This window comes from Chrysemys picta, chromosome 4 (genome assembly GCF_011386835.1).
Source record: "Chrysemys picta bellii isolate R12L10 chromosome 4, ASM1138683v2, whole genome shotgun sequence".
NCBI lineage: Eukaryota > Metazoa > Chordata > Testudines > Emydidae > Chrysemys > Chrysemys picta.
The window spans coordinates 145,807,947-145,929,842 of NC_088794.1; the positions used below are offsets into that span (position 1 = coordinate 145,807,947).

General features: G+C 44.0%; 1 protein-coding gene across 36 annotated transcripts; it reads right to left on the reverse strand.

The window, feature by feature from the left end:
* Positions 1-11,345: 11,345 nt before the first annotated feature.
* KTN1 (kinectin 1) lies at positions 11,346-121,264 on the reverse strand. Of its 36 annotated transcripts, none has more exons than XM_065593855.1 (44): positions 121,125-121,264; positions 83,965-84,509; positions 81,638-81,775; positions 79,024-79,200; positions 76,580-76,710; positions 74,085-74,201; positions 69,400-69,540; positions 66,774-66,880; positions 65,025-65,157; positions 63,530-63,617; positions 63,035-63,195; positions 62,256-62,324; positions 60,753-60,790; positions 60,065-60,155; positions 54,961-55,029; positions 54,204-54,241; positions 53,971-54,061; positions 52,272-52,340; positions 49,436-49,470; positions 49,203-49,293; positions 47,661-47,729; positions 44,743-44,780; positions 43,779-43,869; positions 43,557-43,625; positions 40,513-40,550; positions 39,763-39,853; positions 39,594-39,671; positions 37,956-37,993; positions 36,243-36,333; positions 36,068-36,136; positions 35,595-35,632; positions 34,311-34,401; positions 32,162-32,248; positions 30,088-30,177; positions 28,344-28,424; positions 26,963-27,052; positions 26,779-26,871; positions 24,771-24,842; positions 24,137-24,220; positions 23,856-23,939; positions 20,827-20,910; positions 18,074-18,166; positions 13,289-13,408; positions 11,346-11,835 (listed from the first exon to the last, which is right to left on the reverse strand). In XM_065593855.1, exons 2-44 carry the CDS (start codon positions 84,485-84,487, stop codon positions 11,806-11,808), a joined length of 4,116 nt encoding a protein of 1,371 aa, XP_065449927.1. In that variant the 5' UTR covers positions 84,488-84,509; positions 121,125-121,264; the 3' UTR covers positions 11,346-11,805. The 36 variants fall into 36 exon arrangements, with proteins under 36 accessions (XP_065449927.1, XP_065449930.1, XP_065449925.1 ...); XM_065593858.1 differs by having other exon boundaries at positions 13,285-13,408; XM_065593853.1 differs by having other exon boundaries at positions 63,029-63,195.
* Positions 121,265-121,896: the final 632 nt, after the last annotated feature.

Here is a 121,896-nt window from a genome sequence, read left to right on the forward strand (position 1 = left end):
CAGGTCATTTTTAAAACGAAGGCAAGAGAATGGAGACAATAGAATCTCCTCCATAGAAAGGCCAGCGCTCCACAGCCTAGTGATGAACTCAGCATCCCAAGGTGGAATGGTGTCACACTACACCACTGCTTGGCTCACCAAGGGAAAGCGGCATTTGGGTGAGCTTGGTAGGCAGTAGTTTATTACCCACTCCAATGCCTGAAATTACTGAATTCCAGCCAACGACATATGGGATGGAAGATGTGAATGAAAATCAATGTAGGGCAATTTCCAAAACAGAACAGATAAAAAGAGTGCACCAGGAAGACATCTATGCAATGACCTCTGGTTATATAAGTGTGAGTCTAAAATAAACTTGTATCGCACCAGAATGGATTGTTCCTCTGTGATTTTGTGGGGGTAGGGAGTGTCTCACTATTTATGATGATGTGCTGTAGCCAATGAATAGCGAGGGAGTGAATTAAGAGATGCAGGAATGTTTTGGGCCAGTTGTTCATGAAACCTGTATTACAGGTGAATATCTTCTTAAGATCTTGGCTTTCTCAGGGCGATGGAGTGTGTGGATTGCTCGAAGGCTGGATCTATTTGTCTGGTATAGATGATAGCTTGATCAGTGGATTTCAATTGGTAAGGACACCAATGTGCTGTCACGTATCAGGGGGTAGCCGTGTTAGTCTGTATCTACAAAAACAACAAGGAGTCTGGTGGCACCTTAAAGACTAACAGATTACAGATAATGTGCTGTGACCGTGGTTGTTCTTCTACCTGGCCTTTGAGGCTCCTAAAAGCCACGAAGTCTCCTCTGAGCAGCACAGAGACCAGGTCAGACTGGGCTCTGCAGCTGCACCGCCCCAGGAGCTCGCAGCCCCATCGCCCAGAGCATTGCGCTGGCGGCCCAGTGAGCTGAGGCTACGGGGGAGGGGGAACAGCAGGGGAGGGGCCGGGGGCTAACCTCCCGGGCCAGGAGCTCAGGGCCAGGCAGGAGGGTCCTGCAGGCCGGATGTGGCGCGCGGGCCGTAGTTTGCCCACCTCTGACGTACAGCCACCGCAGTAATTACTGCAGTAGTTCATGTCCACGCGATGCCTCCTTGGTTGGCAGTGCGCGTCCTCAACGGGAGCACTTCCATTGACTTGACTGTGGGGCAATGACAGCCAGACCGCACCGCACCCTGGGGCTCACAGACAAAGCGGTCAGCCCCGGGACGGCCGGGCTCCACCCGTGAGCCCTGTGAGGGACTGACAGCCAACAGGCAACGTAAGCAATGCAGTGTCTACACAGACACTGCGTCACCCTAACTACATCAAGCTAAATGCTACGCCTCTTGCGGAAGTGGAGTTATTAGGTCAGTGCAGTGAGCGTTTTAGTGTAGACGCTGACAGAGTTAGTCCGATGTAAGCTGCCTTACATTGACCTAACTGTAGTGTAGACCAAGAAACACCCCCCCACACACACACCTGCCAAAGCGCATCCCTATTCTTCACAGATTTTAAATAGTGGCTAGGGCTGTTTCACCCTTTGCCTCGAGAAGTTAGAGTTTCACCAAGCTAAGTGTTAATGCTTTAAATGTTCAGTGTTTTGAAACCTCAGCTTCCAACAGAGAAAAGATTAAACACCCAGCCTTCATTAGCTTGCAATTGTGTGATGGGGGACTGACAGACATGCTTAAAAACCAAAACTGTACATGTTACAATCACATCCTCCACAACTGAGAACTAATAGGCTCTCTCAAAGACCTGCTTCCTCTCTGGTCTAATTATCTCCCTCAAATGATGCGGAACCAGACACAACTCCTCTGAGATTACAAATACATGGTTTTAGATGAACTCCCCATCCAAAAATAGAAGATTCGCTGCGAGAGGTTTAAACCAAAGATCAGAAGCTGTGATGAGCCCCAAACATAGATTGTTCTACTGATACACTAAAAGCCAAAACCTTAACTAATAACCTAATCAAGTCCAGGGAAGGTCATATAAAACCACATTAGCTTAATCAAAACTGTTGGGGGAGTTCTGAACATTGGATTTTTACTTGCAAAAATTGAATTTCTCCCTGTAACTTTTGTAACCATCACAAAACTTTCCGACAAAGTCAGCCAGTCACACATATCTTATTACAGAAGTTTTGCATTCTTGTGCTGTCCTCACATCATCCCAGTCTTCTAGATAAAATTAGCCCTTCTGAGAAAAAAAGCTATTTTGCTACGCAAGCAAGCACTAGCCTTATTCATCATGGGTCAAAAGGAAAGGCCTCTGCCTTTTTTAGCCTAGAAATAAGGCAGGACTCTCTACTTTTGACCCCTGGGGGATAAGGCCAGTACTTCTTTGTGTAGCAAAGGCCACACCAGTGTATATTCTCCCGCTTAAGTAAACAGGCAATAATTTGTTGTGTTCACAGCACACACAGAGAAATGAGATAATAGTAACATCACTTTATTTCTTAGAATTCAGAACTATGCACAAGAACCCAAAACCAGAGCGAGACACAAAGCAGGCTGCTCCCTCCCACAAAGAGGCAATTGCACCATACCTGACTGACTGCAAAATGGATTGCAGAGATCGTCCATTTTAATACCAGCACTTACCCATAGTATACTGCCATAGTATGTTTCATAACACATTTTCTTTTGGTGTTCTCTGATTAACGCTGGATAGCTTAAAAAATCTTACACTGCATACACACACCCCTAGCCTGCAAGGACCACCCACAGCTTGTAAAGGGATAGCTTGCAAGTCCAACACAGTCCTCAATACACCACATAATTGGATTTCTCTAGAACAGGATCTGCCCCAGAAATGCAACCACTTCTTATGTCAATTTTTGAAGAGACTTATGGAAAAATCCAAGCGCACGCATCTAGGTTTAAACAAAAAACAAGCAGGTATGACTCAGCAAAGACCATTAGTAATCAGAAGTCAGTCATTGGGGTAAACGGTGGCAGAGAAATACTAGTAATTTTTTGCAATTTCTTTTTCAGTTTATAAATTTCATTCTGAAGCTTTCTGAAAAGGAACAATTGGGGAGATTTTTTTTTTAAATGTGAAAATTTGCTACCAACATTCTACTTCTTCAGTTTTCATTCCCATTCCTTTTTTCACTCCTTTTTTTTTTTACTCCTGAGGGAATTTTGTGTCACTGTATTTGCGCAGAATTCATGTCCCCCACAGATTTCTTTGCTTCCCTGCAGAAAAATGACTTCTGACGGGAAAGCAAAGGGAAAGGCACAAGAGCGGTCACGCGCCCATTCCTGACAGTGCAGGCAGGCTTGTTTGGGCATCCGGAGCAGCTGGTAGAGATGTGAATCACTGATGGAGGGCGGGGAGGAGAGAGAGAGACACACACACACACACTGACCGACTGGCTCTCTCGCTCACTATTGCAGCGCACTTGGCATGGAGGGGGAAGGGCTTTGGGGTGTTTCTAAGGAGGTAAAAGTGGGGCAAGCTCTATCTCAACAGGGCCTGCTCCAGCTTTTCTGCCGCCCCAAGCGGCAAAAAAAAAAAAAAAAAAAAAAAAAAAAAAGATGAGCGGCAGCACTTCGGCAGCAGCTCAATTGTGCCGCTTCTTCTGCGGCAGTTCGGCGGCGGGTCCTCCCTCTCTTCCTCTTCGGCAGCAATTCGGCGGCAGCTCAAAGAGGAAGAGACGGAATGAGGGACCCGCCGCCGAACTGCTGCCAAAGACACGGATGTGCCGCCCTGATACCAGACGGAGTGCCGCCCCAAGCACCTGCTTCCTACGCTGGTGCCTGGAGCCAGCCCTGCCCCTCAGAGCAGAATGTAGCAGCCTGCCTGCTTAGTGAATTGTTCCCATTGTCTTTGTGAATTCCCCCAGGAGTATAAAAGTTTTAAGGCTCCTTTACTTTGCCAGAGTGGCATAAAGGACAGTATGGCCTCATGAATGCTTATGGTCCTTTAGCAATTAGAAATGGTCAAAAAATTTCCTATCAAAATGTGTCTCATGAACATTTTGCTCCTGCCCTTTCTGGAGATGGGCAATAGCCAACATAAATTGTGAGTTTGATTCTCCAGCCCTCACTTGTTCTTCAGTTGCCTATGATGTAACACTAAGCATATGGCTGCATATATTTGTTGAATAATAACTAGAAATAAATAAGGGTCCAACCTAACTATATTACTATTAGGCAAGAAGGCTTGGGGATTTCCTCCAATGCTCCCCCACTCCCATTCTCCATCCATTGCACTGTAATATAAATAATCAAAATAATTGAAACCAGAGTAATTATATTCTATTATTTTGACAAATAAAATATGCAGAATTTTAAAATATGGTGTGCAGAATTTTTAATTTTTAGGCCCAGAATTCCACCAGGAATACTTTTTCCATTTTAGATCACTGAAAAGTGAGGGAAAGGAGAAAGAAATGAGGGAAATTAAACACTCATACACTTTTACTTAGTCAAAACCTGAATTTTTTTCTTTGAACTACAGTTTTTTGCAAAAAAAGAAAAATCAGTTTTCACAAAAGGTCATTTTTTTCCATTGAAAATGTGTTTCGTATGAATTTTTCTGACCAGAGATAAGTGGAGAACACTGAAGACGGGTTCCGCCCTGAACTTGTATTTCATGCTTTGTTAAGGCTTTCAGGTCTTGACTTCTTGAGTGCTATAAAACCAAGGCAGCGTCAAGTCTGCAGTGCTTGTCCTCACAGATGTTCCACCGTGGTTGGTGGACATTCTAAGGTAGTTTCTGGGAAAATGGTGATGGCCTGGGAGGGGTTGAAGTGGTTTCTTGGCACTTTTCTTTCTGATTACTAGGACTCATTTATATGTCATAGATTTATCCCAGGCTGTAGAAAGCGGTGGAGTCTGCCAGCCATAGGCGCCGACTCCATGGGTGCTCCAGCGCTGGAGCACCCACGGAAAAAAAATAGTGGGAGCTCAGCACTCACCAGCAGCCCCACCGATCAACTCCTTCCCATCTCCCCCAGTGCCTCCCGTCCACCAGTGATCAGCTGTTCAATGGCATGCAGGATGCACTGGGGAGAAGGGGAGGCGGGGCATGCTCAGGGGAGGGGGCAGGAAGAGGTGGGGCAGGGGTGGAGTGAAGCCAGGAAGAGACAGGGTGGAGGTGGGGGCTTGGAGGAAGAGGTGGACTGGAGGGCAAGGCCTAGGGTGGACTGGGGGGCAGGACCTGAGGCAGAGCAGGGGGTCAAGCACCCCCCAGAAAATCACAAAGTTGGCGACAATGCTGCCAGCAATCAGAGAGGAGTCCCTGTTGATAGGGTAGGCATGGTAAGTGCTTTGTGCCTCAGTAGCTGGCAGATGCTGGAGTCCCACCCAAACTTGCCTTCCTTGAATCCTCTATTGCCACATCCTCCCTCTGGTGGGGACCAGATTTTTTCTATGGAATCTGGAGCAGGCAGAATGGCTGGGAGCTGGGGGGTTTCCCCCTGCCGCCCTGTGGGGATGGGAGCTGCGGGGGAGGCCCTGCCAGCAGCGGCAGCTGGGGAGCTGCAGAAGGATCCCCCCACAGCAGCTGGGCTGCTGCAGGGGGCCCCCACTGCTGGCTTCAGCGGATGTTACGGAGCATGCTCCGTTCACATGAGCCTAATAGTTTATATTATAAGACCCTGGTTTCAGTTGCTTATAAATTTGTCAAACTTTAACCATTCAGGCTGAAACTCTCCATGGCAGCTGTCCGCCACAGGCTACGTTTTTGAGATTTCAGCAGAAATGGGTCAGCTGTTACCAAGAACGAGGCTGGTAGATCATACGTTATTTCGCCGCTGTTAAAAAAAAAAGTTGTCTAACAGTTTTGCTCTAAAGCTCTAGGGCCTCCATTCTTTGGAGTAGGGGCATTTCCCTAAGGTCAGAGAGGTGTCTTTTGCCATCCCAGTGAAAATCCATCCAAATTTGGTCAAATTATAAGCCTGAAAAAAAACAGCTCTTTGCAGGTGCATTGTTACAGGCTGCTGGTAAAGTTATCCCACCATTCTCTCTACCCTAAGCATGCCAACCCCCACCAGCAGGACCCCTCGCAAAGCTGACTGTGATCCACCCTGAGGACAATTAGTACTTTTCCTGCAAGTGCCCGGGACAGCCCCAGCACAGGGCACCAGAACTAAGAGCAGGGAGCCTGTCTCGGCCGTGATCTCAATGCCCTCACTGCTAGGGCCCAGGGAGGGAGGAGTAAACAGCCTGACTTGAATGCCTAGAGTGAGCAGCTAGGGGTGGGGTGATGGGTGTCAAGAACAAGGGCAGGCTAGGAGATGCAGTGGGGAGAGAGAGAGAGATGCTGGGAGCAGAGGAGAATGGGCCAGGATCTGCAACTGCTTGGGATCACTCCTCCTCCAAAAACGTGAGTAATGAGTCCCAACATCCTTCCACTCTCAGCAAACAAATCTAAAACACACTGCGAAAATGTGTGTGTCGCTCCACATATAGGATAATAGCTTACTATTGCTCCTAGTCCCGTTAGCTTCAGGGCTAGCAGTCTGTCCTGTGCCTCAAAGTTCCAACCCTGCTGCTGGCATGTGGAGGAGTCAATATGGTTCCACATAATAGGATTCAGGTTTTTTTTTAAAAAGGTAAAAGTTACATACCAAAAGACTAATGTTAAAAGAATATAAAGGTTGCAAAGTCAAGCACTTGAAAGTTAGAAAATTCCTGAATGAAGGTTGTTTCCCCTTAAGATAACTACTAGGTGGAATATGAGAGATTTTGTAATCATGGCTGCTTTTGAAAGTTAACAAAAAGGCCTTTGAGAGACTATGGAGAACAGGTCTACTACATATGGCAGGAAGGGAAGAATCTATTAAATGTTGAGATAGAGTCAACCTGGTGCATGGAAGCCAGCGTAAGAGGCAATGAATGAACAGACAACTTCAGACATTTCTCATTTCTATTTTTAAGTGGCCGATTATGTACAAAGGGAAGTGATTTGTGGTAGAATTGTACTCCCAAAAATATTAAAAATCCAGCACAAGGTTGAAAACATGTTTGCAGTATTGCATGTAGCTCACAACACAGGGCATCCCAGGAGAGTTAGTCTGGCGTTTCAATTAAAAGCCATCGTCTGCATTTGAACATTCACGTTGGGTTATTTGCAACAAAGTGTCTTTGTATCCATTAGCTACTGTCTCCCTCTAGCGAAGGAACAGACTAAGTGCTCCAGCTACATAGCCTACACTGTCAACACCCAGCTAATCTTAGGTCTGAGCCATTCGGTGCTATTGAACGCATTATACCCCAGAGTTGATAGAAGCCAGGGCATGGATGACAGCATGTTGGCTGAAACTCAGTCTAGAGAAGCATGCTGCAATGGTGGTAGGTTGGGGAAAGATGTGGTGAGGCTCAGTACTGCCTTCGGATAGGATTTTATTTTTAATATTGCTTCCAATGGTCCCCACAGCCCAGGGCAGGTGTTTTAGGGCTTACTGCCCAGGCCCCTCCTCCAACCCTCTCCCCCCCCCCCCCCCAATCGCATATTTCCATCTTGCAGGCAATGAAGTAAGGCGTTTCCAAGGAACAGGGGAGTTTTCAAAATGCAGGCAGTAAACCAAGCCCCCGACCCTGAGACAGACAAGTTTTCTACCAACATTGTGATTCAGCACTCTGCCCTGAATGGTTTTGCTGTGCAGCTCAGGACAGAACTTGCATCTTATAGACAAGCAGCAGGAAAACAATGAGCCCACGTGAGAAACTCCCATTTCTGTTACACTAGACTGGAGGAAGTACCAGCGAATGAACCTCAGGACACAATCCCACATGGCCAGTGAAAGAAAAGAGGGCAAAACTGTGTCTAAACTTCGCTGACCCATTTCAAGCTTCCATGATTAAGTTACATCAGTTCCCAATTGCTTTATTCATCTTCTTGTGGATTATAATATTAGGACGTGCTATTGGAAATTAAGCGAAGTGAGATGCTCCTGGTCAGTCACGACTGTTCACGAGGCTACCTACGCCCTCCTACATTACTGGATTCATATAGGCATGCTCTCTTAAAAAAATAGAAGCCCATGAAAGGGCAAAGGGCCTGTGACAGGTTGGATCACAGAAACTCCCCTTGAGAGCTGCCACTTGATGTGCAAAGACTACCTCTGCTCCTGTTTTCCCTGCCAGCTCAGGACTCCAGCACCCTGTCTTGCTGAGCCAGACACTCCCGTCTGCTCCAACACAGACCAAGGGTCTGAATCACTTGCCCCAAAGCTGCAAGTTTACCCAAAAACAGCTCTCAAAAGTGTGCTTGTCTTTAGCACTCAGATGCCCAACTCCCAATGGGGTCTAAACCCAAATCAATCCGTTTTACCCCGTATAAAGCTTATGCAGGGCAAACTCAAATTGTTTGCCCTCTATAACACTGATAGAGAGATATGCACAGTTGTTTGCTCCCCCAGGTATTAATACATACTCTGAGTGAATTACTAAGTAAAAAGTTATTTTAGTAAATACAGAAAATAGGATTTAAGTGGTCCCAAATAGTAACAGACAGAACAAAGTAAGTCACCAAGCAAAATAAAATAAAATAAAATGCGCAAATCTATGTCTAATCAAACTGAATACAGATAATCTCACCCTCAGAGATGCTTCAGTAAGCTTTTTCTCAGACTGGACACCTTCCAGGCCTGGGCACAATTCTTTCCCCTGGTATAGCTCTTGTTGCAGCTCAGGTAGTAGCTAGGGGATTCTTCATGATGGCTCCTCTCCACCCTTGTTCTCTTCCACCCCTTTATATATCTTTTGCATAATGTGGGAACCCTTTGTCCCTCTGGGTTTCCACCCCACCCTCACTGGAAAAGCCCCAGGTTAAAGATGGATTCCAGGTCAGGAGAAATGATCACATGTCACTGCAAGATTTCATTACCCACTTGCCAGCACACACACATACAGGAAGACTCACAGGTAAACAGAGCCATCTGCAGAAAATGGTCCTGGTTAATGGGAGTCCTCAAGATTCCAAACCACCATTAATGGCCCACACTTTGCATAATTACAATAGGCCCTCAGAGTTATAGTTCATATTTCTAGTTTGAGATACAAGAGTGGTACATTTCTACAAATAGGATGACCACACTCAGTACATTATAAGCTTTGTAATGATACCTTACAAGAGACCTTTTGCATGAAGCATATCCCAGTTACATTATATTCACTTTTTATAAAACCATATAGACTGCACAACGTCACAGGGCCCATCTAATCTCAGCGTATAGCAAAGGAAGGATTTCTCCATTCCCCATCACTACAGACAGAACAACTTTCTTATCCCACGCAGGCTATTGCCAGATCTGCTTGGTGGAGAAGCTCCCACTGAAGCCCCTTGTCGGTCAAATACCAGCCGGTTCTTCCTTCCACTGGAAGTTCAGATTTCGGATGTTTACGAGCCGCCCTGTGCGCTGGCCGTGTTCGGGCTCCTAGAAGGCTGGACTTGTAGGGGAACTTGCATTCTGTGCTCAGCCCAGCAGCCGGGATATGTGGCTGCAGCAGGGGGGTGCGATTCCCAGCCCGGGTAGAGAGACTCCTGCTAGCTTGCTGAAAATAGCGGCATGGACACTGAGGCGCTAGCAGCCTGAGCTCAGACCCAGGGGAGCGGGGCAGGCTTGGACTAGACCACCACCACCACGTCCACTGCTACATGAGTTTGCCTACCCGCACTGGAAATGACACTCCCAGCTGCACTGCAGACATAACCTAAGAGTTCTAAGCACGTCACCATGAACGAACCAAAGCAACAATTGAACTTTAAATCACAACTAACATTTGAACTTAGCGCTTAAGGTGGCCATTTTGCCGAAATCACTTTCATCACTCCCAGTGCAAGAGTGCAAGGGGAAGGGGCAGCAAGCCCGTGTAGACACGGACCAAAAAAACTTTACCATAAAGAGACTGTTAATTTCACATTTTAAGCCAACGTTGCCAATGAACACAATCCATCTGAACAGAACATTTACAGAGTTCTGTGAAATAGACTGTGTCACGTTCTCTGGTAGGCTCCCTTCCCCGCCGCCAATCATCCCATGCTATTTTCCTGCAACTTTGCTTTGAAGTGAATAACTTACCCTAATAGACAGCAGGTTTAAAACAAACAAAAGGAAGTATTTCTTCACACAATGCACAGTCAACCTGTGGAACTCCTTGCCAGAGGATGTTGTGAAGGCCAAGACTATAACAGGGTTCAAAAAAGAACTAGATACATTCATGGAGGATAGATCCAGCAATGGCTATTAGCCAGGATGGGCAGGGATGGTGTCCCTAGCCTCTGTTTGCCAGAAGCTGGGAATGGGCGACAGGGAATGGATCATCTGATGATTACCTGTTCTGTTCATTCCCTCTGGGGCACCTGGCATTGGCCACTGTCAGAGGACAGGATACTGGGCTAGATGGACTTTTGGTCTGACCCAGTATGGCCGTTCTTACGAACGGAGATAAGAATTTATTTTTAAAAACACCATCTTTTTTTCCCCTGAGACCGTCAGAAAAAACTTTCTTAAGTGGATCCCTGTACGGATACACAAATGTGTATCCACAGCCAATCCGCAAAAATTGTCTGCGGATTTGCAGGGCTCTATCCCGGGGGCTGGGCTGAGGCTCCAAGGCATCGCCCCGCTGGAGCCCAGTTGGGGAGAGCCACGTGGGCAGCTGTGGGGACCCTCCACGGAGTCACGGACCCTCCACCTGCGCTCGGCCGGACAGGCAGCTTGGGGGGCGGGTACACGGCCAGGGCGGCTCTGAACCGCTCCTCCCCCACACCGCAGGCAGATGTTCTGCCACAGCTCCCCGCAACTCCCCGGCTAGGCTCCACGCTGGCCTGGCCAAGGGGAGACCTGTGGAGCTGCCCAGGGAAAGGGGAGGGTCCACTGCAGCTCCCCATTGCTGCCTGCCTGCCTCTTACCATTGCTGGTCTGCAGCGCCGAGCTGCCCCCCCGGGCCGGAACCAGGTCGGGGAGAGCTGTGCTGGCAGCTGTGGGGAGCCACAGCAGACCCTCCACCTGACCTGGGCGTGGGGCCCAAGCAGCCCCCCGCCCAGTGTCCCTGCCCCCCAGATCTCCCAACCAGGGCAGGTGGAGGATCCACCACGCAGTTCCTCACAGCTGCCCGCCCGGCTCTTACCATCAGAGCCCTGCACGGATACATTGGTACCCACAGAAATGGTACACGGATATCCATGGACATAAAGTGGATACCCGCGGATTTGCAGGGCTCTATTCATAAGTTTCCCAGTTTGTGTTGCAGTGTCTGTTTGTAGATGACCTCTGAAGGGAACAGACTGGGCCTTGTACCAGACACAGACCACCACCAGCACGCAAATATAGCCTGGTGCTATTCCTTCAGGGAGGAAGGCATAGAACTTTCCTGGCAATGCCAATAAGTCAAGAAAAACGGAAGCACTTTCTGAATAATAAGCATCCCTTTAATTGCTGACACCATTACAAAAACCGATTACATTAGCAACCAAAAAAGGAGTGTTTACTTGAGGCTGAAGTCAGAGGCAGCTACTCCCAAAATGTATCTAAGTAAAACAGTGTACAACATCAGTATTAAAATGTTATATTTATTCCATTGTCATCTCCCCGCTGGATTTTTCTGAACAAGTTTTACTGAGCAAAATAAAAGATAAAAGATTATACATTTACCGTATCTCCAGGAATGTAGAGGTCTAATTATCCAAACAATTTTTATTATAAAACTAAATTCTGGAGGTGTCTACAGAGTTTTTCTTCTTTAAATCAGTAGTCTAACAAGAATTAGAAAAGACAAAACTCTGTTCAGTGTTTGACGAAGTAGAAAGGGTGAAAACATAAATAAGGCTTTAATTTGGCAAAATATAATACAATGCCTTCTGCTATCCTCAAATTAATGATTCCCCTGTGACTTCATTCTGCAAGAGAAAGAAAAAAACAATCCACTTAAGCCAAGGAGTTTACAAATAATTACTGCTCAAAGAAATTCATGTACAGCAAACATTAGTTGAGCGGGTCATCCCCAAAACTGGGCTAGTGGTCACCTCAGTGGTGAAGTCTAGGACAGTATGGAGGCCAACGCCCAGTGGGTTGCGAGGAGGATAGCAAAAAGTGATCATCATTCTATTGTTTATAATGCCTCGTTACCCAAGGTACAAAGCAGCTCTGAAGACACTTGAGCTTCCTGACCCTCTCGGAAGACAGAAGCCATTGAGATAAAACCATGGCCGCTAAGAGGAGGAAGAAGAAAGTATCTGTTCTAAATACAAGGGTGGGACAGCTCAGACACTAACTTCACTGAACCTCCCCTGTGTTCACGACCTAAAAACTAATGGTTAATTCTTATAAACTGAACCTTAAACTCGGTTTAGTCTGCTATAGTAGCTCTTTCCATTCAGCCTGTGGCCTTCGCAGTCCTCCATCTCTCTAACTTTTAGCGGTCTCAAGTCTGATGGGTTCTGTGAGAAGGTTCCAACACCTCAGGCTTGTCCAACCTTCTGTCAGCTCCGGCCACCTGACAGGTCGTCAGCACTAGGTGGTCAGCTATGGAAGGCCCCTGGTTTTTAAAAGGTAGCTTTGTATGAAAGCATGCAAACCCAATAACACAAAAACAGGTGTCACTATGCCCCCAGCCTGAAACTTAAGTATTTCATATCACAGTGACTATTCCATACTTCCACTGCACGCTCAGTAAAATCTCACTCGGTTATTTTGATACCCATTCCAAAGATACATCAGTATGTATGATCTTTTGCACTGGAGCAGGCACTATGGAAGCAAACAAGACTGCTGTGTGGAAGAGACAAACATCTGTCAATAGAGGCAGAGAGAAAAAGAGGTGTGATTGTCAAGTCACAACCATGCAGTGAGCCCTCAGGCCTAGAAAGAGGAGCAGAAAAGGCTGAGATCTGAGAAGGCTGAATGGAGGAGGGACCAAAAAAGGAGTAAAAATAGGTCTGGTACCCCTTACAAGTTTTGACAGAGCCTCTCTAAAACATCAGACTTAACAGACGCCAGTCTTGTTAAAACCCACTTGTCACGAAGTTAGAGAATGCTTGTGTGAGACAGATATTGCAGTGTAGACATACCCAGGTTAAGACACCCACAGCTGGCCCATGACAGCTGAATCAGGCTTGGGCTGTGGGGCTATAACACTGCAGTGTAGACAGCCGATTTTGGGCTGGAGTCCACGGTCTGGGACCCTCCTCTCTGGTGGGGTCTCACAGTTCGGGCTCTAGCCCCAGCCCGGACCACTACACTGCAATTTTATAGCCCCACAGCCCGATTCAGCTGACATGGGCCGGCTGTTGGTGTCTTACTGCAGTGTCGACATACCCCAGGTTACAGCTAAAGTATCCATTTCCTACCTACTAGCTGATAGTGTTCTTTTCCCTTTGAGAGCATTTGGCTTATGGAGACAACCAGCTTCTTGACGTGTCCTACATCCTGGCTCAGAGTCACTGCCAGGTTTAGTCTTTTTTCAGTCAATTCCTGAAACGGGAGCGAAAAAAGGAATCATTAATAGCTCATTTGCAATCAAATTACTGAGAGACCAGAACTAGATTCTCCATCCAAAATGACGCCTTCTTACGCACCGGTATACACCATGCAACTGTGACAACAAACAGGGGTCTCCCCACACAGAGAACACTGGAGAAAGTGAAGGGTCCGTTGAGTGGTGACTTACAATTGCAGTGGGTTAGCCTCAGTGTGTCAGTGTCGGACTGTTGGCAGCTTAGTACCAAATAACCAGCAGGTCTCACTGAATATCTGATCAGAGTAGAGGACGCACCCCATGAGGCATGTCTATTGGGGACTGAGATAGCATGGTTAGCAAGGGGAGCCAGAACGCAGCAATCGGACAATGATTATAGCAACTACCTTGCGTGAGGCAAGTCAGTCTGTACCCAACTGTGTCCAGAAGGACCTAGCTGGCGGCCTGGAGGAGTTATGTACACGTGTCATTCTAATCGACATGCTGCTAGGGATGGGTGGGAGGGGCAGAGGAAATGGGTTATCTAGTTTACATTAGGTGATGGCCCCCTGCCCTTCCCCATAAGCTGGCGAACAAGGCACCAATGCATTTTATAAAGAGCTTGGTTTCCATATGGATCTTGTTATTAGCAGCATATAGTGGTGGTCATGCCCTGGGGCACAGAGCTCCAGCTCCTATTTGCTGGAGATGGCGCACAGTTCTAGTCCCAAGAGCAGAAAGCTGGCCTAGTCTCAGCAGCTCAGATTCGTCACTGAGGGAGGCGAGAGCACTCCGATTCTGGCTCCGAACACCTGCTTAGCCATCTGCTGGCTGGCTGTTCACACTCCCTCTGCCTCCATGGGTGGTTTCTTAGCCCAGCCCTGGGTAGAATCTATGGACTGACTCTCTATCCCGTTCGGTGCACTTCGCTGCACTCACCACATTTTAAAACTATTGGATCTAAAGTTAATAAGGTTCTCAAACCGACAGCTGAAAGAGAGGACTATAATATCTAACAAGCTCTAGAAAGAGGTCACTCTCCTGACGCAATCAAAATAGTGTCAGCACTATTTATTTATCCAAAATTCATATTTTGCATAAATAGGTGACATGCCCTGGGTTTTTCAACTTCACTATCCATTTATTCTGGATTCCGGAAGTCAAACTTGCTCAGGCAAAACTAGAACCAAACAGGATATAAACCCCTATTTAGACTGCAAATATTTATTACTTTCACCAGACGATTCCACATAAGCCCATCATACAAAAAAATTGAGATGTTACTATTTGCACTCAGCTCAGTAAACTCAGCAGCTGGAAGACACTGGGGGAGCTTTCATCTGCAAGTATCCACAAGTTTTAAAAAACCTGACCTCAGTGACTGCAATTATTCCAATACTCAGCTGGAATACAGAAAGGCACTTTGAGTGAAATTTTCAAAAGTGTCCAGCATTAGCTTAACTCTGCTCTCACCATATCATTAGCAATTTTGCCATTGACTTCACTGGGAACAGTTACACCAATGCTTAGTACTTCTGAAAAACCCACCCTATTAGTTATGGGGAAATTACAATGACAAGTTCAGACAGAACCACTTTTAGAGGTGTTGAATATTAAGATATGGTTTTTAAGAGGTCCTCATCCTATGTTATCAGAACTAGTTCAACCACCACTAGATAATCTACTGAAGGGTAAGATTTTTGTAATAATCAAGTCTTAAAATATACAGCTTTAGTAAATGGTTTGTCCAAAGCGGAAAGCGATCATGGAAAAAAATATGTATCCCACTGGGCTAAGATTATGACTGGATGCATCAAAAATCAACGAAGGACACTAAAATCAAACCTCCCAGCTCTGTCCTGGTGTCCCAACTAATCTAAGACACGTAGGTTGGTAAGAACGTGAGAGAGCTACGTTTGCACAGTAAGAGATCTGCAAACATGTTTCTCTACTGTAAAAATAACTGGGAATCTACATTAAATAAAGTAGCCACTATAAGTGATCAGAGAATTAAAATCGATGTATGTTGAACCTCAGCACTATCTCAAGTGTTTAACATGGATCAATAAGTATGATTGCAAGTTTGACTTGCAGTCTAGCAAATTAATGAGCCACAATTAACTGACAGTTGCATATGAGAGCACAACATATGGATTACACAATGTACAACTGGGACAGCTCCTCTCTTATGGTAATAGGTAAATGCTGTTTTTTATTCGCTCTTACACCCCTTCCCCTCCAGTGGAGAGCTCTCCGCTCTCCCTCTCTAATTCTGTCTGCTTCTCTTCCTTTCATATTCATTGTATAATTTCGTTTCACTAACAGGGACTGGCTAGAACTCTTGCATTATTCATACCTCTTGGGGCCAAATCCCAATTCCCCCTCTTAGACGTGGGCTCAACCCGACACAGCCACAGTTACAATTTCAGGGCTGCAATACGCTCGCTGCTGTGCCCTCCCCCCACTCGTAATTCTCCACCGCGAGGAAGAAAAGATTCTGACTGGTGCATCCACCATCATCCTCTCCTCCGCAGCTGGTGAAGAGGAGGGAATCTGTGACGACTACTCCCTCGCTGCAAGCTTCCCACAGCCTCCCGCCACCAGCTCCTCTGCACTCAGCTCTCCCTGGGCAGGTGGGGAAGCAGTATTTGCCCCTTGTACACTCTCTAAAAAGCCCTCAGATAAAAAGATGTTGGAAAAGGAGCCAAAGAAAACTCCCATCCTATGTGTGCCTGCCGCTCTCATCTTCCTGTCCAGACAGACAGCAAGCCCAGTGCTTAATCTCAGTCACTGACTGCACAGGGCACTTCAAGTATTTAGCGCTGCAGTAGGGTTTTACGTTAGGATTCAGAGATTAGAAATGGGTAAGACTGCAACTGTGCTTGCAAAGGAGTGTACTCGCTAGGTAAGGAAGTGTCCAGATGTCTGTGCACTATTAGAGCTCACACAGCTCCTCTCTGTGAATTCAGACCTGGCATGTCCCTAGTGCTCAGTGAGGCGTCTTTGAAGCCCTCTGAGTGAGCCAGGTGTTATAACGCTAAAGCAATGAGTTTAAATGTGCAATGGTTCAAGTGTAGTTTCCTTTTTAGTTAAGCAGCCATAATTCAGAACTGACGGAGCAAAGAAGACCCTGCCTCAGTGCAGCTGGCCTCTGCGTGGAACATGACAATCTCCTGACTTGTTTGCTTGACATCTCTGTATGTTTGCAAACTCTGTATCACAAGGGAACTTCCCACTCCTGAAGCTTAAATAGCTTCATGGGACAAGATGTGTCTTTGGCTGCGGGCTCTGTAGCTTGTGATGCAACAGTCAAGCAGTGTCAATGACTGACTGCTTTCTACTCTGTCATTCATTGCGTCTAATGACTGCAGAGCAAGGATTCTTCTGTAGTGCTCTGTGGAGAATTCTGCTCCATTAGGCTTCTGAAGTCACTTTTACCTTCAGTAGCAAAAGGGAATCAATTGAAATTGCTTGTGCCATCAACATCGGCAGCTCTGTCCCGTCAAATACACCGGACCCTCACTCGAATGCGGGATTTGGGATCCATGCGCAGTACTGCGTTAACGCGGGGACCACATTATAGCGGAGACCGCGTTTAAATGAATTTCAATGAAAGTAATTAAATTTGGGATCCACGGCTGCGACCGCGTTCTATGCGAATTCGCGCTATATAGACGCGCATTCTAGTGAGGGTCCGGTGTATGACATTTCTTCCACCCTTTGACATAATGTAGCTGCTGGGATGTCAAAAGCTGAAGCAGACCTCCCCTGACATGGTTTAGCTCTTTAGCCCAATTTGCATGCACCAACATGGCATGTGTGGGCTCACGATAGACATCCAAGACGTTTAACCAAGTCAGGCCTTCACAGACATTCACAGCTTGATGTTGGTTGTCCAACTCTGTAGTCGCCAAAATATTTCAGCTTTAACCTTTCGATGATGAGAATCGCAAAATAGCCCCCCATTCCAGAAAGCTGCCACACTGTAGCGCAAAGGGATTCTCCGGATCACTGCTTACTGAAATGCAGACCAACGAGATTCTGCTGCCACGCCGGACCAGGGTCATCATGCTCCCAGTGGCCCGGCATCAGCTAAAGCGGGACTAAGACACTTTCAGTGGGCTGATGCGCTCCTCCCTGTGGTTCGTAGGCTCTTACTGAAGGGGTTAAGCATGCGTGCGGCAATACTGAGGCAGGACAAGGTGCCAGTCTCCATGTGGAATTACATGCTTCAGAGTGCCCATCAAATGCTTAATGTTTGAAGCTTATTTAATTACAAGAAGATCATTTTTAAGTGTCCCTTCATGAGGGAGAAGCGGTTAAAACACTTCCCACCTGCCTGCACCCAAAGGACCACGCCAATTTTATTTCCATTTTGAAAACCCTGGCTCGTGAGTCTACCCTCTGGCCCCACCCCCAAAGGTGAACTTGAAAAATAAGGGAGTCATGGTGCAAATACTGGCCGAGCCCAAGTGTAAACACCCTTGTGATCCTGAGCAGTGAGAGGACACAGCTCAAGAAGGAAGCACTTCTGACGTTTGTCTAGGCTAGGTAAATCTCCTGACCCGATTTCAGTGCCAGTGGAATATTGTACGTTCTGCAGTTACAGCTCATTTCTCAGAGTTAACATTTTGCATAAGATCTGAATTGCCCCTGGAGACGGACTCAAAGAAAACACTCACCGGCTCTGAGCAACCATCACTGTTCTCGATAACGTTGGCATCCCCGGCAGCTTTTCCTATTTCTCTCTCAAGAGATGCCAGTGACTCTTGGGCCTGTAGGGAAAAAAACAGAGGCAGCAACTAAAGGATGGAAAGCAAACCACCTGTCTAACCGCTAATGTTAGACACACAGGAAATAAGTGTTCCGGAGGAAAATCTGTTTTATGTCATGTTCGCTCAGGGGACCACGCCATTCGTTGAGATTGACGGGTCTTCTTACAATCAGGTATTTTGCATGTCAGGCTGGCTACACGTGAAAGTTATGCTAGTGGGGAATTTTAATAGCCTTGTGTCAAGTTTAGGAAAAAAGGTTCAACAGCAGAGAGTTTAATGTGAAAGACTAACTTGAATAAGCATCTGAAACCCAATTAGTGTATCTGCCATTTATGTAGAATACAATAAAAATCCTCTAGGATGGAGTGACTTTATTGCTGTTACTGTGGGAATTAATCAACACAGTCAGCCCATACATTATGGTTACTGCACCATTACTTGCTTTGGTATTCTTGCACCTTAGAAAGAGTTAAATAAGACCACTGATATCTTTTCAATGTATCCCTGCACCCAGAAAGCAGAGCTGCCGTAGTCTTTTGCCCTTCTCTCCAATTGCAATGTCCACCTTGCCAACAATGCTGGCTTGCAGACCTACCTCTACTAAAGATGTCTTCATCTGTCCAAACTAAAAGCCTGGTGTGTCGGATATCTCCTCAAGGATATCTGGCAGTCAGCTGAAGCTCAACAGAGCTTTCAATCTTCCCCACCAAGGCCTCCCTGCTTCTTCCTCTCAATCACTGGAACACCACCACCATCCTGCCTGTCACTCAGACTCACAACCTGGGTGTCATCGTCAACTCAGACCTCTAAGTTCTCCTATCCAGGCAAGGTTTAAATCTTGCCAATTTTTTCTGCATAATGTCTTTAAGATACGGCCTTTCCTATCCATCCGCTTAGCGAAAACTCCTGTCCAGGCTCTCATCTCGATTACTGCAACATGCTTCTCTGCGACCTTGACAAACGCAATCCATTCTGAATGCTCCTGCAAAGATCAATTTCCTCGCCTGTCATTTTGACCCCTCTCTTTGCACCCCTCCACTGGTTCTACCTTCTCTATCACAGCAAATCTAAGCTACTGGTCTTCGTTTTCAAGGCCTATCATTCACTAACAAGATGTTGACCCCAGCCTCCATCACCCACTTGTTCAATTTTCAAACAAGCACCTTGGTGCTTTTGTCCACGCTGCTGCTCCTCACTCTTGGGAGAAGCTCTCCATAAACACCTGCAAAGCTACCTCTTCAGGGTCTTTCAAAACCATCAATAGAACACACTTTTTCCATGATGCCTACAAAAAAACCTAACAGTTCGGCTCTGGTGCAATGAGACCACTGCCGTCCATGCTCACCTACACGGTCTCATTGACGCCTTGAACTCCCATCTGTCTGTACCCATTTATTGTCTCTTGTCTGAAATTGTAAGCGCTTTGGGGCAGGGACCATCTCTTTGTATAGCACTCAGCACAGAGGGGTCCTGGTGCAAGGCTGGGGCTACCATAATCCAAACCATCATCTACAACCCTCAGAGTAACTAGAGAGAGCACACACAACTTTAAATGTTACTGAGAAGAGCTGTTCTTTACATCAGGATCTCAGTGGAACACTGACGTGTCATATGAAACTCTTCCCAAAATTAAAAGACTGGTCTTACAACTGGAAACACTCCTTCAGCAAAACAACAGGAAGAGCAAGAGGGTTATATCCATGTGGACTTGAGAAATAAGGGCTAGAACCTGCCCTATTCTAATGCACTCTGCTTTCGCACTTCTCCTACAGCACTGAAGGGCATTAAAGCTGCCCTAAATGAGAAGCTAAGGGTTCCCTCAGCATGGGAGAGTGACAAGCGGCCTCATGCAACCCCATCTCATCCTCCAAGCAGAACAGGAGCGACAGTGGGGCGGTTGGAGCGCACTGCGCTCCAGTAATCCCAGGCCTTTGCAACAACCTCTGTGGAGAAGTTACACACCAACACAATCTAAAGCAAACAGCCAGCCAGCCCCAGGACAGAGTGACGGAAAGGTGGCATCAAGTGAAACTTCCTCAAATCCAAGTATTGATCCCCTCCATGTGAGATCAATTTATATATTGATTAGCAACATCAGCATTTCTCACCCATCTTCGGTTATCCCCACTGCAAAACACATGTGCAACAATTGCTGGTAAAGAATCACTGATCTCAGGCAGATATTTTTCTTTTCTAGACCTTGTAACATTATAGGGTCTATTCCAGCGATACACTTGGCATATGCATGCCTGTTTAACTCATTACTGCTAATGGTTACTGTTAAGGGCATATCTATTACATTTGCATCAGCATGAACGCTAATGAACAGAACACAGTTTTAAGCAGAACAATCATTGGCTATACAGCTTTTCAGTAGTTTCCTTCTGACCCTGTTCTAGTCTCAAGTAAGCAGATATGTCTCTTCGTCAGATAGTGCATCCGCTCTCCAAGGCCATATACAGTACCACTGTCTGGAAATCAGAATTTGGGCCCTAGAATTTACAATCCCACTCCACAAACATTCAGTTCAAAATTTTATAGTCAGCCTGTATTTTCGCACAACGGAACTACAGATGTTATTAGTGCCTGGTTCAAAACAAAACAAAAAAATCAAGCTTTTAGAATACCTTAATCTGCATCTATTAAATAGCCCCCCTTACCTTAGGCAAGTCGCCAGCTACTTTCTGCCTTTCACTTTGATCAATTTTAAGTTTTGCTAGCGTGTCATTTAACTGTGTTTTCAGCTGTAAAATAGAAAGAAAAAGAGTAAGGCTCTTTTTTAATTAGTATCCTTCTTGGATTAATCCAGTGCATCGTTGATTGCAGAAGGGAAAAAAAATGACTAACAATTACTACACTCAGGGGATTAGTCAACATGTGCTACAACATTTACAAGGAGAGCCAAGGAAGAAATTCAAATCTGTACAGTTAAATGAAAGGAACAAAAGCTACAGAGAGAGTAGGGGTTATAGTCAGTGTGACAACCGCATATGGTTTCAACTTCAAGCTACACTGCCAGTAAGAAAAGTTGATACCAAAAAAGGTTGACGTTTGACTTAATTCACAGCAAACGTCCAGCATTTAAGGATACTGCCACAATATATTACTAGCTCCGATCAACCTGTCCCCTCTCTACTAAAATTCGCTGTGCGATATACTGCAGATTGTCTTGGTCATCGTAGCATAGCTCCTACTCTTTACAAGGATGTTCGCTCCACCAGCATACTAATGTCGTGTCTAATGGTTTATCGCCATCTATAAGAGATTAAAATGTTCATGGTGTTTAGACTTTACTATTTCGAACACTACGCTGTTGCAGTCAAGGAGAATGATTTCTTTGTGTTGGTTGCACCAAAATACAGCCTCTGAAGAATGATTGTAATTTTCAGTATTGCTCTTTGACATGCATGTCAACGCCTCCAGGACTGCGGCTGCAACACTTACTGCACGATTCTCAAAGGGGTACGTTCACTAGAAGCCTTGAAGGGCAGCTTTGGTGGATTCCTGGTCATGCAGCACATTGTGCTGCTGCTCACTCTTCTTGGGAACTAGCAGGGGATTAAAATGAACAATAAGGGTGCTCCAAATGCAGAATTCTTGTGAATTTCACTGTCTCTTCCTCAAACTCTTGCCTGGTGCAAACCCACCCAAACGGGAGACTATTCCTGTATGTTTTGTATGCGAGAAATACAGTTGGTTTGCTACCTCATCGCACAAGAACAAGCAGCAGGGAAAGTGACGGGATGATAACGCCCCTACAGACTTCACCAAGCCAGCACCTTCGGTCTGTAGTTGTTCAGCTCAGGGCCGGCTCCAGGAACCAGCGAAGGAAGCTGGTGCTTGGGGCGCCACGTCTGGGTCTTCCGCGGCAATTCGGCGGCGGGTCCCTCAGTGCCGCTCAGAGTGAAGGACCCACCGCCGAAGAATGAAGCGGCGTGGTAGAGCTGCCGCCGAATTGCCGCCGATCACGGCTTTATCTTTTTTTTTCCCCGCTTCACCGCTTGGGGCAGCAAAAAAGCTGGAGCCGGCCCTGGTTCTGCTACCTTGCTAAGAAGCTGGGATTTTTAACAGTCGCAGCTGTAGACTGAGGGGTGAACTTTGCCGGTGATATTCAAATGGTCAGGTGGGCAGAGCTGTGACCGCGAATCCCCGAGTGTGTGTGTCAGCCCTGTTAAAGACGTGCATTTTTTTTTAGCAAAGGCAATGTTCATTTTTTAAGGTCTGTTTCCTTCGGACATTAGGCAGTTTGCACAGCAATAAAGTAAATTTTTGCTCTCCAGGGGCTGCAGTTGTCAAAGTGGTTCTTACAAGCCAGGACTGGAAGTTAAGCCCACAGAGAGGGCACTGCACCTGTAACACCAGGTAATCAGAAATCTCCCAGAGTATTCAGAGTGGTGACACCAGCATGGGGAGGTAACATCTGAGAGCTGGAAGAGCGTCTGCATGCTAGCGACAATCCCACTTCACTTCTAGAACTACTAATCTCAAGTAGGTTTGGGTTTTTTAAACTTGAGAAGGCTTAACCCAGACCAGCTTTGCATCTGTTAGGGCTGGGGGCTGGTCAGCATGATACACCTCTACCCCGATATAATGTGACCCAATAGAACACGAATTCAGATAGAACGCGGTAAAGCAGCGCTCGGGGGGGGGCGGGGGGGGGCAGAGACAGGGCTGCGCGCTCCAGCGGATCAAAGCAAGTTCGATATAACGCTGTTTCACCTATAACGCGGCAAGATTTTTTGGCTCCTGAGGACAGCGTTATATCGGGGTAGAGGTGTACTGCAATCCAGCTTGGGGAAATTAATGCTGGGTTTACCATCCTAGCAAAAATTCAAAACAGGCATGGAGACTAGGAGTGGGGAGAAAACTCTGTGATTCTGGCTTGGAAGACACAAAGCAAGCTCTGGTCACACACAGGCACATTAAGGCATCGTCCATTCTCAGAGGTCAAACGCCAGCCTCCCTGTGAAATGACGGGGGGTTAGAAAGGTATCTGAGTTGGATTAACCTTCACACTGGAAAATACGTATATGGAGCAGCAGGCCAGACCTGGGTTCATCCAGCTCCACTTCGAAAAGCCTACCAGGGGCAGCATTAGTTATCAGGCAGTCTCCAGAATCAAAATGCAGCCTGGTGCACATTTGTATGCCAATACCCAGAACAACCACTTAGCTATTTCAGAGCAGCGATAACTGATTGAGCAATGGGAACAAAACCAGAGAAGTTTGGGCTGATTCGTATATGCAGAGTTCTTTCCTCGGTGCTTTTACAACTCAAATTATGATGGGTGCTCCGCACTCTTCTCCTTCGTATTTATGTGTAGTGTTTGTGTTCTAGATATCTTTGGAAGAAAGCCCAAGGTGGATTTTCTATGTTAGGTTGATTGGTGCGCACACATTTTTGGTATTTCAAATGTGTCCTACATGCAGCTACACTTGTTTGTCTACATTACATGAAACACTGATCCTAAAAAAGCTCATTGGAGTATGAAAATATCTTAAGGCTTTTCTAAAGAACCAGTCATGCCATAGTTAGGAACAGAGAAAGACAAATCGTAAAAGTCATACTACAAAAAATGATACTGCAATGGACAAAAACACCAAGCTGAAGAGGTTAGCAGACAGACAGGATTTGTGATGGCTTCTCCATATAAGCATAATGTGGGCCCACTGGAGAACACGTTTCTTACCAAATTTAACTCTTCATTCTGTCTTACTGCTTCAGAATATGAATCATCAAGTTTTTTCTGCAATTCAGTCAACAGATCTTTGAGCTGAAATGAAGTTTAGAGTTTTTAGGATTTGTCTCCTTAGGATGCCTGTTTGTCTTCTGCTCTGTTATTAGTGTGTCCGTCTACGCAAAAGTCACAAGCACCAACTCAACTCTGACAGTTAAGGGTTCTATCATTATGCCAACTGACTTATTACCATAGAAAAGCAAAAGGAACGTTGTTTTGTCAGTTACGTTTACCTCTCTGACTTCTGAAACATAAGTGGATCGCTCTATTTCTGCCTTTTCTAGTTCATTTTCCAAATGTTCTCTCTCTCTTTTAAGCTAGGGAAAAAAAACAGAGTTAACATAATAGTTTCCGATGGCTTCCTTTCATTAATGTTTTAAGAAAAAAATAACACTGTGGAATATAAAATAATTATTTATCTTCTCAAACCTTGCAGCTGGCACAGGTTGGCCATTTAAATTCAGTTTTGCCTAAGATTTATTTGAACTTTGAACCAAAAAAACCTTCTAAAAAGTGTTTGCCTGAAGTTCGGCTCTCAAGACTAGAGTTAGGGGCCTCCATAAGAGACCTCATTTCCGCAAGTGGGGAGCACCCAGTAGCTCCCACTAACTTGAACACTTATGGAAATCAGGCCATTTATGGAGGCACCTAACTCTAGTCTTAGGAGCCAAACTTCAGGCACCCACTTTTTCAAAATCTTCGCCAAAAGGTTTTAGAGCTGAATCTGCAATGCAGCGTCAATCGACAGTACGAAACTGTTCTACTTGCATTAAATAGTTCCCAAAAAGGTTTCAAATTTAAGAAGTGACTTAAGTTTTAGATATTATCGAACGGAAAGCTTCAAAAGGATAAAATATTTAAACGTACAGTTTCGGCTTCTTTGATTTCTTCCTTTAATCTCTCAATTTCACGCTCCAATGAACCGACTGAAGAGAGCATCTGCAGTTTTCAATACAGACGAATACACAATTAAAGGTTATCAGAGATCTATCAGAGCCACAGTAATTCATCTAAAAACAGAATCTTGGTACAGTAAACATTTTGTAAAACAGTCCAAGTCTTGGGTATATTAAGGGGCCTTCCCTCCCACTCTCTCACATACCACCTCCCCTCCGCATCACAATACAAGGAATCCTCTGCCTGAGATATTTAGATCCCAAACAAAAGACTCATTAGACAAATACTAAACCTGCCCTCTATTATTCATACTAAGGCAAATGTCCTTCATGTTTGCTTAAGAGGGAAGATGGTGTCCATTCATAAAACTATAAATAGCTAAACCCAGCGGATTTAGCCATATATAAAATCTGTATTATGACAACAGATGGTAGTGCATCTATAGTTAAAGACACGTCAGCCTGTTACAAATCTCTCAAACAAGAGGTTTATAATTCAGCTCCACACATTTGCTCCAGGTTGCTACCCTGGGTTTAAAGAAGAACAGGAGTACTTGTGGCACCTTAGAGACTAACAAATTTATTAGAGCATAAGCTTCCGTGGGCTACAGCCCACTTCTTCGGATGCATATAGAATGGAACATATATTGAGGAGATATATATACACACATACAGAGAGCATAAACAGGTGGGAGTTGTCTTACCAACTCTGAGAGGCCAATTAATTAAGAGAAAAAAAACTTTTGAAGTGATAATCAAGCTAGCCCAGTACAGACAGTTTGATAATAAGTGTGAGAATACTTACAAGGGGAGATAGAGTCAATGTTACTCTGTACCCTGGGTTTCAAATTCTCAGGCCTTGGCTACCCTGGCAATTCACAGCGCTGCACTTGCTGCGCTCAGGGGTGTGAAAAAACACACGCCCCGAGCGCAATGAGTGCAGCGCTGTAAAGCGCCAGTGTAATCAGCGCCTGCAGCGCTGCACGCTCTCTCGCAGCGCTGCAGGCTATTCCCCTCGGAGAGGTGGAGTAATTGCAGCGCTGCGAGAAAGTGTGCAGCGCTGTGAATCCGCAAGTGTAGCCAAGGCCTCAGCCTAGAAGTAGTTTAGAAAGAATTTTTTTTTTGAAAAATTGGTTTGACCTATTTTAATTCTGGGGCAGGGAAGGAAGCGTGTAAGAGTTACAAGCCTCTTTTCTGCTGCTTGTGCTATAAATGGATCCTTTTCTAAAGGAAGGAAGCTTGCAGCTGATTTTTCAGTCATGTTTTAACAGCTTCAGAGAAATGGTTATGAATTGACTGTTGCTAAACCTTGACACAACCACCCAGCTCTGTATACACTGATGGATCATTGTCTTCATAATCCGAATTGCCAGTGAGAAATAGAAGACTGAAAGTAGTATGGACAGTGATTTACTGGGGCAGAAGAATTCAGACTCTAGGGCATGTCAGTTGGACACTTGGAATGTGTTCGATACAGCATTCTCAACTTCCTGTCCTATCTGCTATGCCATGTTTCTGTGCACTATTAAACAGCGGCCACCCCAGAAACAGCTGCATCACAACAGCAGTGAAAAAAAGTTCACTGCAGTTGTACATGTACTTTGTAAAATAATTTGAGTTCCTTTGGGATAAAAGGCAACAATATTTATTTTCGTTGTTTGTTCTTACTACTGTAAGGAACTGCCCCATAAATCTAAGGCACTTTGTACTGCCTTAAGTGTGTAGAGGTCTCTCTCCAAAGCAGGGATGGTCTTACACACAGTATCACAATGCGTCAAGGCAAGCCCTTGATGTTACCCAGTATCTCTCACTGTATTTTATTACACTGATTACAGACTGACCTAATGTTACATATAAACAGTGGTTAGGAAGTCACCTAACAAATGAGGTTTGCAAAATATTCTAGTGTTAGTCTGAACCACACACAAAATATCCCAAAGAAATGAAAAAAGGCTCAGGAGACAGATCTTTATAAATACCTGTCTAAGTTCGTTCTGGGACTCTTCAATTTTTATTTTCCATTTGCTCTCCTCCTCTTCCACACTCCTCTGTAGTCTTTGTAAAATCCCCTCCTAACACAGAATTTTAGTTAATTTCATAGGAAGTTAATAGGAAGACTGGCAGTTTGCAGTGTCATTGGGTGAAAGTGACATGGTTCCCTACCGTCTCTGCAAGGACTGCCTTGTACTTCTCACACTCCAGCTGTAACATTATATGCATTTCCTCAGCCTCCTTCAGCTTCTGCTCCATAGCCTATGGGGGAGGGGGGAGAAGAGGGAGGGGGAAGAGAAATCCCACAGATTTTACATCAATTGACACACATTTATGTTCTATAATTAATCATCTTAATGTAACTATCAAGCCCTAGGTTATACACAGTTACAGGACTTCATTCTGCAACTGCATGGAAAGGGAAATCTTCAAATGACATCAGGTACAACATTCAACTAAGGTTTTTCCTATGTGTCTTTAACCTTTGTAATTATAAACGAGTGTGGTGCTATTGAAAACAAGAGGTAAGCCTCACGTGCGCTAATAGTACAGATCTAAGACCACGGAGTCTGGGAATGCTGTGCCGGGCATATAAACGAATGCTGGTTTTAGCAGCATGCAACTGCACGCTGCATAAAGTGTTCCAGTACACTGGGTTATAATGAAGTGTTTTGTAGATGTCTGACTTAAGTTAATCAAGAGCTATAAACGTGAGCAGTTTTCTCTAAAAACAGAGGATGAGTAACAGCTGGTGCTGTGTTTCAGCACATCACCGACAGCAAGACTCAATGTTTATTAATGTCACGACACTGCAGCAGCAGTGGAGGGGGAGGGGAAGTTTAACTGGAAGCCACTAAAGAATGGTTAACCTGCTGTTCAGTCAATGTGACCCTCCGAGGCTTGCTGTCCGCACAGATTCCAAGTCCCGTGTGTGAAATCAGATTCTTTTGGCCAGCAGTGTCCGTTGGAGCCGCACCTACACCTAGATCGCCTCTCACACCCCCAGCCCCCACGCCAGGGCATAAAGGACCCAACTATCACTCGACTCCTTCACCAATACAGGGTCCAGAAGATTGCACTAATTAACAGTAGCTCAGAAAAGCAGGCAGACACTGCTGGGATTCAGTCTCCTTGCCACAGGGGGCAAGAAGGAAATGAGGGACAGTCGGGCCCACTCCACCCATCACACATTCAGGTGAGTGGGGTACGAGGAGACCTAGGGTGCAGGTGCGGCCTAAACAGACACCGATGACCAAAAGAATCTCGCACGCAGGTGGCGCGTACGCTCCAATAATGGAATCCACATGGACAAGTTCTCAAAAGAACCACCAGTTCTTTTTACATCACTACGTAGTGTTGCTCTCACAATTTCGCAAGATTTTGTTCACCTGTTTACAAATTGCTCAGATCCCTTCATTATAGCTGGTTTGTGAATATCATTACGGATGTCAATTTTTACGCAGCCTGTTATCTGATTAGAACCTCATAAGCAATTCACAAGTTTCAACAGATCTGTGCTACACACAGGGTACCTTACGCTATTTGTACTGACCTTAACCTCCTCTGACCCTGAGGCCTCTCGTAAATATTCTCTTGCCGTCTTTTCAAACCCATGTATCCATTCACTGTGACTCTGTGGGGAAAAATGCATGTAATTAAAACTACCCACAATTTAAAATTTGAACAGGGAGCTGTGGATTTTCAACTCTCAGTGAGTGGGAATCTAATGCAGAGCTCCTATCTGCAGGAGCTGCATAGTCAGTTTTGTGCACAAACAAACCTGACAATTAGAGTCCCAGAGGGAGAGACACATTTCAAAGTGGTAGCTTCCAAAGGAGTAGAGACTAAAAACTTGTGTATTTATGTCATCTGTAGATGCTAGGATGTTCAAACAGGTATTTCTGAGGACCTGGAGAGCATCATTTCTCAAGATCCCTGTACATGAAACTACGAGGAGTCCGGGGGCACCTTAAAGACTAACAGATTTATTTGGGCATAAGCTTTAGTGGGTAAAACCCACTTCTTCAGATGCATGGAGTGAAAATTACAGATACAAGCAAAAATATACTGGCACATGAAGAGAAGGGAGTTACCTTACAAGTGGAGAACCAGTGATGACGAGGCCAATTCAATCAGGATGGATGTGGTCCACTCAATAATTGATGAGGTGGTGTCCAATTATTGAATTACTGATTGAATTGGCCTTGTTTTTACCCACGAAAGCTTATGCCCAAATAAATCTGTTGGTCTTTAAGGTGCCACCAGACTTCTCGTTGTTTTTGTGGATACAGACTAACACGGCTACCCCCGATACTTGTACATGAAACTGGCTATTGCCACACGGACGCCAAGACCTCACCAGGAAGGTGGCTACGTAAGAGCATAGGCACCAACTCCGTTGGTGCTCCGGGGCTGGAGCACCCACGGGAGAAAAATGGTGGGTGCTGTCATCCATCAGAAGCCTCCCCAATCAGCACCTCCCCCTTGCCAGTGGCCCACCGATCAGCACCTCACCCTACCAGCGCCTCCCGCCCGCCGCGATCAGTTGTTCAGGGCCATGTGCACGCTGGGGAGGGTGCAGAACATGGTGGAAAGAGGTGGGGCAGAGCGGGGATAGGAAGAGGCAGGGTGGGGCTTTGGGGGAAGGGGTGGAGTGTGGGTGGGGCCTAGGGCAGAGCGGTGGGTCAAGCAATCCCCGGCACAGTAGAAAGTCAGCACCTCTCTGTGTTAAGTGTTTATTTTAAATACTCCTAAGATTTTAAAACAAAACAAAATAGAGCCCCATGCTTTGTAGCCTCAATTCCTCTCCCTCTCAACGCACTGAGGTTAACTCTCAGAATCAAGCACACTACTTTTTCGTACCTTTGAAGACATTCTGGACTCAAACCAGTTTCTTCACTGGTTATAAAACTACTTTAGAAACAGCCTAAAAAAGGTCTGTTAATGGGAGTTGAGGGGAATGCTCAGCCCATGTGGGAAGTCAGGACAGTAATGATTTATATTGTAGCAGAGCCTAAAAAGGCTCCAGTCAGATATTGAGGCCCACTGTGCCAGGCAGTAGACAAGTACCTGCCTTAAAAAGTTTGCAATCTTGGCAAATGTCAAGACAGAACAGGTGGCTGACACAGATCCTGGGGAGGCAGCATGAGGCAACAGTAATATGATCTTTTTTTTTTTGCAGACTAGCTGTGTGCACCACGGGTCCAGCTGGCAAGGTACGTAAAGAGTAGGACAGGTTAGATGCAATGGAATACACATACAGACATTATAACCCAATGTACTGGAGCTTATCTTACCAAGTTGGAAGGAAGAGACACCTTGGGGAACAGTTTCTGCAGCAATTCTCTAGTTTCCATCTCCGCAGTCTCCAAGTATTGCTGCCTTTCCTGCATTGAGAGAGAGAGAGGGTCTCATGAAGCAAGTAATAAATTTCATAGACATGGCAATATCCTTTTCTAGACCTCAAATCGCGCATCTAAGCCAGGGCTTAGTTTTAGACTAACACAGGCTCCATTATTTCAAATATGGCCAAAATTTTTCTGAAACTGAATTGCTTCAGAACTTGGCCTTCACATTTCTGATTTTGGGTTGTTTGCATAACATTCTGCACCAATCTAAAGCATTCCTATGGAATTTTATAGGAGCGCACAGTCACCCTGTCAGAACATGGACTACACTGTGCAGAGAAAATGCATCCTCAGATTATGTATGGTTTCAGAGTAGCAGCCGTGTTAGTCTGTATCCGCAAAAACGAACAGGAGTACTTGTGGCACCTTAGAGACTAACACATTTATTTGAGCATAAGCTTCCGTGGTGGGCTGTAGCCAACGAAAGCTTATGCTCAGATTATGTAGACACTTCAAATCAGTAATAAAAATTAAGTGATATTTTAATAGTAAAAAATTAGGAATTGGACTGTAGAAAGAATCCACATTGGTTCTGATCAACTTTATTTTTTTTTTTAAATCACCCCAACAAAACCCCCTAATTTATAATTAAAGGCAAAGAGGAAGCTGTGTTAATGCACATTTGAACCAGGCCAAGAAAGCAATGCTATCTTTTCTAGATTTTATTTTACTATACTTAACGGGTAGTTCCTCCCTTCCGCCATCTCTCTCAGAGCCCTGGATGAAATGGAAAATTATTAGAGCTGGGTGAGATTCTATACGTTTCCTTTGCCTTTTCTGTATGTGTTTTACAATTTGTGGCAATATGAGCCCAATGACAAAACATAGTAGTATTTTAGGGCACCTTAATATTAAACAGGACAACCTATGAAATGTTTGGTTACCGTATTTGTAATAGATGGGTTTGTATGGACTTTTTGCCAGTCAGTTAACGCACTCCTCTTTATTCAGGATCTTTGGATTTATTTTGAAACAAGGCAAGCTGTACCAACTGTGCTCAAGGGAAGCATTCCTCACTAATACAATTTCATTTTTTTTTTAATTTGACTTATACATTACTGAGCCTTCTATTCTGCAGTTACTCAGCCGAAAGTGACATCTGCATCCTTAGTAGTTTGGGATCCAGTGTCAGAGACAGATGGGAGAGACACGAGGCCGTAAAGCTACGCGGTTAAATTTAATGTTAGCTTTCAGCAATAGAGGCTTCACCGAAAGAAGCAAACGCCAGTTTCATCAAAAATCTTCAGATTAAGAAAGAGCAATTAAATGTAGCGAGAAGCAGCTACATAGGCCTATTTCTCAGAATGCTGGGCTGAGCTAAGAGCATGCAGCGTTCTTTTGAAACAACCTTGAGATTCAGTCCTATTTCCCCCTTCCTCCGGCTAGCTGACCCTCCCTCCAAACACACTAAAGCAGCAGCACTTCTACTGTTTTGACATTTCAGGACTTTCAGTCCACGTTTCCTTTCAGAACAACCCATTCACAATTCCATGATTTCACTCTGAACATGTGTTTCAGTGGGAGTTTGAGCTTCCCATTCTTTCAGGAATATCAATGCCCACTAAATTGGCAGGCACGATTTGTATCAAGGTTTTTTAAAATAATCCAGTTGTTCCTATTCATTAGGCAATAAGCGCATTCAGCCTGACACCAAAAAGAAACGCCACTGACCACTGAAAGCAGTTCAGGCGTAAGGGTTAGGGTCTGGCTTTTGACAGTTCACCACAAGGACAATGATTCTAACAATTATGCAAACAAAAACAAATCAGCATGCCCACAAATTAAGAAAACTAAAAGTAATTTAAGACGACAGGTAGAAGCAGAGGTGAAAGTATATGAAAGCTCATTCAGAACAGACTATGTAAATTGCAGTAAAAGTTAAATGCTTCAATTTGAATTAAAAAAACTAGCTGCAGATTTGTTTCGAGTTTAATGCATTGTTTCTACCAGTTAACATTACAACCTTGGCAGTCTTGTTCGCTTTGTCCTGCAGCAATTTTTCAGTTGATGCCAATGCTTCCATTGCTTTCCAGTTTTTCTCCCGAAGGTCCTAATCATTTTTAGAAAGAATGATTTCAGTTCATCCAATATTCAAACTGTTTCTGCTTTTCCTTCAGAGGTATACTTTGTATTACACTCAGTAATTTGCATTTAAATGCTGGTTACTGCAAGATGATTTTGCTGAATAAGATGACGTACACTAGCAAAAAACAAGTGTGATGTTTGAGAGTTTGAATGAAGAAAGAAAAATGCCAATTTCCCACACGTACACCCACCCATGTACTCAGAATTGTCCCCGTTGTTAGTGTACTACAAGCATATTATTATTGGGCTAACAACCCTGCACTTTGACTGCACTTGTGAGAGGAAAGAGGAAAGTACTCAGAAGTGAGGAACATAGACACCAAACCACAGATTACAAAACGAAGCTTAGGCATGTGGATTTGCCTAATCTAGAATGACCCTAAATACACATGGAAGTGTATCTGCTTAAATCCGAATCCTGCGATAGGATCCCGGCAGGTAGATCCTTGCACCCAAGCATGGGATCAGGGCCTCGATTTGCATTATTACACAAAACTCATCCTCACTATATGGAATTAAAGAGACCCCAACTTCATTTCTAACCCATTCACTTTAATTTGGGAGTTTTGCCAGAGTGATGAGCACATTCCCAATCTGCCCGTGAACAACACAGTAATTTGCTGTGCTCCTACTTCTTTCTTGGCAAGGTCGTCAAACATGTTCTCCACAAGATAGATCATATTTCACAGTTTGGAGTCCGAGGTAATTGGTTAACTCAATTTGAAGATAAAATATTGCACCTCCATTATCTGGAAAGGGTTGCTGGGTTGGGAAGAAAGACTACTGGTGCTTGGGAACTTGCCTTTTCCAGCCTTCAAAACTAACAGTAAGTCCTTGGCAAGCTACTGATTAGACCGCTGCATTTTTAGTTACTAAACAAAAAGCATGACATCCAAACATACATTCAACATTTCTGCATCACCACTTCTGTCGCCTGAGTATCCCAACTGCAATGTAGTTGTTATAGAAGAGCAAGCACGTCCCAGAGAAATTGTGGAGTGGCGTGAACCTAAAGGCGTGGTCTCTGATTAGCCTTAACTGGAGTTGCGTGTGCAGTGAAGGGGGCACATACACGTGGCATTCCACAGAATATGAGCCAGGAATACAAGAGACATGGTCAATTTACTGTCCCATGCTAACTATTCTTTGAGAACACATGTTCATTGGTCAACTCCCCACCATTTCTGGTTTTGCTTTGAAGCTACGTTGTTGCTCACCACAGACAAACTAGCAAGTTCTCTTCTTGGCATTTTCTTGTATTACAGGTGTCCCCTTTACATCAGGCAGCCAGAATTTTCTTGACTCGTGCATTAGAGATTTTTACACGCTATTTTGCTTTATAAATAGGTTTGATCTGTTGGATTTGTCAATGTTTATATATTCATTTTCTCCTATTAAGACACCCATAGCATCCATGGGCTCCAGACTCCTGATGTCCAGCCTGGCACAGATTATGCATGTTGTGGAAGCAATGCAGTAGGTTAATGTGTGAGAAGAGATGAGTGCAAGCATCACTTTGTTTCGCCCATCAGCTGATGATCGGAGCACTGCCATGGCTGCAGTAGAAGGGACACTTGTGGCCCTTCACTTTTCACTGTAAGAAGTGGGATTATACATTTTTAGAAACGGGGGAAGCCAGATTTGAGTCATGATGGTATTATTTCTCTGTGCTGTCCAACACACAAATCAGATAACGGCAACCATCTTTTTCCCCAGTGAGACTCTAAGTTTGACAGTACGGTTAACCACATTCAATTTAAGTTTATGAGAATGCCATTAGATCTTGCTCTCCAGCAATTTCCCCTTCCCCAGGGGTTAAGAGAATGTACAAAGATTTAATAGCAAAACTCAAGTGTTTGGCAAACTAAGATTCTTAGGGTAGCTGTTCCCCAGGGAGAACTGAAGTGAGCACACAAGCTGGTACAGGGCTATAGAACAGGGCTTGTTTTCATGGCAGCAGAATATCGGGCACTGTTTCGTTTTACGCACACAGAACTACCCCTTGAGTTTTTGAAGAATTTACTTACATTGTTCTTTTTCCTCTGTTGTTCAACAGCATTTTTCAGGGAGCCTAGCTCATTTCGGAGACTGGTGATTTCGGTCTCTTTTCCTGCAATACTGAATTAGCAGAACAGTCGGTCACAAATCTTCACATGCAAGATACTTAGAGTGAAAGATTGAGATTTTCTCCTTCTCCCACTTTGCTTGTAGCGAAGGCAGATTAATGTAGCCTGCATGCAAAACGGGGCAGTTTTGGAGAGATCCACCCATCTTGCACAGAGTCACGATCATGCAGTACTCATTGAACAAGTGCGCAATTTCAAACACCTAGTCCTCATCTGAAAGATCCTGCATGATTGTGCCATTACCTCTTTGTTCATAGTCCTCCTCTTGCTTCCAATGCTTTGGTCTTACTGCTCATTTTAGTCCCCCTCCCCCCGCTCTCCCCTCCCCCAAGCACTTAATCAGACTGCCCCTCTCTTTGGGCCAGCACCCCTCTCTCATTGTCTGCCAGACTCCTTTCTTCAAATCACTCCTCAAAACCCATTTCTTCCAGAAACCCTTTTCAACAGCTCACCCTTAGTTATCTACTCCCTCCGCTTCCGCAAGGGATGTTTTACTTCCTGTCTATTTTAGATTGCAGGCTCTCTGGAGTAGGGAGCATGTCTGCCTGGATCCGCAGAACCCAGTGCGAGGTATTCAGCAGTATTTAAGTGATTGTAAACCAAGCAGAGAGAAAAAAACGTGGCACATTTTAATGCATGAGAACGAGTGCAAGAGACCATTACACACATTGTAAGCAAGCACTGCGTAACCTTTAACACAATTATTTCGGCATGCTTCACTTCTAGCTTGTAATACCCTGTCATTCCTGAGCTTTTCCTCAAGATGATATTTAGGCCAGCCAGGCAATTTCATGACATGCACAAGAATTCACTGGGAAGCAAAGATCTAAACATTCACTTTGCTTGGAACCTTAAATGAATTTTTATCTCAGCCACCAGAAGGGTAAGGCTAGCCCATTAACCTTGAGCGTATTTAAATTTAAGCTCTAAGAAATGGCTTGCTTCCACTGTGCCCTCAACATAGAATAGGAGAGATTCAGGGTTTGCAGAACCCCTGAGCTAGCGATTGCGATTCAGAGAGTTACATCTGTGACGCTCCAATTTACCAGACACCTAACTTATTACGGTCATTTCTCACTCGCATGCCTGATGCTTTTGAAAACCATTTGGTTTGTAGTAGGTACAAGTTTTCAGTGCAATAATGGAAGTCACGTGTATTAAAAAACAATTACCAGCAATACTTACACTTGCAGCAGCTCGTCGCTTTGGACAGCCAGAGACGCCTACAAACAGATCAGAAATACATTAAAACGGATTAACAGTAGCTGGGAGTGCTGTCGAGGAGGTGCCTTGCTTTGCTTACCAGAGCTCCCTGCCAGATCAAGCAGCAACATTAGCAGCCTCCTGTCCAGTCTTTTTTGGCCAGAAGGTTGGTGACTGCAACACGTGGCCTGAAGGGGAGTGAATGCGAAGCAGGGGAGCAATGTGGCGGGGTAATCAAGACTGCAGCACGGATGCAGACCCACAAAAAGGGGGAGAGAAGGGACAGAGGCACCAGATATCCAGCAACTGGGAAATAGTTACAAATTCCCTTAATGTGTCTTTAAATTGTTCCAGGATTGGGGCAGCTGATAAAGAATGGGCATTAGCCTACTGTGCATACTCAAGGCAATGAGCCCCATCAATGTCAGTTATCACAGTCAAAGTGGGAGCCATACCTGCTTACGAGTCTCTTGCTTTAATTCTTGGATTTGCACTTTAAACAAGTCGTTTTCTTTTTGTGCCTCCTGTATAAAGAAAGAGAAGCGATGACATTATCTTCACACCCGTACACTCCTGTTTACCACCCAGGACACTAGCGCATAGGATGCTTATTCCCCATTAACATCTCACCTGTAACTGTTTTCCTTTGTTTGTAATTTCTCTCCCCCTTTCTTCTAACACAGCTTCCATCTTCTTCACCTCTTCTTCCTTCTCTTTCAATCTGTGACGTTCATTCAGGAAATCAAAAAGTGCATTGATTAAAAAATAAGCATCACTCTGGATCAGAGAGTTTGATGCTCTAGAGAGGGCTAGCTTCACAACAGTCAAGAAATTAAGCCTGTACATTTACAGCATATACATGACATAAGATGCTGCCAAGCAAGGTCAATCCGCAGGGACCACCACAGCACGAAGTAGTCTCCACATACAAGCAATCTTTGATCTCTGTGCCAAGAAAGCCAAAAATAGCACCAGCAGTGATACTGCAGGTACCTGCCTACTAAGAACTGGCCTGAAGCTATTGAGTCATTTTCACATGTCACTTAACAGCAAATTCATTTAGTCACCATCAACGTACATAACATTCAAACCAGAAACAGGGGAAAGGTTACAAATCCCCCTCCAGCTAGCTCCCTAGAAGAATTAAACCTGGCTTCTGTGATTTCAACCTGGAATCCCAGGTTTGGCCTGGAAGTAGCTAGAATGTCACCTGAGGCACATGGCCAGGGACAATGTTTCAAGACTGTGGAAGGCGATTCCATCTCTCTTTTATTGGGCTGAACAGGCGTGGGACATTACCAAATGTTGTGGTGGATTCTCCATCACTGTCAATACGGGCCTGTGTCATAGGCGGGTGGACTAGATGTTCACAGTGGTCCCTTCTGGCTATATAATCTATGAATTGTCTCTCTGAGAAGCACACTAAGCTATCTGAATCTAAAGATGTTTAAAGCAGCTCGCTTATGAAACACCAAATACGCGCATCTTTATCTCTCTTAATGTTCGTTAGTGTGACAACACTATCTGTTAGCATGAAAGCAAAAAGACAATGGAAAATGTAACTTTACAAATCAAGTGGTAGAGTGCTCCAGGAGTCCTGTGGAGGTAAAAAGCGACAAAGAGTCCTGTGGCACCTTATAGACTTACAGAAGTATTGGAGCATAAGCTTTCGTGGGTGAATACCCACTTCGTCAGACGCATGTGCCAATACTTCTGTTAGGTACCACAGGACTCTTTGCTGCTTTTACAGATCCAGACTAACACGGCTACCCCTCTGATACCTGTGGAGGTAAATTAGCCATCTGTATCTCTTGCTGTTTAGTTGGTTGCTGCCTGAGTGGGTACTTCTAAACAGCCCGTAGTAGCAAATGGATCTCAGAACCCAAGGTCCAATTTAAAAGTGCCGTGGACACAGCTATTTTTAGCACGGTACCGCAAGCCCAAGCCTGTCACCCTGCACTTGAAGGCTTGCTGCCAGGGGCCAGGCAGACGTACCCTTCAATGCTGTATAGACCCTGGCCACTTTGTCAAACATATGCTTAATGTCAAGATAGATGGGGAGAGAACAGAATACCGAGAGTGCTGAACACATAAGAGCTACTAGGCACGTGTTAAGAGTCTAGTGAAATTAAAGAAGCCTCTATGATCACTTCCTTTTGCTCTGTGTATGCGCATTAGTATTTAGTCAAGCTGCTGCACTTCCATCAGCACTAAAGCTTATTACACCAAAGCACATAACAATTCCCACAATGAAGTCCCACACATTTCAATTTAAGATAAATCACAGCACAGAGACCAGAAAGCACAGAAGAGGACACTTGAGAAGCTGCTAGGCATACTTACAAGATCTCCAGATCCTGGACTTGTGACACAGCAGATACCTATCAAACAGAAACATTCAGACCCATACTGACAGCACAGTAAACACCTTCAGTTTAACAGTGAACATTTACATCAGTCAGAATAATGATACCTAGCTCTTAGATAGCGCTTTTCATCAGTAGATCTCAAAGCACTTCACAAAGGGAACTACAGAGAATGAAGTGTCACTTTTCTAGGAAAGACCAAAGGTTTTTAGGTCAATTGAGTTTAAACATTTATATTGCTCCAAAAACCACATGACCCCAAATTTTAAACAAACAAACAAAACCCCCACAAAACTGATACCAACTGGCACAAATCTAACTCAACCAGCCTCTACCACCTCCAGCCACCAGTGGGATAAATTACTCCCTGGCTACAGAACTGACTTAAAGACAGAGTGTGTGTGTTTGGCACCACCTCTTGCCCTCAGAAAAATGAACCAAATGTCAGCACTGCAGAGTTAATTCATGCAGCAGCAACCTACCTTGAGAGCATGCTGCATGCCAGCCCTTTGGTGCCCCATGCAGGGAACAAAGAGCAAAACCCCAGCCCATCACAACTTCTGTGATAAATCAAAGGGGAGAGGCACTTTTAGATTCCAGGGCTTTAAGTGCCCCCAGGAGATGGAGCTCTGTCTTGTGTCTATGTCACGCTCACATCAGTCTGAGACACTGAAAGACAGGCAGTCTGCACTAGCTACAATTACCATGTGGTCTGCACAAAGAACTCCAAGACATGCACACCACTTCAGTTCAGCCTCAAGGGGCCAAAAAGCAGAAACATGTGATAAAGTTCACAAACTTCAAAGGCTTCAGATCACTGCTACCGCCACTATTGGTAAGAAACCCCCTCCATTTTTGCTATTTTTGCAACTTTAGCCTTGTCTTAATCAACTCAAGCTAAACCACGACAAGCCATTGCAAATCGAAATAAGCATGTCCACACAGCCTTCTGCACTGGTTTAACCAAGGGCTTGTCTACATATGGAGTTATTCCAGAATAGATATTGCACTATCAATTCACTCTACCTTAATACAAAATTAACTTTCAAGTGTATACAAGTCCTAAATAGGTTTAAAATCACTAAGTTAAACTAGGGCCTGTCCTTTCAAATGGGCCATAAGTAGAAGCAAAAAGCATTTGTCCAATTCAGAAGCGTGACGGGTCAGACTAGGGTGTAAACAAGGAGGCCCTGCCCCATCCTAGGGCTGGCTATTTCAACAGGAACAAGAAGTTGAACTAAAGAGAGGGAAGTATATTGGAACTAGAAGCCATGCAGGCAGCAGCAAGTGATGGTGGTTTTCCTCAGGCCCTAAAAGACTTAACCTAACCAGAAGCTTTGTTCTTTAGACTTTAAGTTGGGAGCTCTGACCCAGGTGAAGTGAGGACCCTATGAACTGTGTACGGTACTTGCTACGGTCCTGAAACCTTAGTAAAAGAAGAAATGCTATTTTGTTAATGTGTGTTGGCTCCTCCTTGCCCTGTGAAAGTGAATCTGTTAATTTCCCCTGATGGGGCAGGAAGGCAGAGTGCACCCACAATGCTGTACCGGGGATGGCCCATGCCTTTACAAAAACCCAAAGACGTCGCCAGACCATTCTGCTCGGGAATCCATACCTGCTGTCGCTGTTCCAAGTTCTGTTGCTCTAGTTCCTGAACCTTCCGGGTTAAGTGGGTAATTGTATCTTGTTGACTCTTTGGATAGAAAAAGATTTAAGTGTCTGTAAATTCTGTATTCATAGTTATTGCATCAAACACTTTGCTGGACAATAAAAAAAAAGTTTACCTGCAACGATTCTCCTTTCTTAGCAATATCTTTCTCCTTCTCTTCCAATAAGGCCTCCACAGTTTTCATCTGTTCTTCCTTTCCCTTCAACCTGTATCATTATGCACAAAAAAGTGTTTTATCCATTTGAAAAAACACAAACTTTGCAGCGAGTGCGTAACAAACAAGAGCAGGCTGCATGATCAAAGGCTCCGCTGCAGTTTATGCCAGTTGAACAGGAGTATGAACACTTCCATTTCACTCTGCTTTTGCAGGGAGCTTGAAAGGCACACTTGATCAATGCTACAGCTCATTAAATCAAAGTGGACTGAAATTCTGCACCGATATACGTTGCAGTGATTCCATACACATTTCCCCTTGTCTCAAGATATTTCCCCCCGCTCCACATGAAAGGGGCTGAATGGATAGTCATGGAAATTTAAGTCGTATTTTTCCACACAAGTACAGAAAGGAGACCAGTGTAAACGTCCCACATTGCCCTGCTAGCGTTTCTCAACTCTGACTTGGATGTAGCACCTGTCAAGTAGTTGGGTCTCTATGCCCACTGAACACCTGACAACCCGCTCGGCGATTTCAGCAAATAGCCCCGCTACGGCAATGGCATACGTAAGAAGGATGCTTGTCCACTACTACTACTTGCTCATTTCACACAGAATGGAGATCAGAGAAGTTGAAATGTTCTTAAAACAAAATGTGAAGAAGGATGCCATAGAGCAGATTATATGCTTCCGTTATAGTAACAGTACTTACAGGTTCTGAAGGTCCTTGACTTGTGAAGTGATCGATACCTAAAGACAAACATTTGGAACTTAAATCACTCTTATAAGACTAGTCTATCCACGTCAAAGTCCAGTATATACAGCTACGTAAACAGACAACTATTAAAATTAGTTTGGGGAGGAAGAATGGGAAAACAAGGCCATCAGAGATTGTTAAAAGGGTCACTGTCTAGTAGTTTAGGTCTGGAGGAAAGCGTTACAAAACTGAATGTTATCATTTACACACCTTTCACAATGATTTAGCACACTCCCTGCAGCGTCACAAATAGCAGCACTCCAGCACTGGGCCAGTGTACGAGAACCAGAGGCATAAACGGACTCTAAAGACATCTGTTTTGTTCCACTAGCCACCCTGAGTGAAGTTCAAAACAGATGATCTCTTATTAATTTAGATCTGAACACAAGAGATTTTTTAATAGGATTTCCAGACTGCTAGTGCCCCTTTACGTCTCTGTTCAAAGAAGGATGCCAAATGGAGTATTTAATTTTTGTGGGTGGATGAAAGGGAGAGACAGAGCTTACCTGGAATATTTTTTCATTTGAATTCTATATCAAAACAGCAGACTATAAGCCTACGGTCCATACTCCTAGCAAGAGACCTGGTAGGAATCACAATAGCTCAAAGCCCATTAACTCCAGTAGGTAGTACCCTGCTCCAGTGCAGCACTAAAACCTGAATTATTTCCAAGGCCTTGTCTACAGCAGAGAAATGCATCATGCGAAGTAATGTTTGTTCCACTATAAAAACACCTCATGTCCATACCCGCAGGTGTGTCGAACAGTTTACAGGGGAACTAGTTACTATTTAGAGCAGACTACGCATCAGAGCTAGACAGTGTTGGGTCCTCAGTCATTTTGGTGCCAGTGTGGACTGACTAGCCAAACGGGTTCAACTAGCGCTCTGCTAACACTCCACAGTGCCCTGGTGGTTTCACAAAGTCTCCCACAATGCACTGCACGAGCACAGCTCTCACCTCCCAGAGCAGCACTTCAAGGAGGTGGTGTCCTATCTAGCTCTCATGAGACTGCAGCTGCATATTGTGTTCAATTCTGGGCACGCTACCAGAGAATTAAGGGAAAAAAGCAGAGCAAACATCAAGACCAGGAGGGATTGCTTTAGGAGAAAAGATTAGACAGAAAAATGATGTATAACTTTGACGAACACCCTCTAAATCAGGGGTTCTCAAATGAGGTGGTGACCCATCAGGTGGTTACGTGGGGGTCATGAGCTATCAGCCTTCACCACCCATCACTGCTTCGCCTATAGCATTTATAACAGTGTAACTTAAAAAATGTGTTTTTAATTTATAAGGGGGGGGTTGCACTCAGTCTTGCTGTGTGAAAGGGGTCACCAAGACAAACGTTTGAGAACCACTGCTCTAAATATTTGAAGGGGATGAGCATAGACGAGAGGTAAGAGTAAGGGTAGTGAATCGAGGTATAACTAGGAAGAACTAGGAAGAATGGGGTGAAATCAAGAAAAGTAAAGTATAGGCAAAATATCAAGCAACTTCCTGACAGCAGGATAGAGAAGACTGCCTGGACAACAGTATCCTAAATAGGGACAGTAGACCCATTGTTTGGGACACTAGATAAACTAGGACATCGGATATTTTTTTACCTCTTTGCTCCTCATAGATGGAGTGAAAACTCACTCTGCAAAGAGTTGTTTTCAACTACTGGCTAAGGGAAGAGAATGGCTGGCGTGTATACCTGGAGAACAGAAATGCCAAGAGCACAGGCCTTCTAGCTTTAGAGGGGATGGATAGGATTTGACAGGAGGAAAATACCATTTGACCCAGTAGCTTTGAGCTGGTGGAGCAGCTGACGCAGGACAGTAAGAGGAAGCGCCTTCACTCTTTGTAGTCAAAGGGAACAGAACACTGGAGGCACTAGAGGGTGCCAGGGCTCTACAAAACGAAGGTGTGAAACTGCTGGAACTAACTGCGCAGAGCTTTGAGCTACGAGTTCTCGCCACGTCTCTCACTAGCAAGCACAGGACTGAGAATCTGTTATGGGGTCGCTGACGAAGACGTCTGTTCGACTGTATCTTTATAGTTTTGTACCCTATCACCAAGGGCTTCATTTTGGTTTGTAGAGATTTTTACCAAAAAAATTTCCCGGTTTTACAAAAAGCTATTTTTTACCGAATTGCATCTGAATTTTGGGCCACTAAGGAACACAAAGAGACTAATGATGTTAAGAAAATCCAATACACTACATTAGGTAGACGTGTTTAGGTTAAAAATAAGTTAGTCTAAGTGTTAATGCGAGACTGGCTGTTAAAGTAAGGCTGTGTAAGACACATGTACATGTATGCACACATGTACATCAGTGCTCAAAGCCTAAATAAAGTGCCCAGACTTTAAACTTTACTTTAAACTCCCTAGACTTGACTCCCTGCTCTGGAAGGAAAGGTGTCATCTCGGGTAACCTGGGTAGACCCAAGGGGAACCCCAGAGACCCATTTCCCTGCTCCAGGAGAGATGGCGGCTCGGTAACCTGTGCAGATCAGGTAACTAACCCATCATTTCTCCTTCCAGAGTGGGCCTGGAAGGGGTAAAAGGAGGCAGAGTGGGTAGATGGTGTCCTCTCCACCCCCACGTCTTCTGGGACCCCTTCGGCAGGAGAGATGGTGGCTTGGTAACCTGGGCCACCATCTCTCCCGCTGGAGCCAGGTCAGAAGTACTCTTACTTTTCTCTATTCACTGGGGTATTTTCCTGTCCCCCAGTATTAACCCCGATATTTACCCAGAAAAAAGTGAAGTTAATTTTTGCACTGATTTTTACACTTTTTTTTTTTAATTTTTGTAACAAACCCCGAAATTCCCATGAAATGTTAAACCCAATAACCCAAAGTGAAGGGCCTTCCCTAGAACAAACTTCACCCTACAAAACCAGGCCTCATCCAGTGACAGGCCCCAGTAAAACAGCCGACGTACGAGAACAGATATGCTAGTAAGCAAAGCATCCATTGCAAGGCTGCCCCATACTTCCAGCTCTAAGGAATTTTACCTGTTTTTCCATCTCAAGCTGGGAATTTCCTACTTCTTCTTTCAGAGCCTCTATTTCCTGTGTGAAAGCCTTTTCAATGACAAAACAGACAGGATTGGACAATGGAGACAGACCACAAAATGTATTCTACAAGTTTACTACTACTAAATACAAGGCAAGAACAAATAAATGGAAGTTAATGGCACAGACACAGAAAGGCAACAGCACGACTCTGATAGGTACCTGAACCGTTTTCTCCTTGTTTGCAACTTTGAGGACTTCAGCCTCCAGGAGTTCTTCCACCGATTTTATCTTTCCATCCTTCTCACGAATTCTTAGCACAGAACAGAGAGGAAACATCACAAGCTAGTTGAACTAGCGTAAGTGATCATTATTAACATCACAGTAGCCCCTAAGAGCCCCAGACAGTCCCCTCTGTGCTTGGTGCTGTACATCTGTATATCAGAACCACACAAGTGGGTATTCTACACACATCCAGGGTAGCGGAAGGAGGAGGATAGGGCAATGTGGTACAAGCTTGCTTTTGCAATAACTAGCTCTGTGCACCGTTGGTAGTAGGGTGACCAAATGTCCCAATTTTATAGGGACAGTCCCGATTTTTGGGTCTTTTTCTTATATAGGCTCCTATTACCCCCCACCCCGTCCCGATTTTTCACACTTGCCGTCTGGTCACCCTAGTTGGTAGGTACCTAGTTTGGTTTGCAATCAGTAGCAGTAGTCCTAGTAGGCCACATGCCTACCTTCAGATTTCAAGTTCTGGCAAACATGCTTCAGCAAAATATTTACTGCTTTTTTTTGTTTTTCTTAACCTTTAAGGGTAAGAAATACAAATCCACTCCTTTTACACACATTAACGGAGAACCAGCCAATAATCTAATGGTCCAGCATCTAGTGACCCAGGACAGGCCTAGACCCCTAAGGCCTGGGCTAGCAAAACTAATGTGAGTCCTACGTCAATCGACTCCTGTCCCCTACACTATTTAGTGTAGATCTATTACTGGATTTACAGAAGCATTAGTTTAGCTTGATGTGTTGCTCAGAGCTCATACAGCCATGCAAACTTTGTGCACCGGATTAAAATGGAATGTTCAGGAGAGGCAACATACCCCTGAACGTAGCAAAGAGGAGTTGGAAAAGTGGGATGAGGTTTAGGGCAGAGGGATAACAGGTTCCTAACGCCACTTACACTTTCTGAAGTTCTTCCACCACTGATTCGAAAGAAATCTGAGAAAAACAAATATTTAGTTTAGAGAGACTGAAGGGTTCAAAGTAACTAACTGGTGGTTAGTGGGAGGGAAAGGGCCTGGAGAGCGCAGGGATCAGTAATGGGACACAAAGCTTTGCGAGCTCTAAGGTGCTGGTTTGAATTTGGTCTGGGTTTGTAGTGGCCCTAAGTTTTTATCATAGGATGGTGGCTTGATGGCTTCTATGGTGGTCCCTAGTGGACTAGTGACCACCATCATCACAAAACTCATCCAAGTTATTGCAACACACAAAAGCAAAGGCTCAAGATGAGCTATTAAACTGGCAATGCCTCGTGAGATAAAGCCCAGCCATTGCTTCTTTAACAATGGTCAAGGCATACCACAAAGGCACTGGAATTACCCCAGTGTGTAGGAGCCTTAGGCATGGACCAGCACCCCACAGGGCTAGGCAGGCACTGTACAAACACAGACCACAAAGACAGTGGACTCAAAACCTCTGCCTGGCCCTTAAGGTCACTAGTCCATTTTTTAGGTCACAGACAGCACTCCCAGTGCAATCAATAACTCTGTGTACAAGTGCAGGTCAGGCTTTGCTAATTAAGTGGGTAGGTTTATTAGTACATATAGTAAAAAAAAAAAAAAAAAAAAACTACAATCATTGGCACATAGTGCTTAACAGACTTCATTTGATATCACCAGATTGTTATCATGATCTGTATTTCCTTGAGCTTTGGGGAGGACAGAGAGATGGGGGCTGAGATATTGGGGGAAGCAAGAGGCAGAGAAATTTCTTTGCCAACTGTCTGGTTTAAAGGGGTTGGGATTTGCTGCTGGATTTGTTATTCTGTTGTATAGATCGCATTTTAGCAGCCAGTAAAGCAAGTAGAAAATGGGGCTAGATATTGTACATTTATAAACTTGAAAATCAATAAGTAGAAATTTATATAGGCTCCCCGTGAGCTTTTTTCAGTATTAAAAGCGCTCTCATGAGCTGTTTGGGTGAAACCCGGTGCCAATAGGTGAGTAGACTCCTGCAACTGCCCAAAGAATAAAACAAGAACATTATATAATGGACACATACACCCCCCCCTCCCCAAAAAAATTAGATCAAAGTTTTGATCATATAATTAGACATCATAATTCATATGTACCAGAGGGCTACATTCAGGTTGCCTGGGCAACCTTACTTCTGGCATTTCCCAATTTGAAGGTTTGACTTTGCAACTTTAATATTTTGAACATAGGTTTGTATGTATAATTTCCTAGGTTTTATTGTTTGTTTGTTTTTTTAAATACTAAACACAGAAATTGCATTGTATGGTATCATACAGACTCCATGGGCGTCATCAGTAGGTTTGGAACCTTTAGATCAAGAGGCGCAGACTTCTACCATTTGAGCTAATCGAGTAACTGACAGCAGTAGTAGGTTGTCACCCTCTATGTGGGCCAGCGCTAGAGAGGAGTAGAGAAAGACTTTGCCAGTGGGTTTCACAGATGTTTGCTGACAGCAGAGGAACGGTGAGATCCGGAATCCTGCGTTCCATTTCAAGATCTGGAGGCGAGAGACTGGGAGGGAATGAGAATGGGGAAGATACACAGGATGGAACTGGGAATGGTGGGACAAGGAGATTGGGATGGGATATTCTGAGAGGTGAGACTAGGACTTGCTGGAAAAAGAGACTGGGATGAGATGCCTGCAGAATGGAGACTGGGACTGGCTAGCTAAGGAGAATGGGGCCGGAATGAGGAGCAAGGAGTGGGAGAAGAGAAGTCAGGAATGGGTTGGAAGGGCTGGGGCAGAAGAGGGTCCCACTTGGGGGAACAGATTGAAGAATTTATACCCACTAGAGCCGGCTCCTTTCCAGAAGTTGGAATGGAACCCAAGATTCTCGAGTCTCACCATTCCTCTGCAGTCAGCAAATATCTGAATATCTGGATCTAATGGTTCCAACCCTGCTGATAACCCATGTGGGTATCAAAAAATTGTACAAGATTATGTAACCAAAGGGTGTCTCAATGCATAGAGACGCAAGGTGGGTAAGGTAATCTCTTATTGGTAGAGCCCTACCAAAATCACAGCCATGAAAAACGCATCACAGACCATAAAATCTGGTCTTTTGTGTGCTTTTACCTTATACAATACAGATTTCACGGGGAAGACCAGTGTTTCTCAAAAGGGAAACCCTAAAAGGGAGTTGCGGGGGGGGAGGGGGTCACAAGGCTATTTTAGGGGGGGGGGTTGACAGTATTGCCACCCTTGCTTCTGTGCTGCCTTCAGAGCTGGGTGGCTGGAGAGCAGCAGCTGTTGGCCAGGTGCCCAGCTCTGAAGCTAGCACCTGCCAGCAGCAGCACAGAAGTAAAGGTGGCAATACCACACCATGCCATCCTTACTTCTGCTGCAGGCGGTTCTGCCTTCAGAGCTGGGATCCTGGCCAGCAGCTGCTGCTCTCCAGCTGCCCAGCTCTGAAGGCAGCACCACCACCAGCAGCACGGAAGTAAGGGTAGCAGTACCACAACCCCCCTTACAATAACCTTGCGACCCCCCCACTTTTTTGGGGTCAGAACCCCTAGAATTACAACACCACCATGCAATTTCAGATTTAAATAGCTGAAACAATGAAATGGATGATTTTTTAAATCCTATGGTCATGAAATTGACCAAAATGGACCATGAATTTGGTAGGGTCCTACTTATTGGGCCATCTTCTGCTGATAAAAGAAACAAGCTTTCGAGCTACACAGTGCTCTTCTTCATAATACATACACACAGGTGCCAAATTAAAGTCACACAGGCAATCTCAGTTATGGCATCTCCTAACTTTTGAGTGCTTGACTTTTAAATCTTAAAATTCTTTTAATGTAGTTTGCACGTAATACAATTTAGGATTTAAAGTACTACCTGCTCTGATTGCTGAATTTGCAGATTTTGAACTTCTTTTTTCAAGGATGAATTTTCTGCTCGCAGTGCCTTTTGAAGAGAAATATGCAGGAAAAAGTGAAAAATGCAGTTTTAAGAAAGATCAAAAACAAATTTGTTCACTGCTCTTTGGATGATGCCTCATAAAAGCAATATTGTCCTTCAAGTTTTTAGATCTCTCTCAATTAAATTGACTCCAACTGAAACAGAATAGAAATTAAAGATGGAAAAGAGACCCACCTAGATCTAATCTCCCTACGCCCTGCCAGTAAAGAATGTTTTATCTAATCTAGTTTTACATGTCAAGGGAAGCCAGTAATTTTTTTTCTTATTTTAGCCTAAAAAGCTTCCTTTTCTTATTTTTACCACTGTGAAACAAGCCTCCTCTCTCTGGGAATTTACACACCCTTCAAATACCCATCAACCTTTCTGACCCCTTAAAAACTGCCTACCCACAATATGTACATTTGTAGTTTATGGTGGCACCCACCATTGTATCTGAGCATCATCCAGATACCAGCACTAGTCACTCCTCTTCTCCTTCCCAGCAAGTAGCATTCAAGGGCTACTTTGAACAGAATTATAGGAGGGGGGCATGGGCGAGAGGGGCGTGGAAATATATTTCTTGCGGGAATGTTAAGTCCAAAAAAAAGGTTTGCAGCGAGTTTAGTAATCATTGCAATTTCATCTGATACCAAGTTCCATGGCCTCCGTTCGGCCTCTGTGAAAGTCCTCACTTGGCCTTTGAATGCCAGCCTTCACACCTTGAACTAGACACTAATTCACAGGGCGCTAGAGCAGTGAGGAGCACCAGAATGATGTGCCCACAGCAACTTTGGTTGCTTAACTACCAGGCTGTTGCTTTTTGTGCAAACTGTAGCTTTTTTTTTTAATGGCAGAGGTTTCATTCCTAGATTGGCGTTTCAGTCACTGACTGGTCATTTACAAGTACATAGATCTCCATGCTCAGACTGGCGTTCTATAGGAAAGGAGCAGTCTGCTGGCCAGCTACGGGTGGAAGTGGATGATATTTTTTGCCACTGTGGCTTTCTGGGCTTCCCGTCAATCTAACATTCTTCCATTTTGATGTATTTCCAAATACTTCTAGGTGGACAGTAAAAGCAAGTTCGATCTGTTTACCATTTACTTCACCTTCCAACTACCATTACAGTAGAAAAATCACAGAAGCCACAGTAATAATCCTAAGAGTTTAAATAACTTTTTCTAGATGTAATCTTGTCACTAATCACTCTGGACATATACATGTCGATCGCACTGGTTTTTAGTCCTGACCAACTAGGACTATACCAAATTCCTCTAGAATAAGAATAGACTGTTCTAACTTGTGCACGAAAACATCAGCAGCAGGAAGTGAACATTTTGGCCTCAAGGAGGTCACTTTTCCCTATTCAAAGGAAATGTTTTGTCACCTTGACATGGGGACCCACAGTTCAAAGTTACACATAACATGAGAAACCCCAGTCTCTATTTCCCACTGATGAGAATATTGCAAGAGATTTTTACCTTCAATTCCTCCTCCCTATTAGCCACTTGGATGAGCCCAGCTTCCAGCAGTTCTTCAACCGTCTTTATCTTTTCATCCTTTTCAGTAATACTGAGAAATTAAACAAAGATGTTACAAGATATTCTCCATGAAGAAACCCTACAAGAAATTTTCAGGGAAAAACCAGTAACCTTACTGCCATAGGATCAAGTAAGTATTTTAGCTTCCTTGATGAGAGCTGAAAATCCCTTACCTCCTTTCCATTTGCTCCAACAGTTCTTTATTAGCCTATAAATTAAAGTATGAAAAGCTGGTCACAGATTGGATCAACACTGGTTTAAGATTTAGTAACAGAAAGGACTGGTTAGCATCAGCTTGTGTAGACACTGAGTTTTTGGATTAAACTAGTCCAAGAGGTAGAGTTTTCATAATGTGTGCTCCCAATACTGCTATTGGAAAGTGGGATTTGAACCCGTTAGGACAGGGGTGCTGGGCCAGGCTAGCTTTTATACTCTTCATATTAGTTCACAAACAGCAAGAAGCTCTGGACATCAGGCTCAATCTCATGAGGTGCCAACTGTCCCCCAACTCCAACTATGTCGGTGGGAGTTGAGGACGCCCAGCACCCTGCAGCGTCTGGCTCAGAACTTCCAGCCCACAGACCTGAACACCTACGAGTGTAATCAAGATCAAAGTTTCTACATTTTCCAAAACTATGTACTTAGCTGGGGCACCACGCACCAGGCTCTGGCTTTTACATCTATGCAAGGGCCAACAGCAGTGCATGCTGGCAGCAGCTTTTTTAATGCCACCCACAAGGGAGGAGGCGCTCAAGCCAACAGCTGGAGAAAACCCTGCATCAGGCTCCAAAGTGCCAGTTGGGAATCTCTAACTGTCACACCTTAGAACAATGGAGCCGTTCCAGGGGTAGGAGCTGCTGACTAGCAGCTATAACTGCAGCCAAACAGATTTCAAAGCTGAGGCAGCAAGACCTGTGGTGAAAGGGTAAAGCCATGTCTTTTGCTGATGCTTTTCACAGGCAGCCACTACCAACTTGTCTGGTAGGTGAGGAACAAGATACGTGGGGGAGTGCTCCAGGTAAGAGATCAGGAATAAGACTAAGAATAACCAGTAGTACTGGTCATTATGATAGTCAGTGGGCCTTTACACGAGGAAAAAGTGTATTAGAAAAAGGTTCATCAGGTTAGACTGAAAAATACAAAGGGGTCCAGATTTTTTAAGTTCAATTTTAGCTTTCTGTTGCTCGCTGTGAAGCCTAGAGTTTTGGTTGGCTGAAGAAATACGGTACTATTGCCCCTCGTCCTGTCACCAGCCCCTACCGCAGAGGAAAGGCCGCTGGCATGGAACAAGAGGCAGCTCACAGATGAATGGCTACCGCTCCCTTTCAAGGGAAAACAAGCGGGCAATTCAGTCTGGAAACTGGAAGGTGAGTGACACCGTGGTAAAAAGAGTCAGTCTGGAGTAGAGGCCAGCCCAAAACTCGGAGGGAGGGAACAGTATTAGCAGACAACCTGCATGAAAGCGCAGGTAATTCTGTGCGATTTACAGCTGCAGTGAAACCAAGAGCATCAAAAGCAGTAAAAGAGTTAGAGGGCCTAACGCAACAGCTTCTACAAAGTACACACAGAGCTAAATGTTGATAGCAAGCGGTCTTCACTCCACAGAAGGAATGGGAGGTGAATACACTAAAACAGGGGTCGGCAACCTTTCAGAAGTGGGGTGCCGAATCTTCATGTATTCACTCTCATTTAAGGTTTCACGTGCCAGTCATACATGTTAACGTTTTTAGAAGGTCTCTTTCTCTAAGTCTATAATATATAACTAAACTACTGTTGTATGTAAAGTAAATAAGGTTTTTAAAATGTTTAAGCAGCTTCATTTAAAATTAAATTAAAATGCAGAGCCCCCCGGACCGGTGGCCAGGACCCGGGCAGTGTGAGTGCCACTGAAAATCAGCTCGTGTGCCGACTTCGGCACCCGTGCCATAGGTTGCTACCCCTGCACTAAAACATTGGGTCAAATGGCCAAGGCTCTTATGTAACAACCTGCCACATGGAGCAAACGAGAAGAGTCATACCATTGCCTGCAAGAATCCACCTCCACTCAGCCTTGCATCACATCCATGTAAAGTGACCCAGAACAAAAGGCGACAGAGCAATCCCCCCTCCCCATTAGCACAGCAAGGGCTTGCCTGGTGGAATGACCAGTTTACTGCCTCCATGTCACTCCATGACCAGTTTACTGCCTCCATGTCACTGCCTCCATGTCCCTTTAAAGTGCCCCATACCACCTCCCTCCTTGGGGCATTGGTCTCTCACTGATCAGCTCAAGCTAGAGAACGAGCCTCATCCAAATGACGAAGCGGGGCTCCTTCCACTAGCAAGATGCTGTCTCATTTACCAGTGCTGTTTCACCTGTAGCACCATGACCTTCCATACTCTCTTCTGCAACAAGCCCCATCTGACTGAGCTATAATTATAATGAACTGTGCCTGAGAGGTCATCAGGACCCCTGGGGAAGGAGAAGCCTATAACAAGAAAACACAGGCCAGTAAGCACCAAAATCCAAATGAAGAACCCCCCCCTCTGGGATTTTGAGCCAAATGTCTCTGATCTCCAATGGCCATGTTGGCTGCTGGGACAGGTGACATACAGACGAAAGGAAAGAGTGATGTCCTCTGTCTTGACACATCATAGTGGAGGAGGGTGTAGCATGGCTCACCAAGTTATATTTAACCAATCAGATTGACTTGTCAACCGCTTGGGCAATCTGTTCCCAGGCTTTTGACTCAACATTGGCTTCCTAATACCCCACGGGCCTCCTGAGGATCTCTAGTGGATTTTCTTTATATCCAGCAGCTTGACTGAAAGCTGCTGCTCACCCATCAGGTTAGGGCCACAAAGGACCTTCCATCTCGCAGTAGTGAAACTAGAGCTCTAAAAGCAATGGACAGTGCAGCTGAGTTTTCAACTAGTTCAACTAGGGACCCTGGTCGGAAGCAGAACTCTTTAAAACAAAAAACACCACCACCGGCTATTTAATAAGACATCAGTGAATATTGATTGTACCTGCTCGGACAAGAGAGAATGCAGTTTTTGAACTTCCGATTGCAAAGCTTTGTTTTGATCCTTAAGAACCTGGAAGGAGATAGCAAGCCGTCAGTTCAGAACGGCATACCCAAATTACTTTGTTTTGTAACGTTAGCCATGTAATGAATCATAAGTAGAGAAACCGCAGCTTTTTTTTTTTAAAAACATAAATACAGTAACATAGAAAACAAAAGACTAAAAAAAAGTTGCTTTTCCCTCTTTCTTGCTTCCTCAGAACATTAAGACTTTTGTCCCCAGATAGCCAAGAGAAATAATCCTCATCCCCAGGGATGGGATCACACAAAAAATAATTGACTACCCCTGCCATAAAAGATGTAACAATGCTGGGAGTTGTAGCTCTTACCTAGTATACGACAGTGAAATCTAGTCTATCCTCCTACAGAAAACCACTTATTAGCACCACGTCAACCTATTGCTGATGACTGGCTTTTACAAAATGCTCATTTTGTAAAGCAAAGGTTCCAATATCACCTCCCAGATGCTCGCAAGCGACCCTAAAATGTTTATAAACACAGCAAAAACAGATGGGTCTGCAGTCTCCTGCACGCTCCAGCTGTTGGGACTAGATGCCTACGAGAAGGCAAGTAATCATACTGTGGGTCCCTCCTCTGCCTTTGATAATCATTCTCGAGGCAACAAAGCAGTTTCTCTGGAGCAGAAACAGAACCCCATCTTAATTGGCAAATCAAGGCCTCAAAAAAAGACTGAACATCTAGCCTAGATTGCTATTTCTGAAACAACGCTGGCTTCTAATGAACACATTTTTCTCCCCACCAGTTACACAGGTGACTGTATAGACACTTCACCTCTCTTGGAGGCTGGCACCAACTTAGTATTGCTTGGGATGCAAACGTCCATTTGGCACTATGAAGAGCAGAACAGTAAAAATATTTCTTTACAGACTGGAGATAATAAATTTAGGATCCAAGGATCAATACCTTCTTATCTTCTGTACTGAAAGCAACACCATCATAGCTGGACCCTTCCTGCTCACCTTTATAGTCCCATTAGCTTAGATAAAACCGTTATTAGTTTCTAGGCCCTTTAGTTCATTCCACAGCTATTTGTCCACAACTTGCTGATTGTTCCCACTTGCTGGAGAAGGCAGGAAATGCAGTTATTCACCATGTAGTCTTTTTCTAAATCTACATTTAGCTCCTCCATCAGCATGAATTTTTAGATCCCAGCTTCCACCACTTTTACCAGTGATTTTCAGAATCCTTAAAAAAATCTGCAAGGCACTTTCTCTAAACACATGGTACCTACCCCAAAGCTTTACAGGGCAAGTTTAGACAGGAAAGGAGTACAACAAAAAGGACTGTGATTAGAGTTGGGCGAAATTTTTTGGCCAAAAGCATTTTTCCCCATGAAAAGTTGTCCTTTCAGAGAATTCATTAACTATTTAGAGACATTAGTCTTCACAGCTGCAGCTAGTACATTTAAATGGATTTTTAACACGGAGGTACTCAGTTGCACAGCTCGCTGCTACGACGACATCCTGAAAGGACGCCAGCAATATTACATATTCCTGTTTACAGTCTTAACAGCTCAAAATACACAGCCCCGCTCTGCAAATCAGTGCAGTTGTTTGCACTGTTACAGAATCTTTCAGAAATCTAGAAAATGTTACAAATAAGCTTAACACAGAATACAGTACCTTAAATTCTTCCCTTGTGTTTGAAACCTGGGCAAGTTGTCCTTGTAGCTGTTCTTCAAGTGCTCTTATTTTGTCATCTTTAATATGAATACTGAGACGGTAAATTACACAGTTAAAAATGCTTCCTTTTTCCGCTCTTACAAAAAGCATCCATTCAATTAAAAAAAGGCATAAACAAAGAGCTACAAATAATTGTTTACCAAATATGGTTAGATTTATTTTATTTAATCTACCTTTTCTGCATCCTCTCCAGTTCATGTGCAGCAACAGCCTAGATATAAAGAGGATTAGCAGAGTCTTAACATATTACATCACAAGACTCAATCAACCCCACATTCCCCAATATTCAAGCTAGAATAAGTCAGTTTCACCGGTTCCTTCACTATATTAGTCTCCAACGTAAGCGAAGGAATAATGTTATCTTGACTCATTTTTAAAGACTGCAAGCTCACATCTTCCACATTATACGTTCAACAATTGGTCCTCTGCATTGGTGCTCTCAGATATCCAGCACTCACTACGATGAAATAAAGCACTGTCAAGTATTTTAAATGCCTGGCCATGGGACTGAAATGCAAAGGGCCAGATTTTTAGAACTGCACATGGGAAGTGGTGTGCATGTATGATTATTTTAGATAGTGGTCAAGACCGCACATGCAATCATGGTCTCTGTATTCACAACTGTGGGCATAGTGTCCTGAAGGAAGCTGTTTGAACATTGAAATGAATCCATATGATGAACAAATTAAAGCTGCATACTGCAGTAACTGGGGTGTTAAAGAAACAGACTTTTTTAAAAAGATTCCTTAGATGTTTGGTTTCTCAAAAGTCATCACTAATGAGCCCAGATCTGTAGCCTTCATAGTTTTACCCTACTCCAAGACAAATTTCATTGAAATCAATGAGGTTACTCGCAAAGTACGGTGCCACTCAGGTGTCTGTGTGGCAGAATCTGGCACTTCATGAGTTAAGTAAACATGGTTATTTTACCTGTTCATTTGTCAGAGCCTGTAACTTTTGCACCTCCGTTTTTAGGGATAAATTCATACTCTGTACAACCTACAGAGAAAAAGAGATGAATTCATTTGCTTTTTAAAGACACTATTTCAAGTCATTCCATATTCTTCAGTGCAAATATTTCACAAAACCTTTTGCTAGGAGCCTAACGTTAACACCAAGATAATCTCGGACTTCCTTGTAAGGCGGCCAACTTTCTAACGTCTGAAAACTAGACACCCCTGCCCCACCTCTTCCCCCAAAACCCCGCCCCTGCCCCTTCGTTGAGGCCCTGCCCCTCACTCATTCTTCTCCCTTTCCTCCCCCGCTTGCTCACTGCTCTCCCCCATCAACTCCAGCATGAGCAGCCCCAAGGGACTTGCAACCCCAGCTCCAGCAGGCCACCTGGTAGTGCAGGTCAGAAGAGCACTGTAGCCACACGGGAGCAGCCAGGTAGCCCTGCTGGCAAGCTAGGACATGGCCCTCCTGCACAGAGGCATCCCTCTGAACTGCCTGCCCAGCAGTCCTCTTCCCTACCCACTCAAGCCCTCCCCGTCCTGGAGCTGCCTGAGAGCGTGGCTGGAGAAAGTGCTGGCTGGCAGGACAGCACGCGTTTCTTCCCTCCCAGGGAACGTTCCATGCCTGCTGGGAGCCCCTCACCCCATTCACCATGGGCCCCTGCACTCTGTCCTCCGCTGCAGCCCTGCAAATTTTGCTCCTCAAAGCTGGTGCATGAGTGCTGCCGCAGGAGCCGCCACTTCAGGGCCAGGCAACAAGCTGCCCCTTCCCTCTCCCCCGCCCCCCTTGCCCATACTGACCAGACACTGCCCGGTTCCCTTTTCAACTGGACTTTCCAGTTGAAAATTGGACACCTGGCAACCCTACTTCCTTGAAGTTCATCTGCCTGTGTAACCTACATGCCTAATAGGGAGACAGCTCTTGAAGAGATCTGTTGGCAGGGGATAGGAATGAGTTGGGTCTGGATCATTGTTGCTAGACAGATGCATAATTAGCTCTCCACATCCAGATGTTTCTGGACTTGTGTGGGGCAGTTTTGGGTCTGCTCTAATAGGTTCCCCTTTGCTGGGCTCAGACTCCATGACAACAAGGAGTCAGGAGAGGTGCTTTGCAAAAGGCCACATGCCCTGAGTGTGGGTTGGGAGAAGCCGGGCCACAGGAGCAGAAAACAGGCGGTTTTCCCTAAACCTGAAGCATTTTGCAGCAGGGTGGGGGTTTTTTAATCTATATACTTAAACTGAGTGGTTGGCTGGTTAATTAGCTAGCTGACTAGCTGACAGTGATTTCAGCAGAGGAGGGGGAAGTCTGCATTAATTCCAGTTGGAGGTTTCGACAACCCAGTGGAAGGAAGATGTTGCAATGCTTTTGACTCAGCAGATTGATCACCAAAATCTAACAGGGAGTTTTGAGAGGGAGTTCTCCAGGTGAAGGAGGAGCACATATGGGACACTTGGGGTAAGTGGCGGTCTGTAGTGGGTGTTTGTGTTTGGGGGTTACTTGCTGTGTGCTGAGCTTGTGTTTGTCTGTTTGAAGGACCGCGGCAGTTGGAAGCTGTGAGCTTCTAACCAAGGTTTGACATCCAGAAGCCTCTGTTCATTGGCTGAGCCTCAGTCAGAGGGCGGGGCTATCAGGAAGGCCAGGGCTTTATAAAGCAGTGAGCAAGCGACCAGGGGCCGCTAACAGGGAGTTTCGAGAGGGAGTTTGGAAGGGGAGTGGGAAGGGGGTGAGGTACACTTGTCATTCTTTAAAACCGTTAACCTAAACTATAATCAACTCTTCTTGATTTAAACAAAAACCCTGTCAGTAACCTAGACAGCTGTAGGAGAGAATGCAGGCAGAAGCCCAGCTGCAGAGTGGGGGCTATCCAGTTTATTGCACGGAGTGCAGCATATATGATTACCTGTCCTGTGGGCGGGTGGTGTATGTGTGAATTCGGTGCAAGGAGCTCCTGGCCCTCTGAGACTGAGTACACGCTTTGGAGGCCAGGGTGGCAGAACTGGAGGAGCTAAGAGAGGCAGAGTGTTATGTTGATGAGGCTTTCTGGGACACACTAGATTTGTCCCACCTCAGGTCAGACAGCCCCTGCACTGTTAAGGAGGATGAAAGGCTCAGGGAAGGAGAGCAGTAAACGGAAGCAGAGGGAAACCTTCCCGTCATTGGGACCCGCCTTCCAGATGATGTTGGGGTATCCTCTCGCACGGAGGTTACCTCTCCGGGGGAGGGAACTCCAGCCATTAGGAAAAGGCAGTAATAGGAGATTCGATCATTAGAAACGTAGATAGCTGGGTTTGGGTTGACCGGGAGAACCGTATGGTGACTTGCCTGCCTGGTGCGAAGGTTACGGATCTCTCGAGGCATCTAGACAGACTTATGTGTAGTGCTGGGGAGGAGCCGGTGGTCGTGGTACATGTAGGTAACAATGACATAGGGAAGGGTAGGAGAGATGTCCTGGAGGCCAAATTTAGGCTGCTAGGGAAGAGACTGCTACCATAGAGATCCTGGATTTCAGTCTCGGAAATGCTCCCAGTTCCACGCGCAGAGCCAGGTAGGCAGGCAGAGCTTCAGAGTCTCAATGCGTGGATGAGACGATGGTGTAGAGAGAAGGGGTTTAGATTCATTAGGAACTGTGGAAACTTTTGGGATGGGGGGAGCCTATACAGGAGAGATGGGCTCCACCTAAACCAAAGTGGATCCAGACTGCTGGCACTTAACATTAAAAAGGTTGCAGAGCAGTTTTTAAACTAAGAGATGGGGGAAAGCCGATTGCTGCAGAGGAGCACGTGGATTGGACAGAGACTTATCGTAGAGGAGAGTCTCTTGATCGAGATTCTCTAGGTTCTAGTCAGGAGCAGAGGATGGAAGAGGATAAAGTAAGGGCCAGATCAGATGAGAAACATTCACATAAAAAAGAATCTGACATCAGAAAAGAGCAGAAAAATAAACAGTGACTAATTTTTAAAGTGCTTGTACACAAATGCTAGAAGTCTAAATAATAAGATGGGTGAACTAGAGTGCCTCATGTTAAAGGAGGCTATTGATATAATAGGCATCACAGAAACCTGGTGGAGTGGGGACAATCAATGGGACACAATCATTCCGGGGTACAAAATACACCTCTACCTCGATATAACACTGTCCTCGGGAGGCAAAAAATCTTACCGCGTTATAGGTGAAACCGCGTTATATCGAACTTGCTTTGATCCACCGGAGTGCGCAGCCCCGCCTGCTACTTTACCGTGTTATATCTGAATTCGTGTTATATCAGGTTGCGTTATATTGGGGTAGAGGTGTATATTGGAAGGACAGAACAGGTCGGGCAGGGCGGGGGGGGAGAATCTTTGCTTCAGTCTTCACAGCTGAGGATGTTAGAGAGATTCCCAAACCTGAGCCGTCCTTTGCAGGTGAAAAATCTGAGGAATTGTCACAGATTGAAGTGCCACTAGAGGACGTTTTGGAATTAATTGATAAGTTTAACAGTAACAAGTCATCAGGACCAGAAGACATTCACTCAAGAGTTCTGAAATTGGGGAACTATTAACTATGGTTTGTAACCTGTCCTTTAAATCAGCTTCTATACCCAATGACTGGAAGATAGCTAATGTAACACCAATATTTAAAAAGGGCTCTAGAGGTGATCCCGGCAATTACAGACTGGTAAGTCTAACGTCAGTACCAGACAAATTAGTTGAAACAATAGTAAAGAATAAAATTGTCAGACACACAGAAGAATATAACTTGTTGGGTAAACAGGATGTTAGGAATCATTAAAAAGGAGATAGAGAATAAGACGGAGAATATCTTATTGCCCTTATATAAATCCATGGTATGCCAACATCTTGAATACTGCGTACAGATGTGGTCTCCTCATCTCAAACAAGATATACTGGCATTAGAAAAAAGTTCAGAAAAGGGCAACTAAAATGATTAGGGGTTTGGAACGGGTCCCATATGAGGAGAGATTAAAGAGGCTATGACTTTTCAGCTTGGAAAACAGGAGACTAAGGGGGGAGGGATATGATAGAGGTATAGAAAATCATGAGTGGTGTGGAGAAAGTGAATAAGGAAAAGTTATTTACTTGTTCCCATAATATAAGAACTAGGGGCCACCAATGAAATTAATGGGCAGCAGGTTTAAAACAAATAAAAGGAAGTTCTTCTTCACACAGCGCACAGTCAACCTGTGGAACTCTTTGCCTGAGGAGGTTGTGAAGGCTAGGCCTATAACAGGGTGTAAAAGAGAACTGGATAAATGCATAGAGGTTAAATCCATTAATGGCTATTAGCCAGGATGGGTAAGGAATAGTGTCCCTAGCCTCTGTCAGAGGTTGGAGATGAATGGCAGGAGAGAGTTCACTTGATCATTACCTGTTAGGTTCACTCCCTCTGGGGCACCTGGCATTGGCCACTGTTGGAAGACAGGATACTGGACTGGATGGACCTTTGGTCTGACCCAGTATGGCCGTTATTATGTTCTTATGTACAAAGACTAACCAAGACTCGTGTGAACTCAACCTGAGCTTCTGAGAACCCTGAGTTTCTTCTCACTGTGTTTCTGTGGGGATGGACATGTTTACATTTGTTTTCTTTATGTTTAGGTATAACTGCGAAGATAAAGTATGTGGATTATAAAGTTGTCATGTCATGTTGCAGAAATTAAGTTGTAGTTATTTTTTATTGTTTCTTTATCATAAGATTTTATAAAGTTGGTATTAAGTTCATTCCTTTTGTTCTTTTTGGACTTGATTGTGGGGAGGCTGACCCTATGCAATCCTTGCTGAAAATCCTCAATGACTGAAGTCTGGGTGTCCATGTGCTTTTCTATAGGAGTTATTTTATAGGCACTAGGAGAAGGGCAGTGAAGTAAACTCTGGCCCACCCAAAAGTCACACCTACAGCAAACCCAGGCCCCAGTACCATCAAAAGACCTATGCAAGCAGACCCCCACGGCCACAGGAGCCCCAATCAAGGCAGTGGGGGGATGCAAGACCCTGGGTTTGTGGGTTTCAGTTCACAATCACAGCTTCTGTAATGAGCTTGCTCTTTAGTCATTCAGTTTCCTTCAAAGGGGCATTTCCTATACCTTGAGCTCCTCCTCCTTGCCGGTTAGATTGGCATGTTCATTGACTAAAGAGTCCTCCACCTGCTTTATCTGTTTGTCCTTTTCTGCAATCCTGTACAAATAAGAGATGAAAGTAATTTGCAACAACACCTTTTAGACAGAAATGGATGTACAGTGTTAGGCTACACTTAAAAGAAGAATATACAGGCCCAAAATCAAACCGGCTATAATTAATTCTGTTGGCAGAGTGTTTTGGACATAAAGTTTTTATTTTTCGTTTTAAATCCTCTGTGCTTGCCAAGAGTTTACAAGATGTGCACGAAGCCTGGTGCATCATAACACCCTCCCCCTCAATGGGACAAGTGCCCTGCAGCTCTGCTTTAGAGGCTGTCCTAACATTCTCCTGGCCCTGCACATGCCACTGATCCATACGCTCAGACGTCAGCAAGAGGGGCAGCTCTCACTCCCGCACAGCAAACACAGCTACACACAATGTACTCTAAGTCTGGGGTGGGGAGGGGAAATCCGTAGGAAGAAGTTTCACAGCTTCCAAGAGGCTCACATACAATGCAAAGTAAATACTTAAGTGACAGCGTTTCCTTCACAATTCTCTCTATGTGCGCCGAGCAGGAGTTAAGAGTTTCTACATCTTGAGCAGGCAATAAAGCAAGCAACTTCTTCATAAACATATAGGAGAAGGGATGCTTACATTTTCTGTAGTTCTTCTGCCAGGACTGAAGCAGAGCTCTACAGAGGGGGGGAAAAAATAGCTGGATGTAAAGCAAAAACGAAAAAGTCCTTTTCTAAGCTGAGCCAGAAATAACATTTGCTGGACTTGTTTACAGATGTTTGAAACTGGCACAGGCCAATACCCAATGTTTCCTGGCCAAAGAACATTGAAATGGTATAAACTCGTACTAAAGTCCTTGCCCACACTGGTCCAAGAGCCAAGGAACCATATGGACCTGTAATTGTGGGAGTTCTCTTACAGTTTTGTGCCTCAATGCCATAGATTCTTCTCATCCAGTTTCCCCACTCATACTAGATGGCAAAGAACAGCATCAAGGAGACTACAATGAATGTGAACCAACCGCTCTCTGGTAATCTCCCAGGCAACCTCAGCACAAGCCATCTCAGTCATTTACGCGAGTCCCCACTTAGGAGTAGGCAGACATCCAACACTACCCACCCCCCGCCTCAAAATAACCAGCCCAACCTGTCACCTCTCCACCACTGTCCTCACTCCTGAAGGGATCAAACTCTCCAACAAAAGGCAAGCGCCAGATTATTAATGTGGTCTTCAGTTTGTTCAGGCCACATGTGGGTGTCTAGCTTGCCTGGAAGCTGAAGCTGGACAAATTCATACAGGATATAAAGGAACAAATTTTTGACAGTGAAGGCACTTAACAATTGGAACAACCTGCTAAGGGCTGTGGTGGATTCTCCATCACTGGCAATTTTTAAATCAAGATTGGATGTTTTTCTAAAAGACGGTTCGTGTTCAAAGAGAAATGATTTCAGGGAAACCCTATGGCCGGTATTATCCACGAGGTCAGGCCAGATGCTCACTGTGGTCCCTTCTAGTCTTAGACTCCATGAAGGGATAGCAAATATGTCCATGCACGACTAAAACATTCAATACTCAGCTGTAGGCAGGCAGGGAGCTCTGAATCTTTGTACTTGTTCCATTTGTGCCTGCATTAAGCAGGCAAAGTTAAAGTGGGTTTTTTTAAACCTGCTGATTTCTACGATTGGCTGTGTAGAGAGTCAACTTCTCATTGTCTGGAACCCAGAAGCCAGGAAGTATCTGGATGTGACTGGAGCCTCTAATGAGGCACTGAAATCTGATGTACAGTATTTAACGACACTGTACAAAGAAATAAGTTGTCAAAGCAAATCAAGTGGAACCAGAGCGTTTAAACATGAAAAACTGTGAAAGTTATCGCAAGTCATCTATTGTCTCCACTGAAACAGTCATTGGATTTAAGAAATTATTCCACACAACTTAATGATGTAGACACTATTTCTACGTGAACTATAAAATGTGTGGCATATTTCATCATGCTCTATTGCCCAAGGAATCATGGCAACTTTCTACGTTCAATGTACCATATCCAGATTTAAATAATATAATTGTCGTAACTGGCTTTTGAAAGAACATTTACCAGTTAAGACTGCAAGACAAAATGTATAGTGTTAGAACATGCTGTACCTGGGCTGCCATTTGTGAATGAAACTTCTGAAGCTGAGCTTTCAAAGCCTCCTTCTGATCCATCAGGTCCTTATGGAGAGAGAACACAAAAAGAAAAGCAAATTTAAATGGACAAGAGTATATATTTTTTAGATCTTATTAACGGCACCGTTTTAAAGTTGCACGTTAGGCATCTACACTTGAACAATGTTGTGAAGGCCAAGACTATCACAGGGTTCAAAGAAGAGCTAGATAAGTTCATCGAGGATAATTCCATCAATGGCTATTAGCGAGGATGGACAGGGATGGTGTCCCTAGCCTCTGTTTGCCAGAAGCTGGGAATGGGCAACATGGGATGGATCACTTGATGATTACCTGTTCTGTTCATTCCATCTGGGGCACCTGGCATTGGCCACTGTCGGTAGACAGGATACTAGGCTAGATAGACCTTTGGCCTGACCCAGTATGGCCGTTCTTATGTTAACACTATTTTTTTATTACAATTATCTTATTGGTAGTAAAGTTAAAAACAACAAGGAATACAACACAGTATGTGCCACAAGAGAACATTCCCTTCCCTTCCGCTCCATATACCCCATACAACATAAGCCAGCTTGCTTTTGAAACCAATGCAGCAGCTTAGAGCACCTCCTCCTACAGGATGCCAGCTGATCATTGGAACAAAGTATATTCATTCTTGCATTCAGTTGTAAAGCTTTGTTAAAACAAAAAACACGGTAATATCATTCAAGCTCTGTTGCATGGAGAAAGATCTTCAGCTATTAATGCAGTACCTGCACCTGCAACTGCACAGAATCCTCTGCAGTGACCCTCTTTTGTTCAGCCTCCATTAACTGCAACATCCTTTGCTCCAGCTGTTGTTTAGACACTATTGTATCTGTGAGTTTGCTGTGCAGGCTCTGGATTTCACCGTCTTTGGCCACAAGCTTATTCTGCACATCTGCAGCAGAAACATCAAGGTTTTAATTAAACAACATATTTAAACATTTGTAATATATTGGGAAAACTGAGCAAAAGACAGCTTTTATTTAAGCAAGCACAGTAGTTTCAAACTTAACCCTTCACACTTAAAACAACCCAGGCCATAGATACCATGTTGAAATGCACTATTTTCCTGAGATGTCAGCTGGAGGAGGTATTGAGTACACTGGTGAACCATTTCCTTTAAACCCTCTATAGCTCAATGTTATTTGCCCAAGAATATATTTTTTACACACAGGAAAGGGGAGAGACAGCCATCTTTGGTAGTAACAGGAAACGACACATGTTCATACCTTGTTGTGCTGCTTCATGTTCTGCTATCCTTTTCCTGAGATAGGCCTGGATTTCCTCCCATCTCCTCTCTGCTTCCTGCTGTTGGACCTAACAATTGAAAGTGGGAATTGGGAGAGAGGAAAAAAAGGGTCAACTTTCAAGTCCCCCTACTGACCTGTTTAACCGAGGGCATCTCTACTTTCTAGACCATGTCTACACTCAAAAAGCTACAGCAGCACAGCTGCAGCGCTTCAGTGTAGACCTCACTACAGCACCAGGAGGGGTTCTCCCTTTGCTGTAGTTAATCCACCCCCTCGAGAGGTGGTAACTAGGGCTGTCTACACCGGGGGTTAGGATGGCATAGCTACATCTCAGGTGTGCAGATTCTTCAAACGCCTGAGAGGCATAGCTACACCGATGTAAGTTTCTACTGTAGACCATCCCATAGCGATGTTCCTAACCTCTATCCAATATAAGGAAGCATATGCCCCTCCCTTCCACATAAAGCAAGGCCACAGTGGAGACATCCAGCACTCAATAAGCGTCACCCTAAGCCAATCCAGTCTATTTCAACAGCTTTGCAGTCCTGAATCCCAAACAATCTAAACCACAGCTGTTTAGCAGACAAGTTTCTACAACTAACAGAGGGCAATGTCACTCCTCAAGTTCAGGAAGGAGTGCCTGAATCCAGAATTGCCAGATCTTGTGTAAATCTGCATTTCCTATCCAAAATTTGGTTCAGTTGTAGTCACCGCCTGTCCAGCAACAGCGATTCATGGGTTCTTTCACTGCAAATTGATTTTCTTTTAGTAACAAGCTACCAGCACTCTCTCTGAAATTTTGAATTTCCTTTTGACAGATTTTTTTTTTCGTTATTATATGTCCACATAGGAAGAAGAGAAGCACTTCTGTTCTATCAAAGAGAGGGAATGGGGGAAATCAGGCACATCCCTGACCAGAAAAACTAGCTTACTCTTAACAAATATAGCATTTTGTTTAGATACATGCATCTGAATAAGTTATTCCAGCCACAAGAACAAAAGGACACTTACATCATTTGAAACGCCTATTGGGACAATGCTTCCTATGTAAGTTACTACAGGATACTATACTATTCCATTCACAATTTTTTGACTGTTCAAATACGTTCAGAGATTTAAGTTACGAAAGTTTCTTTTAAAAGACAACATTTTTCCGTAGAAGTCGTTTTTACTAAATAGGAGTGTTCATAATTACTAAAATGTGCAAAATATTCAAAGCTCACCTAGAAAGGAAGCATCAAATGCTGACCTGCTATTTTCCACCAATTGCAATTTTCCATTTTTATCAGACATCGAAAGAGTAAATACAGAGCTAAATGTGTAGGCTTATAGGCAATAGGTATTTTAGAAAGATTTCCTTTCAAATTTCTCATATATCCTAAACTATCAGAAGGCAGATTTCCCCACTCAAAGTACTGTAGGCTTTGTTAAGGGCACAGCATAATAGCAGAGGGATAAAGAAAACAGAAGTCACCTTTAGCTGGCCAATTGTTTGCTCTGCATTTTTCTTTTGGAGTTCCTCCTGTTGCAATTTATTGTTCTTCTCTGTCAGTTCATTCACAAGTCTAGCACAATCCTGACGCAATTTGTTCAGTTCACTAGACTGCCTAAAGAAATAAGAATGACTGGTTTTTCATAACGTAATCTTAAGCAATTACAGTTCACAAGGATCGAGTCAATGAAATATCAGACACTCAAATATCAATATCAAGTCAAAAGTGTACTTCTAAAAGACGCGTTTAATACCAATTTACTCTCGTAAAGTAACAGAAGTATTTAGCATTTCAGAATATGTACAAAATTACACAAAGAAAGCAATAACGTTCCTGACTCGAACCATATCAACGGCATTCGTCTGGGTACCACCTAATACAACAGAGCCCTGAATCTACCCTTATTGGGATCTCAGGATGCTACAGCAGCACAAATAACCCTCTTCATTGGCTCAGAAGCAATATGAGTCTCAATATATGAAACTTTGAATGACTTTGCTTATCCCTCTTCTCCTAAAACAACCAACAGATAATCCTCTTATTGCTACCCATTTGATGCATCTTTTATGCAGATGTTTAATATTTTTGTTAAAATGACTTAAAATCTTAAAATATTCCAGCTCCCAAGATTACAAGATCAATATTTCTACTGAGGCCCCATGGCCAAGGGCTATATAATTAGTGTCAGACATACTGACACTTAGCACTTCTATGCTTCCTTCCATTGGAGGGTCTCTAACTTGAGCAACTTTAAGAGGCCTGCTCTTCAGAAAGTATCAAGCACCCAACCACTGAAAAATAAGGGTCTCAAATTGAGGCATCCAAAGCCAATAATCACTTGAAGATCTTGGCCTAGGTGCTTAACTCATTGAGTGTCAGAATATTACTCCTGAGGGTGCTGGGGGAGTGGGGCTTGGTGGGGTGGGGAGTCTGGATGTAGCTGGTTGGGGCTCAGAGGAATGAGGATCTGGGTGCAGGGGTCTTCTTTTAGTACTCCAGGTATGGGTGGGGGGGAGGCGGGGAGCTCACTGGGGTGAAAGTGCGAGTGCAGAGGGGCTCAGTGGAGGGGTGGGTCTAGGTGCAGGGGGGGCAGGTATGGGGGTAAGGGTCCGGATGCATTGGAGTTGTGTGCACAGCGGAGCAGTTCCCCTACAGTGACCCCTCTCACTGAAGCTGAGCAGGGATGGGAGCAGGAAGTGGGGGGGCAGGCAGTGCAGAGCTTCCTGTAGCTGGGGGAGAGTCTCACCCGGCCCCAGTCACTCCTTGCAGGGAAAGAGCAGGTCCTATCCTCCCCCAGCCCAGCCAAGATTAGCAGCTGAGCCTGCACAAGATAGGAGCCGCCAGCTGGGGTGTCCTCTGCCCTACTTTCCCCGCAATGATTTACCTCTCCGCTGGCTGATCCGGGCACCCGAAATAACGTGCCTGAGCTGCTGGGGAGGGATGCATGAATGTTCTTGTGGCTTCCCTTTGCTTCCCCATCAGAAAGTCATTTTTCTGCGGGGAAGTGAAGAAATTTGTGGGGGACGTGAATTCTGCATGCATACAATGGCACAGAATTCCCTCCAGGAGTAATTGAATATAGTTATACACCAGTATAATAAAGCCATGGCTGTGGAGACGGTGTCAGTTAGTGGAACACCTAAAAGGTGGCCAGAACAGCTATCTTCAGGGAAAGCCTCATAAGTTTTAAAAAACCTGATGGCTCAGAGGCACTGAACTCCTGAACATACTTGCTTTCCATCTGGTTGGTAGAAGTACTGACAGCATCTCTCAGGATACTATTTTCCTGCTTCAGGTGGCCTATCTCCGCCTCCATCTGCTCACGAAGTTGCTGGAACTAAAATAAATACCACACATATTTTAAAGCTCTGAGGAAGAGAAGTCAATAGCTGTGTAACAGACACTGTTATTGTATTGTAATAGAAACTTACAATAGTCTCCGATCAAGAAAATTAATTTGGAAGGCTCTTAGGTTTTGCAGTCCACACACAAATAAATATGTACCCCAATCAAAAGCCTATTGATATTTTAAGCTCACGGAGTTGAATTAAGGACATATTTGCTTTTTAAACCAGTGTTCCCTCTTGTGTGCATGTGCCACAGTGTTCTTATGCAGCATGCAAATCTAGTAATGGTAGATCACTGAGCATTCCTGATTATGAGACTTAGTCCAATAAACACCAGTAGACATTTATAAAGTAGATTCAGGGGAGGGGTTAATTTATTTCTGTGGAAGTTTGAAGTCAAGTTAAACTGAAAATGTGCACAGAAGTTTAAAGCCACAATGAGAAGATTGACTATGAATCATGATGGGGGGGAGGGAGGAAAATCAGCCCTTTAAAATAGTTTGGGCCTTGTCTTTATTCCTGAGATTCTAATTGAAGCAAAATAAGATCCTCTCTTTTTCAGATATGCATGTGCTTTTACTGCACTCTGAACACAGTTTCTCTGAAGCACCTGTTGTCTCATGAGTTTGAGACCCCCACCACAAGGCTGCGCCAGCAGCCAGAATGCTTGATTCAGCACTGAAGAAGGCAGAGTCCATATGCCAGATGACAGAAGGGGCTGGCTAGCAAGAGCTACCAGTTTGTTGAGGGCCTATAACACATGCAGCTTAAACATTTCTTTCCTCCTCTACTGGTGCCAAACTTTCAGTGACAGCTGAAACCAGTTCCAGGACCTAGTTTCATCAGATGACTAATTCATCAGGATTTTGTATACAAAAAGACTGTCAGACAAACATTTGCTGTTGGGGTGAGACAGAAAAGAGACAGAAGCTACTGGAGTGCCAACATTTAGCTCACACTGACATGGGCTCCAAGTTGCTCTCAATACCACACAACCCTAGAAGTTCCAGGAAGAAAAGGCACCAAAAAACCAATAGGGAGCTCAGATAACCAGGCTGTCAGCCAAACAGCATTCCCTTCTCTGCAGTCTAATTCCCATAGTTCACCAGCAGGGGGAGTTGAACTAGAATGCCAAAAAACAGGGAGGGTTCCATTTACATTCTCCCCACAGGCTTGGTTCAGGACCCTATTGTGCAGTGGGCTGTACCTAGATAGCAAAAGACCTTACTCTGGAGAGCTTACTTTGCTTCAGTAACTCTGACAGGGTGCCCTCTGATGTATGCAGAAATACTGGAAATGTATCACTTGATTTAAAAATGTTCCCCTCAATACTGCTACAGCGCAGGAAAAAAAAAAAAAAGAGTGATGCTAAGATCTGAGTTTTTAGTTACTCAGTTGATATAAATACAGCCATACTTCTTCCTGCAAAGCTTTGATTGACTGTAAATGGAACAAGTTTGCCTTTGATTTTGATAAAGCTAAAAGTTCTTCTTAGGTCACATTGTAACAATGTTAATGAAGGATAGCATAATGAGGGTTGAGATGACTCAGAGGACAATCTTATGGCAGAGTGGAGGATAAGTCCATCAATGGCTATTAGCCAAGATATTCAGAGATTCAACCTCATGCTCTGGGTGTCCCTAAACCTCTGACTACTACAAGCTGGGACTGGACAACAGGGTATGGATCTCTCCATAACTTGCTCGATTCTGTTCATTCCTTCTTAAGCATCTGGCATTGGTCGCTGTTGGAAGACAGGATACTGGGCTAAATGGACCATTGGTCTGACCCAGTGTGGCCATTCTTATGTTCTTAGCGTCCTTCATGATTTTCAGTAAGGCGTTTAGCAATGCGGAGTGCATTTTATAACCCCCCCTCCACGAACATATTTGCTTTTAAGAATGCTTTGCATCCAGCATGTCATTCAGAAGATTAGTTGTTAATAGCGCCAGTCCATATGTATGGCTATGAGGGCCATCTTTCTGAAGCTGGATAATTTAAATAGATTTTGCACCTCAAGAATCGCATTTTTCAATTACATAACATAAGAAGATCACAAACCACTTTATGAAGAACTGGGGGTGTTATGTCCATTGTACAGAAAACGGAAGCACAGGGTGGGTAAGTCACTGAGTCTGTGGCAAAGCCTGGACTAGAACTGCAGTCACCAGATCCCAAACCTTTGCTCCAGCCAGGAGACATGCTGCTCACCCCTGGTCATTTGCAGATAAGGGAAATAACAAATGAAAGGTAGTACAGTATGTTACTTTATATGACAAGACCGGACTCTTGAAAACAAAGGCCATTTATAAGAGCTTGCTGCCTTCACCTAGATAAAGAATTTATCCTAGACTCCTCATCTCAATCACTAGAGATTCTGGGTAGCACCTGCAGTTTATTCATATGGAAACAAAATCAAGTGTTGCACCTTTTGCTAAAACACTCATTTCTCATATTAATCTATTTGTACTTGACTCAAGAAATCAAAATGGTTTTCACAGAGCTTTACCTTCATCTTCATCCCCTGGTTTTCCTGGTAGCTAACATGGATCTTGCTCTGAAAAGTACCGTGTTCCTTTTCTAGCATGTTGATGCGTTCTCTCATCTTTGTCGTAACCAAGTTGCTTCTCTCTTTCTCTGCAACCAGTTCCTTGGATAGGAAATCAGGAAAAAAAAAGTTCATTTCCCCGTCCCCTCAATCTCCTAAAAAAACGTAAGGCGATAAATTACTAATTACATTCCATATACGTCAGATTAGAGCCATTATCAATATTCTTTACCCACAGAAGAATTCAAGTGTTCGGCCTGACCAGCAACATGTTTCTGATGTTTTATATAGATTTAGCATCAACATATAAGCAGATTAGACAAACACCTGTCAGGGATGGTCTAGAGAATACTTAGTCCTGCCATGAGTGTAGGGGACTGGACTAGATGACCTCTTGAGGTCCCTTCCAGTCCTATGATTCTATAATTTCACAACTAAAGTAAAATTGGGTGTTGCGATGAAAAGAATGGTCTCTTGCTGCTTCAGAGAAACTGGAATAGTGTTTCTATCACATTAAGCCAAATTCGTCCCTCAATTGCCTCTGTATGCCCCAGTGAAATCAATATTTTATAGGTATAACTAAGGGCAGAATGTAATTTGTCTAATGAGCTAGGAGAACGCAGTTATCGGATTGCGGCAAAAGTACAGTACATTTTAGATCCAATATGTTGTACAGTACAGATGAACTATCCGGCTGAAGTGAAAGTGGAGTTCGGTCTAATGTTCAGGTCCCCTCACTAGCCAGAGTCATTCAGTACATAACTGCTAGCATTAAATCACACAGTATAGGTTTAAATCTCAAATAATCAGTCAAGTGCAATCCAATTCTGCATCCTTAGTGCAGGATGATCAGTATGTTAAATACAAACTAAAAATATTACTATTAGAACCACATTACTGTGCAAACACTTTATAATGTCATAAAATAGGAGATAAAGCATTTGTCTTGTAGGGTCAGCAACAGTAGCATCTTCAGTATTCTGCAATTAAACCAACCTGCTTCTAAGGTTCTCGACAGTAGCAAACTGTAGCTAGTAGCAAACTAGTAGCAAACACTCAACAATCCAGACTGGCCGAATTCCCTGACCAAGAGAGGATAACCAAAATGATGAATTTATGATTTTCTAATAAGGAGGCAAGTTTTATTTGGTTTAATTGTTTATTAGATGGTGCAGAGAGCCAAACATCAGACAAAATTTGCAGGACTGCTTCTTGGAAGCACACACATTTGTGAGCATGCTGAAGGAAATAATGTTGACTGCAGCATTCTGCCAAGCTTCTATTAGGGTAGGTCTACACTACCCGGTAGTTTGGTGGCAAGCAAATCGAACTTCTGGGTTCGACTTATCGCGTCTTGTCTGGACGAGATAAGTCGAACCCGGAAGTGCTCGCCATTGACTGCAGTACTCCAGCTCGGCGAGAGGAGTACCACGAAGTCGACGGGGGAGCCTGCCTGCCGCGTCTGGACCGAGGTAGGTTCGAACTAAGGTACTTCGAACTTCAGCTACGTTATTCACGTAGCTGAAGTTGCGTATCTTAGTTCGAATTGGGGGGTTAGTGTAGACCTGCCCTAGATTAGTTAGCAAAAACATGCACAATTTACTTAGGACTACTAACTTTTATAACTTAAATAAAAGCCATCTTCTCCTCTGAGATACAACTTTATTACCCTCATAATGCTGCTTTTCTCAGAGTAAAGTTTTCAAGAGAGTGACTTAGGATCTTATGTCCCACTGAAAGGCCTAAACCACTTTGGAAAAATGGGAATTAATCAGTCTGATGTAATGAAATGCAGCAAGGGATTACTTTTCAAAAGCATCTATGGGGACACGAACAGGCCATTTCTTTCACCTAACTGCTAAGGAAATCAGAAGAAGGCAATGTATCGAAAACTGTATGCAGTGTTCAACTCTAGAAAAGCTTTTAAAGCTGAAATTTAGACTTAACTCAGAAACAAGCGCGCACTTGGTCACTTAGCTGATTTACTATTTACCTCCCACTAACGAGGGGATCCTTTATAACCAGTGAGACAGATTTCTACCCATCTGGAAATAATAGACCTCTGTTTTCCACACCTTAAGAAACACTTTAAACTTAATATTGTATGTGCATCAGTTGTGGGCCAGCAACAGGCTAGATATATTTATCCAAAACTTCCCTCATCACCTTCCTTCCACCAATGATTCAAAGTATGTATTCACAACCCCATTCTCTCTCATATCCCTCTATGCCCAATAATTTGCTACTGTGGCACCCCCTTAAAATTAGCTTACTCTGCTCTTGCCCTGCAGCATGCCCCAGAGAACACAAACACTTCCTGCACTAGTAATTTATTCTCTCAACTCTGTCACCTCTCTTACAAAACATCCTCCCAGGAGCACTTCTCCACCTCTAAAATTCCCTTATTTCTCCTCCCAGGATCTTGCTAATTTCTTCTGAGATGCACCAGTTATGGGATAAGTTACTGCCACTGTGACTAAACACCCTTTCCTCTTTTATCTCAGTGTCAGACTGAGGTATCTCACGTTGAACATATAGCCAGCGGTGTTCCCTCTAATTTTTCCCAAGCACATGCAGAATAAATTTTGTTATGTACACCACATATGTCACACATCCCCTCCACAGTGGTGCACATAACAAAATTCATGTGGCGGGGATGGGGCTGAGCGGTTTGGAGAGTGGGAGGGTGAGGGCTCCGGCTGGGGGTGCAGGCTCTGGGGTAGGGAGAGAGGACTCCCCCCATCTGTCTCTCCCTGCGGCAGCACCTAGGCTGTGGCGGAAAGTGGAGGGCACTTCTGCCCGCCATGGCAGCTCCAAGGTTGGGGCCGCAGGATAGGTACCTCTCCCCCGGCCACGGCAAGTCCGGGCCAGGGTTGGGTTGGGACTGCAGGAGAGGCGTCTCTCCCCAGGTTGCGGCAGGTTTCATGCCAGGGCTGGGAAGGGGCACCTTTCCCCGCCACAGCAAGTCTGGGGTTGGGGGAGAGGCATCTCTTCCCGCTGCAGCCCTGAGTGCCTGTGCGGCGCTTAGTAGGCTGCAGCGCGGCCACACAGCTTAGAGGGAACTTAGGTAGCCAGTCTACCTGTCCCCTTGGCCACATTTCCCCCCCTTTCTTGCCTTTCAAAACTATCCCAGTATTTCTCCCCCATTGTGCAAAACCTTCCAGGTCATTCCAGCCACTCCATATCCCTTTTCGCAAGCTTCGGGAGCTTGGAGACTGCCAACTCCTATTGCATTCACTTCCCATCCCTCTTTTCATTCTCCTTCCATTTCAGCAGAGCGAAGGGGCGGAAGTCAATTTTCTTCACCAGGTTACAGTCCTCAAGTTCAAGGGTTTCCTGCTCTACTCACATTGTCCACCTACCATTATTGCTCTATGCTGCCGATTTCACCGTCTTCTTTGTGCTTGCAATACTCTGCTCTTCTGGGTTTTCTTTCAACCACTCCTACTGCTCTTTCCGTGTCTCCACCAGTAGTTCTTCCCTTTCACTCTGCATGCCACCTTCCCCAATGTTCTGTCCTTGTTTCCCCCCGTCCCTTTTACACCTCATTGAGTCTCATAGGTTCAGCCTCCAGCTACACATGAATTACTCCCAAGTCTCTCTCTACCACACCCTCTGTTCAGTCTTACACGTGCCCTTCCAGTAACTCATCCTGAATGCCCCCCACAGCCAACTTCCTCTTCTCCAAACCGTTTGCTAACACTGTTAATACCACTCCCCACCCATCCCCACTCATCTGCCAGGCTCTCAACTTCAATATCTCATTGGACTTTCCCCTATACATTTCTAAAAGTCAGTCCTTCCCACTAAGAGCTTTGTCCATACCCGTCATTTCAAGCCTTCCTGCTTCTACCTCTATTCCCCTCCACTCCACTACCTCTATTCCCCTCCACCGCAAGTGCTACTGCAAAAACAGTCTCTTCTCCAGCCTACTATAACATCTACCAATTGTTGTACAGGATTCTCTTCACTTTTGTTAGGTTTTGCCTTCTTCTGAAATGTTCAAATTAAGAAAGTCTGAAGACTGTTTTATATTTAGCTATATGAAACCAGTCTCCTATACAATTAAACTGTTAGAGATCGGATACAGTGAACATAAACCTGGCAGGCTAAAACAATCAAAAATCTAAGCTTTCTGTGCCTTCCCCCTTTAAAAAAACAAAAACAAAAACAAAAAAACCACTCAATTCCACTGATCATTGTGCGTAGGAACGTGGGAGCTTGTGGATATCAGAAAATGGACCAACTGAAAATCGTGGCATATGAATATCTTTAATATTAGAAACCACAATACTTGACATCCAGCCTACTTATACTGATGAAGAGGATGCTTATGTTTAACACATTATGCTCACAACTTTTTAAAAATAATCACATACTCCATTAACTGAAATATTGGAGTTATATCTTGAAAGCTTCCTGGAAACTAGAGCAATACAAATGCACTAATAATGGCATTTGGTGGAGGGGAAACAAAACAAAAAAAAAAAAAAAGACTTAGCCTTGATAAATTCCTAAGAGAAAAATCTCTCCTTTTGATTCACACTGATCTCATTAAACTAGCAACTAGTGACTTTACTGAAATTCCATGAGGTTCCTTGTTAGTTTCCTTTCAATTCCATATCTGTTCCCTTCAATATATTCACCTGAGTTAGCTGCTTGCACTGATCCTTTGCAACCACAGCTTCTTCCTTCAGAGCAGCAAGCATTTTGTCTTTTTCTTGTAGCTGGTGTACAGTTGCAGCTGAATCTCCCTTACTAGCCTACAGCAAAAGGATATTAAAAGTGATCAAACATGCAGAAAGTATTAAAACTGTATTATCGATTATGGCATATACTGAAAGTTGCAGTAATCATGACTGGGGTTTCGTTTTTTTTCCTCCTTCAGCTAATGCCCACTGCTGCACAATCCAGCACACAATCCTTCGTCAGCCTGCTACCTGCAACGTCATGCATGAGAAGGAGTTTTGAGTCTGCTACAAAAGGCCTCTAACAAATTTCATTAGACCAGGAGATGCTTTTAAAAACACATAGCACAGCAGGGGCAGATTATTCTCCACATTCTAGGTCAGCTAAGAAGGTGGTGGTTTGGGGAGAAGCTATCTTCAGAAGTAGTAAAAAAGTTATGCGCTGCTATGACACAACATGCTTGGTCTCCTAGAGCATCTTACTACTTAATAGAGGAAATGTTGCCCTGGGATTCCCCTCCACATATAGCAATGACAGCAGAAACATTGTACTTGCCAGAATATGACTCTGCGGCAAAGTCTATCAACATGATTGAATCACGTTGATCCTAGGAGAGGGTTAATATATAAAACGCACACTTGTCCTAGATGTTATTGTAAAGCTATATGCAAACAGAAGGGAAGAAAAGGGAACTGGGCAAATTCTAGATTTGACATAAGTTCCTGTGACCTCTGCGGCACATAGACGTTTTAGAACTCAGCGTGACTCATGGCAGACTTACTAAATGTTTTTGAGACTATGTGGCAATTTCTAGATTAAGTCTGATAATTGGTGAAATATCTTGGATATCCATATTCCGTTTTCTTTGAAATTTGTCCATTAATAGTTCCATCTTCATTTTGTGTTTGTGGCAGCGAGAAAGGTAGAAGGCACGTGAATACTTAGAGGTAGGGTAAGCCAATTGTTTGATAGCAGCTCAATAATACAAAGCAAATACCTTCTTCACTTGATAAAGTAACTGACAACAATATTTCCTGCTTTCCTCTGCAGAGTCCGAGGGCCACAGCTACTAACCTTTATAGTGAACCCCTGAAAAGGTACACAGTGAAAAGGGAGCTTTTCTATAAAAACATATTGTACATACACATGTGCACACGCACATCCAGCCTGTGCTATTGATTGGGTAATATCGACATTTTCACCTGCTAAAGTTAACACTTACTGGGTTATAGAAGCCAAGACTTCTACTATGTTTCGAACAGCTCCCTTCAAATCAATAGCAACAAATAGACATACATCATGCAAACCAGGGGCTAGGCTGTATTAACGAGACAGAATACTACTGAAAAGTATCACCGCTATACACACTGATTTTACACAAAACACCATCCACACAGTGTTGTGGTCTGGTCTCCCCATCCCAAGAAGAATATAGTAGGAATGTAAAGGTTCAAGTTAGGTGACAAAGTGATTTTAGACATAGAAAAACATCCATGAGAAATTAAAAGTATCAGGACCACTTTGGGGATTCATAGTAGATTGCACAAGGGTAGTTGAAATAACAAATATCAAAATATAATTCTTTGGATGTCAACAAATGGAAAGTTATAAAAAGGAAAGTTTCCACAAAATGCATAATTAGCCTATGGAACCCAATGCCACAAACTATAAAAGCAAAAAGCCTAGTAGATTCGAGAAGTTTAGATATTTATATGAATAAGCATCAGACAGCTGACTAGCTAAGATAAAATGTGTAAGGGATATCACTCCTTCAAGACACACGATGCAGTGACTGCTGGGTTTAATCAGAAAGCTTCCCAAATAATGGAGAGATAGGCAATAGCATGCTTATTGGGGTTTTGCACCTTCCTTTGAAGCATCAAGTACTGACAAGGGATATTAGACCAGATGAACCATTGGTCTGACTTAACATGACAATTCCTGTGTCTAGAACATATTGAAGATGCAGAAGTGCATTATCTGTTTTCAGGACCACAATTAGCTGCATACACAGTACATTAGATTTTTCACATAGGACAAGTTATCAAATGATCTTCAAGACCTACAGTAAAATTGCTGTGGGACCCAGGTAATGTGGCTGCTTTAACAGTGCCACCATCTTGTAGGTCTTGCCTTCCGAAACGTATGGCTCTATTTTTTCCCCCCAACCAATCAATGTTCATTTTACATGCGTGCAAAGCCAATTCTCAACCTACCAGGCCAGGACCTAGTACAATAACCAGTATACATATACTGATAGCTGACCATTGACTTGTATACACAAACAACGCTGAGTGAGTAGAAAATGAGGTGTTCTGGAAATGAATGCAAGATCTTCATGACAGCCATTATTCGGGCAAGTCACATTTTTGGACTAGCAACTTAATAGTGTCCCTTCCAAACACCTGTGTATTAAAAATAAATAGTAATATATAACTCTTGCAGTGCTCACCTTCTGCAAGGCATCCTGTATCACACTGGATTTCTCCTTTAGCAGCTCAACCACACAAAGGGCCTCATCTTCAGTGAAGATCATGCTCTTCATAGCCAAGAGAAAGTCCTTAAACTTTACTTCAGCATTTTCTATAATGAATGATAATGACATTTACACTGTTGTGAATACATATCCATTTACTTTGCTCCAAAATAATAAATGTATGTAGGCACATTCACATGTATTATGATGTTTCAAACTGAAATTAAACAGCAAAGAATCACGTATTCAGTGAAGACAATACGACTTATATTTAGAACAGAATGACAATGAAGCCTGCCAGCTGACTCTTTGGAATATAGTTCTACTAGAATACCTATCACTATTTGCATACTCAGTAGAATTATATGAAGTCACCAGCCACAAATCAAACAGGTTGAAGAAAACGAAAACCAGCACATGAATTAAGTGTACTAGGTAGGAGAGTCTAGGTTAAGAGACAGTAACTTGCACTTAGTTCCCAATTTAAAGGGCAATTAGTATTATTTCATAAGTAAGAGTGATGTGCAAATAGCAAGGATATTGAATTCATCAAGCAGCATGACTCTGAACTGGAGAAAATGGAAGTTTTCAAGAACAACACAACAGCCTCAGTGTAAAATAACTTTGATTCATTCCTAGATTAAATTACAGAAGGCATCTAGCAGTAGGAAAACAGACTGATTTTATGTGGATAGAAGAGACCAATCAAATCCAGTTTGCTTATCTTTGGTATTTGAATGATAACAGTTCAGAAAAATATACTCCGTCCTTAGTAATTTCAGTAAAATTTAGCATAAAGTTCTGGCATATTCAATATACCTACCAAACATCAATTAGCACTAGAATGAATGTCAGTGGAGAAACTTGTGAGAACTAATTAAATTGGAAAGAATGAAAGAAAGAAAAAAGAAAAGCAGATACAAAGAAGAACAGTAAGGGATCCAAACCCACTCCCCAAATGGGGCTTTTTAAGATTAGACGTGGGTACTGAGATACAAGTCCAATCAAAACCATCTTCCATTTACTAAGACAGAAATGGTAGAAGCACAGGTGGCAAAACGAATCTGTTTTACCAGAGCTCAAGAGATTACCTAGAAAGAGAACAAGCCAATGAAAGACAAAACCCTGAAACCTACAGACCGGGGAAAGATGTTGAGCATTGTAGTTAATTATCTGCTCTATTCAGCAGATAAATCCGTATTAGCCTTGACCACAGGCCTTCATATCAAGCAGTAACTAGATTTAAGGCCGTCACTAATGCAGTTATCATGGAGCGAAACTCCAAAATCCCTAGCTGGCAGGAGTCAAGTAGGTTAAGACACCGTAGGAAGAGAAGAACTTGGCTCAAAGCAACATGTGCTTGGTGCTCTGCAAATAGAGGAAAACCTTGCCCCTGTGCCCAAGAAGCTTACAACTGAAATAAGGGAATGTTTCTAAATTAGGTGGACAAATCCCAGTTGACAGAAGAATCAGCCACATCTGAATTACGTTCAAGGGAGTAAACAAGGGATGGGAGCAACTGAGAAGCTTTTAGCCTCACTGTAGTATAGAACAGCCATCTGGACTACAAGCACAGGGGAAAAGTGCTGGAGTGCCAGTCTATGTCCCCTGAAAGTCACCAGGAGCCCTTCAATTCTATATTTAAGTTACCGTATATAGAAATCAAAGTGCCATAAAGCACGCTGCCAAGTCGTTAATTAGATAATGTTTATAAGGACATCAAGAGACTGATCCTTTTTACAGGCTTGACTAATGGGTCACCACCTCACTCATTCCCAACATCCCCCTCTTCCACCACTCAAACATGTGAAGGTCACATTTCAGGGCCCTGCAGTGTCCGGCAGCCTCTTTCGGTCCCTATTGTTTTATGCCTCATAGCGCACTGGCTTTCTCAGAGTACACGGTACTTAAATTTGGGGGTGGTGAGTATGTAAACAGACAGGTTTCTAGGACCCCCAAGCCCTGTGACTGGACTTTCAAAAAGCTTGGTGGTGGGTTCCAGGAAAGGACTGACAGTCAGCAAGCACCTAATGAATTTAAGTGGAGCGAGACTTGCAGGTCTCCTCTGAACTTTCTTTTGGTGGCAGAGGGCTCCCAATATGGACCAGGAAGTCAATAAGGGAACTGGGCTCCTTACCCAGAACTGTAAAAGGGATCAAAAGGATGGGTAAATGTAAAAGCAATTCCTTGTAGTCACAAATAAACCCCAAAAGACTGGGTATTCCTAGGAAAGAAGAAAGGGTTTTTTTCAGGATTAAGAAAATCAATGTCTGCTTTCCTACTGGAATAATTTTAACTATGTATAGTGACATTCTGAAGATGGAGTTGAACATTCATCTCTTCAGCTCAACAGATTCATGCAACTGCCACACACAATGGAGGTTGTAAATTGATTACATGGTCTCTTTTTGTTACATTACCTTTATCAGTTTCATTCTTCAGTTTCTTAGCACCGCTTTTCTGGATCGCCTCAGTTAGCTCCTGTTTTGCCAGATCAGCCACTTCTCTCTTTTCCACCAAAGGGCTCAGATCAGAGTTATCCATCAAAGGAATGTACGTAGTTGCATGAATAAGAGGCTCATCAACCAAAGCTGCAACTACAGTTCCGTGGAACATGTTAATGTCATATAATAGTTCTCTTTCACTTCAAAACTTAAGCACATCATGCTAGAAAGAGGTGGGTGAAATGTACCCAGTCCCCTTTAAAAACGTCATCAGCTAGTTTCATAAATCCCCATTTCTATTATTCACCACAGATTAATAACCTGAGTACAGGGGTTCAATTAACTAATCAAATGAGTGTCTCTAAAGCAATGATTTAATAACTCAATTTACATTTGTCAATATCGCCTTTGAGCACTTAAACTGACAGACTCATATTCCAACTTTCATTTCGCTTTAATGAAATAGCCACATGGAACTTATGAGGCTTGACTGCCTATGGCTGTAACACCATGGAGAGTTCAGCGTTTATGAAGTTTAAGGTGGGGGGAAAATGACTGTTACATTTGTGAAGTATTGATCTACTTTACATGAATACACCCAGCAGGTTATTCCCATAAGCAAACTAAACTGTTTAGGCAGAATACACTAGGGACAGCAGTCAGGCCTAGCATACTTGCAGACTGAAGTCAATTTCTCTAAGAAATCGAGTGTTTTGCAACAAGCTCACAGGTTATTTGTACTACAGTAGTGCCTAGCATGCGGAGTTATATTGGGAGTCCCAGTGCTAGGCAATGTATAAACCCACAGCAGGAGACAGTCCCTGCCCGAAGAGGTGGAGTGATTTGCCCAAGATCACCCGGCAGGTCAGCACTGGCAAGAGAAACCAGCTCTGACACTTAGCCGAGCACCCTATACTCCCTCTGAATCATAAGTCACCATCCTGTACCTAGTCATGTCTACCTCAGGAAAGTTTACCATTACATCCAACCTAAATCTAAGAGCAGTTTAGCTGAACCAGTTGGAAGCCATACTACAGGCAAGCTCATTACAGCCATCTCCCCCTCACCGTTCTACTGAAACTGGCTGAAAAATTAGTCTAATCCAAACAAGGGTAAAAACTGCTTGACTGTTGGACTCGACTACATTACTGGTTTGCATGCCAGTTCAGCTGACCTGGTGCTGGAAATTATTTGAGTTTTTGGTAGATTTCCCTCTGCCTGGGCAAGGTCTACAGTCCAAGAAATGTTAGCACTCTGGCTGAAACAGACTGAAGAAAGAAAATGCCATACAGGATCAATACCTGTCTGACAGCGACTAGCCACATATGCATCAGAGGAACATGCAAGAAATTCCCTTATGGACAACTATGAAATAAGATACCTCTGAGGAGTTCTCTCATGAAGCAGCTATTTTTACTATTAATTATTTGTTTTACCATTAGCAACTAGAAGCCCCAATCATGAACCACTGTGCCAGGCACTATGCAAACAGAACAAAAGGCAGATGGATAAAGACAGACAGGGAAGTCCAAGGAAACAACAAGAAAATATTGGTCAGCATGACTGGCAGTGGTCTCTCTCAGTGCACCAACAGTCTAAAGATTGTCAAGCTTTCTGAAGGCATCACGGCTAAGGGGAATTTTTGGAGGAGGATAACAATTTTGCAGATGTTTGCAGGGAACTTCTCCCAAGTGTGAGGGGGAAGCAGGAAGGTGTTTGTTCTAAAATCTAACACATGGGTGATGGAGGCTGGCATAATAGGCTGATTGGAGGCAGGAACTGACATCGCAATAGCAAATGAGAGATGATAGGGCGGAGATACACCATGAAGGGCCTTGAAAATGAAGACAAGCAACTTAGGTTTGATATGATAGCAAAAGTGAAGGGAGAGCCAAAGAGATGGGTGACAGGTTAAAACATGGGCTAGGAATATGATCTTGCAGCAGCCTTTGGAAGGGATATGAGCAGGGCAAGAAAGTACTTGTCAAGGCCAGAAAAAAAGATGTTGCAGTAATCGAAATGCAAAGTGATGACAGCCTGGACCAGTTCATGATCAGCTTATTCTCCGAAACAGGAGGGTTTATTATCCCCAACATAACTGTGGAGGTTCCCAACCCTACAAAGTTCTTTACTGAATCCTAACCAAGCGCCTCAGTCTCAGTGTCATTGGGTGGGTAAGTAAGTACCATTGGCTTGTGTGTTGTGTAAAACAAAAATTAGTCCCTTTTATTAGTTTTAAATATGTCACTTTTCAATTTCACTCCATGTCCCATTGAGACACTGTATTATGAGAAAGTATGAATAGAAGGCTTGAGGTAATTGAAATTTGAAGACTTTCTAATGACTTTTGCCTAAAGCTAGGTAGCTTTTAAGCCTAAAACAAATCCCCATTTTGAATAATTTTTTCTTTTCTTTTAAGGAAATTAAAAGGTCCCTACCCTCTAAAATTCCTACTTTTTGATTAGAAAAAGCTACTCCTTTACCAATCTTAGGGAATGTAAATTGGTTGTGCTACTCAAGTGTACACCTATTTACATAATACCCAGTTAATGATATTTGAACTAAGAAATATTCAGTAGTATTTTCTCACCATTGTCAATTTTTTGTTTCTTTGTAGAAACTTTCTTCTTTCCTGATCCACTTTCTTGTTTTATCTCATGCTGGAACAGCAGTGGGTCTTGTTTTTTGGTAGGAGACATAAATGGCTCACTCTTTGAATCCTGGTCATCTACAAAAGGGATATGAGAGAGACATTCACTTCTCGATTGACAAAGAACTACATTTAAATAGTGGAACTGCAATAAGCAGTAAAGTCATTCCAGACTGAAGACGCTCTTGCCTACACTTTAATCAGAATTTAAAGCTTTGTGTGCATATGTAATAAAGCCAAGTTAAACCCAAAGACAATACAGGGTGGTAGCAAACTTAGCAGCAGCAACAATGCTGGGAATTATACATGCAAGCAGAACACAGAGCAGTGAAACCAAAGACTGAAACAAATGGCAATTGGCATTCTCTAGTTTTAACAATTCCAATCAAGATGCCTTGCGGCACAAAAGCAAAATTGATGGTCTTTTTGTTACAAAAGTTAACTTCTCATCTTCAGCAACGTATTCCTGCAACCCACTTAAACAATTCACCTCTCCCCACTCAAACACTGGAACTGTGAGAAGCAGAAAATAACGTCCCATGTTATGGAACTATTCCTTTAAAAGTTGCTTTTAATAGACATTCAGCTCTCTTTTTGGAGAGAGTATACTACATGATCTTCCCATCAGAGCTGGAACACACAATAGGGTTATGGTAGTTTCTGTAATCCAAGGACAAAAGTTAGTTGTGGTTGCCCTCAAAACAGTCTTTTCAAACCACATTTCATAGCCAGGCCCACAAAGACAGTTTCTTAAAAGATCTGAATACCCACACAGTAGGATTTAGTACATCTGCTTTTCTATTCTAAACCACAAACCAACAATGTCATTTTTTCACTCCCTGTGTCTAACAGGTTACAGCTGCATGTAAAAAGGCCAAGACCTCCAATTGTTTTTGAATTATTTTAAGAGTTGGAATATTTTTAAACCATTGTTCATATTTAAGCAATTGTAATTAACACATTTAACATACTAGCTTTTGCTACCTCGATAATAGGGATAAAAAAACAAGCCAATAAATCAGTCTATGATCAGGCAGCATCTTTGCCTTCTGCAGGAAGGATCTACACTCTAGTAACTGAGGTTGGCTATAATGGCTGTACCAGTTTCTTTTCTAGCTCCAGGTAGCATTTTATTTAAAATTTTCTACTTCTTACAGCTCCAAGATAGTTACCCAGTGGAAAGAGTTCTTATCGTAGGTATCGGACTTTGCAGTAACCAACTTATATAAAGAGCCTGGTAACTTAAAGCAAAATGAATGGTCATAGGATTCAGGGCTTTATGTATGCTCGCTCTCATCAGAGCAGCTGTTAGGTGCTAGAGTTTGCAGTACTGTTGTAGCCATGTTGATCCCTGGATATGAGCGAGACAAAGTGGGTGAATTGGAGCAATAAAAAGTATTACCTCACCTATCTCGTCTCTCTCATGTCCTAGGGCCTCATTTTGGGATAGCATGATGCCAGAGAGTGTCTAGCAAACATTTTTCTGCAGTCTTTGAGGTAATCAAGCCTTTCATAGCTTAAGACCAATTTAGCCAAACCATAGAACAGGGGTCGGCAACCTTTCAGAAGTGGTGTGCCGAGGCTTCATTTATTCACTCCAATTTTAACGTTTTTAGAAGGTCTCTTTCTAGAAGTCTATAAGATATAACTGAACTATTGTTGTACACCTCTACCCCGATAGAACGCAACCTGATAGAACATAAATTCGGATATAACGCAGTAAAGCAGCGCTCCGGGGGGGCGGGGCTGTGTGCTCCGGCGGATCAAAGCAAGTTCGATATAACGCAGTTTCACATATAACGCGGTAAGATTTTTTGGCTCCCGGGGACAGCGTTATATCGGGGTAGAGGTGTATGTAAAATAAATAAGGTTTTTAAAATATTTAAGAAGCTTCATTTAAATTAAATTAAAATGCAGAGCCCCCCGGACCAGTGGCCAGGACCCGGGCAGTGTGAGTGCCACTGAAAATCAGCTTGCGTGCCGCCTTCGGCACACATGCCATAAGTTGCCTACCCCTGCCATAGAACAAAGCAGAATTAGGAGATAAAGTAGTTCTACTTCTCACCAATTTTTGTAGAGGTAAATAAATGGGTTGGGGGGGGAAATCACTGCCAGATGAAATATGGAAAAAGCAAAAAACCCTTAAAAACGAGAAGTGAACTTTTGCCCAATGCAGAACAGTTCTGATAAATAACTAATTACAACATTGCCTTGCAATAAGCAGAACAGAGTTTTGGCATGCAAGTAATATACGTAACAGGATATACCGATTCCATTTTTCTGCTTCTTCTGCCCAGGTTTCTTCTTCGATCCTGCTGCTTCAGAGGGTGGAGTGGGCTGTTTCGTAACAGGGACTGGTTCAATTTTCTTGCCTGCAGGTTTGGATCCTTCTGGCTCCTTAGACACATGCTCCTCTTGCACAGTCTTATGTTTCTTCTCCTTCTTCTTGCGTTCCCTAACGCTGCTCGAAGCTTCAGTCAGACCCAAGGGAACAGGAAGTATGTGCTCTTCATCTGCAATCAGGGCATCAGACAGTTTAAACTCCCGAGATGTGCTCTCAGAATCCGACTCGTGGAGGTTCCCATTCTGAGCGTCTTTCCTTTTGTTCTTTTTCTTCTCAGTTTTCTTTTTATCTGGCTTAGAAGGCAGAAACTTTTGGTCCCTTTTTTGTTTTGCAAGGACTTCATCGTATAATGTTTCTTTCATGAAAAGCCAGAAGAAGAGGAAGATGACTGTAATAACCACTGAAGGAATGAGGATGATAAAATAGGTAGACTCATAAAACTCCATTGTGCTTTTTCTTAACTACTTCCTAAAAAACAAAAAAAATAATAATAATAAAAAAAAAATCTAAGGACAAAGAAAAACAAGAATTAGTTTCAGGTCAGGTTTTTTTCAGATTCCTTAATTACTACAATATTTTATAGATAATTACTTCTAAGGCTACTATATCAAAACTAATAGTTACTTAAGTGCAAATCTGAAAACCTACATAAACAAGAATTTCTGGAATCACTTATCCTGGGACAAATCACCTCTCAGAGGTTCTTAGTCTGTACAGGAAAGCTTTATAGTTTAGAACACTAGTGTCCATTAGTTTAGGGGCGAGGGAGAGTGTAGAGGCTGCAGGGGCGGGGGGTGTGCAGAGGCTGCAGGGCGAGTGGGGAGCAGGGGGCACAGAGGCTGCAGGGGCAGGGGGGGTGTAGAGGCTGCAGGGTGAGGAGGAGCAGGGGAGGCAAGGGCATAGGGGCTGCGGGGCGAGTGGGGAGCAGGGAAGCACTTAGCAACCCCCAACCAAGATGAGAGCAGGAGGGAGGAGGGGGAATGCAGGGTGCTCAGAGGAGGGGGCAGAGTTGGGGCAGGGACTTTGGGGAAGGGGTTGGAATGGGGGCGGAGAAGGGGTGGGGTTGGGGCGGGGCCGGGGCCCGTGGAGTGTCCTCTTTTTTAAATGTTTGAATATGGTAACCCTAGTCTCCACCCAACAGAGGTGACGGCCAGGGAAGCCGGAGGGCTGAGAGTGAGTGCCCTTGCTGAAGCGCTGAGGGGAAACACAAATGCAATTGCCCTGAACTGCAAAACTCCAGAAAGCGTTTGACAAGGTCCTTTGCCAAAGGCTCTTAAGCAAAATAAGCAGTCATGGGATAAGAGAGAAGGTTCTCTCGTGGATTGGTTACAAGATAGGAAACAAAGGGTAGGAATAAATAGTCAGTTTTCAGAATGGAGAGAAGTAAATAGTGGTGTCCCTCAGGGATCTGTACTGAGCCCAGTCCTATTTAACATATTCATAAATGATCTGGAAAAAGGGGTAAAAGCTGAGGTTGCAAAATTTGCAGATGATACAAAACTACTCAAGATAGTTAAGTCCCAGGCAAACTGCAAAGAGCTACAAAAGGATCTCACAAAACTGGGTGACTGGACAACAAAATGTCAGATTAAATTTAATGTTGATAAATGCAAAGTAATGCACATTGGAAAACATAATCCTAACTATACATATACAATGATGGGGTCTAAATTAGCTGTTACCAATCAAGAAAGATCTTGGAGTCATTGTGGATAGTTCTCTGAAATCATCCACTCAATGTGCAACGGCAGTCAAAAAAGCAAACAGAATGTTGGGAATCATCAAGAAAGGGATAGATATTAAGACCAAAAATATCATATTGCTTCTATATAAACACACGGTAAGCCCACACCTTGAATACTGCGTACAGATGTGGTTGCCCCATCTCAAAAAAAAGATATATTGAATTGAAAAAGGTTCAGAAAAGGGCAACAAAAATGATTAGGGGTATAGAATGGCTTACGTATGAAGAGAGATTAATAAGACTGGGACTTTTCAGGGGGGGATATGACGGAGGTCTATAAAATCATGAGTGGTATAGAGAAAGTAAATAAAGAAGTGTTATTTACTCCCTCTCATAATACAAGAGCAAAGGGCCACCAAATGAAATGAATAGGTAGCAGGTTTAAAACAAACACAAGAAAGTATTTTTTCATGCAACGCACTGTCAACCTCTGGAACTTCTTGCCAAAGGGTGTTGTAAAGGCCAGTACTAGAACAGGGTTCAAAAGGGAGCTAGATAGATTCATGGAGGATAGGGCCATCAATGACTATTAGCCAGGATGGGTAGGAATGGTGTCCCTAGCCTCTGTTTGCCAGAAGCTGGGATTGGGTGACAGGGCATGGATCACTTGATGATAACCTGTCTGTTCATTCCCTTTGGGGCACCTGCCATTGGCCACTGTCAGAGGACAGGATACTGGGCTTGATGGACCTTTGGTCTGGCCCAGTATGGCCGTTCTTATGAAACATGTAATAACACTGATCATTTGAGTTGAAGCACATACGACGGCAAGAGAATTCTATGGGAGTTCATTGCATTACCATACGTGCACATTGACAATGGAGTACATAAGCAAAGCAGAAATGCAAGGGAACATACTTGCAAGCATCCACACATCAAAATAAAGCCACAAATCTAATTTTAGGCCCAGAATTGACAACCTAATGTTATTTTTGAATTGGACACTATGGATATACTTTGTTAGAAAGTGGAACAGAGCTGGACTTCTGACAAATTTTATTTTCCTGACTTCAACCTGCTTTAAACTATTAGTTTCCAAGGGCTTGTCTACAGGGTGCACTCTCTGGGAGTATGATTGCCAAAGCAAATTAGCATGCTTCACATTAATTGGTCTCTGTAGACCCTGCTGGTGCATTTTAACAGAGTGTTCAAAACAGTATTACATTAAAGTGCCCTAGGTAACTTTTAGTGGCCAGGTGTACACGGGCCAATTAAACTAAATTGAATCAAGGCCACTTTGTTTTTGAATGAGAATGTCCGCACGAGGGTTTAATGCAGTTAAATTAATCCACTTTTAATCCACAACTTTAGTTAGTTTGGATTAACCTTTCTGAGCATCCTTGTGTAGACAAGCCAAAAGAAAAGAATCCACCTATAAAAATTGAAGTTATAATCATTCAAAAAAATAAAATAAAAATGAGACTAGAATTCCACCTGAAAATATGCTACTACAAATTCATTAACTTTAAACTTCATTTAAAAAGAATTAAGGTTGGAAGTGTGCGCTTCAATGGAGTCCAGCTATCACTCCCTCTACAACAAAACCTACACCTGATTATCAGAATATGTCGAGATGAACAGCCAAGGAATCCAGCCTGTTTCTACAGCCATATAATTTTGTGTCACCTCTCTAGCCACCCCCTTTACAGTGCTCATTCACCCATAATGGTGCCCCCTAAATTTTGTCAAAATATATGCAAAAATCCTAACAAGTTACCAGGAAATTTTATTTTCTTTGTATCTGGAGTCAGTAACAAGTCATAGTGTCTCTTTCTCACACAAGCACAGAGTCCTGGGTAAGAATTCTGTGCGGGCTACAACCATAGATTAAGAGGGAGAGGACCACGTCTACATCCGGACACTTTAAGGCAAACCATATGGAGTATTTTTCCACCACAGTCTCAGTACAGGAATTCATTTATAATCCCTCTTTAAGAAGCCCATTAATTCTTTCCCTGCTGCACTTGGTCTGGGGTAAAAGCTGATAACTTTTCTAAAAAAAGAAGAACAGGAGTACTTGTGGCACCTTGGAGACTAACAAATTTATTAGAGCATAAGCTTTCGTGGACTACAGCCCACTTCAGTGGCGAAAGCTTATGCTCTAATAAATTTGTTAGTCTCTAAGGTGCCACAAGTACTCCTGTTCTTCTTTTTGCGGATACAGACTAACACGGCTGCTACTCTGAAACTTTTCTAAACTTTCCCTCCAAAGAAATAAGAATTTCTTGTCAGCAAAGCCAAGAGAAAATAACCTGAGTTTGTAGGCGGAGCCGTTTTGATGATTTTAAGAGACTACGTTCTGGTCTACACGGGGGGGGGAAACGAGGGGAGGGAGAATCTATCTAAGTTACGCAACTTCAGCTATGTGAATAACGTAACTGAAGTCGAAGTACTTAGATCTACTTACAGCAGTGTCTTCACTGTGGTAAGTCAACGGCTGACGCTCCCCCATCGACTCCGCCTACGCTTCTCGCTCCGATGGAGTACCGAAGTCGATGGGAGAGTACTCAGTCGATTTATCACGACCCCCGCTGGATCAATCGCTGCCCGTTGATCCAGTGCGTAATGTAGACATGCCCTAAGCAATGAAGTTGTTGCAGAATTTGGCAACGTCTTTGTTACACTGTACCTCCTTCCAGGAGCACGTGACCCCAGTGCTTTTGGATCTAAACTGGCTCCCTATTCACTACCAGCTAGAGGGTTGCCAGGCGGTCTGTTTTTCGACCGGAACGCCCAGTTGAAAAGGGACCCTGGCAGCTCCAGTCAGCACTGCCAACCGGGCTGCTAAAAGTCCGGTCAGTGGGGCAGTGGGGGTCCAGAGCTAAGGCAGGTTCCCTGCCTGCCCTAGCTCACGGCAGCTCCCGGAAACAGCCGCCAGGTCTCTGCGGCCCCTAGGCACATGGGTGGTCAGGGAGGCTCTGCGTGCTGCCCCCGCCCCTAGTGCCGGGTCTGCAGCTCCCATTGGCTGGGAACCGTGACAATCTCCTTCCTGCACCCCAACCCCCTGCCTGGTGAAAGTGAGTGAGCGATGGAGGGAGCTGGGGGGTGGGGCCACAGAGAAGGGGTGGGGCAGAGGGCAGGGCAGGGGTGATCAGTTTTGTGCAATTAGAAAGTTGGCAACCCTAACCAGCTAGAATTTTATAGATAAAAATCAGTAAGTAAAGCCCTAAGGGGGTAGGGTCTACTTATCTGAAAGACCACCTCTCCTCATGCTACGTCATCACATACAAGCTCAGCGGAGGCCTCACCCACAAGGGGAGGTGAGTTACATATATTATAAAAAGAGTTCACCCATCAAAATAAGTAAATAATGAAAGTTAAAGACAATTTTTCAAGACACTATAAATTAAAACTCTCTAATTTTTAATCCAGCTTCCCAGACAAAGTCGAGCCTCACAGGCGATGCAGCATAGGGAATTTCAGGAAGGTTTGTCTCTTTTCGGGAAAAAAAAAAAAAAAAAGTGTGGGGGTTTGAAAGTTGGGCTTACAACAGAAAGCTAGCTTCAGTTTTAACTACGATGTAGCTATAGTTACGCTACAATACCAGCTTCTTGTGTTGGTGAGTGAGCCAAATTAGTTCTCTTGAAAAAATGAATTTGATGTTTCCCGCAGCCAGAGTCAATATCGAACATTTACACAAGAGCCTAATCCTTGGGGGAAAAAAATATGTGTAATTATGCAGATTTTTCACAAGTGTAATTAAATTGATTACAGTACATTATTACAGTAATTATACAGCTCACAATATCCAACTACTAAGAATGCTCCTTCAGAACCATGCCAGTCTTCTCCATCACCAACATACAACTCCTTCAGGACTCTCAAACTCACAACACTGTCTGGACTCAAGCAACATGTTGGAGAGGTTTCCCTAAGCAGTACCTGTTGGGGCAGGATAAGCTCCCTCTGGTGCCTCACACCACTGCACCCAGGTATAAAGGACCAAGCTGCCCCTGACTCCCCTGGGTTCCTTCCAACTGGAAAGACTCTGGTAGAGAGGGGAAGGAGGAGAAGGAGTCATGGAAAAGACATGTGCAACACATCTCGAAGAACATCAGTTATGGAAAGGTAGGTAACCATTTTTAATTCCAGTGATTGCACATGTTTATTCCACTGTAGGTGACTCACAAGCAATTTAAACAAGGTGGGCTTGGAATCTACTTGAACCGGGATTGTAGGACCACCCATTCAAATCTGGCATCAGCTCTAGATTGAGGAGATGGTATAGTGAGAGGCAAACGTGTGGACTGACGACCAGGTTGCTGGCCTACAAATGACCAGTATTGGTACACAAGCCAGGAAGGCTGTGGAAGTTGCCTGAGCCACTTCTTTACTTGGAGGTGCAATATCAGACAAATCAATAGCACAAAGGACTACAACTAGAAATCCAGGAAGAGATCCTCTGGGTGACCCTTCACTGTCTGAAACCACAACAAAGAGCTCAGATGAAGATCTGAAAGGCCTAATCTGATCCAGGTAAAAAGCCAAAGCTCTTCTAACATCTAGAGTGTTGAGCTTTTCTTCCCCTTTACTCGAATGAAGCTTCGGAAAGAAAAATTGGCAAATAAATTGCTTGAATAATGTGAAAAATCGGAAGCCACTTTTAGACAGGAATTTTGGGTGAGGCTGAAGGAAAAACAGTGTCCCTAAAGAAAATTGTATATGGAGGCTCTGACACTAAAGCTCACAGCTCCCCTACTCTCCTGGCCAAGGTTATAGCAACCAAAAAAGCCACCTTCAGAGACAGGTGTAACAGAGAACAAGTCACTTGTTATTTCAGAAACACAAGATAGTCCAAGATATGGCAAATCAGAGCTTGAGCTGGGGGCACATCTCTTTGTATGGACCAAAACAGACAATATCTTCCATTTATCAAGGTAAGTAGTCCTAGTGGAAGGCGTCCTACGATTTAGCAGAATTTCAGGTAGAGGGCCTGAAGGCTGGCATTAAAGAGGTGAGTGGTCCTGGGAGATCACATGCACATCTCTCGGGAGCAGCAGTGGAGGTCTGACCAACAGGGGCAGTAGACTTAAAAACTAATTGTTGACAGGGCCATGCAAGAGCTATCAAATAAGGTGAGTGGAATCTTGCTTGACTTTGGAGAAGACCTCAGGCAGCAGGCAGGAGCAAAACTGGCAGGAAGGCATACAGCAGGCCTTTTTAACCAAGGTAGGAGGAAAGCCTCTGTCAGTGAACCCAGGATAGGATCTGCTTGTGAACAAACCAAAAAAAACAAAAAAAAACAAAAAAAAACAAAAAAAAACCACACAACACACACCACACAGATGACATTTGTTGTTTGCTCTTGTTGCAAAGAGTTCCATTTGGGGAGTCTTCCACTACTGGAAAATGGACTGGGGCACATCTGGGTGAAGAGACCACTCATGGTAACCTGCAAATGATCTACTCAGGAAGTCTGCCAGAGTATTTTGAGCTCCTGGAAGGTAATCAGCTCTCAGGTTGATGGAATGGGTAATATAGAAATTCCAAAGGAGGATCACATTCTCGCATAACTTTTTTGAGTGGGCCACCCCTTATTTGTTTGCATAGAACATGGCTACTGTATTGTCTACAAGTACCAACCAATTCCACCCCTTGGTATGTAGAAGGAACACCATGCATAGTAAACAGATTGCCCAACACTCTTGATATTTATATAGAGACTTAGATCCTGAGGAGACCAAAGACCCCAAGCTTAGGAGCCCCAAGGCATCAAAAGTGGTCTGAATAGCGGCAAAGCTGGAGGGTAGCTAAGATCTAGACCAGCCTCTCACTAGCCAGTCATCCAGGTAGGGGAGCACATGGACACCCAATTTTCACGCCGCTACTACAACCATGCATTTTGGGAACACGCTGACAGGCAGCACTACAAATTGGTAGTGGGATCCAGTGACCATGAATCTGAGAAACTTTCTTTGGCTCTGGTGAATCACCACATGAAAATATGGTGCTCAACTTAAAGGATGCTTACCAGCCCCCAGGACCTGCGGAAGGGATAATAGACCATAGAATACCAATTTAAATGTATTAAATATTTTTGGATGTTTTTCTACATTTTCAAATATATTGATTTCAATAACAACACAGAATACAAACTGTACACTGTTCACTTTATATTATTTTTATTACAAATATTTGCACTGTAAAAATGATAAACAAAAGAAACAGTATTTTTCAGTTCACCTCATACAAGTACTGTAGTGAAATCTCTATCGTGAAAGTGCAACTTACAAATATAGATTTTTTTTTTGTTACATAACTGCACTCAAAAACAAAACAATGCAAAACTTTAGAGCCTACAAGTCCACTCAGTCCTACTTCTTGTTCAGCCAATCACTAAGACAAACAAGTTTGTTTACATTTACGGGAGATAATGCTGCCCACGTCTTATTTACAATGTCACCAGAAAGTGAGAACAGGCATTCGCATGGGATTTTTGTAGCCAGCATTGCAAGGTATTTATGTGCCACATATGCTAAACATTCATATGCCCCTTCATGCTTCGGCCACCATTCCAGCGGACATGCTTCCATGCTAATGATTCTCATTTAAAAATAAAGTGTTAATTAAATTGTGACCGAACTCCTTGGGAGAGAACTGTAGGTCTCCGGCTCTATTTTATCCACATTCTGCCATATATTTAATGTTATAGTAGTTTCGGATGATGACCCCCAGCACATGTTGTTCATTTTAAGAACACTTTCACTGCAGATGTGACAAAACGCAAAGAAGGTACCAATGTGAGATTTCTAAAGATAGCTACAGCACTTGACCCAAGGTTTAAAAATCTGAAGTACCTTCCAAAATCTGAGAGGGATGAGGTATGGAGCATACTTTCAGAAGTCTTAAAAGAGCAACATTCTGATGCGGAAACTACAGAACCCAAACCACCAAAAAAGAAAATCAACCTTCTGCTGGTGGCGTCTGTCTCAGATGATGAAAATGAACATGTGTCGGACCGCACTGCTTTGGATTGTTATCAAGCAGAACCCGTCAGCAGCATGGACACATGGGGGGGAGGGATAGCTCAGTGGTTTGAGCACTGGCCTGCTAAAACCAGGGTTGTGAGTTCAATCCTTGAGGGGGCCACTTGGGGATCTGGGGCAAAATCAGTACTTGGTCCTGCTAGTGAAGGCAGGGGGCTGGACTCGATGACCTTTCAAGGTCCCTTCCAGTTCTAGGAGATGGGATATCTCCATTAATTAAATTAAATTAAATTAAAAATCCCTGGAATGGTGGTTGAAGCATGAAGGGACATATGAATCTTTAGTGCATCTAGCATGTAAATATCTTGTGACACTGGCTACAACAGTGCCATAGAATCATAGAATATCAGGGTTGGAAGGGACCTCAGGAGATCATCTAGTCCAACCCCTTGCTCAAAGCAGGACCAATCCCCAATTAAATCATCCAACAAATTTTTGCCCCATATCCCTAAATGGCCCCCTCAAGGATTGAACTCACAATCCTAGGTTTAGTAGGCCAATGCTCAAACCACTGAGCTGTCCCTCCCCCAACCTCTTCTCACTTTCAGGTGACATTGTGAACAAGAACCGGGCAACATTGTCTCCTGCAAATGTAAACAAACTTGTCTGTATGAGCGATTGGCTCAAGAAATAGGACTGAGCGGACTTTTAGGCTCTAAAGTTTTATATTGTTTTACTTTTGAATGCAGGTTTTTTTTGTACATAATTCCGCATTTATAAGTTCAACTCATGATAAAGAGATTGCACTACAGTACTTGTATTAGGTGAATTGAAAAATACTATTTCTTTTGTTTTTTAGTGAGCACTGTACACTTTGTATTTTGGTATAATTGAAATATTTGAAAATGTAGAAAACACCCAAAAATATTTAAATAAATGGTACTCTACTATTGTTTAATCGCGATTCATTTTTTTAATCACTTGACAGCCCTAATTATTATTTTTCTTCAAAATGACAGACTCATCTGATGAAAGCAGCCCATTATCTCAGGTGCACCAGAAGATGCATCTGCAACCTATTTATGGTAAAAGGTGTTTTATACTTGATCCAAAGAATATTGCTACAACTTCTAATCTCAGTAGAATCAGTCTCTGCTCTTGTTCTACTCTTGTTACTCACTACAAAGTCAAGAGGAGCATGAACAAAAGCATGCTTCCACCATGAATTCTGTGATCAGACATCTATAGAATAAATGCAGGAAGTGTGATAGGAGAGACAGTATTCCGAAGCCACAGGACACCTCTTATACAGAAGAAAGTTTCCAAAAAAAAAAAGCTTTAAGATGTGATTTGAAGTGGATGCTTCTACCACGGACTTGTCAAAGCATTCACTCTAAAGGAGTCAGCCTCTCACAGATATGCCTGATGAGAAAAACTGATCTGATAGTGTAATTTCTCTTTAGCAACCCCCTGCATAAGCAAGGCTATCATGAAAACTTCCAGAGCTACAGTATTTTAGTTACAGTGTAAATAGAATGACAAGCTGACTGCCTTCAGCATGAGAACATTTATAAAGGCTTTTTGATACACAGAGTCTAAGATGACATTCTTCTCAGCACAAATGGGAAGCATTTTGCCTTGCATGAAGTTGTACTTAGATCTTTGGTCTAGTTCAGCGTTTCTCAAATGCAGCCACCAGGGGTTTTTCCTGAGGACATGACCGCCTCCTGAACAGAGATGGGGGAAGAGGACAAAGCAGCAGCCCCTCCCTGCAGCACCTAGGGGCTCCAAAGGAGGGCTTCAGTGCCCCCCTCCCCCCCCCCCCACACACACACCCCACAATCTTCAGCTGCGAGGCTTCAGGTGCAGGTTTCAGCACCCCTGCCTGGCTTCAGCCATGAGGCTCTGGGCTTCAGCCCCTCGGGCTGTCAGGGCTCCAAGCTTCAGCCCCTCTCTCCCCCCACAGCGCCAGCCGTGGACCTTCAGCCCAGGGCAGCCAGGCTTCAGCAGTGCCAGTCTTACTGGGTGCCGTGGTCGAGAGGCAAAGAGCGGGTTGAGGCCAGGGTGCAAAGCTGCAGAAGGGAGCTCAGGGCAATGGGAGGGGGAAAGCAGTGGAGTCCACGGGGGGACAGGGGGGAGGTGCAGGGACCGGGGCACCAAAATACAACTGTACATTATTCAAAAAACCCTTCAGAAATAAATTACAATGATTTGGGCATGTATATGTGCAGGTTTATTTGTTTTTCCTAAAGTTAATTAAGTATTTTAAGAAAATTTGTCAGATCGGCCACCAGCAAGAGTTGGTGGCCACATTCTGAGGCCACTAAAAAATTTGTTGTGAGAACCCGTGACTAGCTTACAATTAGAACAATTTCATTCTAACTCCCATTCATTCTTTCCTGGCCAATTTGCAAGCCTCCCCAGCAAAAGGGAAACCAAACGCGGTGGGGGGGTTGAGAAACTGTCAAGAAGCAGGGAAGGTAGGATAGAGAAACTACTTTCATCAAGAGATACAGGAAAAACTTGAAGAAATAAGGAAAGTGAATAAAAACTGAACTATTTAACCTGTTCACTTCTATTCTTTTTAATAGCAGCATAAGGATACTTTTCAAAAAAGGACCATAAGCCTTTTTCCTAATAGGGTTTGCAAACGGCAGTTTTATTAAACACAGTAGACACTAAAGGTGCCCCTTAGTAAGATAGAGCCACTTTGGAAGTGGTTGTGGCACTCCGCAATGCACTGCAACAGCCAAACACAACAAATCCTGCTGTAACCAATTACTTAACATGCACCCTCCCTGCCAAGCAGCAGCACAATTAAAAGCCCTGAAGTTTAACGAGCACACTTAAATTCCAGGCATTGCTACAAACCCTTGACATGCTACCCATCAGATGTTTACCCTGGAAGAGGCTTTTTAAGTTGAGCTTCTGATTTCTTAAGTTGAATAACTGGGCTGGATTTGACAATCCTCCTATCCCCATCTAAAAAGTTTTAATACTCCTTATATAAGTTCTAAACCTATCACCTTTGATGGCATCCCTTTAACCCTTCTGCAAAGGGAGAAGAACTGCATTCTGCCCTGAGTTATCAAAACTTAGGCAGCTTTATTATTTTCACTTTAAATTAACAGGCCAAATCACTTTTTTCCACCTGCACTCGCCCAACACCACAGAAAATGCTGTCAATTACTTCATTTCTAATGCTGCATCTAACATGATCGTTTATTAGCAACTGGCTTCCTGTAAGTGAGTGAGTTCACTTTGTATTATATTTCACAATACCAAAAGTACTGGTGTAATTAGAACTCAAGTTTCTCTCTGCTGATATATAACCTTCAGATGGATATTCAATCAGTTTTAATCCTTGGATCTAAACTTGTACTCTGCAAGACAGGAATAAGTTATAGCTCCATCTGGTTGATGCATGAGCCATTCTTAGCTTAGCCCTGCATGTTAAAAGTATGTTCACTATGAACTCCGGGGTCTCAAGACGCATGTAATCCCCTGAGATTTTTATGCTGCTTTAAAAATTAAAACATTGCCAAGGACAAAGAATTTCATTTTGATATTTAAAACATACATTGTAAGATTTCATTAAGGCTCTAGCACCTTTAATCAGGGTTTTCCCAGGGATTTTGTCAAGAGGGTTCATGAACCTTCTTACTGCTGAATGACACAGCATCTTGGTCACCCAGCAGCCTAAGCCATGCCAGTAAATCTTGTGGCAGAGATTGAAGAGATACTGCACTTAAATGAGCATCAACTTGCATATGCAAGGTTTTTCCAATGTTCAGGTGATCTTCGGCACTCTAGGTATAGTATGTAACCACATAACTGAAATCAGTAGATTATGGTTCTTTTAGTCAGTATTTAGCCGATTCACCTCAGGGGTACAGTACATAGCGTCATCGATGGAACACTGATTAGAGTACCCAACCAGAAGTTACTGTTTGATTATATATTTTACGTCTGTACATGACCAACCATACACCTCATTGTCAAACAGAAACCCTTGAAAATACAATCCTCATTTTCTCAAAGATCGTAGCCCTTCAGAGAGGAAGGCTTCAGAGTGGTTAGAGAATAGCCCTAGGACTGCCAAGGAATTTAAGGGGTGGGGCTCCTGACTGGTCATCTGAGAGCAGGGAAGTAGAATTCAAAACCATGACCAGAGAGGCGAGAAACGGCATTGTAGGACTCCTCCCAGAGCCCAATCACAGTGCTGTAATCTATCAGGGTGTCTACACTGGCACCACAGTGTTGTAGCTCTGGCACAGAAAGTTGTACACCTCTCGTCGGGGTGGCTTTTTTTTTTTTTTAATATATAAACAGTGCTGCAACTGCGCAGTATCTGTGCACTAAATTGGTTGGCAGTGTGTACACTTCAGGAGTTACACCGCAGAAAGCTGCTTTACTGCACAGAAACTTGCCAGTGTAGTTAAGGCCTAAGGGCTTACCTACGCTTAAAACACCACAGGAATACGGATTCTCTCGTCAGTGTAGGTAGTCCACCTCTGGCGAGGCGGTAGCTAGTTTGAGGGGAGAATTCTAGCATTGTGTACACGGGGACTTAGGTCACTTTAACTACACTGCTCAGGGGCATGGATTTTTCACACCCTCCACTGATGTTGTTAAACTGACCTAATTTTCTATGCAGACCAGGTCTTAGCCAAGAACAGGAAAAAACCACATTACAAATCCCTTTCACCTTCTTTATACATCAGAAAGCAAAAAAGGGCACAAGCTATAGAAAGAATGTTCCAGGTCACCTTGAAAACTCTACAAGTATTAGTAAAAGTGCAAAAGAAAGATCTAGAAATCAAGAACAGTGATTTTAATTTTAATAAAGGAATTATTGCATCAGCTTTGACACAAACACCTAAATACACCTACTGTACTTGACAATTTTTGCATGCAATGCGCTATTCAAAAGGAGCACCCAACACGTGTGCCCTGTTTGATCTAGTACTCTTGAAACTAGAAAAGTCTCTGGAAGAGAAGTGTGATAAATCAATCACAAATGCAATCAGTTAATTGTTACAGAACTCATGATACTGTCCAGACCATACATAAAATTAGACTTAACTCTATGTCTGGGAAGGCTAGAAGCCTTAATTGAACATGCTTAAAAGTTACTCAATATAGCATAGTTGGTGTTTTAAAGCAAAAAAGTAATAACAGACAAACTAACAAAAAAACAAGGAGGGAAAAACAAGACTTAATACCTTTTTCTGTCCTTGACTAAACTCATCCTATTAAACCATTTGCTGAACACAATAATCTCAGCACTGCAAATACCCAGTAGATAAATATTTTACATTCCAAACATGCTATTGTTTCTGCCATTTGTCGGGGTATGCTCAGTTGCTTTACATTACTAATTTATTAAATTCCACAAAAGTTTGTTTCATTTCAGCAAAGGCCTTTAACCATGAAAGGGCATATTTAGAGGACACATACATTACAGCAATGAGGTTGCAGTACCAAGGACTGAAGCTCTTAATCAGGTAGGAGCATTAGATGCCTATAGTTATACCCACAACTGAAGGACCTTGATTTTGTAAAGAGGGACCACAGACAACCGTAAACAATCTACAGCATCTCCTGAACACAGTGCCAAGTTACTAGTAGAAGATTATGGTCAAGGAAGGGGCAGAAGGACGCCATTCTGAGAGCTGAGCTGAAGCTACAAATTCCATTCTTATCAATAGCTCAGGCAAGATTTGAAATTAGACAAAGGTTTTTAACCATCAGAGAAGTGAAGTTCTGGAACAGCCTTCCAAGGGGAGCAGTGGGAACAAAAAACCTAACTGGCTTCAAGACTGAGCTTGATAAATTTATGGAGAGGATGGTATAATGGGACTTCCTACAATGGCATGTAGCCAATCTACGACTGCTAGCAGCAAATAACTCCAATGGCTGGTGAGGGGACCTTAGATGGGGAGGGCTCTGAGTTACTACAGAGAAGTTTTTCCCATGTATTTGGCTGGGCTTAAAGTCTATGAGATTTCAAAAAGGTGTAAGTACGTACACAAAGAGGTAGACAATTTCTGACTGAACGTCAGTATCTAGGAAACTCTAATACCTCTTACAATATTTATGAAAGGGAGATATTTAATTACAATAGCTGTAACAGGCCTTTTTTTATGCAAGTGACAAAAAGAGCTCAGGGCAGACAGAGGAGAGGATGATGGACGAAACCAGGAGGGTAAATAATTTGACTAGCAATAGCGCTACTGGTACCACAGCCATGATAAGCCATCTTAGTTTTCAGAATGCCGCCACTATCCGATACTCCTGTACATCCTTAATGTCACTACATGCTAGTGCCAGAATCCGCTTAGCATCCTTTCCCCCTGACTTCAGAGGTACCCTTTTGTTATCTCTTCAGTGCCTTGTTCCAAACTGTTAACCACACTTCATAGTTTCTGTAGGCCAAGCACACTGCACACACCAGGGACGCCCCTTGCATTCCCCCGTGAGCTCCCTGGGCCACCCTCCTATTCCCCTCTATTCCCAGAACTCCCCCCAATCCTTCCCACCCCATTCCCCAGGGTTCCAAACTCTTAACTCCTCCAGAGACCTTTAACACCCAAGACTTAAATGGGTGGACTTGAGATTAAATTGTTTCCCTTTCACCTTCTCTTAGCAAACAAGGGAGTTGAGAAACAAGTCTATATTTGTCTGCTCTTCAATCCACCAGACTGCAAGGCTGAAGTCAGGTACTGTGAAATGATGCTTCTCTGCCTCAATCTCAAAATATACCAGGTTTCTCCTGTAAGCTCTCGCCTGCCTTCACACCCTGTCCCGAGGGACTGAGCTGAGAGCGCATCAGATTTGAACCAAAGAGAAACTCATTGTGAAGGCTGACATCTCTGATTTGAGCCTTTCCCCCACCACCACCACGGGACTACATCTGAGCTACTTTCCAGGCAACCATTAGAGAAGTGCTGAAGGCCAAATTACCCCCCAGTATACCTGCACAGAGGCACTGTAACTGAGGGCGTAATTTGAAAACAAAGGCGTTGCACAGCTGGCTGTGCTAACAATTCTGTTGATATGCAAGCCTGAAAAGAATTCAGTTCTCTCCCCCAGACCTTTGTTGGTTCTGCAGGGGCAAGAAGTTGTAAAAAATCTAACTTCTTCACTGAAGTCAGATACATAGAAGGGAGGGCAGATCTGCTGAGCGAGAAGGCGGCCCCTTTACTCTCAGCCTCCGGAGTAGAACTAGGGTACGTCTATACTTACCTCCAGGTTCGGCAGTAAGCAATCGATCTTCTGGGATCGATTTATCGCGTCTTGTCTAGACGCGATAAATCGATCCCGGAAGTGCTCGCCGTCGACACCGGTACTCCTGCTCTGCGAGAGGAGTACGCGGAGTCGACGGGGGAGCCTGCCTACCGCGTGTGGACCCGCGGTAAGTACCTTGTAGTTCAAACTAAGATATTTCGACTTCAGCTACGTTATTCACGTAGCTGAAGTTGCATATCTTAGTTCGAACTGGGGGGTTAGTGTGGACCAGCCCCTACACTCAGTTTAGTTTTCTCGTCGTTTTAAAGTACCACACTGACTAAAAATGAATTGCTTTACTCTCACAATAGTCCGGTCCATCTGCTGTGCAACTAAATGGCTTCTGTAACTTTGTTCGGGACATGTTTCATTTTTTTACAACTTGTTTTCACATTACCCACTAGTTCTGAATTTTGTAAGTAAAACAAAAGCTTGCTTTTTCCAAGGGTCCTTACATAGAAAGGGTCACGCCACAAAGTTCCACATTAACGCAGGATTATATGCCAAAATAAAAGTTAAAACTATTGGATTGAGAGCCAAAAAGCTGCGTTTAGATTAAAAGAAGTCTGAACAGCAAGCAGTTTTACCTGCTACACCTCTACCCCGATATAACGCGACCCGATAGAACACGAATTCGGATATAACGCGGTAAAGCAGCGCTCCAGGGGGACAGGGCTGCGCACTCCGGCAGATCAAAGCAAGTTCAATATAACGCAGTTTCACCTATAACACGGTAAGATTTTTTGGCTCCCGAGGACAGCGTTATATCAGGGTAGAGGTATATATGTACTCCAGTATCTGGGAGGGTTCTAGTTTCTGCTCCAACTCTGAATTGTGTGGCAGTTAAAGCCAGGAATACATTTGATTCAGCTCTCTTGAGTCTGATATTCAAAAATGCGATCCATCCACAACTCCAGCTGAAGTCAATGGGAGCTGAAGGTGTTCAGCACTTCTAAAAATAAATCAGGCCATCAGCATGTTCTCATTTGGATGAGCTGTCTGGAAAGTTAAAAGAAGTTAGTGTAAGTGAAGCTGACTTTACCAACTACAACAGCTTGGGTTTAGAATGCACAAAAATCATTTACATGCATTTAAAGCCATTATTTACCCCCCACAAAGACAATAATGACCCTTTCAGAGGAGTTGTGGTCTATTGTGTGAATACATACTTAGGACATGATCCTCCATAGATCACTGCACGTTGAGGGCTTCTCTTACATTGTCTGATAGTCACCATACAGGAGATGCTGAGTATTGCGCATCTAAAGCCTGATCTACAGGTTTTGTACCAGTATGACTATTTTGGTAAGGGGTGCAATTCTTTACTGACAATTATACCAGTACAACCCCTAGTATGGACACAGTTCTACTGGTATAAAGGTGCCTTACTCCAGTAGAGCTTATTCCCCATCCCATAGAGGAATGTGCGGTACCCCATTTATACCTTGGTAACTGCACCCACACTAGAGGGGTTGTATCATTTTAACTATATGGTTATAGTTAAAGAGGTACAACTTGTGTGCTTAGGTAAGCCCGGAGACAGAAGAGTGGACCTGTGACCCTTTGACTGTAAACTGACCTTTATAGAGAGTAACGATAGAGGTGTGTACTACCCACTTGGTTTTAACCATCTTGTTCATTTGACTCCCTCACTCTGAAATTCCAAGTGCAAGTAATACTGGTTGTGTCAAATTTCTTTTAAGAGAAATAAAGATCTGTTCTTTCATCCATATAACTTTGTGCTCAACTCATTCTTAATGAGAGCAGGGAATGGCTAGATGGCGGGGGGTGGGAGGGCAGCAAGTTAGGTATCAGGCTCAGCCTCTCATCTCTGAAGATTTAAACTCAAGTCCTAATGTCAAGACAGCTTGCAAAGGAGAAAAATATTGGGCTTGTATCCTGTGCTCCTTTAACGTATAAAGGGCTGGAAATTGTCAGAAGAAAGGGGACTTGTGAGAAATGCAGGTCTTGTTTACTTTGGAAGACGATGGTTGCATCTAGGTTTTTGTGCACAAACCTCTCACTAGTGAAGCTCCAATAATGGGAGCACCAGTGCACACAAGGAGCAGGTTCTCTTTACCAGGGTAAAGAGGACACAGTGGCATGAACATCGGTGACTGATTCACTCAAGTGACCCTACTGTAGGGAGCACATGCCACCTTTCAGCATGGACGCACTGAGACACCACTTGACCACAGAGACACAGCCATGCTAAAGGGCAAATGCAGAAAGACCCCCCACACAGGAACTCTAAGGATAGAAGTATTTTTTTCCCCAATTTCTCACTAATGCAATTAATAGGTTTCCATATACCTACAGAAGGGTGGCTATGTTTAACCACTTGTATTTGACTGACTTGGCGCTCTCCGTTTGCTAATCAACTTTTCTTTAAGTTACAGTTTTTGGTTGTTTGGGATTTTTTTTGTTTGTTTGTTTTATTGGTATTGTGATGTTCTTGGGCTATTCACTGGGGTCTATTTGCCAGGACATGAAATACAAGCTTTGAAACTCTATTTCCTGACCTAAGGAGCTCTGTCCCAGGGGCAGGACAAGAGATTGCCAGCCAGACATGCCAAACCCATAGAAAAAACACAGAAATTGGGCTTGTTTTTGGCTTAATTGGCTTGTGAGTTGTTTGTTGGCTAGTTTTTGGCTTTTAGCTTGCTTGTTGCTTTTTTTTTTTTATCAGCTACAGCAAGCAGGGGCAAGGTGGGGAGAGTCAGGGGTGCACAGCGGGCCCACCACAGTCCCAGACTGCACACCGGGGGGGGGGGATCTAGTCACAGAGTGTTGGGGTTCTTAGGGATTGGCTTGTTTTGGCCTTGTTTTGAAATGGGATTAGCTTGATCTTTGGCTTATTGTGAAAGTCGAGGTGCTTATTTACCGCGTGAAAGCTGACAAATGTATTGCCAACCTTTCAAAGGTTCTACCCAGCTGCTGGCTGCGGAAGTAAGAGGGAAGTAGAGAACCAAAGGTTATACTTGACCTTGCAGATGTTAATAAGTTACCCAGAGCAGTGTTTATGCCAGCTCCAGTGGCCAAAGGCACATTTACCCAGGGCTGGGTTGCTGGCATTTTCCCAGGGCTGGGTTGCTGGCATTTTCCCCTAAACACACCTGACCACAAAGCAGTGCCAAGCAGTCCAACAGTGACAGTATGTCTGACTACAAAAATCAAGATATCGTCCATTCACTTTTAAACAGTTCGCACCTATGCTACAAAAGGCCACATACAACCCCTTTCTTTTTTGGGGGGGAGGAGGGGAGGGCGGGCAGCTAAGCAGGAGATGGGTGACAGCCTTGGATGAACTTGGGGCTTTACATATTTTGCTGAAAACCATGTTAAAACAGACATTCCCAACAGTGCTATACCCAACACTAAACACGGCAAGTGCTTGTTTCAGACCGGCTTCCAAATCACATAGGAAATCTATGCTCAGTATGATCAATGGTGCAATAAGGTTGGGTAACTACACTCATAAGTTTGTATTTAATAGGCATGAGAATGGAAATAGCCATCTACTTTCACCACTAATGAAGGAACAGAACAATGACCTTGCCAGTTAATTTCGGCACCTTAGGCCTCCTCTTAGGTTAAATAAAATCTTTGTATAGCTAGGGTCTAATTTTAAAAGTATGCATGCAGTCCTTTATATCCCAGTTTGAAAGGAACAATGAGAAAGGAAATGACTAATCAAAGCAGTAAGTTAATATATTTTGGTACTAGGAAAAAGAAAACTAGCTTGTATTTTTAACACCCCATACAGGAGGATGCATTGGTCCTGCTTTGAGCAGGGGGTTGGACTAGATCAGCATTTTTCAAAGTTCAGGTCACGACCCAGTGTTAGGCACTGGGTCGCTCTGGTCAGCACCGCTGACCGGGATGTTAAAAGTCCCGCCTACCTGCTCCAACACCGCACTGTGCCCCGGGAAGCTGTCAGCAGAAGGTCCGGCTTCTAGGCGGGGGGGCCATGGAGCTCCGTGTGCTGCCCCTGCCCCCGAGCACCAGCTCCATACTCCCATTGGCCAGAGTGAGGGGCGCAGGCTCCGGGCGGCGCTTACCTCAAGCGGCTCCTGGAAGCAACGGCATGTCCCTACTCTGGCTCCTACGCGGACCCACGGCCAGGCGGCTCTGTACGCTGCCCAGTCCGCAGGCACTGCCCATGCAGCTCCCATTGGCCACAGTTCCCAGCCAATGGGAGCAGCGGGGGCGGCACCGGCGCAGGGGCAGTGTGCAGAGCAGAACCCCCTGGCTGCCCCTACAAGTAGGAGCCGGAGCGGGGCCATGCCACTGCTTCCAGAAGCAGCGTGGAGCAGCCCTCAACCCTGCTCCCCGGCTGGAGCACCAGAGCGGGGCAAGCCCCAGACCCTGCTCCCCAGCAGGAGCTCGAGGACTGGCTTGAAACGGCTGGTGGGCCTGATCCGGCCTGCGGGCTATAGTTTGCCCACCACTGATCTAGAGGCTCCGAACAGGGCTTCTGCTAATCTGATTTGTACTAGTAGAAAAATTCTGGCTGGTGCTAGAGATGGAGCATCTTTCTTTATCATCATGCCTTCCCCAAAGCATTAGCAGAAGGCAGGCAGGTAATTGGGAACCACCCTGCCTCTATCATCTCTGCTCTAAGTGTGCAGTGTTGCAAGAAGGCACTCGTGCAGTCCAATTTGGGGGAGAGGGATGTGCGTCAGTCAAGCGCAAACATGCAGAAGCCACCTCCAAGGAGAACAGACCAATTCTCTCGCCCAGAATGCAATAGAGACACCAACACTTGGCATGCGTCTATACATACGTCATAGAGTCCTGAGAGGCAGTTTGTTTTCTGCTAAGAAATGGCTTTCATTTCCACTCGGTCCAGCTTTTTAACACCTTCAGGCAATCTCCCATGCCATGCTTTATGCATGGAAGGAGCTCCCAACAAGAGCCCACAAAGCACTGACCTCCTTCAAATCCTTCCTCAAAACTACTGTGCTGTGATGCTGCAATAAACTTAACAACAGCTAAGCAGCTGGTGTGCTGACATGGTTGAGCTTAGTCGGCTCATTCTTACCTGGTGCGCCTTTCACCTTTATTGCATCCCACTGTTGTTTTGTCTTATGCTCAGCCTTTGCTCCAAAGAGCTTAGCCTTTGCTCCAAAGAGTTTATAGTCTCTCTGTTATAGGTTTTTATAATGCTTAGCACAACAAGGTGGAGGCCTCAAGGACTGCAAAATAAATATTTTTAAGCCAGAACTGCTTTTGAATCCCCTCCACAAAACACCAAAATCCAATCTAGCAGTCCTTCGCCGTGACAGCACGCACGCAGGGAGTCTACTAGGTTCATTTGGATATTCGAATTCTACAGCAGGAAAACATCACGCTGTCTCTAGAAGAGGTGCTGGAATGTTGCCTGTGTTTGACCGTGATTGACTATGAGTGTTCCAATGCGTCATAATTAAGGATTACAAGTTCACCCTTTTTCTAATGCTTGATTTAGGGAGCCAAACACATTCATTGTTAAGAGGGGGGTTTAAAATTGAACTAGAAGCTACAGCAACAAGGGCAATTGTGAGGATTCGGAACCAGACAGCTGACACTATTAAATGTGAAAGTTTCACACAAACTAATAGTTAGCGGTCTTGCAATGGAACCAGGAAAGTATTTATTGTCTATCAGACTTCACAGCCACAGACCCAGAAGCCCAAGCAGGTCTTCACCCTAGCAATGCAGCATGCTGACCCTGGTCATTTCAGCAACAAGATTTTTCCATTATTTCTGCTCAGTCTGCTGTTCACACAACCACACAAAAAGATTGAGCAACTGACAAAAAAGTGCTTTGTTAACCTTTCCGTGACTGAATGATCCTATTGTTAAACAGCAATCTATGAAATGAGTAACTGACAGCAAACCTCTACAGAAAGAGGGATGTCCCAGCTATCTGAAGTACTAAAGAAGATCTGACCCACCTACCTACCAAGCTACTTTCATAGAATCATAGAATCATAGATTATAGGACTGGAAGGGACCTCGAGAGGTCATCGAGTCCAGTCCCCTGCCCGCATGGCAGGACCAAATACTGTCTAGACCATCCCTGATAGACATTTATCTAACCTACTCTTAAATATCTCCAGAGACGGAGATTCCACAACCTCCCTAGGCAATTTATTCCAGTGTTTAACCACCCTGACAGTTAGGAACTTTTTCCTAATGTCCAACCTAGACCTCCCTTGGAGAGACACAAAACTTTAAAAAGAGTGATTAAGAATACTTTTAGATGAGGAAATCACAATTATTAACGGATTGTGTGGCATATTAGACATGGTTTACTGAACCAACACGCAGTTTAAAGAAATTATTTACCCCACAAATAGATTATATTTAAGTAGCAAAGAGATTTGGGTTTCCCTTAGAAGAAGGAAAACGGGATTACTGCATTAACAAGTAAGTCACTGCAAACAGCATATACTGAGACAGCAAGCGACTGTTTCACAAATCACCATAACACAGCAGTCATTTGCAAAACAGTCTCTGCTTTAACCCCATTTTCAGACTCAACTTTTGAAACATTCACCTTTTGGGCTGACAGTTCTCTTGGACCAGGAGATTACAGATAAAAATTCCTTCTGTCGTTTGAATTATCAGAGGTGAGAACACAAAGTTCTCCAAGTTTCTCTAAAAGAAAGTGGTTAGAAATTCTGGAACACACCCAGAGTTCAAAACCCATCAGGAACAAACAATTCTCATTTACTAATGTCTTTGCTAAGTTTAAGACGTGTTTAGATTTCAGATATGGACTACTTGAAGAAAGCATACTCAGCATAAGCAGGAAAAGTCTCCCTCAGCCAGCAGGTGAACCTTAGTCAGATGCACTGCATAAACACGCACAATGGGATTATTGAAATAGGAATTTAAATCGCCGATGGAGAAACCTGTAAACTCTGCCAGCAACATCATTCTAGAATTTTTTTCCCCTACCCTCTAGTCCACACACTTCCCCTGCCCACACAAACCTAGGAAGTTAAAAGCAAAAATAACCATGTTGATGCCATTTTAAAGTGGCACCCTATAATCACAATTCAGGAAATACAAAAGTTAGTGTTCCAGGAACAGAGTAAACTTGTCCAGGCTGCATTATGTACTACTCCCTATACCCATTTTTCTTGTTAAGCATATAAATAGTTCTACTCTGAGTAATGCCAATGTAAAAATGGGACCTTAATCAACAGATCAGTTTCCTGTAGGACTCATTGTCAACTAAAATAAGATGAGTTTTACTACTTTTTAACTCCTGAACATACTGCAGAGCCACACAGCAGACAAACTGAGTTGAATTCTATTCTGCCTCATGTATTAGCATATTTGTTAATTAAATTCCGATTGTTGGATCAAATGTTGTCCTCTGTTACACTATGAAACCTGTTTAAAGAAATCGTACAGATATAAGAGCAGAATTTGGACCACAATCTTTTTTGCTGACAATACGGTATACGCCAGAAAAGATATTTTGGCCTTCTCATCCCAGATTGAATTTGCACAGCTGGCAGTCAGGGAAAGACTCTTTACTTGGAAACTGAGCAAGTGTCTCTCTCAAGGATTTCCATATCAAACGCGAACTCTAGAGTTCCGTTTTTCCATAGTATAACTGCCCTTTCATTTTGCATATACTATACAACATATAAGACTGTGGTACTTAGACACCAAGGTGATAGAAGCCTTAGGCTATATAATGCAACAGAGTTAAAGCTCTTGGAACTCTGAATTTTCCATATCCTGACCTTTGATTTAAATGTGCCAATAGAGTAAAACGTTTCCAAAGTTTAGGGAAATTCCCAAAATGAAGATTTATTCCCACAATGCTAGCTGAAACCAAGTTACACCTCTTACATATCTGACAGGATACATTATATGCAAAATACAGTATGTTTAACTTTGTGCAGCAACATTCGCTTTGGAATTTCCCAGTTCATGTTTCACTGCTCATCATGATCATTTTGTTTCCCTAATGAAAGGTGGGAGTGGGAGAAGGGAAATCAATACAGGGCGCGTAAACTCATTGGCCTAGGCCAGGGGTCCCCAACGCGGTGCGCCTGCGTACTGGCCAGCAGACGAGCATCCGCCAAAATGCCACCGAGAAGCAGCGTCATCCAGAGGGAGTGCAAGCTCTGGGAGGGAGTTTGGGTGCAGGAGGGGGCTCCGGGCTGGGGCAGAGTGTTGGGGTGCAGGAAGGTGTTTGGGGTGCTGGCTCCAGGAGGCGGATTGGAGATGGGGTGCAGAAAGGGGCTCAGGGCTGGGGCAGGCGTGCGGGAGGGGTTCAGGATGCGGGCTCCTGCCGGGCAGCACTTATCTCGGGCGGCTCCTGGCTGGTGGTGCAGCAAGACTAAGGCAGGCTCCCTCCCTGCCCCGGCCCCAAGTTGCTCCCAGAAGCAGCCAATACACCCCTGCGACTCCTGGGGGCGGGGGACGCATGTGGCTCCACGCACTACTCCTGCCTGCAAGCACCACCCCCGCAATTCCCATTGGCCACAGTTCCACATTCCCAGCCAACGCGAGCTGCAGGGGCAGTGCTTGCAGGCAGGGGCAGCATGCGGAGACCCTTGCCTGCCCCCCCCCCAGGGGCCACAGGGACGTGCTGGCCACTTCCAGGAGTGGCATGGGGCTGGAGCAGGCAGGCAGGGAGCCTGCCTTAGCCCCACTGTGCCGCCGAACTTTTAGCGGCCGGAGATCACAATAGACTGGCAGAGGCTCCATAACTGACTGGTTGATCCTGATCTACGGCTTGGTGACAACAGAACTAGAGTTTCCAGAACTGGGAGATGCTCCTTCAGACTTGCTTTTTATTTTCTTCCCTACTTTCCAAGTTCAGGCAGTGTCACCGAGGAGTCCTTCCCCGCCAACTATCAGGTCCCACCAAAAGAACAAGCAGTTTACACTTTGGACTTTGAGAAATAATGTTTCCCCTGCAGCCTGACCTGTTGAGCATCCATTTCATATCTGAATGTCAACTACTTACAATACTAACAGGGAGAAAGTAGCATAGTCCTTCCTATCACACCTCAGAATTGATGCGGCACATTCCCGACAGGTATTTGTACAGACACTTGATGCCACCGGACATGGTCCTCCCACTGAGTTTAAGAGAAATCCTCTATGCTTCAAAAGGGATATACTGGCAGTAGCAGTATGCGCTTTCAAACCAGTAGAAACTTCATGGGGAAAGGAGCCAGAGACAATCAGCCCCTCAGAATTACCCTCCGCTTCCCCCAGTGGCAAAGAGCAGCCCACCTTGGCCCCTGGTGTGCAGCCGGAAAACTGCTGGGCTCAGGGGATCCCTAGATGCCAGAATGACCTTTAGGGGCCACTGGCAGCTGGCAAAATTTAAAGTCGCCCCAATGGTGCTCTAAAGTATGCCGGGGGTCTGGGATCATGGAGGCACAAGAGATGCCTTATCCCCCTCCTCCACGGCTGTGAGTCTGTAAGTGTACCAGTGCATAGGTGCCACACAAACAGCAGGACAAAAACAAGTTTCTTGATAAGATTGAGTCAGAACCACTGTCTGGCACTAAGATAATATGACTTGCTTACAAGGAAGCTGAGTTTTATAGCAATAACAAAATAATGTTTGAAATGGCTTTGGGGAGGACAGACAAGGGAGAACATCATCTGCTTTTCAGGAGCAGGACTGACCTCTAGCCACTGAAGCAGTAGAGATCTCTAACGGGTGATTATGGGCAGAAGAGTGGTTATTTAAAGACAGTCACTTTCAGGAACTCATCTTCAGTTTCAGATCCCATTTTGGTTTCCAACTGCCAGCCCTGCAAACTCAAAACACCCTTCTACTGAGGGTAGACTGAGCATATTTGATCTGGAAGCCACCGGAATTCAACAGCTAAAATGGAACCACAGGGTCCTAAAGGGTGCCACGATAGCATAACCATACTTGGATCCTTCTGGCACTCTGAAAATACAGCACAAGGACTTCGGGGACAGTTCAATTCCTGCTGATTCAAGTTTTTGCTCACTGGATGATGTCTGAAGAGGACTCCCTTCTTTTCAAACTTTTCTTCTGGCTTTAAACTCTGAAGCAAAGGGGTTAGGAGACAAATGCCTCAGCCAGTGATCAACGATTAATCCAACAGTCAAATTATCAACTAATGACATTTTTAGTTCTCTTATCAATCAGTCAAAACCTAGCCGAACCATGGAGCTATCCCAGAATACCTTTGCCTCGTATGATTGCGGAGTCATCTTCCTTGGCACCTAAGCAGTCACAAACAGATTCTGACTGCGCTCAAACCTTCTTGCGAGCAATGGAATGCTGCTGATATTCTTCCAGATGTTTGCGTATGAGAGCAGGCAAAAGCACACTGCTCTGGGAAAAAAAGGGCCAGAGCATTCCTTAACTGAGTGATAGGAGTGTCAAAAGATATAGTTACTATCACTTTCTAAATGCTCAACAACTTCCTTCCTATGTTCTTGCATAAATGCAGTAGACACGTTACTGTGCAATGCACAAGATTGACCTACACTGGTGTGTCACTCCCCAAGACAAGCGTCCTGGTATTGTGCCCAGAATCTCCCAGCTGGTCTTTAAGAAAAGAAAAGTTGTTTTCTAGTCACTCCTGTCCTCCAAATTATTATTATTGCAGCAGCACCTAGGAGCCCCAATCAAGGACCAGGGGCCCATTGTGCTAGGCACTGTACAAACACAACAAAAAGATAGTCCCTGCCCAAAGAATCATAGCAATGTAGGGCTGGAATGGATCTTGAGAAGTCATCTAGTCCAGCCCCCGGCACTGAGGCAGGAAGAATTATACCCAGACTATCCTGACAGGTGTTTGTCCAACCTGTTCTTAAAAACCTCTAATGATGCAGATTCTACAACCTCCATTTGTAACCTGTTCCAGTGCTTAAGGATGCTTATAGCTAAAAAGCTTTTCCTAATATCTAACCTTGCTAAAAGATTAAGCAGATTACTCCCGGTCCTACCTTCAGTGGGCATGGAGAACAATTGATCAGCACGCTATATATAACAGCCTTTAACATACTTGAAGACATATTTGGTCTTCCTCTCAGCCTTCTTTTCTCAAGACTAAACATGCCTCCTTTTAAAAAATAAATAAATAAAACACCACCTCTCCTCATAGGTCAGGTTCTCAAAACATTTCATCATTTTTGTCTCTCTCTTCTGGACTTTCTCCAGTTTGTTCACATCTTTGAAAGGTATGTCTGCACTACACGTCTGTCGGCAGCATGTGGTGTACATACCCGTGTAGCCCCCCCAGCACGGGTATCAATAGCAGAGTAACCGAGAGGCCGACTTGTGCATGTAAAGAGATGCCAGAAGGGTGTGGGTACGTAAGGTAATACGTACCCCACACAGCTCTCTATTTGCTCAAGCCTTACCTCCCATGTCTACAGCGCTATTTTTAGCCACAGTAGTGTCCCACTGCCAGAGCCTTTCCCTCCAGTAGGAAAAGACTCTGGTCACAGGCAAAGGCTCTGGCAAGCAGTTTGTCGCTACCTCCCCCTGCCAGAGCCTTTCCGCTCTGCAGAGAAAAGCTCCAGCAGTGGGGAGCTGCTGAAGCCTTTCACTGCTGGGGTGTCTTTCACGGACACATGTAGCTACACATCACAATGTCGATACAGCTTGCTTTTCACTGTAACGTAGATGTAGCCTAAGTGTAAGCTTTCAAAGGTCTTACAATCCAAGGAAAGAGACAATGGATAGACAGACAGGGAGTACCTCTGCTCTGATGCCACTGTAAACCAACATTCAATTGTACAAGAAATGCTGAAAAACTTGTAGGAGTTTTGGAAACAAGAGGCCAAGAAATCCAAAATACATGCATAATTGTATTTCTATTGATCTAACCTATGAAAAGGCTTATGAATGTAGCTTGTAAGTAACTTACTCAAGTTGCTTCCAGAAAGCCACCAAGAAACAATCCAGTCCTCAAGAGAGCCAGTTCACATTCATTGCATGGGGGAAAGCAGCATGAATCCTGGGTGCATATATACCTAGTTGAAAGGACCTCATTTCCCAACTGTCCTTAGAAATTATATGGGTGTTCCAGAGGCTTCTAAGTCAAGCTTTGTTTTCTTTGGGTTAGCGGACATACATTCAATGGCCTGAATATCCACAGATTCGCCTTCTCAACCCATCCACTTCGTTAATATGTACAATCCAGAACAGAAAGGAGCTGAAGTTCCTGAAAGATTGAGGAAAAACACAAACCCAGCTTCCTCACAGTGATGCAAAAGTTTTTTTCCTCCTGCTAATAGCCCACCTTAATCAATTAGTCTCATTAGAGTTGGTATGGCAACCCCCATTTTTTCATGGAGTGTGTGTGTACACATATATCTTCCTACTGTATTTTCCACTGCATGCATCTGATGAAGTGGGCTTTAGCCCACGAAAGCTTATGCTCAAATACATTTGTTAGTCTCTAAGGTGCCACAAGTACTCCTGTTCTTTTTGCGGATACAGACTAACACAGCTACCACTCTGAGACTAGGTTCTGTAATATCCGCAACACCTGTATACTTTAAGGAGAGTATTTGGGCAGGGGGGAGGGGTGGAAATCACGAGACATTTCACAGGGATATTTTAAAATGGATTTTCTAAAGAAAAATAGTGGGTTGCTGATTCTGAGGGATGGGTGTTGACAATGTAGGCATTACAAATGAATCCAAATAATCCTGTTCAGAGTAGATCTGGATACAGGGTGTCTAGAACCCTGGAGACTGGTGTCCACTAATGCTCCTAAGATGAAGCTGCACCAGTGGTACCAGTGGTGGGAAGTTTAAAGAAAAAAGTATGGTGTAGACCAAGTTTCAGATTATTAAGTTATCCCTGGGAAGAGCCCATTGGAAAGCGTCATCACGACTGACAACTAGAAATGCCACTGCTTGATTTACTGTTATTTACCAACCCTAACAAAGTTTATTGGAAAATCCTGCTGGCATGTCAATGAAAGCAAGGGTGTTAACTGTAAATGCTGCTGGAGGACATTGTTATAGGTAAAAGGGATTAACACCACAATAAGAAGTGTGGCTTGAAAGCATTACAAGTTTATAAACATATTACAACCTACAGAAGGAAACATGCACAGTGACCCACAAAATGACCTACAAAGAAAAACACAGGGTTTGTCTCATTTGTCTTTCATAGTCTTTAGAAGTCTTCTGTGGGAAAAAGACTTCACGTGCTTCTCTCCTCTTTCCCCCACAATATCAGGGATTCAGATCTTAGCCCTCTAGGATAAGCAGGGCAGAGATAGAGAACTGCAGAATTATGAGGTTTATGACATCACAGATAGCAAGGAAGTGATTTATAATTAAACTGTTTAAAACTTCAAAAGCTAACCACCACACATAAGACCCCAACCCACCACAAATAAGGGCTGAGGTAGCTCCCAGTCTATTTCCCTGGGTACTCCAAAAAAGACCACAAGCAAAGACTGGGAAGACTTGATATTTCTCAGGTATAAAAACAAGCAGAAAAGAAACCTTCCAGACTTTCCACACACCCACCACAAAGCAACTCCAAATACCTCCCTTTGTGTGGCACCTTAACGGAAATTACAAATATCAAAATCCTACACTTAAGGTTCAGAAGGAGCAATAAAAGGACCAGGAGGTTTAAAGTTAATTTTAATAGACACATAATACCTATATTATTAACAACTTAGATCACCAGAACCTCTTCCCACACACCTATTCTCTCCCCACCGCCCCCTTTGTATTCCAGTGACCTTGGGCAAAAATAGACTAGTCATTCCTCTTTGTAGTTTCACTTTCTGTTATTCCACACACTAACAGGATGCTGCAATGTTTGGGTGGAGAACACTACAAGGGAGAGTAATTCCTTCAGTAACAGAGGGTCTCCATTTAAGATTTTATTAATGCTGTACTTGTCGAAACAAGCTTTTACAAAGCCTAACACCTATCTTTAGGGCCTCAGTTGACCTGACAGTGTCCCTTTAAGCTCATTTATAAAGATTTATGTATTCATTCAAATATAATCTAATTAAATCACAGCACTCCTGAGCACAGCCAGTAGCAGTGAAGCAATTATTCTGCTGGCCAGTGTTCATGTGCAAAGAATCCAACACAGAAGTTACTTCTAGTTCCCCAGTGAAGCAAACTCACAATAGAGGAATTAGAGGTAAGATACAGGCAGGAGCACTTCCTGTCTTTGTTTTAAGCAGGGCCAGGATCTCATCTGCCACTCCACTTCCCCAACCCAAAACTGATTCTTAATTTTGCATGGAGAAGCACAAGGTGATTTCAATGTAGCATGTGTCATTCATTCAACCTAGACCAACCGGAAACAAGACAATCACCGCGTGTTTCAGCAGGAAGGGGACGGGCGGAGAGACAGGGGAATAAATCTATCTATCTTTTGAAACCATACTCTACAGCAGGGGTCGGCAACCTTTCAGAAGTGGTGCGCTGAGTCTTCATTTAGTCACTCTAATTTAAGGTTTCGCGTGCCAGTAATACATTTTAACGTTTTTAGAAGGTCTCTTTCTCTAAGTCTATAATATATAACTAAACTATTGTTTTATGTAAAGTAAATAAGGTTTTAAAACGTTTAAGAAGCTTCATTTAAAATTAAATTAAAATGCAGAGCCCCCCAGACCGGTGGCCAGGACCCGGGCAGTGAGAGTGCCACTGAAAATCAGCTCGCGTACCAAAGGTTGCCTACCCCTGCTGTACAGTCTGGTGGTTAGGGCACTGGCCTGGGATGTGGGAGTCCCAGATTCAAGTCTCTGCTCTGCCTGAATCAGAGTGATCTAGGATGGAAAAAACTCTCCTCTGAATCCTACTTTCTATCAACTTGTGCATTTTAATGTGGCCGAGAACTATTTCTAAGAAGACAGTGCTAGTCTGAAAGAAAAGATTTATTTCTGCCGGATGCTGTTTTTACAGCAATCAAACAAGCACGTAGAAGCATGAAAATGCTGTCAAACATGATCTTCGTGTAATTTCTGCCCTCCCTCTCACCACACCGGCACAATTTAACACAATCAACACTTAGTTTGTAAGTTCTTTGGGGCAGGAACAATCTTTGTTCGGGTTTGTACAGTGCCTTGCACAATGGAGTCCCATTCTACAACTGGGGGAGGGATAGCTTAGTGGTTTGAGCAGTGAGTGGCCTGCTAAACCCAGCATTGTGAGTTCAATCCTTGAGGGGGGCCATTTAGGGAACTGGGGTAAAAATCTGTCTGAGGATTGGTCCTGCTTTGAGCAGGGGGTTGGACTAGATGACCTTCTGAGGTCCCTTCCAATCCTGATATTTTATGATTCTATGAATACAAATTAATAGCAAAGTTTGATTTGTGTGGAGCAGATATTTAGATCAGCAATTCACAGTCTTACTGGTCTCAACCATCGCACTGTTAAGTCAGAAACATTTATTTTTAGGGCCCCATTCACCTGGTGGGCATGTGACTTTACAGAGACCCTCAAAAATTATACCATACTGTTAGTTTTTAAACAGCTCAGTTCTGCTACTTTTTGCCACTACCTGAGCAAAAGTTAAGAGCCAAAACATATAAACAGATTTCCCTTAATATTTATGATAACGCTTTGGATATATCACATGCAGGAGTATGATTTTACTTGATTTGCTAAATATTTACTACTGTATTATCTGCCCCACAACTGGAGCTACAAGCACCCTGATGGAGTGAAAAGTTGCCAGATTTCAATGTAACAGCTTTATATTTCTCATCTATCCTCCTTTGGAATATTTTATAAGTTTCTACATTGTATGTATGTTAACTATTTAACTTCTTTGCCAGTGTAAAAGTTTCACTCTTCAGCTTTCTCCAGCACAGAAACAGTCTTACATTTAAAGCAGAGACCTAAACAGAACTTTTCCCACACAGTCACTGAACTCCGTAAAGAATTGCCGTTTCTAAAAAGCTTTATTAAGCACCAATTATTGTATGGTAACCAGGTTTGAGCAGTGATTCAAGTATTTTGACCTATGATCATCTAATCTCAGAAATAGGTGGAGTAAGGAATGATGTTAAAAAAAAAAAAGCTGTTATATAGTTAACTGAATAATCACACTGTGTATGCAGGCTTGAGCAAGTCTTGCCCTTCCCTTCCAATAATTTTAACAAAACTTAGCCTGCCTAGCTGCATTATCTGCACATTTCTTAATTGTTTGTGTGGCGTGGGGGGAAAGGAGGAGGGGGAAGGATAAAATTGAGGATTTCTTTATTTAACATTTCTTCCCTCCTCACCTTTTAAGCAGAGTTTAAAGCAGATTTTAAAGACTGACTAGACAGTTAAGTTAAAAAAAAAAAAGGTATATTAAAAGTATTGTCTAGTTAAATCCTCAGGTCATTTTCATGCAAACCCAACCTTTCCTCACCATGAGTTATATGCAAAAGCTATATTTGAATCATAGCACACAAAAAGCAACGTAAGCATAAAATGTAACAGCAAAAATGTGGTAAAGCGAGTTATACAGCCTGCTCATGGATGGAAACGGCAACCAAATTTAGGCACAGGAGCTCTACAAGGCAGATAATCACTTCCAACTCAAACCCACGTAATGTTAGGGATCTACTCTGAGAAAACTGGAACACAAACAAGATTTGAAGAAAGGTGTCGTGTACCAACCAAATCTTTTTTTTTTTATTTCATGTCAAACACTTAAGCTTTTTGAGCAACGTTTTTCTTGATCTGTTTCAAACATTTACTAAACTGAAAGGGGGGTATTCTTATACATAAATACAAAAGTTAAAAGCAATTAGAATGTGAAATGGCAACAATGTAGCCTATGGGGAAGGTGCTCTGATAACACAGTGATGGGTGGCATTACAAAATCCTAAGGAAAAAAAAAAAAAAACCCAGACAGATGCCCATCACACAGAGCTCAAGCACTTCAGACAAGATAAACAGTTAAGGACCTTAGTCTTACACAGCCCATTATAAATATTTTTATAAAGAAAAGTATATCACAAAACAGCCTGTACTCTGACCTCCCAATAGTCATTGCTGATCTCAAAATATGGAAAAGAAATGTAATTATATATTCTCCAGCCTAAAAGGCAAGTGCACTTTCATAATATATGCACTTTTCCTATACAATTACATATACATTATTCTAAAGAAAAAGCAGTAAGTATTTTTCTAAGGTACCCTACTGTCAGTTGATGTTAACTGATATTTCCCATTTGCTAGTACATACAGAGTATTCCGATATCACTATCAAGACAAAAATTACAACATAAAACCAACAACGTATGGGACAGAGTTAAGGTTGTTATACTGTAATGAAATTTTGTGCACAATAAGGTGTAAGATGTCCTTAACTCTTTATGTCCTTGCTTTTAAACAACTGAGTTAGTAAAAATGTTTTATAGGCAAGAGTATATTGTCACACAGCATCCCTAACTTATTTGCTTTTTTAAAAAATACCGAAGATATCCTCCTCAACCCCATCTTTCTTTTCCATTTTAAAAGTACTTCCCTGTGCAAAAAGAATAAAAATGAAATTGGATGCACCAGTCAGATTATTGTTGCATCTGAAGAAGTGGGGGTTTTAACCCACAAAAGCTTATACCCAAATAAATCTTAGTCTTTAAGGTTCCACCGGACTCCTCATTGTTTTTGTGGATACAGACTAACACAGCTACCCCTTCAGACTTGCATCTGAAGAAGTGAGGTTCTTACCCACGAAAGCTTATGCTCCCAGTACTTCTGTTAGTCTCAAAGGTGCCACAGGACCCTCTGTTGCTTTTTACAGATTCAGACTAACACGGCTACCCCTCTGATACTTGACAGCTACCCCTGTGATACTCAGATTATGAAAGTAGTTTGTACCTCTCCAGAGTTAATTATAATTAGTTATATTTCACTGTGCAGTACATTTTGCATTTCTCAACTTATTCAATGGAAACGGACTAGTCTATTTCACATATAGAGTCTAATTCAATAAGATTCTCAAAACTAGCAAAATGCTGCAGCACTTTGGTTGCTAGCACTGCAAGGGAATTATTTATTTTGTAAACGACGTATTAGTTAATCCATGGGATTTTTTTTTCAAAATTATGCAAATTCTTTTGAAATGAGTTTGGCACAAATCTGATTTAAGAGTGTCCTTTTAAAAACATTAAGTCTTAAATTGTTACAAAAAATTCAATTTACTTTGATTTTTTTTTTTTTTAATTCCATAGATATGCATTCCAGACTGCTTTGTTGGCTAATTGTTAAAGGAGGAGGGATTTTTAAAGTCATTGTTGTTGAAGACAATGAATTTCTCTTTTTCTGAGGGAATGTACGCTAAACTTTCTTCTGATGTTATGAAGAAACAACAGGCAGTTTATAAAGCTCTCCAAGATCATCAGTTCTTAAAGCAGAGTTTTATCAATGTTAGTGTAGTGACTAAACTATGATGAATTCTGTACATAGCATGCTTGTCGTACAGCTGTCACTGCAAATCAAGAGATGGACCCATTATAGAAAGAGTTATTTCCAAAATATACAGCAGAGTAGCTTTCTGTTTTTCTCAGACCTTTAAATATGCTTCCAGAACCTCTAACATCAAGTTTATTTTTAAATCTGTGATTCTGAAACTTTGTACTAGTTCACTAATTCCTAATTCAAAGTATCTTCTTAGAAAAATTACTTAAGGGTAGGTCTATACTTACCGCCGGACCTGGAGGTAAGCAATCGATCTTCCGGGATCGATCCCGGAAGTGCTCACCGTCGACACCGGTACTCCTGTGTCGGGGGAGCCTGCCTACTCAACGGGGGAGCCTGCCTACCGCGGGTCCAGAAGCGGCAAAGTTCGAACTAAGGTACTTCAACTTCAGCTACATTATTCACGTAGCTGAAGTTGCGTATCTTAGTTCGAAGTGGGGGGTTAGTGTGGACCAGGCCTAAGTGTACTATTGTTGAAGAATAAAAAGCTTTTTAGATTTCCTTATAATATTATGCATACAGCAAAACATAAGTGCAGAGTGTTTGCATTTTGAAGTCTAACTTTAAGGAGCAGCTAGCCAGCATGTTCTCCAAAACTTCCTATATTGTGCACCCCAATCGATGGCAGTGACACCTACTTGTAATAAATCATATGCTCATCAGTTTATCTGAAACTGAATTTAGTCAAATTACTGCTAGAGCCCCATAAAAGTAGTTCTTAGTTTAGGCTGGACATTCTTAAGCCTCAGTTTCCCCTTCCTTCCTTTACATAAGGAATTACAAAGGCAGAAAGTAACACACGCTCTTTCATTTAAAGTCACTCCTATACCTGGTGATTATGCAGCTTACTCCTGCAGTTTAAGTAGATGATCACATTTATTCCTTACATTAGTACAAGGAAGGTTTCCTTTCTCATATTAAATTTTGTTACTATAGCTGTTCTTGATATGAGGGAAAAACAACACGTTATCCACAGCCCTGGCATTCATAAGCAAGATGTCCATACTTGAACTAAATATTTACAAGGGAAGCAGGTAACATCTTTTAGGGAGATTCAGGGATCCAAGGAAACGTTTTCTTGAAACATGATGTTTGGGTCAGTCTAGTATTTTCCAAAGGCAAAAAGTCATCCCTAGCAAGGATGGTTTTGTAATAGCCAAAGACGACTGTGTCCAGAGGCCATAGGCGCTGAAACTAGGGGTGTGGCCGCACCCCCTGGCTTGAAGTGCTTTCCATCATATAAAGGGTTTACAGTTTGGTTCAAAGGCTCTCAGCATCCATGCTATATAAATTGTTCCAGCACCACTGGCAGAGGCAAGGAAATCTCTCCTTTTCTCCCCACACTCCCTTCATTTTCAACACTTTTAACACATTTTCAACAAGTTTTAAGGAGCAAGTTACTTTAAAATTAAGCTCCCCAAAAAAATCAGAACAGCAGCCTCTTCGGGCCTGAACATGTGAGGTGCTGAGCTCCCTCAACTCCCAAGCTACAGTGCATCTCACAGGCCCAGAGGGACTCTATTCTTGGGTGACTGGAAACTTTACATCCCCAATCTCTAGTACGAACAGCATCAGAGATCATAGCTAAGGCCCTGAAATAGCAACAGAGTACAAGACCACATGCCCAACACCAGGGTCCCCATACACCCAACCAGGGAGCGGGGGAACTAGTAAATACATCACTGAATCACACAGCAAAACCTCATGGCATCCCTAGAGGAACACCTAACCCACCCCCACCCTAAACCCCACAGCCCCGCTGAGAGAGCACCCCTCCTCCCAGTGCGACAGACAAGGGCAGGTCTGGAGCCAGACTTCGGGCCCCTCAGTCCCATGCCCCAACCCTTTACCCCCATAATCTTAGGGAATCCTCCCCTCATCCCACCAGGGGCCTCCCTTCTCCACAGGCGGGGCCTCCTCACATAACTATGAGGCTCCTTACACAGAGACTCTCCCCTTCACAGCCCACCCCCCATATCTCCTTCCCATGGGATAGCCCCCAATCCCCACACAGGGACCCCCACACCCCTTCCCCATAGGATCCGCACACTCACACAGCCCCAACACACACACACACACACACCCCTTCCCCATGGGATCCCCACACACAGAGCCCCCCACAAGGCCCCCCACACCCCTTCTCCATAGGATCCCCACTCAAACAGCCCCCCACAAGGCCCCCCACACCCCTTCCCCATAGGATCCCCACACTGCCCCACACCCCTTCCCCATGGGATCCACACACACACAGCCCTCCCACAGGATCCCCCAGATCCCTTCCCCATGGAATCCCCCCACACACACAACCCCACACTCACAGCCCCCCACAGGGCTCCCCCACACACCCCTTCCCCATGGGATTTCCCCCCCACACACACACACACACAGGGGCCCACACACCCACTCCAAGGGGATCCCTCTCCCGGGCACCCCCAGGGCAGATCCCTCCCATGCGCCCCTCCCCCAGAGGCTCAACCCACGGCAGGGGGTGGGAGCTGCCTCCCCCACACACCAGGGCTCCCCTCGCCCCGCCCCGCGGGATCCCCCCGCAGCCCGGCCCGAGCGGGGCAGGGTCCGTCCCCCCGCCGGGGCCTAGCCGGGGCGGGCGCTGCGCGTGCGGCTGCCCGGGCGAGCCCGGCCGGCGGCTCCCGCCAGCCCCGCGGCACCGGGCGGGGAGCGGAGCGGAGCGGGCCGGCCACTCACCCTGCGGCGGGCCCGAGCGGAGCCGCGAAACCCGCAGCGGCGGCCGGAGGAGGCGGAGCAGCCGGGCCGGTCCGTGCGCGGCGGCGGAGGCTGCCTGGCAGGAAGGGGAGCGCGGGGCGGGGAGGAGGAGGCGGCACCGGCACGTCCACGGCGTCTGCCGGCCCCCTCCCGCCGCCCGTTAAAGGCGCAGGGCTGCCGGGCCGGGGGCACCGCCTGCCCCGAGAGCCGCCGCCTGGGACCAGGCCCGCCGGGATCCGGATCCTCCTCCCGGGGCCCCGCCCGCGGGGATTCCCCCCGACACCCTGAGGGGACCCCCCAGCCTGAGACCCCCCCCACCGGGATTCCCCCCGACACGCCCCCACGGGGACCCCCAGCCTGAGACCCCCCCCACCGGGATTCCCCCCCGACACGCCCCCCCGGGGACCCCCAGCCTGAGACACCCCCCCCACACGGGGACCCCCAGCCTGAGACACCCCTCCACCGGGATTCCCCCCAGACACGACCCCACGGGGACCCCCAGCCTGAGACACCCCCCCCACACGGGGACCCCCAGCCTGAGACACCCCCCCCCACGGGATTCCCCCCAGACACGACCCCACGGGGACCCCCAGCCTGAGACACCCCCTCACCAGGATTCCCCCGACACTCCCCCCACGGGGATCCCCAGCCTGAGACCCCCCACCGGGATTCCCCCCAGACATGCTCCCCACGGGGACCCCCAGGCTGAGACACCCCCCCACCGGGATTCCCCCCAGACACGCTCCCCACCCTG

Coding starts and splice junctions, on each gene's coding strand:
- KTN1 (XM_065593853.1), bottom strand. CDS start 84,487: ATGGAGTTTTATGAGTCTACCTATTTTATCATCCTCATTCCTTCAGTG. Junction 63,618..65,024: donor AAACAATTGGCCAGCTAAAG/GTGACTTCTGTT, acceptor TTCAATTGTTAG/GTCCAACAGCAGGAAGCAGA. Junction 34,402..35,594: donor AGCGACGAGCTGCTGCAAGT/GTAAGTATTGCT, acceptor CTGCTAATTCAG/TATTGCAGGAAAAGAGACCG.